Here is a 144179-nt window from a genome sequence, read left to right on the forward strand (position 1 = left end):
AGGCTGCGCCTTGACCTTCACCGCCTTTTATTAAAGGCAATGGAAATTTAATATGAGGAATTGTCACCATTAGTTTGTCACAATATGTTTGAATAGAAACAGGATCCCCTGCCCCCCATCCCTGCCATGGCAGGTGTGTATATATTTATTTACTTTGTCCAGGAATACAATTTAAAGGGTGTCCACAAAAAATATATAAAAAAATCTGATCCTGTGTGGTTGATTGTGTCCTGTATTTACCGAGCCAGGCACCGCACGCGTATAACGTTACTGCTGTAACGTATGTATGCATACATGCATGTTGAACGTCTTTCGCGCCGAACGTAGCCAAGCGTGCTAATCGGATGTGCGGTAATATTTAATTGGCTAAAACAGCTTCGGCTCGAGCAACTCAAGAGCCGCTGCAGCTCTGGTCGCGGCGCGCCCGGTTTGACAGCTGTGCAAACCGAAGTCATCGCCTGCCACCGTTGCCATTGCTAATGGAGCCATAGAAGCTTTGGAGCCACTCCTGACAAGAAAAAAAATCGCCGGGATGTCGCTCCTCCTGAGTGTGAACTCGCCATCAGCGCGGTGATCCTGCGGAAGAGCGCGTGACCGACTTTTAAAGTCTTTTGGCTCAGCCATCTCGGTTGAAAACTCATTTCTTTACAACTGCTTTTTTGTTTAGTTTGTATGTATGTATGTTGAACATATTTCGCATCGTACGTAGCCAAATGTGCTAATTGGAGGTATGGGGGAAGGACAACAAACACAAAAAGAAATTGGTTTTAAATCTAGATTGAAAAGTGCATAGATCCAGTGGCTTACTAATATCAGAAGAAAGAGCGTTCCAGGTGGCATCGGAAAGTGCGCGATGCAGTGACCGTCTTTGTTCGATGGCTAGCCAAAAGCTGCTGCTGCTGCAAGGATGACCCAGAGGTTCGTGTGATGGTTTATGTTCCTTGACGAGATCATAAAGGTATTGTGGTGTATTTGTGGACAGCAGTAGCTCCACGTAATTATTTCGCGGGCCAAAAATTCACGCACGCAGAGCTGTGTGTCCTCTTGTCGTCCCACGACTGGATGAGGGCCTCCCCTCCCTTCCCCACGCCAAGGTCATTTGGCCCTCACTTCGCCACGCTGATCGGTGCGGATTGGTGAAGGTGGGCAGCGTAGATGTGGGAGCGTAGAAGTGCAGCACAGCAACAAAAGGGTGCTCTCCATATTCTTGGGTCTTTCGGTAAAGTCACGTAGATAGGTTCAAAGAATATAACAAAATATTACAAAACTACAAAAACTACGACGTTTCTAACGCAACACAAACTTCTGCTCCCTTCCTGCTTTGTCTGTAACTGCTTGTGTTGCGATAAAAACGTCGTAGTTTTTTGTTTGTTATTTTCTTTGAACCTATCTACGTGACTTTACCGAAAGACCCAAGAATATGAATTCCTGCAGTCACGAAAGCTTGAAGTCAAGGTGCTCTACATGTTGCCTTGGCCATGATTCCAATTCGACTGCCCTCCTGCAACGCGTGTGTTATGTAGGTTTCATCTTATTGAGTAAATGTGTCATAGTTTATTTTTCACACAAGATCGTTCCCTTCCCCCCACCGCAGCCTCCTACCCAATATTTTCTCTTTGCACGGCAACGTCTTGAGCTGGGGTCAACTTGAGACACCCTGTGAATTGAAACATTTTCATCATGTCGTAAACACCTTGCGAACCAACAAGCTTCTGCTTCCTTCATGCTTTGTCTGTAACCCAAATGATCTCGAATGTGCCCTCGTCTCACGGGCAGTAGAGTGGGGCTTCGTAAATATTTGTATAAGTGACCACGAGGGCTTTCCAGGTGTTGTAGGTGTGTATGTATGTTGAACTTCTTTCGCACGATGCGTTGCCAACCGCGCGAATCGGAGGTGTGGCGGAAGGACAACAAACTTAACACGAAAATAAGTTCTAAAGAAATTCGTTTACAACCTAGAATTAAAAGTGCGTAACCTCCAGTGGCTTCCTAATATAGGAAGGAAGAGCATTCCAGACGGCCGCAGAAGCGCATCTGAAAGCGCGCAATGGCTAGTCAAAAGCTGCCGCTGTTTGCGTCACGGTTTTTATGAGATGAGGCCATGAGATAACAGTGCTGAGTGTTGCAGCCCCATAATCCCCAAATGCACGCTGGGTTGTCTCTGGTTTCTCCGCCCACAAAAATCCAAACTCTTGTTACTCATAGAATTGTCCCAACGTCCCAATGTAGGAGCCTCCTGGGATTTTTTTTTTGACACTCTTTGAGGCTATCCTGGGTAAATAATTGTCATTTTATTATTTTTAATGACACTACCATCAAACATCGCGTGTGAATTTTTGAACGACGAGCAGATGTGTTAGAGAACATAAACAGAGCTCATTCTGATCGTTAAGAGAAGTGAGTGGGCTAGGCCAGGATTGTTGACGGTGGAGGCTGCTAGAGGGGTGAGTACCATCACCTCGAGCAGCAAAGTCCACCGTCAACAGTATGAGTGTGTAAAGCGAGGTGCGATTATTACTTGACAGCCCTTTGATTGGTGGAAACCCACCACCGTCTCTTACATTAACATTAGCTGCCCCGCCCATGCTGCTGACACTTGGGCTACGCCCATTTCAAACCTTTATAAACAGTTTCCCTTTAGAGGCTAACACCCCTTTTCCTGATGACGACCGCTTGTGTTGCGATAGAAACGTCGTAGTTTTTTGTTATTTTCTTTGAACCTATCTACGTGACTTTACCGAAAGACCCAAAAAATATGAGGTGGATTTATTGCCTGATAACGATTACACTTTTTGCAATGCCCAAATAAAGGGTACATGTTAAAGCTTATTTATTCACTTCCATTTATGCAACTTTTAGCTCATTCACCAAGCGGCTCTCAACTTGAATTTAATAATTTTGCCGTTTGTTAGCGTTTAGTTCCATGAGTGATCACCAGGCCGAGCGTCTGCTGCCATGTCTACGACAGCGCTTTGAGATGCCTGATGAAAGACGCTCACAAACGGAGTTGTCAACGATTCCTGTGTCTGCTCCGTGAAATATAGAGCTACACTTCAAGGCAGTTGGATGTCGTAGCGCACGGCCTAAAAACCTTGGTTTTCCTGACAATGATGGCAACAATAACGATGATTGTGACGATAAGGATGATGGTGAAGATAACGATGATGACGATAACAATGATGACGATAATGATGATGATGATGACGGTTAATTAACTTTGCTCCCTTGCACTCCCCATTCCTTTGCTCCAACTCAGCGAAGCACCCGGAGATCAAGGAGCTCATGGGGCCCGACCCGCAGCTCAAGTGGGTGGTGTCCGTAATGGTGCTGGTGCAGGTCCTCATGCTCTACTTGGTGAGCGACCTCTCGTGGAAGTGGGTGATGTTCTGGGCATATGGCCTAGGCGGCTGCATCAACCACTCGCTCACGCTCGCCATCCATGACATCTCGCACAACGCCGCCTTCGGCAACAAGATGGCCCGCTGGAACCGCCTGTTCGGCATGTTCGCCAACCTGCCCATTGGCGTGCCGTACTCGGTGTCCTTCAAGAAGTACCACATCGACCACCACCGCTACCTGGGTGGTGACGGCCTCGACGTCGACATCCCCACGGACTTCGAGGGTTGGTTCTTCTGCACTCCGGCGCGCAAGCTTGTGTGGATCATCCTGCAGCCGCTGCTCTACGCGCTGCGGCCCCTCTACGTCAACCCCAAACCCATGACCCAGATGGAGATGGTGAACGCGCTGGTGCAGTTCGTCTTCGACCTCGTCGTCTACAGCCTGTGGGGCCTCAAGCCCGTGGTGTTCATGGTCGCCGGCACCATCCTCTGCATGGGTCTGCACCCCATCTCCGGCCACTTCATCGCCGAGCACTACATGTTCCTCAAGGGCCACGAGACCGTGTCCTACTATGGGCCGCTCAACTGGATCACCTTCAACGTGGGCTACCACATGGAGCATCACGACTTTCCCAGCATCCCCGGCAGCAAGCTGCCCCTCGTAAGTTGTGCGCGCCCCAGCTTGATCGCTTGATCGCTCGCTCGGCGGTGGCCAGTGCCGTAGCAAGGGTGAGGCTAGTGGGGTTGGTGGGGCTGGTGGGGCCAGTGGGGTGGCTGGTGACTCAAATTTTTGGCAGGGCAGTTGCGGAACACCATTCTGCCGGATGCCAGATATGTCAGAAATATCTGGCTTTAGCTCTGGTAGTGTCCCAAGTGGCTCAAGGAGGCCACGGGATTCGTGAAACAATTCTGGTGCATCTAAACATCAGCTCCAACTGACATGCATGTGAAAGATAAAAACATTAAAATAACTCAGAATAATTTTACTTGAAATGATTCGATTACTCTAATTATATAACACGATGAAAATATCGTTAAGCTATGTAGTTTGTCTGTCACGAAACGTTGGTGGGTGCGTGAGGCACCCAAAAGTCCATTCTGCTTAGGGCCCTGAGTGTTCTAGCACCGGTGCCAGCGTTAGTCTCCATTGTCTTTGGGAGTTCTTGGCTTAAATATTTATGATCATCAGTTGCACGATGTCCTCGATGGGTATTGTTAATAAGATCTACATTAACATTATAACCCCCATGGTCATATGCATGCAATGCTTCCAAGTATAGTTTTAAAATCTACCAACACCAAGCAGGAGAGCATTTGACATGTTTTCACCTACTTAGCGAACTTGCTAGCCAACTGGACTAAGAGCATTGCTTATAAGGGAGTATGTGGCATAAGGCTTGACTAAAATCCCCACGGATATTTTGTCGACCCCATTAAGAATCTGACACATTTAAATTTCGATTTGAAGCTTTCGCGACTGCAGGGATTCATCTTCTTGGTTCTTTCGGTAAAGTCACGTAGAAGGGAAATAATAAAATAATAAAAATAAAACATAATAACATAATTCTCACGACGTTTCGGCCACAACGCAAGCAGCCGCCCTCAGGTGAAGAACAGGTCTGTCGGAAAGACAGCGTCTGAATGAAATTCGTTTTTTAAACGCTCACTAAATAAACACTGGCGGCATCGGACCACGGAAATATTTTCTTGCTGCATGCATAGAATGCGCGTTGGGCTCGCGGCCATGGACTAACTACTCTGGCGATTGTCTCCCCCCCCGCCCCCCGCCCCCCACTGCCAGGTCAAGAAGATGGCCCCGGAATTCTACGATCACCTGCCGCAGCACACCTCCTGGGTCAAAGTGCTTTGGGACTTTGTGTTCGACGACAATTTCGGCCCATACTCGCGCGTCAAGCGCAACTGCAAGATGGTGAAAGGGGAATGAGTCCTTCCGGTCCAGGCCCCTGGGAACTCGTCTGGACTTTTTTTTATTTATCCATTCATCCCTTTAAAAACCCCAGGACCAGTAAAGCAACCACAATAAAAAAAAAACCTACGTAATAAGAAATGTAACGGACAACCGTCAACGAAACGAGGAGCTGCTGTCACGTTTCTTTTTAAAATGAAGATGTAAAAATAATAATTGCGCTGGATAACGCGGCGCTTGAAGTGCGTTGACCGGAAGACTCGTCCTAGTTGCGGCCCATGGTGCGATCAACACGTGGCGCCACGATCGTTCGCTCAGAGCAGCGCTGGTGGTGTTCGGTGCAAGCATTAGGACGTGCCGCTCACCCGTGGGTACGTGGCCATGCACCCGTGTGGGTACGTGGCCATGCACCCGTGTGGGTACGTGGGCATGCACCCGTGTGGGTACGTGGGCATGCACCCGTGTGGGTACGTGGGCATGCACCCGTGTGGGTACGTGGGCATGCACCTGTGTGGGTACATGGGCATGCACCTGTGTGGGTACATGGGCATGCACCCGTGTGTATGTGGGCATGCACCTGTAGCAACGTGCTGTTTTACCCGTGGGTACACGCCGTTCACCCCTGGGAACGTGTCTATGCACCCATGGGTACCTGCCGCTGCACAATAACATCGCCTCTCCCTCCTGCTTGGAATTGGGGAGTAGCACATCAGGTCTGGCCAGTACAGTACAATGGCAGACGTTGCACGCGCTGCGGTCAGGTGGTGCGGGCGACATTTTCTATTCTTTGCCTGCGGCAGCTCCCCCCCTCACCTCGGTTTGCACCACGCTCGCGCGCGATTAAGCTCGTTAACTGAGCGCCGCTGTTGTCCCATCGCACGTCAAGCGTGGGGAGAGGATGTCTCGACTCTGAGAGACGTAAATGGTTCTGCCTGACTTGGGTTATTCTTTTTGAATTTTACAATCGTAGCTTGCGCCAGTTGTGATCGTGTTGTGAGCGATTGCTGGATTTCTTTGGTTTAATTTTTACGTTCATATTTTTTTTATTTTATCCCCCGGCTGTGTGGAGCTAAGCGTGTGTTGGCAGGGTTTCCTGTCCATCCAGCCCATCGGTGTGTTGCCAGATTGTCCCGTGAATCACTGCCTTGGTTCGCAAGTGCCAGCCATTGCATAAGCGACGAATGACGGCATAAAGCACTGGGGCGTTGCAAGAATAACAGGTTTGTCAATCTCTCGTGGGTGTACGTTTACAGGAACGTGTTTGGCGAGATGAGGGTTCCTCCCCTGCGACGTTCAGTCCTGCACTTCAGGCGTGGTCTTGATTGGCCACGTAACGATTAATCGTAGTCATCAGCCGTGGTCAATCTACTGCTTGATGAAGGCGGCCTATTCAAGCCACCACCCGTCACAAACCCGCAACTTTAAATCAATTGTTTTGTCTATGATACGCGCAATTAATCATGCGCATGGGAATGTTTTTAAAAAATTATTTCTAAACATTACGTTATAATAATAATAACAGCGCAATGGTGATGTTTACAATCGGCCTAATGGAGCAAACAAGACTGTGCAGGTAAAAACGAAAAATGTTAGATTTTTTTCCCGTCTCGTAAACGTGAAACGAGAAATAAATAACCGTCGAATAGATTTCACCGCTCTGAACCTCGACAAATCACCGGGTGTCGAACCGCCATGACCGGCGGCGGATCGGATCGGACTGATACAAAATAGCGCAGGAAAAGCGAGAGGGTGGCACACAAAAGAGAGAAATCGTGTGAAGCGAGACAGCAAAATATACGAAACAAACCCATCGAGTCAGAAATTGCCACGACCACCAGTCGCGACAATTCGTCTAACCCTCACTGTGTACGCACCAAGAAAATCGCGTTCTAGTGTGTCGTTCGTGACGTCGGATTAAACACCTTGACGTGTATTCTTAGGTTTTTTTCGGTAAAGTCACGTAGGTTAAAAACTTAAAATTAATAAAAGTAAAATAAAAAATAAAATAAAAATCACGACGTTTCGGAGGCAACACAAGCTTCCGTCTTCAGGTGGAACCGTCACAGCACGATAGCTGTATCAAGTGAGAGAGATTCCAAGGAAACAACCTTGACGTGTGGCTGTGGCGTAACGGGGGTGCGGAGGGAGGGGGGGGTAGAGGTGCCCCTCTCGAGCTGGGTGGGCGTGCGAGGCGCTCACCGCGGAGCCGAGCGGGTCTTGCCATCGCGGAACGAGGCCCGCGCACCGTGCACTTTTGTGACCTGCGCGCCTGATGGCAGGAACGGCGCGCGACTTCTAACGACGGCGTCTTGCGTATTTTTCTCTTCCCCGCCCCGCGCAAAGGCAGTATTTTTTTGTTATTTTTAAATTGCGATACAGAGAAAGGTGGGCCTTCCTTTCGTCTTCACTTGTCGTCCTCCGGGCGGATTACCTTGATGCATTCATGCGGTGGAATTTGCTGCAAAAACTACAGTTCTAAAGATAAGCGAGACAATTAACCAACGCATTTTGTGGAGCTGTAGCTTTCACGCAGCCCGAGTTGCCACCACTTTGGCTGTTTAAATGTAAAAGGAATATAATTGTAAGCCATTCATGTAATTGATCAATATTTATAGGCTGATGATTTTCAGCTTGCATTATACTGAGCTTCCTCTGTAAATGAGTCTCCGTACAATTAATGAAATAACTTTTTGTAAAAACATTTCTTTGTAAAGAAGAATGAGATTTTTACACTTGATTGGGCAGATATTACATAAATGATTGCAACTCCTATTTATTTAGATTTTTTAAGCCAGATGTAATGTATTTCTGTATTTTGTTTGATAGCGTAAAGAACCTATTTTGTTTTAACATTTCCAAATTTCTGCTTTCCGTAAAAAAATGAGATGCCCTCTACGTTGAAATGATGGCCTCGGGCTCTGACTCAACCTTGCGCATAAACATTTCATCTTTTTTTTTACAATTCACGCGAATTGTTAATGACATTCAGAAGGAAAGCTGCGAAAATAAAACGGTCTTTATAGCACTGTTCTAATTAATTACTTCTGTCTCGTACGACCACAATCTTGGCCACTCACCATGAGATGCAGCTTTGTACCATATTTGTATTTCTTCATTTGATCGAAAATTGTTCGTGCATCCGATGCGCACTTGACACTCTTTTAAAGTGCAGCCCTTTTTAACAAGCAAATTAACCAGTTACAGAATTAGATAGGTAGCAAATTGACGTTTAATGTACAGGCAGCAACATCACAATAATCTTAACACCCAGAGCTTCTCAGACCTCCTTAAATCTTATTGCACACCGCAGGTTGTTGTGTTTAGCAATCATCAGGCGTGTACAAACGCATCACGACTTGACATGTATTAAAATCGCAAGATTGGTAAAAGTTGAATGGGGCAGGGTGCGGGGGACTAGAGTCTTGAGATACCCAAGTTTTATAGAGTAGTGAAAACGGCTTTGCTATAATGGTTAAGCTCTCAATCTAATTTCCGTTGGTTGGTAGGGAAGTCCCTTGGCTCAAACACTGAGCTTCACTGTTTGTCCCTTGGGCAGAACCGTCCTTAAGGTACACGGCGAATTGGGGCGACTGCCCCGGGCCCGCACTCTGGGGGGGGGGGGGGGCCGTGGTTCGATCTCACGGTGTTGTCAGACGTAATACTTCTGATTTAGTTTGAAGGCTTGGAGGGGGGCCTGCACGATGGGGTTTGCCCTGGGCCTCACACACCCCCCCCCCACACACCTATGGACGCCCCTGCCTTTGGGTGTACGGAATTTGGAGGCGTGACCATGAAGGTGCGACTGGCATAATTGTTTGAACGGCACGATAGGACCCTCTATCAAATGTGTCAAAAATGAATAAAGTTTGCGAAGCGTGTTGGAAACACCGAAAGTCTGAGAAAGCTTATAATGTATGCGTAATGGAAACGCGAAAGTGGTGAAGAGTTACTTTTTAAATATATATAATCTGAGAGAGCATTGGGGTGGGAGGTTATTCCCCACTTATTATTAAACGTGAGGGGCATACGATTCCATGAATTTTCATGATTCGGGGATTGCGATTTGATTTTCCTATTGTGTTGACATTGCCTGGAGAGTTTCGATTTAAAGCTTTCGTGACTGCAGGGATTCATCTTCTTGGTTCTTTCGGTAAAGTCACGTAGAAGGGAAATAATAAAATAATTAAAATAAAACAATAAAATAATTCTCACGATGTTTCGGCCACAACGCAAGCAGCCGTCCTCAGGTGAAGAACAGGACGGCTGCTTGCGTTGTGGCCGAAACGTCGTGAGAATTATTTTATAATGTTTTATTTTTATTGTTTTATTATTTCCCTTCTACGTGACTTACCGAAAGAACCAAGAAGATTGCCTGGAGAGGTTACGCGACCAAATTACCATCCAATATTCAACAAATGGCCCTGAAATGTCGATGGCGACACGGGCAATTTGATGCCCGAATCGTGAGCGTGAAAAAAGATTCCGATGCCAATCGATGAATCCACGCATTGTTACACCGCCTGTTAATACAGGGCGATCCATTTATAGACACCCTACTAAGTTCTAACGCTGCCTTACTAACTTCTCAACGGCCGTTTAAATGATGCACATGAAGCAGGGAGGATGTTAAAATATTCCATTGCGTCGTATTGCGATTTGTTGGGAGACGTGTTGGCACAACCACAGGCCAACATTGGGCCCAACTTTGCATGTTTACTGGGTAGAGGCTTTGAAATAAATAACGTGCTTTCTTCTGTAACCCCGCCCCCCCCCCCCCATTTTAGTGGAGTATCTATAGATGGATCACTGTGTGTAAGTAAGCACGTTGGATTTTAATCGGCGTGTGGGTTAGGGGGGGTCTCTTCAAGTCGTGATATTTTCGTGTGTTTGGAGTCGCACCCGAGTCTCCTATGGCACTGCGGCAGTCTCCCGCGAGTCCACAGATACTGTTGCTTAATTGACGTGTGCAAAGCACACAACAGTCGACGGACCACTTTTAACTTTAATAATAATTATAATGAAAAAAATAATAATGAAATAATAAAATGCAATTGTACATTTGACATCGCCGCATTAGAGCTGCTGCTGCTGCTGTTGTTTGACGATTATTACTATACACTTGGAAAAATATGAATGTGCACGATTCTAAATTTCAATAAAAGAAATGTGAGCTTGTATAACAAAAACACCGTAGTGCTTGCGGGTCTCATTTTAAGTGTGGGGGGGGGGGGGGGTGACACCCAATGTCCGAATTTAGTGCAAATGTTTTTCTTGTAAAAAAACCGGTTCTGTCTATTTGACATATATATTTATATATTTTGGCAAAACTGGCCTCAGTCCAGACCGGTTCACAAATCAGTCAAACACTTTTCATTGGTCAAGCAAGAAAGTGGCACCATCTGAAGTGACCAGTGAGGATACTGAAAATGAACTTTGAGGGTTTTTTTTAATCCTCTTTACAGAATCGGAAGTTTATTTCCCTGAGTGAAGCCCATTGAGCTAAGAAGCTGTTTTTTTTCAAAGGTGACTCGGTTGGCAGACAACGTTAATCTATTCCACAATTATAGATTAATGAAACTTAATAATAGTAATTTTATTTTACCAGGTAAGACCCACTGAGCTATGTATAGCTCTTTTTCAGAAGCAACCTGGCGACAAATGATTGCTCAACAAAGTGGCTTATCACGTGGGGATTTTATAGCCGCCAAATAATCTCAACAGGCGTTCATCCATCTGGTGGATGGGATTTGCTGAAATTATCTTTTGCGTTTTTGGTCATCTGAATTTTTTGTTTTAAGTTTCAGTTTCAGCAGGCCCCACGGTGTTGTTTAGTCTGCAATTATTATTATTATTACTATCCACTCTATCTCTCTGAGATATGAAGACGAGCCATTGCCCGTAACGTCACCACCGACTCTATACATATTTGAAGACTACAGTGGTTTTTGACGAATGTGCGGATTTTTAAAAAAAAGTACTTTTTGAGTTAATTGCGCAATTGCATTGCTCTATCCGATGACTCGGGGTTGACCTTGGCGTTCCCACAACCAGGTGCCTGCCTCATGGCGACCCGCCCGTCTGCAAGGTTGAGTCGTCGTCATCAAGCCAAAAGCGTTCTGTGGCCAATAGTCTCTACGCCCGTTCAGCGTGGTGCGTTCCTGGAAGTTCAAGAATGCGCACACAGTTGGTGTATACTTCAAGGTTGTAGCCATGGAGTCAACATTGGGGGGGGGGGGGGGGTAAATCTTCCAGGGGGTCTGGGGGTCCCCCCCCCCCAAGAAAAAAAAAAATCTAAATTTGAAAAGAATTTCCTGCCATTTCCTGCCTAAAATAAAAAAAAATGCACTAACACATGGGATGGACTTTTTCTTTATTTCTTACAATAATGTATAATAGAGTATTGTATTACATTGCTCTGTTTTTTCTTTCTTTACCTTTTCTTGTTTCATTGTATGTAATGGCAGAGATTAGGAATTAATAAAGTACAACCATAACCACAATCATATAGACAGAAATCTATTTTACAGCAATATATTGGGGGGGGGGATATTTTGAGCATATTTGAATCTTGGGGGGGGGGGGATGTGTTCCCCCCAATATATATTATGATTACGGCCTTGGTATAAGTTAATGTAGAAGCCCCTCCTCCCCCCCAACCTTGTCAATCCACTGCTGGATGAGGGCCTCCCCATCTCCCCTTCTCTTCCCTCCCATGCTGGTCCTGGGAATTATTTGAAACCTACTGCACCACGCGGGGTCAGTGCGGATTGGTCCAGTCGCGAATCGTGGATGTGGGAGCATAGACGTATGCACTTTAGAGGACAGCAATTGATGTTGCTGCACTGGGACTCCTGCTGCAAACAAAGCCGCTCCTCAGCAGCCTATAGCGTCGCGGTCGCCTGCTCAAGCGCGACACGGGCCCAACCCTCTTTTGCAGCATCCATGATCTGGCGAAATCAGCCGTGATCTGGCGAGATCAGCCGTGATCTTGCGAGATCAGCCGTGATCTGACGAGATCGGGCGCGTTTTGGGTCATTCGGTCACCGGCCTGCCGTGCAATCCCTACTTGAGGATGTTAAAATATATTTTTTATTGTTAAAACTTGCGGTGACCGTGCTTGTTTAAGTAGGGAGATGCTGAATTAAAATATATATTTTCATTAGAACTCAACGTGAGCCCGATATGAAGCGGGTGATCACCGAACAAAGGGTGGGGGGTAGAGTGGGTAGAGGGGGGAACAGAAATTCCGCGAACAGCAGCCCCCAAGTTCGACGCGACAGGTCCCTAATGAAGGGGGGGAGGGGGTGAAGCTGGGGGGGGGGATGCTTTACTTTTATAAACTAAAACCCGAATTATTCAGAAGCGCAATCTCCAGTGTTTTACTCTTCAGTCCAGTGTCACAAATGCTGTGCAGAGCAGTCACTTGGTGTCGGGGGGGTGCGGGGTTGGAGGAACCTCCCCCGCCCCGCCCCTCCCTTCTTGCTGGAGGCCCCCTTCTAAATTCCCCAAAGCATTGAAAGCGATGGGCGTTGCAAGCCATTCCTCGTGTGCACACAGAGGGGGCGAGGCAGCAGCAGAATGCACGCGAGACAAAAGGCAGATCGTTACCATTGCGCAGTGTTTAAAGCATTTGTTTAAAGGTTGCTCAACGCCGACTGTTGTAGTGCCCCCTCCCCCACTCCTCCCCCACTCCTCCCCACTCCCTTTAAACAAAGAAGGTCGTGATACAGGGCTGGTGCAATTTTGCATGTTTAGGCCATGGTCATTTTGCCCCCCCAACCTCAAAACTGCTCGTTAAACGAAAGGTGAGCCAGAGTGAGGGGCATTGCGGAACGATTTGGCATTCATCGTGGAGTCGCGAGTGACTCTTCTTGAAAAACAAATCCCATGCAGGAAGGGATAGATTGCTATAGGGTTGCCACCTGTCCGGGTTTTCCCAGGACGTATCATGTGGGGAGGTGGGGGGGCTGCAGGTGAAAAAATATCTCACAATACTGTCCTGCTGGAGGGGAGCACTATCTCCTACCGTGCGTGTGAATACAACCAGTGGTGCATCATTATGCAATAGGACAAAACCAGGACTTGTAATGTCCCTGGTTCTTGTCAATTGCATAACAAAAACAACAACAACAACAACAATAATACACCACTCAAGCTCATTCATTCACAGGTCGAGTACTCCCTGCTTCTGGTATTGTGATATCATTTACTTTATCTTCCCATGGTGTGTCCCGGGGTCGTTTTTATTTCCTTTTTATTTTTGAACCTCCGAGGTGGCAACCCTCTGAATGTTACCTCCAAAGTTTCCACGCGAGCCGTGGCTGAAAGAGACCTCGCCCCACCGGTTTGTCCGCCTCTCGTCGCCATCAGTCGAGGAGGAATGCCACTCAGCCGCTCCTCTCTGAGCTCTGCTTTCCCCCAAAGTCGGAGGATTGTTTTTCTTTTTTTTTACAAAATGTGGGTTTCCAGAGCAACCAAACCAGTCTGTATGAAAAGTGGCCTAAATTATGTGGCCGAAGTTTTGTGGCCGAAGTTCTTTGTGGTCTAATGTTTTTTGTGGCCTAATGTTTTTGTGGCCTAATTTTTTGATGTCCTCATTTTTTGATGGCCTAATGTTTTTTGTGGCCTAAGTTCTGTGGCTAAGTTATGTGGCCTAAGTTTTGGCTCAAAAACTTTAATAAGAAAACGTTGGGAAGTCCTTATTTAAACGACAAAAAAAACACAACTTATTCGCCTATAACATTGTGGCCTTAAACTGAGAAAATATATAACAGGCGACGTTTCGGGCGATGGCCCTTCTTTTTGTGCCATCAACCCTGGATTAAACCCAGTAATAAAAAATAAAGACAAACACAGGTGTAAAACACAAGTACAAAGGCAGTGCAAATAACAAAGGCAGTGCAAATCACAAAGGCAGTGCAAATCATATTCAGCTGTTTATCATTCCACTTTTTAATGAAGCCCTCCCCACGCCGTGTCGGTCATAGGAACTGCTTGACCATACGTGGCCTCGAAGTGCACCTAGTCTGGCACTAGCGTTGTGATAACTTTAACGTCACTTAGTGACGAATGGCGACCGTTGCTGTTGTTGTTTGACCATACTTCAGCTTGCTGCTCAACGAAAGTTGGTTGTAGGGTGTACGTATCTGTAGTGTCAGTGATCCGGAGACGAGGTTTGTAGGAGGAACCTTAGTTTTTTTTAGAATATTCACGGACTAGCCTGTAGACTCTCTACAGTCGCTTAGCCTCGCCTCTACACAACACGAGCCGTCTAACGCCGACAGCGCTGACTGAGACTGCCAACAACTATCTGGCAGCGCAATATCGAGCGAAGATGGCAGCCTCGAGCTCCCGTTATTGGCTCCTTTTATGCTCCCATAAAAGGAGCCTTCTCGAACCCACTAGCGGGTTCCAGGGGCTTCCAGACGGGGTCCTCCGTGAACCTTGCCCCAGTTCCACCGCCATGTGCTGTCTCTCCACCACAGTTGCCGCTGCTGTCCACAAGCCGGCGCTATTACACTACATATGTATGGAACATCTTCGCCTGTTAGAAACAGTTAGGCTGGCCTGCCTACGATCCATCCTGGATTTAACCAGACTGGATTGTGTGAGGAGCTCGCAAATCCTTGAAAGATCTGGACAAAGTCCCATCGGTGAGCTTCTTCCGCGGGCAAGGCTGCGTTGGCTGGGTCATGTAGCCCGCATGCCCAGCCACCGCATGCCTAAAGAGCTTTTGTTCGGCCGGATCGAGGGGGGGGAACGGGCGCGGCACGGGCGAGAGAAGAGATAGAGGAATGTGGTAAAGAGGATGTGGAGTTGAGTGGACTTGCCGTTGACTGGTACCAGCGGTGTCAAGATCGGCCTCTGTGGAGGAGACTCATGAAGGACGCTACTGGGCAGTTGGAGGCAGTCGCTCTCCAGCAACAACGAAGGGCAGAGGAGCGACGCTCACAACAACGAGCGGAGTGCCAGGTGGCTAAAGCACAGCAAGTTGGCACAGTAGGGGGCACAGGTGGTGCATCGGCCAGTCATCTCAGTCGGTCAACCCGTGGCACCTGTCCCGTGACCTCCTGCCAGCGGGCGTTCGACACTTCACGTGGTCTTAACATGCACCTGGCCTGGCACAGGCGCCGTGGTGACGTCACTGACATTTAGTGCCGAATGGCGGTTGTTGTATTATGTTGAACTTCTTTCACATCGTACATAGCCGACCGTGCTAATTGGAGGTGCTGGGGAAGGACAACAGGTTAAACGCAAACATCAGTTCTCGAAAAATGTGTTAAAAATCTAGACTTTAAAGTGCACAGCTCCAGTGGCTTACTAATATCGGAAGGAAGAGCGTTCCAGACGGCCACAGAAGCGCATCTGAAAGCGCGCGATGTGGTGCCCGTATTTATTCGACGGCCAGCAGCTACAAGCCACTGCTGTGAGGATGACCGGAGTTCGCGTGATGGTTTATTTTTCTTGACGAGATCAGCAAGGTATCGTGGTTCATTTGTGGCAAGCACTTTGTGTGTAATGAGTGCAACTTTAGAACCGGTTTCAGATATCACTTAAGTAGTGGGCAGGGAACTACGTCGCAGTGTGAACGGTGGCAAACGCAATAACCACGCAAATATGTAAAGTGCGGATTTACCAATAACAGCACTGTGTGTACACAGTGTGGCTCACGTGGATTAATACAGTAAGTAAATTTACACAATTTTGTTTTCCAAATCAGCGGCGAGCGTTCTCTGAACCGGTCCTGGGATCCTCCGGTTTCACCCAACACCAACCGCACACTGAACCGGAGTGGTGAATTATGTCGCAACGCTGGCTGTGTGCCAGCGTTACGACGTGACTCTTTACACAAAGGTGGAGCGGCGGTGACGTCGATAGATCACAGCTCATCTGCGGACGTGGTGGCTCGGACCATCACGTGGCCCACGGTCGTGATTCATCACCCGCCCTCTCTCCCTCCACTCCCTCACTCCCCTCCCCTCCCTCCCTCCCCTCCCTCCCTCGCTCGGTCGCTCGTTCGCTCCCCTCCCTCCCTTCCCTCCCTCCCTTCACTTCACTCCCTCACTCCCTCACTTCACTCCCTCCCTCACTCCCTCCCTCCCTCCCTCCCTTCACTCCCTCACTTCACTCCCTCACTCCACTTCCTCACTCCCTCCCTTCACTCCCTCACTCCACTCCCTCACTCCCTCCCTTCACTCCCTCACTCCCTCCCTTCACTCCCTCACTCCACTCCCTCACTCCCTCCATTCACTCCCTCACTCCCTCCCTTCACTCCCTCACTCCCTCCCTCCCTTCACTCCCTCACTCCCTCCCTTCACTCCCTCACTCCCTCCCTCCATTCACTCCCTCACTCCCTCCCTTCACTCCCTCACTCCCTCCCTCCCTTCACTCCCTCACTCCCTCCCTTCACTCCCTCCACTCCCTCTCTCCACTCCCTACCTCCACTCCCTCCCTCCCTTCACTCCCTCCCTCCACTCCCTCCCCTCCCTCCCTCCACTCCCTCCCCTCACTCCCCTCCCTCCCTTCACTCCCCTCCCTCCCTTCACTCCCCTCCCTCCCTTCACTCCCCTCCCTCCCTTCACTCCCCTCCCTCCCTTCCTCCCACCCCCCTCCCTCCCTCCCACCCCCCTCCCTCCCTTCCTCCCATCCCCCTCCCTCCCTTCCTCCCACCCCTTCCATCGATTATCCCCAGTCCGGTGGTGACCATTCCGTTCAATAATCGATGTTTATCCACTCGAGTTTTACCCTCTCGTTTGTATCGCTTCTCGTTGTTATTTTTGTCTCGTCTGGTAGAGCCGTGTTCGCCGCCATTCGTACAAAATGTCGTCATTTAGCGTACGGTTTGCATATGTTGTAAATTATCAATCTCACACGCTTCTCATTAACCCCCCAAATAGAGCATTAACGTGAGATTTTCGCAAGTTGCGAATGCTCAATTTATCAAATTCGCACGCACTGAGTCATGCGTGAGCAATGAAGTGATGCAAAAGAATGTTGATTATTATCATTCACAAATAAATCAATTCACGGCGTCTCACTGCACAAAGAGAATGCGGGGTGCTGCTTTTATTCATTAGCAGGTGTGGGTCAGTGGTGGAAATTCCACATTCCTTTGGAAGGGACTAGTGTATGTGAAGCTAGTTTGTAATTCCAATGATGGGTGGCTGAAACTCGTGTCCAAGTCTGGCATCTTAGCAAAGCCAGCTCAGTGCTTTGACACCGATGATGAAATCAAACCTAAACGAGATAAGGGCGACTCACTTTTTGGGGATCTAATCTCCATCTGATTTCTCCTACATTTTGAAACGTACCGCTCATCGGTTTGCTCCAATCTAAATCAATATTCTGATACGTACAACACAGACGAGTTATGGAATAATCTGTGGCCGATGGGGTTGTGGTAGAACACGCTTTTATTTGCTTGTTATGTGGAGGCATGGATATGAGAAGAAGGGACAGATATGGGAAGTGGGAACACGTTCCTTTGGAGTGAGCAGGTAGTAACTTGGTTGGACAGCGCATTCGTGCACGACAGACAAATATGCACGACAGACAGACAAATACTCCCTGGTGGGCAGTGTGGAACCTGTTGTTCCTATCTGTAATATTGCCTATTTATTCATATTGTGCGTCCACATGTAGACACGTCATAATTATTAATATGAAGTCACACGTGGTTTAAATAATCCGGTCGCCGGTAAATAATTCCGAAATACATTTATGACAACACATGCCATCTCCAGCCTTTAGTTTTCACTTAATAGCCTGCCACTTATAAGTGACCTGCGCCTCTTGCTTGCCATGCAGTTAGGAGGGTAATTGCTATGAAGATTAAGGTCACCAGCCCAAAACGTCAGCTAGTTTATAGAAATTTAGTTCTTTTTGATTTAAAGCTTTCGTGACTGCAGGGATTCATATTATTGGTTCTTTCTGTAAAGTCACGTAGAAGGGAAATAATAAAATAATACAATTATTAAACAATAAAAATTCTCACGACGTTTCGACTGCAACACAAGCAATCGCCATCAGGTGTGAAATCTCATCTCACTTTTTTCAAAATTTCTTGCTGTGGATTTCACACCTGATGATGATTGCTTGTATTGCAGTCGAAACGTCGTGAAAATTCGTATTGTTTTATATTAATATTATTTTATTATTTCCCTTTTACGTGACTTTACCGAAAGAACCAAGAATATAAATTGAGTTCTTGTTATTTGAGATTGTGCAACAGTTCGATCGCAGCATCACAAAAACGACACACTTTGTGTGTGTGCTGGATGCAGAGCCCGTCTCGTGCCCACAACTCAAGTTGAGAGAGAGAGAGCTGCTGTTGTGGTGGGGGGGGTCGCTATCCATGGTACACGCACACAGGCTTGGAATTTAAAACGTGTCAACAAATGCTCCATCGCCGTCGGTGCATTGCGCAGTGGTGATCGCACTGATCGAGCGGGCGGTGGGGAGGGTGATTAGCAGCTGTTTAGATCCGTAACGACGATTGCATCATTGATTATCGCGCTCATGGTCCCGGACTTTGAATGTAACATTAGCGTATAATGGACAGATCGTTTGGCTCAACTGTAAATAATTGATCCTTCGATGCACACACCGTGTGAGCGCTCAAGAGTTTCGATTGTAATCGATGGATCGACGCGTTGCCGCGATCGCCCGGCCGCAGCGGAGATTCCCGGTCAGAACTGGGACACCACCCCTACACCCCCCCCCCAAAGCCCCTCCCTCCTCCTACACCCCCCCCCCCTCCACACTTTTTTTTAAAAACACGCTTATGAAATGTACTAGTAATGGAAGAACTCCACGACCCCAGGAAGTGGCCCCGAAACTTGCCATAACTTAAGGGACCGTGGTCAATTACAGCCAACGTCAGTTTACCGTGGACAATTAGACCCAAGCCGAAACATAACATTTCAACAAGATTGTTAAAACATTTTTTTTTTATGATAGAATATAGCATTGTCATCAGTATGACAAAAGTATACAAAGTTTGCAGTCGATACCACATTGGGAAGTGGGTTAAAATTTAGTCACAAGATTTGAGGATACGACAACAGACAGTGAGTTAAATAAAAGCGTGTAAAATGTAAAAATATATATATTCAAATTGCAATGATAGAATATAGTCTTGTCATCAGTATGACATACCTATACCAAGTTTGCATTCGATAGCACATTGGGAAGTGGGTTAAAATTGAGTTACAAGATTTGAGGATACAATAACAACGAAAACAGAGTGAGTTAAATAAAAGCGTGTAAAATAAAAAAGTGAACATGCCCGGAGGTAGTCACGTGGTCTCGGAGTTCAAAAACAACGTGGGTCCGGTGCCGCTAATGTCCTGGATTCGTATCTCGGCGGGCGGTTCAGATGATATCGGGACATCGAGTGTAAGGGGGTCTGCGCCAGTCTCGACCTGATCACCGATGACTGCACATGCACCCACACACACACACAAAAAAAACCACCCCATCACGTTAAGTTTGTCTTTCCAGCTCTTTTGGATACATTCCAACTCTGACAATGTAACATTTTCAGTCGGACAGCCGTGATTGCCATGCGATGAATATTTCTCTGGAGCAGGACATCTGGCCGGAAAATGTGCCCTGAACTGAATATAAAAGGATCACTTGAAAATATGTAATTGTCATTGTGGCACCAGGGTGACAACCAGGGTTCGTGGTTGAAGCAGGCAGTCAAGTGTGGTTATTGGAGCGCTTTGTCTATTCAATTCCTACCCTTTATTGTTTTCCCACCACCACCCATGCCTGATGCCGATCGCCCCATTACCATTTCACCGTCACCATCATCAGCCATGGTCACTCCACTGCCTTATGAAAGCCTCCACTTCTTCCACCGCCTCTCACGGTCCTGCAAAGGATCCTGATCTCGTGCACTGCCACTCCGCTATTTACATTCGAATGATAGTTGTTAAATGTGACTTACACAGTGTAAAGGTAAATCAAAGTAAAAATAACTATTTTCATTTAAAACTTGATTTGAAGCTTTCGTAACTGCAGGAATTACTCTTTTGTTATTTCGGTAAAGTCACGTAGAAAGAAAATTAATTAAATAAAAACAAACTTACATCCTCCCCGTGAAGGTGGTTCAAACTTGATTTGAAGCTTTCGTGACTGCAGGAATTGCTCTTTGGTTATTTCGGTAAAGTCACGTAGAAAGGAAATACATTTAAAAATAATAATTTGGGCTCATATCCTGTACCATTACACACAGCGACACGGTGACTTTAGTGATCACATCGCCGAGATGATGTATCGTAGTGCTACAGCGGTGCATTTCAACCATTATAAAGCTGTCAATGCCACCTCAAAATCCAGTTGCTCGTTTCGTCGTCACGTGCCGTGGGGTGCAGCGTGGGTATTGCCACCTCTTCCCAGACGTTTGGCTAACATGGAAGAATAGGCCAAATACTACCCCTCAATAAGAGCTTATATAGATGTAATAGAGCACCTTAGTCCAATGCGCTTTACAATAATTATAAAATTGTACATGAAATGAAAGCGGTTGAAATAAAGAGTGGGGTTATAAAAGCGGCCGTGCAGTGGAAAGCCATTCGGGACAGCAATGGCGCGAGCGAGCACTTTCAGGGCTGCGCCTTGAACTACTAATGAACGACGCGGAGTGCGGGGGGGTGGGGCACGGGTTGGCGCTGGTTGCTGCGATGTCCAATGCAGGTGATGAGCGGCCGGGCCCCAGGCTCTTTCCTTTTGTGTCTTGCCTCGAAAGCTCCTGACAGTGGCATAGGAGGAGGAGGATGATGAGGAGGAGGAGGATGCTCCAATGCGCTTGCTTTGCGTCCCCTTGCGGGGTGCGACTCGGCAGGAAGGACCGCATTCCTGCACAGCGCAGACCCACGCGCCGCGCGAGACGGCGACGTCGGCTTCTGCGGCAGTGGCTCGCACACACACACAGAGAAACTCCCCGCGGTGTAAATGTACTACGCGGAACTTGTCGGGTTGAAACCCACCTCTCACTACCCGTGCAGCGTCTTCGCTGTCTCAAGTCAAAAAATCATCATCATCGTGACTGTGATGATTGATTTCGACTTTGTAACGCGACGGATTAGATTGTATGAGTTTATACTGGTAGGAACCTCCTGCTTACACCAGCCCACAAGGGATTATTGTGTCCGTCCGTCGTGCAGGGACGGGCTGGGTGGGGAGGGATGGGCTGGGTGGGCAGGGAAGGAGGGGCTGGGTGGGGAGGGGAGGGTGGGGAGGGGCTGGGTGGGGAGGGTGGGGAGGGACTGGGTGGGGAGGGGCTGGGTGGGGGGTGGGAGGGGTGGGGCTGGGTGGGGAGGGGCTGGTCACCCCGTGGTGCCCTTATAAAACTCAACGTTTAACCTACTCACGACGGCTTGTGTCTGCCCTCACAGTCGGGCATATTTGCGGAATACACCACGCCGCCGTTGACCCTGGCCATTGACCGAGCAACCAAACGTTCCTACCAGCTCCCTCCGCAGGAATGTGTTTCGGCCGCTTAAAACAACAACACAACATTATGACGGCATCCCAGAGTTATAAAGGACCCCCTTGGGTTATTGCACGACGCCCGTAAATAGCGAACGCCGCCCGCCACCATGGCCGAGTGTTCATTACGCATCGACGTCGAACGGGGCCGCGCGGTTAAACGCTGTCGCAAAGCAACGCGTTCTCCGTGTGTGCGCGCGTTGAATTTCTTTCGCACCGTACGCAGCCAACCATGCTAATGGGAGGTGCGAAGCAGTGACGTAACGAGCGTGGGGGCAGGGGGTGCCTTGCCGCCCCCCCCTTCCCCCGATGGCCAAAACTACGAGTTGGTGCCCCCTTGACAACCACCATGAGATGTGGCCAATATTGGGGCCCCATCTGACCGACTGCCGCACCCCCTGAGCTGATCCTTTCTACGCCACTGGTGTGAACGCAAGGTGGGTGCTCGGTGTCGATTTATGATGCATACATCATTGGGGGTGGGGGGAGGAGGGGGGGGATCGAGCAGTGTTCTTACAAACCCAATAAACCCGAGTTCGAGTCCCAGCTAAGGCTGACATCGGTGGCGAGTCGTAATGTGAACCAGTCCCCCCCAGCGCAACACCCCCCCCCTCTCCATCCGCAACCCGCAATGACCACATGCATGATTCCCCATGGGAGGGGGGGGGGGTATGGCGGGGGTGGCCCAGGGCGCAGAGGTCGCAACCGGGTACCCGATACCCGTACCCTACCCGATACCCGGCTACCCGTACCCGGTCGGGTACGGGTAGCCGTTTGCGACCCTGGTGCGGCCGGGTACGGGTAGGCCATGAGTCACTGGTGAGTCACCGTTTGTGACTCATTTCGGGTAGGATACGGGTACGGGTAGGGAACGGGTACCCCTACCCGGCCGGGTACGGGTACCTATTTGCGACCCTGGTGCGGTCGGGTACGGGTACGGGTAAGGAATAAAAACCCGTTTGCGACCTCTGCCAGGGCGGCACCACCCCCCTCCCCTCCAGGGTTTGTGCCACCCAGACGGTGTTGCGCGCAATCGCCCAAGCCTCCAACAATGCGCGACTTGTTCCAATTCAATATTTATTCGAGTTATTTATTTATCCAGGAGAGTCACACTGAGTCGTCACACAAAAGCCACGCCACATCGGTTGGATTCCCAGCCACGGCTCACATCAGGGATGGGGTGGTGTGTATGAACTGGTCCTTGGCTCCAATCCCGTTTCAGCAGCAAGCGCTGACCAGCAGAGGTGGGACAAAGTCATTGTTATGCAAGTCCAAGTCGAGTCGCAAGTCATCAAATTCATGACTCGAGTCTGACTCGAGTCCAAGTCACATGACTCGAGTCCACATCTCATAGGTGGGACAAAGTCATTGTTATGCAAGTCCAAGTCGAGTCGCAAGTCATCAAATTCATGACTCGAGTCTGACTCGAGTCCAAGTCACATGACTCGAGTCCACACCTCTGCTGACCAGCCTAGCGAAGTATGGCCAATCATCTTGGGGAAACCCTAATCCTGCAACGGTTTGCCAACAAAAAAAGGGCTGTAAATATGGTTGCCACCTGTCCAGGTTTGATCCGCACAGTCCGGTGAATTGTGTTCGGGATGCAGCAATTGTGTTCGAGAATCGGTGTCTGTATTGGAGTGGCAGGAGAAATGTGTGGAGATACGGCACCGGCGTTGTGTTTGATCTCCATCACAGTTCACTGCACAGTTTTTTTTTATAGAAGAAACCTCGTCGTGACGACTGTGAACCACGTCTGGGTTTAGTTCTGTGGATACGGTGACACAGCCCCGGCTGTAAAATGCCCACGTGCACCTTTCACAGTCAACGCCCTTGAAGACGAACGTGAACGAAGGTAACTTTCCCAAGCGTGCGGTTTACACACGTGAAGTCGCGCACGTGCGCGACCTCTTCAGGTGCGTGACTTCAGGTGCGTGACTTCAGGTGCGTGACCTCAGGTGCGTGACTGCGCGTGCGATCCTTTTGTCGGCCTGGGCAACCCGCGGGGCGATGCCCCCGCGAGTCAGGCGGGGGTGGGTGGGGGGTGACTCAAAAGTGAGACACGCGGCGCGGTGACGCTGCGGCAAGTCTCAGGGCAACCACATCGCGTGTTCCGACCCCCCTCCCGGCTATATTTAGAACGTGCGTAACCCTACTCAATCGCATGGTAATTATTTTTTTTTAAATTGCAATCGATCTACGATCTGGATATATGTGTGTTTATATTCAGATTTTTGGTGCACTGACTTCATGGCAGAGTCCTTGGCCAACATCTTCCCCACAATTCTCTGTTCTCTCCGCTTGGATTTCACAAACGTCAACTTCCTTCAGCTCCTCCAACATTGTTCGATTTAACAACATCCAACATCTCGAATCGTGGACTTCCTCTCGTTCTGTCCCCTTGCAGACTTCCCTCGACATGTTTATACGAGCGAATGCATCACGACACACCCGTACAATTATTTTATGCTTGTTTTCACTCCACCATATATATACTCCGATTGCGTCACTGGCATCACGCCACGAGATGAGTAATGAATCGGCAAATATCACGGATAAAGTGGCGCCCAGTGTGTTAGACAACTGTCGTCATAGATTTGACACGGGCTTTCTCCCGAGAAAATTCTTCCAGTGGCCAGTTGTATACCTTAGACAGTATGAGGCGCAACTTTTCCACACTCTGCTGTTAGTCAAACCGATATATTTATTTTTCAGAGCTGGAATGTTGTCAAATTAAGTGATAGAAGTGATCGTTTTTATTTTATTTCATTTCTACCTACGTGACTTTACCGAAAGAACCAAATAGTATGGATTCCTGCAGTCACGAAAGCTTCAAATCAAGATTAAGTGATAGAAAGGTAAGTTAATTCTATGCGTGTGCAGTCATTGGTGACCTGTCTGAGATCATTGGCTCAATCACTGCTGGCTGAAAGTCGAACTCGAACCCAGGATTCTCAGAAACGCCGGCGCGGTGCTCTGACCTCTGAGCCACCTTGACCGACGTGAAGTGAGATGATGTTTTAGAAGGGTGTGTAAAATGAAATCTCTCACAAAGCAGTGCACATTTTATCGACCTCCCAGGGGTGATAGGTGTTGTCCACCAACCATTCGCAACATTACTGTTGTGGGTCAGGCACAGCAAGTCGTGTTGCCACCTGTCCTGGGTTCCCCAGGATTGTCCCCTTGTTGATGGGGTAGCGGCTGTTCTGGAAAATCTGTAAGAATTCTGGGGACATTGAATTGACCGGGTTTTGTCAGTTGCTTAACAACACCAACAACACGCCACTAACGACAAAGCGTTTGCACGTATGTATGTTGAACTTCTTTCGCACCGTACGTAGCCAACCGTGCTAATCAGTGTTGTGAGACATTCTTCCTATTATCACGCTATAACCCGGGTATGTTTGTACCTCCGATGCGATAATCCTACGCACAAGCCCCAACAAACACTTACACGAGAGAGCGAGCGCATGCAAGAGTGTGTTTAAATAGTGGTTTTTTTTACGTAAACCGTAAATATATTTTGAAAGGCCAGCTCACAAAGTGAATCATTTACCGCGTGACTGCCCGCGGTGTTTAATGCTCGGCACGGGGCAGGTGAGCGAGGGAGCTCCCAACGACAAAGAACTCCTCTGTGGCTCTTGCTGCGTCGCTGCGTAATTTTGTAAAACATCCGGCCCCGGAGTTTATTCTGCAAAGTGGCCCTGGCGCTGTTCGCCGTTGGGGGGTGAGCGGGCAGACTAAGAGCAGTGGGGGGCACTTCTGTGTTTGCTTTCAATAACAACAACAACAACAACAAAAACACCTCCCGCGTGTGTTTTTAAGACGCGTTTTTATAAGCAAATAATGGAACGAAATCAACAAATGTGGATTAAAAATGGGACCTCCTTTGCCAGTATCAAAGTATGAAAGACAAGAATAGGTTTTACCCTTTCTGATAATAAAACAGGTGTTAAGATGTTCAAACGCAAACAGAAAACTTTAGCAAGGAATCAAGTTAGTATCAACCACACGTACTTGTTGTGAACATGCAAACACACATGCTCTGGTCTGACACTGGTGAGACTAGGCCCTAAAGAAGGCTGTCTCTGGTGTAGTCCAATCAGTTTAAAAAACAATCCATATATTATCAGAGCATGTGTGTTCGCATGTTCACGACAAAAGGTTTCTATTTGGTGTTTGAAGCTACACGCGCACGGAACGCCCCGTATTCTTACTCGGAAGAAAGGGTGAACGCTTGAGACATCACCCCACTTGGTATGTTTGTGTTGTGCAAAGTACTGCAGCAGTCCGTGGGCCAGAGTAAACATTTGGGACTCTCGAAGGGAGAGAGAGAGAACGACTCAGAGGCGCGAGGAGGTAACCACAGACATCCGGGAAGGACGGCAGCCAGACGGCGAACCGGTGAAAAATTCCCACAAAAGCTCTGCGGTCCTCCATATATGAAGATGTTATCGGCCAATTAACGAGTGCTTACATGTGGGAGGAAACCGGAGCATCCGGAAAAAACCCACACGTGCGAGGGGGAAACACTATATCCCATACAGAAGGGGCAGGTTGAATCCACATGTTTGCTGTACCGCCTCCTTGACGCCCACGTGAAGTGAGTTTCGCAACATTCGTGCGGTGAGCCACCCACCCTCACTGCCTCCACAGCGCTGGGTTACAGACCACGTGCGGTAGCCACCACCAACACCCGACGTCAGGTGGAAAAAGTGACCCTCGCTCGGTTGTTGAGTGATTTATCACCCCTAATCCTACAAGGTCTCTCTTCATGTCATGCCATGTGTAACCTGTGTCAAGGCCGTAGCCATGGAGTCAACATTGGGGGGGGGGGGGGGGCAAATCTTCCAGGGGGTCTGGGTGTCCTCCCCCAGAAAATACATAATAATCTAAATTTGAAAACGAATTTCCTGCCATTTTCTGTCTAAAATATAAACAAAAAATTCACTAACACATAGAATGGACTTTATATTTATTTTTTACAATAATGTCTAATAGTGTATTGTTATTACATTGCGTGTTTTTTTCTTTTTTACCTTTTCTTGTTTCATTGTATGTAGTGGCAGAGATTAGGGATTAATAAAGTACAACCATAACCACAATCATATAAACATAAATATATTTTATAGCAATATATCGGGGGGGACATTTTGAGCATATTTTAATATGGGGGGGGGGGGATGTGTCCCCTCCCCTCCAATATATATTATAATGACCGCCTTGATCTGTGTGGTTATGTACTGGTTAAATTGTGCGTATTTTCACGCTTCAGTATTATAGGGAGAACCTCTTTATTTTATTTTGAACATATATTTTTTTACAAAGTGCTGAAGTGATGACCACCGTGATGGAGGAGAACACGATCACTGATCAATTCGGTGTGATCGAGTTTGCCGTGATACGTCACCGATTTCAGAATCGGCTCGGCGTGGCGCAGGGATTTGATCAGTGAGGCGTGGGGCGTGAAGTTGACGGCGCATTTGGTCGTTTCAGATGGTCCCACATCCTCGTGCGCTGGAGAGGCCGATTCAATAAACCCACCGCGTGTGAATGCCTTGTGTCCAAGCGTGGAGAGCAATAAGATCACGTCTGAGAACTATCGTTTTTTTACAGGTAGGAACAACAGGTTCCACACTGCCCACCAGGGATTATTTGTCTGTCTGTCGTGCATATCCCATGCACCGCCCCACCGAACATCGAGCTACGCCGCAATTGGTTGACGATGTCGGGGAGGGTGGGGGGAAGTGTAAACACGCCCACTCATCCAACTGCCCCCCCACCCCCCTGAACGCCGCGCTGTCCAACCAAGTTCCTACCTGCCCACTCCGAAGGAACGTCTTATATTTTGTTCATGATTGTTGACCACCGACACTGTGCCCAAGAGGACGATCACGGCCAGGAGGAACCGAGGCACGCGTGCAAACCGGACACTCTCGAGTCACCATCCAGCCCCCTTACGGGGACTTCAGTGGCGTTCCCCACCGAGGTAGCGTCTGGTGAACTCGGCGAGAATGATCGGGGGTGGTCTCGGTTTGGCACGAGCTGGATCCGGAGATAACCCACACAAGCAGGCGGTTTGAATGTCATTCCTCAGACTGCCACTGCACTGAGAGCCTAACCCTGCTGCCTCGTCTCACAAGCATTTGTATTTTATTTTGATCAATGTTATAATCATCGTCATTACGTCTGATTACCCAGAAAAATCTCGCTGAGTCTCAAGACTCCTTTTCAAGAGGGTCACTTGCAAGTTTTTCGCAGTTGCGGGAGGGGGGGGGTAGAAACTGTTATTTGTAATTTAAAGTGAGGAATCCGCGGGCAAGTGACGTCGCTGTTTGCTGTGCGATGAGGGAGATTCGGGTTCTTGGAAAGAGGCCAACTTTGTGAGCGGGGTAAGGGGCCGTCCATAAATGACGTCACGCACCTAGGGGGGGGCAGACATTTGTGACGATTTGTGACGACGAGGGGGGGGGGTGAGAAATGTGACGTCACATCAAAATGCGCAACTTTAAATGAACATAGACAACACGTTCTATTTAATTAAATATACGTTTAAATAAATGTTTTCTCCTACAACATCAGAGTGCAGCGCCACATTAAATACGCACTACAATGACAATAGTTTAAAGCGATTTGAAACATGTTTTATTTTTTGGGGGGGAGGGGGCAGAGCTTTGTGACGTCATATTTGAGGGGGGGGTCTGACTTTTTGTGACGCCGTGTGACGATGGGGGGGAGAGGGGGGGTCAAAAATCGTCCAAAATCGCGTGACGTCATTTATGGACGGCCCCTAAGCGTAGCGTATTGTTTTTTTATGGGTCTTGGTGCAAGGAATTCAATGTATCCCCTCTGTCGCACAGGCTCTGGTCTATAGGTCTCTATGTACGTCTGTGTGTCTCCATGTAAGTCTATCGGAGTTTGTATGTATAGTATATGATAGGTATTGGTGAAAGTTGTACAGGTCTCTGTTGCAGTCCAGCGGTATGGTGCGGAGTGTGGTTGTAATGGGCTCTGGGGTAAAGAATGAAACGAGAGCCCCCACTATCCAGTTCCCCCCACCCTCCCCCACTTCAGAACCCAGCCCGCGGCTCCCACCATCGCCACGTGGTTTCCCGGTAGGGTGCAGTTGCACCGCCCTGCACACTCAGCACTTACGCCGCTGGGCGCTGTGGCTTGAGCGTAAGGTACACAGTTGAAAGGTCAGGAGTTCAAATCTCAGTCAAGGGTCGACTCAGCTATTTCTACCTCCAGGGTCAATAGAGCAGTGAAGTGCTCCAGGTCTCCTTTGCAGAAAAAAACTGTTTCTTTACTCTTTGGTTCTTTCGGTAAAGTCACGTAGGTAGAAACATTAAATAAAACATATATTTTATTTTTCTAACTACGTGACTTTACCGAAAGAACCAAAGAGTATGGATTGCTGCAGTCACGAAAGCTTCAAATCAAGATTAGACTGTTTCTTGGCAATGGGGGCCTCAATCCAATGTCATACTCTAAGCATACAGACTGCTGTGACTGAATTGTGGATGCAAATTATGATGATGTTCCAGAAGGGCTAGAGAGCTGAACTTTGGTACAAATAAAGTTTATTCTATGCTTAAAGCTAAAATAATTCGGCAATTGAATTTATAAGGAGCATTTAGTTTCACGCTAAATGTTAACACGTGAACGCCAGTTTTCCTGGGAAAAGATCACTGATGCTCACGACTATTTTCCAGAAGGGTCCTGCCAAGCTTTCGCAGTCAGGGGGGACGTTTCAGTGGACGGGCAGTCCCCGATTAACACGACAGATGCGTTCTTGAAAATCTGCGTGTAAGGTGAAAAATCGTGTTAATCGGGGGCTACCTGGATATTCCAATGGAGTGATTTTGCGTTGCAATTTTTTCGAATGTTGGTCAATTCGGACCATAACGCCGGCACACAATGGCCTACTCTTGCGCATCACGTCACGGGATCTTTAACGTCCACGAATCGGGGTGGCTGCTGGAATTCGAACCGCGAACCTCTGCAACAAGTGGTGAATGCGTTACCTCGGCGAGCCACTGGAGGCGCTACCATTCATCGTTGGCAGAGGTCGAAAACGGGTTTTGATTCCTTACCCGTACCCGTACCCGGCCGCACCAGGGTCGCAAACGGCTACCCGTACCCGGGTACGGGTAGCCGGGTATGTGATGCTCAAGTAAATAGATAACTTTCACACAAGAGTGCTCCTTTGTGGGAAGTCAACAGTGATTTCACTGTGAATATACAAGTCCTCGCCATAGGAATGTGGAACTTCCATATCTGGTGCAGGGCCACCAGCGGTAATGAGCAGCATCCAACGCCTTGTGTTTGAGAAAGGAGACACATTTTTGCTCGTCGCTTATTTGTATGAAAGAACGATACGCAAAGATAAAGATCCCCTGTGTAGCCCACACAGACTGCTCGAGCAAGTGCTGTTAGCGAGCACCTATGAAGGCCAGCACAATGCACCGCACGAGGTTGTGGAGTGGCCAGCACTACACCTGGCCGCCTTTGTCTCCCCTGTGCTGATGTTTGAAGAACGTAACTACGAGACATCAGCCACTCTGGATCACACCTCTATTTACCTGCAGGTCATTGATTAGACAAAGTCTCTTTAAAGAGGAATGTGACGCTCTAACATCACGCGAACCACTGCACTATTGTGCAGCTCGTTAAATAATAATTTTCCATTGCGGTAGACAACATTAAATGTCAACTGGTTATGGCGTCACTTTCGCAAAAAGCAAAACTTAACAAATGCACTTTACAAACAGAAGTCGGTAAATCACGTTTCTGGATTTCCATATCTCTTTGTTCCGAAGAAGGGCCATTGCCTGAAATGTCGTCCTCCGAAATAATTTTCCCTTATAATCAAGGCGGTGTTAACGACATGTGGTGAGTATTTTTGTAATTATTATTTTGTGTGCATACCACCGTTAACCCGAAACGTGATGTATTGATGGTCATATAAACTCCATAAACCAACATGGCGTGGGTAGGCCTTCATACAGCAGTGGACTGACAAATGACTGATTATATCGAAATGGGGATAAAGTTGTGAAAAAAATGCCAACGAATTTATTAAACATAAAGAATAAATGTTCAAGGATAGAACGCGGGATGACTGGAATAGTCGACAGTGTTTGCTAAAATAAAACCCAGCAGGTGCCATATACAAGCAACAGCTGTCTGCAATGATTACCTTTGCATGCCCGCCTGTACAAATGTCAATGTGGCCATATCAGCCCCCCTCCCTGTTTACTGCTCCTTTTCAGGCACGAACAATACTCATCGCGTTCTCTTTGGGTGTGTAAACTCTGGACATTTTGCAAGACAGCCTATAAATCATCTCAGGTGTAGGTCCTTTGAAACAGGTGAGAGGCCGGTTGTAATTTTGCTTTTTTTTAAATTTCAGGAACGCCTTGATGAGCCCCAAGGCAATTTTTCAGGTGAGGTCCAATTGTGAAATGCTTGGTCAATTCTCTGGAGTATCTTTAGTGTGTGCCAGTGTGCGGAGGGGTGGGGGACCCCGTCCCACACATGGGAGAGAACACTCAAATGCCACCCCTGAGAGTTTGAGATGCCCTTTCTGGGGGTGCGAGGCATGCCAGATGTTTTTAGAAGGTAAATAATCGAAAACACAAATCAAGTACAACTACAGTACTTTGTGTCATCAACCCTACGTATTTATTAATATTACAAAAATGTTACCAATTGAGAATTAGAGGGGTGCGCAGGCTGCAGTAGAGGTTAAGAATCACTGTTCTAGATCATCATCCAAAATCTCTCCACTGTTGCATGAGGGCCTTCCCAAGATGTCGCCATCTCTCACGATATTGCAATGAGACAATCCGTCTAACTGCTGCCGACGAGCTGATTTCATTGCTCCATCTCCACAGTGGCCATTGGCTCAGGCCTGTTTGCTCCTCTTGACTAGTAGGTTCTTAATCTCTACCTGAATGGAGTTAAAAATAACTCGCAAACAAACACCTTGTGAACGATCCAACGCAGAAGATCCCTGGGTTTAATCTTCCATGAATCTCGTGGTCCACTCTAAATCGCATCCGCACAAACCATGGCAAGTGCGAATACGTGATACACACATGGGAAATTAGAAACTCTCCAATGTGCGACTGTGGTCATCTAGAACAGACCATACAACGTATAACGACGCAATGCCGGATCCATAAATACAAAGGAGGCATCGCAGCGATACGCTCCGCTGCTCCTGACGTGGTTGTTTGGCTTGACCACTTGAATGTGAAATTGTACTCTTTGGTTTTTTCGGTAAAGTCACGTAGGTAAAAAATAAAGTAAATTAAAACAACTAAATTAAATCACGACGTTTCGGGCGCAACACAAGCCTCCTCCTGACGTCGTGATTTAATTTAGTTGTTTTCATTTATTTTATTTTTTACCTACGTGACTTTACCGACATAACCAAAGAGTATGAATCCTTGCAGTCACGAAAGCTTCAAATCTAGAATGTGAAATTGTAATTGATGCTCTGCATCCTCATCAGCAGCCTTACGGAAAACGAATTCTCAAACACGGCCATCATCCTTTCTAACGATGTGTCCTACCCCAAGCCCGCTGCATTGCCATACTCGTCAATATGACGTTTTAAGTTTGCGTGTGTCCACCTCTAACCCCCACGTCCCCCCCCCCCCCATCTCTGTCTCCGGTGCAACTCCAAGCGCGCACCTCTCCCAGCGTCTTTTGCGCACTCCGCGGAATTCGTTCCCAGTTCCTCCTTCGTCACTGGAAAGAAATGACCGCGGGGACAATTTGGCAAAACATGCCGTCGTGTCGTTCACCTGTTGCGCAACGACCCTCCCTCCCTGCCCCCCACCACCCTCCTGCCCCCCACCACGCCGGCTCGGCTCGCTCCCGAGTGCCTCTCGCTCCGCGATGGCTCGAGTCGTCGCCGGCGACCGGAATAAAAATAAAAAAAGCTTCCATGCTGCACGTGGCCGGTGGCACGAGAGGGGGTGGGACGGGACTGTGCATGCCCCCAATTAAAAAGACGGCAACAGTAAATCAATAAAACACAAAGGGAGCGGGGTTGAGTGACGAGACGCGCTCGACCAAAGGTTGCGACGGATATTGGCGTCCGCGGCTTAGTGTAGAACCGAAGCCTTTCCCCCGCTAATCCACCTAACTACGCGATCGTGGCCTTTGTTAGCCACGCTTACGATAGAAGCGGCAACGTCGGCGTTGGTAACGGTGTCTTAGTGGTGATGGTGATGATACTGGAGAGTTTCCAAAGTGTCCCAGCTCGAATGAGATATGGGGGATGAGGTTACCTTCTTTGGTAGCCCTGAAGGGACGGTGGAAAGCCTGATTAGTAGAGTAGAACCCCTCTTAACGATGGAAAATGGTTCCGTTCAGCTATTTGGTCGTTAAGCAAGTGTAGGTAATACACGTTAAAGGCTTAATTCGTTCCGATAGCCTCGAAAGTGACCCTTTTTCACCCCAAAAAACTAACTTTATAATATTTAAACAATGGACATTAATACATAAAAATACTAACAACATTATAAACACATACTATTAAAAGAAACATAGTTAATCAATGCATTCATTTATATTTACTATACCTACAACAGTCCGTCGTTAACAGGGAAATGGTCGGTAAGCGATCACGTTGGGCTCTATGGAGGCACTACACTACTATACACTACACTATACACTACACTATACACTACTATACACTACACTATGCACTACCATACACTACACTACTATACACTACACTATACACTACACTATACACTACACTACTATACACTACACTACACATTAGGCTCTATGGAGGCCCGTCGTTAAGCGATTAGTCGTTAACAGGGGTGGTCGTTAAGAGGGGTTCTACTATACACTACACTATACACTACGCTACTATACACTACACTACTATACACTACACTATACACTACGCTACTATACACTACACTACTATACACTACACTATACACTACACATTATGCTCTATGGAGGCACTACACTACTATACACTACACTATACACTACTATACACTACACTACTATACACTACACTATACACTACACATTAGGCTCTATGGAGGCCCGTCGTTAAGCGATTAGTCGTTTTACAGGGGTGGTCGTTAAGGGGGGTTCTACTATACTTGGAGGGGAGAATGCCATGGAGGTCCCAGTTGTTGTGTTGGCTGGGGCTGTGAGGTGGCCAGCGAGAAGGCGGTATAGCAATGGATTCTTGAATCTATCTGTGTGGAGCTTTGAGTGTAATCTACTCGTACGTGGGATCTCTAGTTTCCTTCCACAAGAATAATCCCAACTCCCAATCATGGAATAAAATAAATCTATAGTCGGCTTCTATGAGTCTTAAACATATATTTAACAAGTTGTCTTGAGGATAACTGGGACAATGTTCTTTATCCAGTATTTGTTGTTCCTGGAGAAAACCCACGAATACAGGGGGACACAACTAATCCATACAGATTGGTCAGCAACCTACTTGCTATTCTAGCTATTTCAACAGGGCCCCCTCTGGACTTTTCAGCAGTGCCATGGTCCAATCGTGCCTATGTTTTTGCCACATGGTTGTTTACAACGTCCTGTTGCGATGACACGGAACTGTCCGCCAGTTGTGATATGGCGTGCGATTATTAAACATGTATGTTGCGAACATAAAACCATTGTGCACGTGCTTTAGAAAGTGGCCTCGCATTACCTAAACTTCTGGAGGCCACTGCGAAATGACACCACGTTGCTATGTGGGAGTATGCGTGTGTGTGTGTCATTGTCTTTGGTGTGGTGTCGTAGTTATACAACTGCCTCCCTCCCTCCCAGCAACCTGGGTTCGACACCCAGTTACGCAAAACGTCAATGGCAAATGCTATCTGAATCTGATACTGGCTCTCACTTGGAAAGACTCATCCTTACATAAACATGGTGCAGTGTGTGCACATCAGCGCGGTGGATACAAAGGCAGCCGGGCGTGGTCCTTGCCACACCGCCCCCACGTGTGTTTTAATTGCTGTAATAGGCGCTTGCTAACACCTACAACAATTGCCCCAGCTGCCTATGAATGCTATTTTAGCTCGTACAATTAAACTTAAAACATAAGTCGAGGGACTGCACTGGCAGCGGTGCAGGCGCAACAATAGAACATTTAACCACATTCAACATTAACACTGCCTTGTTATTATTATTCTTCATTATGTCACACACGGCACTAGTGTGTCAAACCACCGTTGTATTAAGGGCCTCTCACATACCGTGTCGTTCGTAGGGTTTTTTTTTTCTGAACATACTTTACCATGCCACTCAGTGCGGATTGGGAAAACCCCTCTCCCCGTCCCCCCAGAGCATAGTCAGATATCACTCGCCGCGAACCCTCGTTAAATAATCGTCTTTATTATTATTATTACACGCTTTCTATTGACTCACTGTCTGTTGTTGTTGTCGTTGTATCCTCACATCTTGTAACTCAATTTTAACCCACTTCCCAATGTGGTATCGACTGTAAACTTGGTATACTTATGTCATACTGATGACAATACTATATTATATAATAATACATATTAAAACAAATATTTTTTATATGTTATGTTTTGGCTTGGGTCTAATTGTTCACGCTCAACTGACGTTATGGCAAGCTTCGGGGACACTTCCTTGAGTTGTGGAGTTCTTCCATTACTAGTAGGGTTCATTTCATTAAAACATGTTTTTAAAAAAGTTTTTTTTTATATTCTTACTTATTTTTTAGTAAGCTTCAAGTATAGCTTGACTAAGTTTCTTCCTTGCGTCACCTGGTAACCCAGAGGCGTCCATTGGACGGATCAAGCCATGCCGACGAGGCTCAGATAAACCTGGAACCGGGCATGGGATTTAACGTCCTTCAACGAAAGTCACTCGAGAAGATGTGTCAAGAATTGTCCATGGGCTGATCGATGCGACATTTTATTTTGTTTTGAAACAGTGATACGGGTATGGGGGGGGGAGCCTTCACCCGTTCACTATAATTACTTACGCATTCTTCACGGACTCCAAATAAAAGCAACAACGACGATTAGCTGGTAGGCTAAAAGAGGTGGAGGATGTGCACCGAAAAGTTGGACTGAAGACATCGTCATGGAGCAGGGGTGGGCAGCCAAAATAACAAGAAGAACCATACTCTTTGGTTCTTTCGGTAAAGTCACGTAGGTATAACATTAAATAAATCACGACGTTTCGATCGCCACGCAAGCGGTCGTCCTTAGGCGGAACAAATATAATCCGCTTGTGTTGCGATCGAAACTTCGTGATTTATTTTATTTTCTACCTACGTGACTTTACCGAAACAACCAAAGAGTATGGATTCCTGCAGTCACGAAAGCTTCAAATCAAGGAAGAAGCACCCATTTTTTCGAATTCGGTAAACAAACAAACAAACTTCAACAACAACAAAAACTCCACTATAGGAACCTCATTTGCCAGTAAAAATATGATAATTGGTTCTTTACCCTTCTATCTGGAAACAAAACTGACACCTTTTTACAAGGAGTCATGTTTGCATAGACCGCAATACCTGCAGTCATAATACAAACAAAAGAACATAACTCTGATAATGTGCACTGTCCTTGAAGTTGATTGGTCCACACCCGAGACAGCTTTCCTAGGCTCTAAGGAAAGCTGTCTCGGGTGTGGACCAATCAACTTCAAGGACAGTGCACATTATCAGAGTTATGTTCTTTTGTTTGTATTATGACTGCAGGTATTGCGGTCTATTCAAACATGACTCCTTGTAAAAAGGTGTCAGTTTTGTTTCCAGATAGAAGGGTAAAGAACCAATTAACAAAAACTCCCTTCAGTATTTCAAGAGCCGCAATGCACGCGGTGAATACGAGACGTCGCTCCTTGACGAATCGCGTCGCCAAGCGCAGTCCTTTAAGAGGACGCACGCGGTTCCGGAGCGGCAGTCAGCCGAGCCCTGTTCTGGGTGGGGGCGTTGTAAAGAAGGGGGGCCCTGCGAACACGGACATCGTAGCAGCCAGCCGCTCGTCCATCACATCAATAGATGGGTGGTGGGGTGCACTGCACTCCTGGACTCAGTAAGCCTTCGTTAAAAGCTCGAAAGGAGAGAAGGCGAAGAGAAGATATTTGCTCCGCATTGATCTGATGGCCATTTGCCTGCAAATATGCGTATGTGTGCGTGCGTGCGCGTGCGTGCGTGTGTGTGTTTTAAGGCAAACACTGCGCGGCCTGGTAGCGCTATCTGCGATCGGGGGTGGCCGTGTCAGGCTGCGGCGAACTTCGATCGGCTGCCTGAGCAAAGCACCCCCCCCCACTCGCCCCCCCCCCCACCCACTCGCCCCCCCCCACCCACTCGCCCCCCCCCGACTCGCCCCCTCCCACTCGTCCCCCCCCACTCGCCCCCCCCCCACTCGCCCCCTCCCACTCGTCCCCCCCACTCGCCCCCACCCACTCGCCCCCCCCTCCCCTCGCACGATGGCAATTCGTCGGATCGTCGGGGGAAGAATTTAATCGGTAGACTCCCAGCTCCTACCCTGCCAAAAATATAATGATGGACTTTTTGACTTGTGCACAAACTTGAGCTGAGTTATAGACTGAATAAGCACAGTTCCGTTTTAGTTAATCGAACCTATGTGGCTTCCCAGGCCAATAATATCCAGCAGCAGGCAATTGCTTCAGCCAGCAAACTCTGGAGCGGTTTTGACTTTCTGGGTCTCATCAGCAGCCAGAGTTTTTAGACAAATGCTGCTTGGACCAGATGTTATTGTGAAAGTGTTGCTTGTAATTGAATAAAAATATATTATTTTTTGTTTTATTTCTATACCTACGTGACTTTACCGAAATAACCAAAGAGTATAAAATAAACGCTGTTGAAATTATGTGGCTGATGGATTGTGTGAGAAATATTTTAATGTTTTTATGTGGAGACACGGGTTACATTTGAAGGAGACATTTCATATTTTGTTGTTTATCTATCCCGTAACGACGCGATTGGGTCGTATGAGTTATGTTATGTTACAGCGCCACGGCGTGGCCTAGAAGGGATTTGTAGGCGCGTTGTGTGTAGGCATGGAGGGAATTTATAACATCCGTTCAACTGGGTTTCCAAATACTGTATACATTTGCGTGAATCAGTTGCTTATATTTTTTTATATTGTTTTGAATATTGATACGACTGAATCCAAACGTGTACACCCTTCTACAAAATGTGTCTTATTCTCAAACAGTTAAAACACAATTATACTGTGCTGTCCTGTGTTTTATTGGATGATTGTATTTAAACGAAACAATTTTTTTTATTTTACCAGGTAGGGCCCATTGAGCTATATAGCTCTTTTTCAGAAGCGACCTGGTCGCAAATGATAGCTCAACGAAGTGGCTTATTACGTGGAAATGTATAGCAGCTAAATACTCTTAGTGAATAACAAACTAAACAATTTATTTGTATTTTACCAGGTAAGGCCTATTGAGTTATGCAGATCTTTTTCAGAAGCGACCTGGCCACAAATGATAGCTCAACGAAGTGGCTCATCATGTGGAAATGTATAGCAGCTAAATACTCTTAAGTGAATAACAAACTAAACAATTTATTTGTATTATACCAGGTAAGGCCTACTGAGCTATGCAGATCTTTTTCAGAAGCGACCTGGCCACAAATGATAGCTCAACGAAAGGGCTTATTACGTGGAAACGTATAGCAGCCAAATGCTTTAAGCCCTAATTACTCTAAATGTGGAGGGGAAAACCGGAGAAAAATCCACGCGACCACAAGAAGAAATGTGAACTCCAAATTTACAGGCGTCGGAGTCGAACCCACGACCTCCTGCATACCAGGCGAGGTAGTTGACATCTCGCCACCGCGGTGAGTTTGTAAATTAAAATGAGACACATCTGACATATTCTTAGGTTTTTTCGGTAAAGTCACGTAGGTAAAACATCAAAATTAATTAAAATAAAATAAAATAAAAAAATAAAAACAAAAACAAAAATCACGACGTTTCGGAGGCAACACAAGTCTCCGTCATCAGGTGGGCCCGTCACAGCCGAATTAGCTGCATCAAGTGAGGCAATGATTCAAGAAGTAATCCCTTATAAGCAAGTTGAAGGGGGGAGGAGAGGGGGGGGGGCTCATCAGAATGTGGTAGCCAATGAATGGAACGTATCGGGAGGGAGGGGGGCGGGGCTCAAAGACAGCACGGGGCGCCAAGCACAACGCATCGGGAGGGGGAGGGGCCAAAACAATGGACGACGGCTTGGACGCGGTTGCTGCTGCACACGCCAACACAATGGACAGAGAGGGGGGAGGGGAGGTCTGATACACATGATAGACAAAAGAACGAAAATGCCCATGCCTACACCAATGCCGGCTGAACAATGAAGAGAGCACTGCCAAAAAACAACTGGGGATGTTAACACTCGGTAAAGTAAAGTAAAATAATCTTAATTTAGGAGCTTTCGTGACTGCAGGAATTATTCTTTGTTTTTTTTTTCGGTTAAGTCACGTCTAAAAATAAAATAATAAATTAAAATAACATATTACGACGTTTCGATTGCAAAACAAGCAATCATCATCAGGTATAAAAGAAATAGCAACAAAATGTCTTTTATACCTGATGATGATTGCTTGTTTTGCAATCGAAACGTCGTAATATGTTATTTTAATTTATTATTTTATTTTTAGACGTGACTTAACCGAAAAAAATCCAAAGAATAATTCCTGCAGTCACGAACGCTCCTAAATTAAGATTGAACCACTTCTACGGGGAAGTTTTAAGCTTATCCTTTTTCTTTCTGACTATTTGTTCTCTCTGCCTGTGTCCTCTCTTTGGAATTTTCACACTTAAAATTCTAACTTAGCAAATTTTGAAACACGTAATCAACCAGGCTATGCGTTAATTGTGTGTTAACCGACTCTCTGTGTTGTATTACATCACATTTCGATATTTTGCTAGGTTATTTAATTTTCGTGTGCCTGTCTCCTAATTTTCAATTTTGCGTGCCCGTTTTCAATTTTGCGTGCCCGTTCCACATTGTCATCTTACTTGCAACAGCAGTACGTTGCCGTACACTCATTGATATGCTAATTCTCTCTGCCCCCTCCCTCTCTCCGTCCCCGCCCCCCCTCTCTATATTTAAGGGACCGTCACAGAAACGACCCCTCTCTTTGTGCCGATTTGTGTCCTCTCTCTGTGTGCCGTTGTGATGTCTGTCTGCTTGCATGTCTGTCTATAGTTTTCTAGTTAGATTTTTGTTGCTATTTCTTTTATACCTGATGATGATTGCTTGTTTTGCAATCGAAACGTCGTAATATGTTATTTTAATTTATTATTTTATTTTTAGACGTGACTTAACCGAAAAAAAACCAAAGAATAAAGTAAAATAGTGCCTGTCAGATAAGATGGTCCAAAAAAGTGTAATTAAGTCTTTTTTGCGTGGTTGATAACATCTTTCCAATGATTACTAAGTTTGTACCCATCATCACGGTTGAAATTATGTCTGTGTTTGTATATTTGTATGGCTTCGTGTACAAACCTTTGATGGTAGCCGGGAGGTTTGCAGAGAACCCTGACAGGTGCGCTACCATCCGACAGAGCCAATCAAATCAGCTTGTCACGTGGGCAAATATACTCATTGATTTGGTGTATCAGCAAAATTGTAGTAATATAAAAAAAAGCAATCGTTTGCGTTACGCCGACACGATCTGACTCAACCTAAATTAATTATCAAGCCATTGTATTGGTCGTGATGGCCTACATGCAACATTAGATGCAATCGCATAACAGTTCCAACCCGGATGCTGCTGTAATGACATAAATCACAGCACGTGGCGCCTGGCAGTGGCCGCTACCGGAAAAACACCAGCGCTTTGGATTCCAATCATGTACACACTTGAGTTGTATTGCCTAATTCGTAATTTAAATCCGGTGATTTTACGGGAATTTTAGTTTTGTACACAAATGATGATGAACTTTGAAAACAATGATGGCCTATCGTCCATTATCATCATCAACCATGATCGATCCACTGTTGGATAGAGGCCTTCCCAAGTTATCCCCATCCCTCACCATCCTGCAATGTAATAATATAATCCACACACAGTTCAAGCCCCATAAACACGAGCTGACGTTATCGCCCCAAAAGGCCGCCCCTTGGAGATTAATAGTCATGCGAGAATTGGGGCTGTTTTATTGCTTGAAATATAGAGCAGCCACCTTAGTTAGTTTCCTGGCCCAGGCTATCATCGCCAGAGAGTGATTATCTGAACCAGTCCTGCCCCCCCCCAACCCGCACTGACTAACGTGGTGAAGTATGGTCAAACAACCCCATGACCTTCACGGCGTGGAGATGATTTCACACAGCATTGGGTGGACAAAGGGTCAATGTCATAAAGAAGCAGATTAGGGGTCCTGGCAAGTGAAAAAGTTCGACGTGGAGTAACACTCCGGTTTAAGTCGCGACGGTAGCGAGATGTTAACTGCCTGGTCTGCAGGAGGTCGTGGGTTCGATCCCGACACTGACGCCTGTTTAGTTTGCTTGCTCTCTCCCTCTCTCACCATGGTCACGTGGATATTTATCCGGGACCTCCAGTTTCTCCCCCCACAGTATGTGTGGCTGCTATAAATCTCCACGTGACAAGCTACTCCGTGGTGCTATCATTTGTGGCCAGGTCACTTCTGAAAAAGAGCTATACTGTACATCTCAGTGGGCCTTACACCTAAAACAATAGTTTACCGTATATCATCATTAGACCTCCTTTGCCAGCACCAAATATAATAAGGGGTTTCCCCTTTTTTCTGGCAACAAAACTGAAACCTTTTTACAAGGATTCATGTCTGCATTAACCACAATACTTGCAGTCAAAATGCAAACAAAAAACACACTCTGATAATGTATGCATTGTTCTTGAAACGGATTGGTCCGCACCAGAGACAGTTTTCTTTTGGGCCTCGTCTCAATTGGTGGCGTCATCTGGTCGAGCACCAATTGAGACGAGGCTCAAAAGAAAGCTGTCTCTGGTGTGGATCAATCAGTTTCAAGGACAATGCATATATTATCATAGTGTGTTTTTTGTTTTCATTTTGACTGCAAGTATTGTGATTAATGCAGACATGAATCCTTGTAAAAAGGTTTCAGTTTTGTTTGCAGAAAAAAGGGGAAAACCCTATTATTATACGTTTACCGTATAGTTTAGTTTAGGATGCGTTCCTAAAATGTGTGATGAAAGCACATTTTCAAAGTTACAAAAATGCTGTACACAAACGAGTATATTGTATTCTTAGGTTTTTTCGGTAAAGTCATGTAGGTAAAAAACATTAATCAGATTCACCATGGAAGTGGAGAAAGACGGTAAACTACCATTCTTGGATATTCTGTTTGAGAGGAGGCCTGACGGATCCTTGGGACATTCTGTCTACAGGAAAGCCACCCACACAGATTCCTACTTGAAACCGGATTCCCACCACCACCCATCTCAAAAGAATTCTCTCATCAAAACGCTATACCACAGAGCCCATGGCATTTCTGACCAACACCACCTGGCCGGTGAATTAAGACATGTACATCGGGCCCTCAGGATGAACGGATACTCTGACCGCACTATCCGCCTAGCTGTTTCTCCCACCATACAGAAACAGCCACATGAAACTCCGACCAAAACTATCACGTTGCCATACATAGCAGGCGTGACCAAAAAGATCTCCAAAATTCTAAACAAACATAAGATCCAAGTCCGATTCAGTACAGTGCATAAGATCCGTGATTTGATTCCATCTGTGAAGGATGTCGTTCCTGACTTACAGTATCCTGGAGTCTACAAATTGAGTTGCATTCGTGGTGATTGCTACATTGGAGAAACGAAACGTCATGTTTCTGATCGTGTCCGCGAGCACAAGTCAGATCTGAAACACGGCAGAACTGATTCTTCGGCCGTTGCCGATCATTGCTACAACTGGATGGGCTCTCATGAAATTGTATTTTCCGAGACCAAGGTTCTCTGCAAACCTCCTGGCTACCATCAAAGGTTTGTACACGAAGCCATACAAATATACAAACACAGACATAATTTCAACCATTCTTTGGTTCTTTTCGGTTAAGTCACGTCTAAAAATAAAATAATAAATCAAAATAAAACAACACATTACGACGTTTCGATTGCAACACAAGCAATCATCATCAGGCATAAAGGAAATAGCAACAAAAATCTAACTAGAAAACTATAGACCGACATACAAGCAAACAGACATCACAACGGCACACATAGAGAGGAGTATACAGGCACACGAAAATTAAATAACCTAGTAAAATATTGAAATGTGATGTAATACAACACAGAGAGTCGGTTAACACACAATTAACGCATGGCCTGGTTAGGCCATGCGTTAACCAGGCCATGCGTTAATTGTGTGTTAACCGACTCTCTGTGTTGTATTACATCACATTTCAATATTTTACTAGGTTATTTAATTTTCGTGTGCCTGTATACTCCCCTCTATGTGTGCCGTTGTGATGTCTGTCTGCTTGTATGTCGGTCTATAGTTTTCTAGTTAGATTTTTGTTGCTATTTCCTTTATGCCTGATGATGATTGCTTGTGTTGCAATTGAAACGTCGTAATGTGTTGTTTTATTTTGATTTATTATTTTATTTTTAGACGTGACTTAACCGAAAAGAGCCAAAGAATAATTCCTGCAGTCACGAAAGCTCCCAAATTAAGATATAATTTCAACCGTGATGACGGTTACAAACTGAGTAATCATTGGAAAGATGTGATTAACCATGCAAAAAAGATTTAGCTACACTTATTTGCCAATCTTATTTGACAGACAACCATCACAGTTTTACCATGTCTAGTGGTGGTCTCCCTGTTACAGGTTGAGTCACAAACCGCACCTCTCCATAACAAATGCTCAGCCTTTGTTATGCAGTCTATTCTTAGTCTCAAGCCTCACCTTACCATATTAATAAAAGTATGCGGCCCTTGCTCCACCACCTCCTCCAACCATTATATAAACGGAGTGGTGGCTTCTGCAATCTCTCATTTACTTGATACAGCTGTCGTGGCTGTGACGGTACCACCTGAAGACGGAAGCTTGTGTTGCCTCCGAAACGTCGTGATTTTTATTTTATTTTACTTTTTAATGTTTTTTACCTACGTGACTTTACCGGAAAAAACCTAAGAATATGTATCATTGCAGTCACGAAAGCTTCAAATCTAGGAGTTTATTGTAGTCTACACTATACAATAAACATAAAGCATCTTTATGCGCGACACAAAGCGCAAAGTTGGTGGTCGAGGCGAAGGCTGAGGCGACGGATACGAGAACGGACGGGCCATGATGCTGTCAGCGACGTGAGTGTGGGGGTTGAGGCGACGCAAATCAGGTGGCGGTGTTAATAAAGTGACGACGTATTTGCGAAACGACGTAAAAGTGGGGGGAGGGGGGGGGGTGTGGAGACGTAAACCGGGGAAGTACTCACAGCGATTGTACAACACATCCGGTGATGGCCACGAGAGGGCAATGATGTACCTCCTGTAACGGAGCGGAACATTGCGCGCGATCGGTCTGTCTTGCGGAAATTACGGCACTCACTGAAAGTTAATTGCTGGCCATACTTCACCACCCTTGAGGTCAAGGTTGGTCGGACCGTTTCGGATAGAGACAGCGAGGCAGGCCCGAGAACGAATTCCAGAGTTTTTGCTGTTATCCTACCAATGCTGCTGAAATTATGCACTCCCAGAAGGCTAATGTGGCGAATGGGATGTGGAGAGAGATAGATATTGTCCGCTTATGTATTGAACGATAGGTTGGTTCGAAGTGGTGAACCGGCGCATGGATGAGTGCGGAAAGCACGTGGAAAATGGAAGGACACTTTTGGGGCGTCAGTGCTCCTAAGTGATTGAGCCATTCAATTGCGTTGTCTGAGAGTGTGTGAATGTGTTCACTACTCGCGCAGCAGTGAGTCATTATTTTCCACGTGTGCGTCGAAGGTATCCCGACCGCCTCTTCCGTCGTTTGTGCTGTGCCGCTTCAGCGCTGCCCCCATTGTGGTCCGTGGACAATGGAAGCCGGTCACCAGTGGTGGTGATGGGCTCGCTGATCAGCTGTGTGTTGTGGAAGCCGGGCACGAGTGTGGTGGTGATGGGCTCGCTGATCAGCTGTGTGTTGTGGAAGCCGGGCACGAGTGTGGTGGTGATGGGCTCGCTGATCAGCTGTGTGTTATGGAAGCCGGTCACCAGTGGTGGTGATGGACTCGCTGATCAGCTGTGTGTTATGGAAGCCGGGCACGAGTGTGGTGGTGATGGGCTTGCTGATCAGCTGTGTGTAGTGGAAGCCGGGCACGAGTGTGGTGGTGATGGGCTCGCTGATCAGCTGTGTGTTGTGGAAGCCGGGCACGAGTGTGGTGGTGATGGGCTCGCTAATCAGCTGTGTGTTATGGAAGCCGGTCACCAGTGGTGGTGATGGGCTCGCTGATCAGCTGTGTGTTGTGGAAGCCGGGCACGAGTGTGGTGGTGATGGGCTCGCTAATCAGCTGTGTGTTGTGGAAGCCGGGCACGAGTGTGGTGGTGATGGGCTCGCTAATCAGCTGTGTGTTGTGGAAGCCGGGCCACTAGTGTGGTGGTGACGATGGACTCGTCGATGAAATTCGCATCACTCTATAGAATACGGGGATGATGGCCCAGGACAGAAATGAATTCATAAGAGGACCAGGAAAGCAGAGCCCTCGTATGAATAGGATAAGTACCAGGAAGAACGGACAGATGCACAGTTTGAACAGACAGATGCATATAGATTAAATCATGCCTTCTAGTTACATTGCAAGTGTAACTGGCCCATTGTAATTGATCAAACACGTTTTCAACGACTTTACAAACCGCAGCCCGTATGCCATTTTGTTATTGAAGTAAAAAAAAGAAGTTTCTCTCTGCTTACCGCATGCCTTTGGGCTTTATCCTTTAAAAAAATCGATACAGATTACTTACCCAGTGACTCACTCATTCACAGTCACTATAACAGTACTGTACAGGGTGATCCATTGACAGATACCTCCAAGAAAAGGATGGGGCAAAAATATAAACGAAGCAAAATTGTGTTTACTACGGCATTTCAAAGCCTCTCCACGTCTTACACATCTCAATACACCTGTTGCATCCATCATTTTAACACCCTCATGTTAAGATGCAGGAGCCACCGCTGTTTTCATAATACTGTATTCAATGATGATTATGATGATTTCGTATGGCCAAAGAAACGAACGCAATTCAATCAGCTCTCGGTTGGAATGAGATCTGTAAAGAGCGTCATTACTTGGTGAGATAAAACATATTTTAGTGTTTTACTGGTAGGAACCTACTGGTTACACCAGCCCACAGGGGATTATTGTGTCCGTCCGTCCGTCGTGGAGGGAGGGGCTGGGTGGGGAGGGAGGGGCTGGGTGGGGTGGGGAGGGTGGGGAGGGGCTGGGTGGGGAGGGGCTGGGTGGGGACGGTGGGACTGGGTGGGGGGTGGGGTTGGGTGGGGAGGGGCTGGTCACCCCGTGGTGCCCTTATAAAACTCAACGTTTAACCTACTCACGCCGGCTTGTGCCCGCCCTCACAGTCGGGCATATTTGCGGAATACACCACGCCGCCGTTCACCCTGGCCATTGACCGATCAACCCAACGTTCCTCCCTCCGCAGGAATGTGTTTTGTATTTGTTGTTGTCACGTTCTGACCTGCCCCGACTTGACATCTGTGAAAAAGAGCTTTATAGCTCATCGGATTCCTCCAGTCTAAATAAATATTCTGATTCTGGATCAACCTCTACAAGGGGTGGAGGGGGGGGGGTGATTGAGTGAGGAGCGGGGAGTTTGTGCTCATGGGCGGAACGTTTCGGCCGATGGCCGTTCTTCAAGAGAGAGAGTGAATACGAGTTGAAGGACTGCACAATTGCACTATGGGGAATTACTACGATAATTAGCCAAGAATGTCTGTGTGTAACGCGCGTGACGTCACTCCACATGCCGCACCCCTCCCCCGTCATGAATATCCATGAGCGGGTGGATTTTTACACTCACGCTGAAGAAGGTCGAGCGGAAATATTTATTTTTCGCAAATTCGCTTTAAGTTCTACGCAACAACAAAGTGGATTTGGTGTTTTTATTTATTTCTTCAGCACTTGACACAAAAGGTAAGTCGAATTTATGCTTCTACATTATGGTAGAATTTACATTTCTCGATGATTGTCCAGATATTGTATCCAATTCCATTTCATTTCAACCCCAGCGACCGAAAACAGAAGATAATAAAGTACCAGAGCAGTGAATTTTAACAAATTGACGGTCAGTTATATACGGCGCTACAGTGAAATGCAGTGAAGTGTTTGATGACATACTTTCATGCAATATTCACTGCCATTAAATTTACACACGATACAATTATACTCTGCTATTTTTTTTCGTAAATATTACAGCTTCCATCCTAGGATGGGCAAACAAGCTAGTGTATAATAATTACAATTAAATGTTTCCTGATGACCCATTTTTACATTTCCATATGAATAGTTACCTATTTTAGCTATCAAGTAATAGACAACCCCCTCTAATAATTACCAACGTATTCGTGAATAAATTCATCTGCATGAAAAGTAAAATGATTAAACGTTTCTGGCACATGTATTGGGTATCGAACTCAATTCTAGATTTGAAGCTTTCGTGACTGCAAGGATTCATATTCTTAGGTGTTTTCGGTAAAGTCACGTAGGTAAAAAATTAAAATTAATAAAAGTAAAATAAAATATAAAGTAAAATAAAAATCACGACGTTTCGGAGGCAACACAAGCTTCCGTCTTCAGGTGGAACCGTCACAGCACGACTGCTGCATCAAGTAAATGAGCAAGCGTGCTGTGACGGTTCCACCTGAAGACGGAAGCTTGTGTTGCCTCCGAAACGTCGTGATTTTTATTTTATTTGTATTTTATTTTACTTTTATTAATTTTAATAAAAATGTTTTACCTACGTGACTTTACCTAAAAAACCTAAGAATATGTATCGAACTCAAGTTAGGGGCTCGGATGTGGAGGGGGTGGGGTTCAGATTGTACTGGGCGGAGCTTCGGCACTAATTGGGTGGGACTTTGATGGAGATGGGCGGAGGCTTCACTGCGAGAGGGCGGGGCAAGGGTCGAACATTGAGGGCGGGAGTGAGGGGATAGGGGGTGGGGGTTTGGGCGGAGGAAGCTGGGGTGTGGTTATAGGGGGCGGGGCTTTGGCGTAGTGGGCGGGGGGTTGAGCGTAGGGGGTGGGGGTTGGGGTGTAGGCGGCGGTGGTGGTGTTGGTATTGGGGGAGGGGTTTGGGCGTAAGGGGCGGGGGGTTCGGAATAGAGGGCGGGGGTGTGGTCTAGGGGGCGGGGGTTTAGGCGTAAGGGGTTTGGGTGTAGGGGACGGGGCTTGTGCATGGGGGGGGGGCTTGTGCATGGGGGGGGGGCTTGTGCATGGGGGGGGGGGCTTGTGCATGGGGGCTTGTGAATGGGGGGCGTGGCTTGTGAGGGGGGGGCTTGTGAATGGGGGGCGGGACTTGTGCGCACCCGTGCTCCTCTGCACCGGGGAGCGGGAAGGCCTCTCGCCGTTTCCGCCGAGGTTCCGCGGTGCCTCGGCTGCGCAGTCTCTCGGTCCCCGCTTCGGATCTTTTTGCTTGGCCCATCTCCCTCGCTCATTCGCCCTCACACGCGGCTGTACAATACAGAAGGAATAGGCGCGGGGTACCACCTTGAAGCAGTCTGACAGAGGTCGGGGTTTCTATTCAGAAGGCGGGATTTGCGGAGTGATTGGTTACCGGTCCCGCTGGTTCTGGTTGTTGGGACCGGTCCCATTACCACCACCCACCCCCCCCCCCCTGGGTAGAGAGACATCGTCCCGACAGCCGACAGCCCCGTCCCGCGCCCGTCTCCCCCTGCAGCTGCAGCCGGTGGCACCATGAGGTAAGCGGGCGGATGGACTTTGTGCTTCTTCTATTGTTGTTGATGATGGTTGGTGGTGGTGGTGGGTGGGGGGATGACGATGGCGCGGATGATGGTGGTGTCTGGGGTGATGGTGCTGTTTTGCGAACGATGGTGGTGGCGATGGGGACGGTTATGTTGGTGGTGTTCATGGTGTTGTGGTGCCCGTTTGTCTGATGGGTGATGCTTAGGTTGGTGGTCTTGTAAGTTATGATGATGGTGGTGATGCTAGAATTCTGGTGGTGCTCCTGCTGGTGGAGTTGGTGGTGATGGTGGTTGTGGTAGTGGTGGTTGTGGTGGTGATGGTAGAATTCTGGTGGTGCTCGTGGTGGTGCTACTGCTGGTGGAGGTGGGTGATGGTGGTGGTGATGGTGGTTGTGGTAGTGGTGGTTGTGGTGGTGATGGTGATGCTAGAATTCTGGTGGTGCTCGTGGTGGTGCTACTGCTGGTGGAGGTGGGTGATGGTGGTGGTGATGGTGGTTGTGGTAGTGGTGATGGTGGTTGTGGTGGTGGTGATGGTGATGCTAGAATTCTGGTGGTGCTACTGCTGGTGGAGGTGGTGATGGTGGTTGTGGTGATGGTGCATGTTAGTGGTGGGAGTGGTGATGTTGGTGGTCGTGATGGTTTGTAATTACGGGGGTGACGGTGGCAATGATGTGATGTTGGATGGCATTGGCTCGTAGTAATGACATTTGTGCCCATGGTGATTTTCGCGGTGATGAGTTTGACCGTGATCAGGGTTTCGAAAGCGATGGTGATGTTAAAGTGGTGCTGTTGATGGTGATGTTGACGGCTACCTCGTGTTGGTGGCACACACTGATGTGGGTGACTAATGATGCTGTAAGTGTTGCCACCGATAATGTTGTTGCGCATGTCCATGTAATTCATGTTGGTAATTGTTGTTGTGATGGTGGTAAAGGTGTTGGTGATGTTGGAAACGTTTTGTGGCAAAACAATGGTGCTGGATTCTGGTGATGTTGTGGAAAGTGTGGTGCAGTGGTCGACGAACTGTGGCTTCCCAACCCAGTGAGTGACCCAAGTTCGTATCCTGACCACAGCTAACATCGGTGCTGAGCCCCCCCCCCCCCCATCGATGTGGACTCCGTCTTAAATGTAGTAACATGGTGCAGTGTGTGAAGTCGGCACAGGGGTGACAAAGGCGGTGTCTGGCCGTGCCATACTATCCGTAATAGGTGCCCCCGATTATAACAGCACTTTCCTCAACAGTGTATACTGCGGGGATCTTTGTATGCGATGTCGGTTATTGGAATGTTGATCGTCGTGGTGAAGGTGCTGCTGTTTTTCTTGGTTACGCTCAGATTTGCTGTGGTCGTTGTGTCAATCTGGCTTCCGTGTGAACGGGAGGCTTTTATAACTACGTGTTAAATCCCAGGGTCTACAATTTTGGGGGATGGGTTCATTTTCAGGACCACAGTTTTCGAGTTTAACTCGTACGGTTACTATGGCGAAACGCAACTTTATTTGGCCTCCCGATTTAAGAACGAGATGAAGAATTGCGACACGCAAGAAAGGAAATCTGCCCTAATACATGAACCCCCGTGTGTACGTACTTGAGTTACGAGACATAGCCTCTCACCTGACTTTTGCAAAAGGACGAGGAAATTAATTGTTGTGGCCGGGCTTCCCTTTGTGCGTGTGTCGTGTGTTCTTTTTAAATCCTTTATATTAAGTTCACTTGCGCGCTTGCTTGCTTGCTTACGACCGTGCAAATCTTTCGGTCGTTTTTTAACCCACTTCCCGTGATCCGATCGAGCTGACATTTTCCACACAGACTCGTTGTGCGTGACAATTAATGTTCGTGAAAATTTTTTTCCACAATTTTACACTGTTTAGGACAAAAATATTATATCTAATTACCAATTGCTTAATTGTGCCATGCAATCATCTGACCCATAGGTGGCAGCCATCTCAAGCCAGAGGACGAGAGGACTCTAGCCGCCACGCATATAAAGGATTTCTAGTGAAAAACTTTGTTTTTACGGGTTATACTTGTTTCTTCCCACACGTCGCTGTACAGGTCTGGGAGCTGGTGGGGAGCAAAGTTGACTCACGGCTATCACACTGCACTGTGATCTCCACCCCCCTCCCTACCACTTGTTTGCCCGGAGTGACCTTCTGAGCTCCGTCACCGGGGAGCCTGCGATCTCAAAAAAATGTGTCATCCCTCCTCTGCAGTTTCTCAGCAAGCACACAGAAACAAACGGATACTGGATCACCTTACAAAGCGAAGTCGTTGTGTGTGTGAGGGGGGGGGAGAACGTACGTGTATCATTAATAAGTGAAAGCGTTTGTTGTGTCTTCTGCTAAGTGTGACACGTGTCTCACCTGAAGTGACGACGGTGATGATGATTATGGGGATAATGTCACAGCCAAACGCGTTACATCAGGTTGAACGTTATTAAGTCGAGAGAGAGCGAGAGAGCGAGAGGGCTTTTAGCCACTGATGTGTGCAGTGGCGTTGACCGTCAGCTGCCATCTCTTGCCTGAACGTGGCACAGTCCCGTGAACAAATTTGAAATTAATACTTCTGAGGTGTGAAGGCCCCGCTTTTTCTTTTGGGTTAATATTCTACCCCCCTCTCCCCGCCTATTTTGTCACTTTCCCACGCGTCCCCTCGTTATGAGTTGGCGTCGTTGGTGTCGTTGGCGCCCGTGTGCCTACCCGCGGTTTTTTTTTTACACTTCGGGTTAAAGTTTTACGAACGGTCGTGAGTTGCCGTGAGGGTGGTGGGGGGGAGATGTGAACGGTTCGCGAGCGAGGGCTGCGGACAACGCCCCGTTGCCAGAGTGGCCCTGGCCGCATTCTTTAGGGTGGAAGTAAATGCTCGGCGAAAAGGTGACCCAGAGGCGTTGCGAAAGTTCAGAAGGATGCGCTGTTCTCAAGAGTCGCGTGGCTCGTGAATGAGAGACCGATGCGATACTGGTGGTCGAGATTATGTGATCGGTGGTGGTGCTGGTGAGTTTCAAATTTATTTCGTTTAACCAGGTGAGATTTGACGAGACAAGAATGCCCCCGGTTACCAAAAAGACAACAGCAATGAAGTCAAATGAAGGACATTACAGCAATGAAGCGAATAGCAATCGTAACAAGAATAACGGTGTCGCATAAGGTTATTGAAAATATTGCACGAACATAACTCGGTGTTAAGTTATAAATTCCCTCAGACGCAAGCCGGCTTGGTTAGCTTATTTTTAGGCTGATCATAGTAAAATAACTTTTAAGTTAAAACTTCTACGTGAACGGACACGCATAAGTGTCTGATGCTGTAGAATTCTAACCACTGTGGAACAAGGGAAGAGTTTGCAGGGCAGATCTGCGCTGTTGAGGAGCAATTTAGTGGTGCCGTTACAAAGGGTTTAAAACCTGTGCTACAGATTCAATGTGGGAGAGATTGTCTGAGTTTATCCTCGGTGACCCCCCCCCCCATCAAACACAATCACCTCTCCTCTTCAACCTCCCCTGAGGCCAGGTGTGTTTGCTCATGATAATGGGTCTGTCCCACATGTTGTTTTGATTACCCCACCCTTTGGTAAATTGCCCGCAATTACATTTACTGCACAGATACTAGATTAACATTAACGTTGTTATTCTTCTCCACTGGACACGTGTGTGTAACATAAAGTCGAAATTATGTTTCTCTTCTTTGATATTGCCTCTTATCCTTCTCCAGGATTTGCGTGTCCTCTCAAGCGTAACACGCCTGCTGCATGGTAAATGTAACAGGCCAGGTCCTCCACTGTTGCCCCTGCCGGTAAATCATGTTAAATCTGTGGAGGTCAATTCACTTGTAAACCCGCATGTCATTCCATCGTAATGCCACTTGCGCCCCCACCCATCCTGGCTACAAAAAAGACCTCCCCCCCCCACCGCAGGTTAGTGTGGTTGAAATTCGTATTTCCATCTCTTCCACAGGGGTTTTTTTTCGAGGGTAAAACGGCATCCTCGACAACGATTAACGGTGCTTAATCTCACCACGTAGGGTTATCACGGTTGTACAGCGCATGCTCTCCCGACGTGTTGTCGGGGTTGTCACTGCGAGTTGCGTGCCCGCGATGTTGCACTTCCTCGAATCTGGGAACTTCTTCAAGAACTGAGTAAAAATTTGACGTCGTCCCTAAACGACGTGTGGCACAGCTGTAAAGCACATGGGGTGGTGCGTTACCGTTCGCGGCTCCACGCTAAAGCGCCGATGAAATACGCGGCGAGTGTCTCTCACCGTGCCCAAAGCAGGATGGGTTTTTTGCTGTGCATGTGGAGTGGAGCGCCTTACTGTATTTGGTCATCCTGCTGCCTTCCCGAAGGGTGCTTTAGCTTTCTCCGGCAAACACTTGAGGCTCTGTCCGTGCGTATCGAGCCCTTGGCGTTTGGCGAGCGCGGCGGCACCGATTGTGTGTTTGTAAGTTTCTTTATTTAATTATAAGTGCCTCCGTGTTCATTTTCACGCCGCTCGCTACAAAGCGTTGCCCGTCACGCCAGGTTTATCGTTGAACGTGGCCGAGTGAGTCGAGGACCTCCTGGGCGCCGACGGAGCGCTGTGGTCAGACACCAGTCAGAGGCAACAACGTCAGTGACGTTTGCGTGGGAGGACAGCTTGTAGGTGCACCTGAGGCCAGCACTTAATTCCTTTACTAAATTCGTTGTGTTGCTTCTTGAGCGGTGACTTGTCAGGTCCCGTCAGGCAGTGTCATCCTCAAAGTGGACTTGATCTGCGGGAATCCGTCTCGGATAACTCGATTGGTTCAGGTGGTGTGCCGACTGGTTGCTTTTTTATTTTTGGGTTTTGGTTTGACCCAACGACCAAACTGCCCCGAATGCATCCGATCCCATTGGGTCTTGGAAGGAAAAGCAGCGCCGAGACTTTGGGTTTGGGCTGGTCGAACTGCCACACGTAACAGGTATTATGGGTCTTCAGGGCTACGCTTTGGGCAGCAGAGGTCCGTCGAGGAAAATAATCCATTGTTTTACCGTACTTGTATGCTAACACATATGCTCTCCACTCGCACCAATCGGCACTGATCATTGTAGGTGAATTACGCTCAAATATCTCCCATTACCCACATGGAGGCTATTTGTGAATTGATAAAAGGATGTGCACATGTCGGTTGTGTTACAGAGTGCACGATGGTGGCACTTCTCAACAAGAGAATAGGAAAGGACTCGTGGTCTCATGGTCGTTCTACCAGTACGGTATATTTAATTTCCCCATAAACGGGCCTCTTTATCTTCGCGTGTGTGTAAGTAAATAAAGATAAATATGGGTGGAATAATAACAAAAATGACTGTTGAATAGGTTTATTCGGCTGGGACGGGGTCCTGGTGACGAGACAGGACCCTGTGTGTGTGTGTTTGGACGAGCGAGCCAGTGAAGAGTGGACAGCTGAGCGGGCACAGCTGTTGTTCCGCACAAATTACAGTCACGGTGCTGACTGAACGAAAAAGTGAACAGGCGCAGGAACATTTTGTTAGAAACTCCTCTCCGCCCCGCTCCCCCCTCTCCACCATCTCCATCTACACCCCGCCCCCCCCGCCGTATGCCGGACGGACTTCACGGCCGTGCGTGGAGACACTTGAAAAATGGGCACGGCGGTACGAATCGGCTTTATTCAACGCGCGTGTGCCGTAAGTGATGATGAGGCGAAGTGAAGGACCGGGCTTTTGTTTGGTGTAAGATATAAGGGCAGAGTGCGGTTGGCACCCAGTTGTTAGCAGGGCTGCGCTCACGAACCTGACGGCCCAAGTTCGATATTTGAACCGGTCCCCACCCCCACCTTCGCTGACCCGTACTGAACGGCGCGGTGAAGAATGGTCACACTAACCCCGTCGCCGCAAAGGCATGGGGGGAGGACTTTGTCCAGTAGTGAATTGACAAAGAGCTGTAAATTAAGCACTAAAGAAAAGTAACAAAAAATACATTTACAGTCTGCTGTCTCGCGCGGGCGGGCGGGATGGGATTGTGTCGTCTAAGTCCTACAGACACGGTAAAAAGCAAGGCGTTTGCTGCTTACAGCCATTTCCAGACACGTGGATTAGCAATCGGCGCAATGAAACTGCGCCCACATTGGCAGGACGGCTCCTGCTGAGCGCTGCCCCTTTAGAGCACTTTTGGGGAACTTCCGGTAGCCGGACTTTGAAGATCCGTCTTTGGTGATGTTTTGGGTCATTTAAAAATGGCTGCTGAAGAAATTCTCGGAACCATGTGCGTTTTATTTATTTATTTTGTACAAAGACCGCATTTTACATTACGCTAAAAAGGACGTGGATTTGTATATGAATGCACACACATGTACCTTGTGTTATGTATTGCCAGTAAGCTTTGACAAAATGCTTGATATGGTAGCACCATTTATCTACCATGCCATGTACTATTAATGCATAATTTACAGCCATTTGTCAAGCCACTGCTGGATGAAAGCTTCCCCACACCATTATGTAGGGGTTGTGTTGACCATACTTGACCACGCTGTTCAGGTGCTGGTTGTTGAAAGAGAGGTTGGAGGGGTACTCGCCACTGGTGTTGGCTCTGGCTGGGAATCAAATTCAGGTCGTCTGTCGGATTTCACAGAAGTGCGTTAATCACTGCGCCACCGTTCCCCGCAGTTTGCGTGAATTGAAGTTTAGGGGTTACCGTGATGAAAACGGGTGTAGAAGTCACGAGTCTACATACGCGCCAGAAATCTAATACGATATTATCACCTTAACCCTCCAGCGATGGTGGTTTCGGATTCCCATTGTTGGCGCTTCGATGCACACCACACTGCGCTCACGCCTGATGGCGCTGGCACGGAGAACCCTGGACTGATAGATGCTACTCGTACCAGAGGTCGCAACCGGGTACCCGATACCCGTACCCTGCCCGATACCCGGCTACCCGTACCCGGCCGGGTACCCGGCCGGGTACGGGTAGCCGTTTGCGACCCTGGTGCGGCCGGGTACGGGTAGGCCGTGAGTCACTGGTGAGTAACCGTTTGTCACTCATTTCGGGTAGGGTACGGGTAGGGAACGGGTACCCATTTGCGACCCTGGTGCGGCCGGGTACGGGTAAGGAATCAAACCCCGTTTGCGACCTCTGACTCGTACTCAGCTCGCACTGCCAGAGCGCCGTTAACTTTTTCCTGGGTTTGACGTGCCCGCCCTTGCCCCCCTCCCCCCCTCCATGCTTCTCATCGTGTCTGTAACGTTGGATAATTAGATCCTGGGTGACGATTTCGTGGGATTTCTTGAGTATCATATTTTGGATGTATCGAAACGGCCTTTGGTGATCAAACGCCGTTTGACTTGTGCTTGTTTGTGTGTTTATATGTTGATACGCCAACTGGCTCAAAACGTAAGAAGTGAGATGAAATATACATGAACTGTACAGTAGCCGATCGTTTGACTGCAGTTAGGCATCCTTTAGATTAACAGCTGCAGTGGGAGAGAGGAATGCCAGCTATATGGGTCTTATCTCGGGCAGACTTGCTGGTGTGTGCTGTCAGTCCTCGGCTCCACTCCATTGTCACTTGTGTGTTCTGTAAACTGAATACACATACACCTCTTTGCCTGGCAGACCCTTTTTAATACATCATCCTCACAGTCATCAACATGATCACCACCACCACCATGGTCATTGTCTTTGCACACGGTAGTATCATTTCTTGCTCATCTCCTGCCAGTATCTAGACCGGGCAGGTGGCGTGCAGAGTTGTTGTTTGTCTCGGGCACTTTGCCAAATTCATTTGTCATTCGCGTTGAGGTTGTATATCTGCGTGTTTCCTCCCCCTCCCCACCCCCTTCCCGCGCAATCATAGCTGCCACATGTATAAGCAGGGCGAGTACAGCACAACAGTCGCGACGCAGCTTTGCGTCCCGAGTAATTTTCCTTGCGAGAGTGTGAACCAAATAATGCTGCTGGCATTGACGAAATGACGCGACGCATTTGCCCTTGACGTGTGCTTCTGGCGCCTTGCAGTCGGCGGGCAATATTTTAGCTTTCACGAGTGGCCTTATTTCATGGACTCCGAAGCTGTTGGAGGAAGACTGAGATCACTTACGCAATTTTCTGTGTATAACGTGCCTTTGTTGCATGGGTCGCCTTCTCGGGAAATTCACAGAGGCTGGAGATTCAGCTCTCATGGTCACTTTGAGAGTTCTAAAATAACTCATGTAATTTTTTTTTACAATTAACATGTTCTCTATATTCTCCATAGGTCAGATGCCACTTAATGCTGGAGCATGATTTGGCTATGTGTATTTAATTTCCAGAATTTCAATCCACTGATGGATTAGGGCTTCGCCATGCGGTGATGCGATGGTCATGCGCGTTGCTTGAGTTGCTTCACCACACTGCCAAGCGCAGAGGTTGGTGAGGAGTAGGACAGATAACACTTACCATTGATGTTAAAGCCGTGACTGGGAATTTCTCATTGTACAGTACGCGAACCACTGCACTACCACTCCACCCCACGTATATAGGACGTTGCAAGCACGTCATCATCACCATCAACCATCATCAACCCACTGCTGGATGAAGGCCCCCTTTTAAGTCATAGCCATTCATCACGGTCACACAATGCAACACCCAGCACCTGCACATGAGCTGATATCATCGCTCCATCTCTACTTTTGATGTTCTCTTGGACACTTTCCCTCCTTTTGCTGCCGCAAAGCAGTTCTCATCCACCGGCCATTATCCCTTAAAGCCACTTAAAATACATACAGTGTCGGTAATCCCAAGCATATAGAGGCATGCATAAAGCCTTCTGTAATCTGTAAAAGTACAGAATTGTGCCACAAAGTGCCCAGGGCATATTGTGTTGGTCTATGTACCTGCCGCACAAAAGCTGGTCGTTAATGCCGCGCACAAAGCCAGGCAGGGGCCACAGACCCTTCCCTCTGTTGCTGTTTGAGTTGCACATGTAGCGACAGACAAAGGAGTCGAGCATTTTAAACGCGCTTGCCAAGAATTCACAATGCAACTCTCCCTTGAATTTTTTTTTTACGCTAAAGCATTCTTGTCGCTTGTTGTTATTGTTATTTTCACCCTTTGTGATGTGAACCTTGGCATTGGGAGCCCATTAGGTAGCAACGTGCAAGCCCGACCGTGCACGAGTGACCGTCATCCACAATTATTGATGGGGTGTATTTTTTAAAATGTCTTTAACAAGGACCACATGGGGATGTCAAGTCACGAATGATTGGGGAGTGGGGGGGCTGCTAGGTGTAGGGTACGAGGTGGAAGGGCACCTTCTGCCGGAAGCGCACGGCAAACATGAGGCAGAATTTCCAGGAACTTTTCCATACCCTCCGTGCGGTGCCTTAAAAAGGCAGACAAGTCCAGAGCCGGGAATTATAAAATGTTACACGATGTACTGCAAATGAAGGGCTATCAGTTGAGCATCAACTGTTTTTCATTTTTTCCTGCCCTGCCATGAATTCAATTCTATCAAATGTGCAGCCCACTCTCAGGAAATGCTGACTTGTTACCCAAAAGTAGATTCGTCGCAAGCGGGGGTAAGCCGTGGTCGTGGGTGCAAGTATAGGTTTCTCTTGGAGCCGCTTAATCAAATCAAATAAGTGGAGCAGTTAATTGAATTAAACAAAGGGGGGGGAGGGAGGGAAAGTTTGCTCTCATCCGTGGCCAGACGCTGCGCTGTGATAACATTGTGAACGAGGAATCCTCGCGGCGCGAAATGGAATTCGCCCTTTGCTGCAAACGCAGTCTCCAAAGCAGAGGTCGCAACCGGGTACCCGATACCCGTACCCTACCCGATACCCGGCTACCCGTACCCGGCCGGGTATGGGTACCCGTTTGCGACCCTGGTGCGGCCGGGTACGGGTAAGGAATCAAAACCCGTTTGCGACCTCTGCGCCAAAGCTTTCTACTACTGTAGTGGCGGGGGGGGGGCTGGTGTGGGACGGGGGGGGGGGCCCTTTGGCGCAGGGGGCCGACCTTAGCACATTTTGATGTTAGGAAGCAAAGAATATAAACGCTTCCCCGTCGCAAGGTGGCCTTCCGTTTTAAACTTCCACTTTATGAGTCGGCAAGGAGAAGTCTGCTCGCTTCACCGCCGCGGCGGAGTCACTGGGGGCGGTGGGGGGGTGGTTTATATTATTTATTTTTTTACGCCAAAGTGTTTTAGGGATTGTCTCGTCGCTTTTGCCTCGGCAAGGGAGAGCAACAACTTCCTAATTTGGGCAAAGCACGGGGCGCTCCGGGAGCTGCGTCTGTTCGGGTTTTACAAGTTTGGGCCCCACCTTGCTGCGTAATGCGGAATGAGGTTGCAGCTCTCGGAGTTGGCTCTGGCCAGGCTTTCTCTCCCCCCCCTGCATTTAAATGGTGTTGTTCGCGCTAAGGGGGGGGGTGGGATCTCTTTGAGTATTTCCACGTTGAAACTACCAAAGTGTGACCCCCCCCCCCCGCTGTTGAAGTTTCCGCGCAGTTGCGCAACTCTTGAGAAGGAATTGGGAACGAAGTCGGCGTTGTTGTGCTTGCTCGTTGCAAGTAGTTCTGATTTTCTTTTCAAAAGATGGATATTTTCTTATTTTGCAGAGGCTGCGCTCCTTTGGCACAGTTCGCCACACGTGACCTTTGTTAAACCGGGCCCCACCGGGCCGGCATCGCACGTACCATAAGGAGAGCATTCACTCGCTTACTTAACCCGCCTTTTATGAGTAGCAGAACACAGTTTAGTCGCTCAAACAAGCACGCACTGGCCGACAAAAGACAAAAAAACACATTCCTGCCCCACCCAGACAGGCACTTAATTATTTCATATCTTTCACCTACCGAGGTGCTGCAACTTGCTCGCCCCCCACCACGCGCTGCTGGCAGGCAGGACGTGCAGAATAGTTTGGCGTGTTTGAGGGCCCTCTGCTTATTGGTACCGAGGAGCGTGTGATGCCCTGCCTGCCTGCCGCATTTCTGTTCGGACATGGCGGGGCACGCGGTGGAACAGACGGGCACTCTGCCCGGGCTGCCGATCCTCTAAACTCCATTCTGCTCGGATCACTGGCAATGTTTGCCCGTCCGGCCGTGCGCAAACTTGCCCGCGATTATTCTGCCAGTTCGGACACGGACTTCCTCCTTGTTCTGCCCAGCAGCCGCAGCCTATGTAATAATACTCCACTCGCGCCGTGTTTATGTTGTGAGTGCGTGCTGTGTGCATTTCGTCTAGCGCGCATCCGGTGGGGGAGTTTATCAGCTCCGCCATTGACCGCTGTTGGGGTGGGTCCGCTTAAAAAAAATGAAAAAAAGGTTAAGACTTACCCCTCCTCCTGCTGCTGCTCAATGCTTAATTATTAATGTTTATTGTTGTATCCTCTCAAGCATTTGTCCTTGGCGTCGATTGTGTACAACAAAACTGTTATTGTGTATCCTTAAGTTAGTAGTCATGTTACTTTGTGTCTCTTTGGCCCGTTCAAGATGTACGCAACGGTTGGAACAGACTGCGAGCTCACAAAGTTTGCTTATTCTTGCTTACGCATGCATGTTAATTATACGTAAACACATTTTACCTCGCCGTTCTCCAACATTTCACTTCGTAAATACGCCACTGAATAAGGGCACTGGCCCAAAATACCCCTAAAAGTGTGACCCTAGGTGTATTTATTCTGCTTTAACCAACCGTTGACCCGCATGTCGTAAGTTCTTGTACACACACGACTGGCTATCAGCGCAGCCAAAGCTGTTGAATTCAGCCGTACCTAATTCCATACAGTAGTCTATAAATGCGCGCTTTTGAGAGCTAGTGAAAGGATCAATACACCAATGTCGATGCAGTTCAACAGGATAAGCTTCAAGTGGTGATACAGCATAGCGGCTGGGTTTACAGTAGGTGGACGTGTGCAGAGCGATTCGGGTGGCCCCTGTGGTGCGTCCGCTATATTACATCATTAATCAGCCTCGCAGCCTGGTAATCTGCACCTGCAACCCCTCCTCATTCGGGGCCAGATAAGCCTCTTCCAAGGTCCGCGGTGGCATTAGCGGCTGCTGTGCTTGCGTGTGCAGCGGGCCAGGTGTGTGGCCGAGGTGTCCTCCCGCTGCCTCCTCCGTGTGAAGCCCTCGTTCGCTCTCGATGGAAAGACGGACGTTTCGATTGCATTTTCAAGATCGGTATCGGTGTCAAAAGAGGTCACCAACACGGCGGTGGCTGTGCATGCCGTCACACCTCACCCGCTCGTCTTGCTTCCCTCCTGCTAGATCTATGAACTGTTGCACCGTCGGTATCCCACTTCCAAGTTTTACTCTTGCAGTGTCCCAACTTCTGGATGTAGTTCTTCCCCCTGGGCATGAGCACCGTGAGTGCCAACTCCACTGCTTGTCTCTTGGGTTGCCTGTAGCGTCCAGAAACCTGTAGGTTTCCTGTAGGTTTCTGGACGCTACAGGCAGGTTTCTGGACGCTTAAGGCGGAATGTCGTGTAGAGTCCTTACTCTACCACCCACATGCCCATTGTAGGGCCCTCATTTGAGTGAGGCCTGGGGGCTCAGTAACCTACATTCTCTGTAATCCAGTGCATGTGCCCCCAACTGCGCCAATGCCCGATCCACACATACGAAGGAGACGTCACAGCGATACACTCCGCGACTCGTGACGCGGTTATCTGACTTGACCACCTGAGTGTGAAATTGAAGGTGTTTGCTCTGCATCTACATCAGCAGCCGTCTCCTCTGCTGGCGGATTAATTTCTCGCGTTAGCCTGCGACTTGCAGCTCTCGCGGAAAGCACATTGGCTGCCTTTCTAACGCTGCTAATGCCTACGCTTCATCCATAAAGCCTTAAGCCATAGTTGCGGCTCTCTGCCCGTGGGTCAAAGGTGGGATTTGTTTATACATAAAATCTACGCGGGCCGCAATAAAAAAAAGGGTTGTAATCGCATTTCGGGGCGCTTTGGTTCGGCATGTCCGGGTCTCGAACACACTCGGTGCCTTGCACCCCGCCACGGCTCTCCTATTCACGCCCATCGATCTCCCCCTTTCAAATGCAAATGCTGTTGTAATAGAAATCACGCGATGTGATAATTGGCAAAAGTGTGGAAGCCTGCCACGTGGGGCAGGGCTTTTTCCCAGCGAGACCTTTTAGCAAGAGGCCAACCACTGCAACGACGTACAGCAGAGATCGCAACCGGGTACCCGATACCCTACCCGATACCCGTACCCGGGTACGGGTAGCCGTTTGCGACCCTGGTGCAGCCGGGTACGGGTAGGCTGTGAGTCACTGGTGAGTCACCGTTTGTCACTCATTTCCCAACGTCTTGTCTCTTCTCACAATTAAAGTTCCTAGAATCAACCCACCCGCGCCTGCAACATGGCTTCATCCCAGAGGTCGCAATCGGGTACCCGTACCCTACCCAATACCCGGCCAGGTACGGGTAGCCGGGTATCGGGTAGGGTACGGGTACCTGTTTGCGATCCCTGGTTCGGCCGGGTACGGGTAAGGGATCAAAACCCGTTTGCGACCTCTGATGTACAGTCACCGGGGCTTACAACGCAACGCTGGTGGTCAACTTTGGTCAGTGAACTTCGGAGTGGCGGAAAGGGGAGTGACACGTTTTGGCACGCGATCAAAAGTACATTGCCACAATGTAAACAATTCTACCTCGCTAATAAGCATTGCATTAGACACGTGATTAACATTTTTTTTTAAACCCATAAAAAGTTTTTAGAAAGTATTAATACAGCGTTTGCGATGTATATTCTTTAGGCGGCGGGGGGGGGGCAGTTTGGCAGGGTTCTCTTTTTAAAGCACCTATCACGTTGTGCTAGGCGCTGTGTGTGTGTCGCCATGCCAAGTTTAAGCAACAGCTGTAGTCGAGCACCCGTATTGTACTGTATAGATAAGATGTTATTCACGCTCGGGTTTAATCAGCGCTACCTGCTGCTGCTTCTTGCACGTGAGAGGTTTGACCGCGAAACTCTAGATTAGCAAAAATGCGGGCCGAGGTTTTTGGCTGGTCGTTATTTTTATTTCCCTCTTTGAAACACTACAACAGGTCTGGTGGTCCACGGAGAGCCGTGGTGTGCAAGCTCACGTGAGCTGTGTTCTTCTGAAATCTTCCGTCTTCCTTTGCATGCTCTAAAAAATTGGAAGCAAATGAATTAATTAATAAGCGTGTGTGTCTACATGTGCACACATTTAGAGTTCAATTCAGTAGCCGTGTGAATGATAAATTAGTAGAATTGTGCTGGTGAAACTGTTATTTATGCACTATATATGTAAATTGTATGTTAATTTGACATTTAGCCGAACGGTTTGAACAAAAAAACTGCAAATGAGACGGAAAACAACTAGAAACAGTACTAATGAGATGGTAAATGTGTTTTTTTTACTTGAATGTTTTCAAATTGAATGGCACTATCTCTTTACTGACAGCGATTGTTTTTGCCACTGGTGGAGATTCCACATTCCTATGTTGGGGGCCGGTATATCCATTGAAAAACCAGTGTTGGGTTTCTATAAATCTGTACTAAATGCATAGCAACCCAGAGGATTGAGGGCCCCAAATATAGCAAGCTGAGTCCAGTCGAGTATATGCCTGGTTCTTTTGCGTTCATGTTATCGGACTTTGTTGGGCACTGTTGTCTTCTCGGTGGGTGAAGGTGTCTACAATGCAGACTGCCGCTTAACATTTGTGGGTGTTTTTTCACGATTTCTCTTTTGTTAGTTTTGTAGCGTTCCTTAAGGACCCTGTCCGTACTTGTTCTCTGCGGCATCGCTGTTTTTGCCTCTCTCGTTCTCGTTGTTGTTGCTGCCGCCATGCTCACGCGGCACCACGGATCTCCCGTGTAAGGCAGCCGGGCAAAATAAACTCGGATGTCATACTTTGTATGGCCGATGTAGATTCAGAGCAACACTTACAAATTCACTTTCAGTTGGTCAAGCCAGATGACCATGTCAGGAGCAGTGGGAATGGTTCGCTGCGATGCCACCTTCGTATTTGTGGAAAGGGGCATTGCGGCATTATGACCGGTCTGTTCTGGATGTCCACAGTCGCACGCTCCTGTAGAGTTTTTAATTTTCCATTGCGACACTTGGGAAACGCTTTGCAAGAAACCAGAACCCAAAAACGAGTGATGCAGCCGACGACATCGGCGTGGTTGACGACGCATTGTCTCCAAAAAGACACCTTGTTTAGCGAATGACAAACTCGCTGTAATTATTTCTGTATACAAGGATCAGGTTTGTTGTAAATGTTTACGTGTTGCATCGATGCCGCTGACCCCTTCTCTTTTGACGGCCTTGCGTTTTTCTGATCGGCGTGAAGCGCCAAAACCTTTCGCCGACCGCGCCCCGTGGTGTTGTTGTGTTTGTGTGAAACGCCTTTCTCTGGATTCGCAGAGCAGCCCTCGGCGATTTGCTCAAAGTTCACCAAGGGAAAAGACAAAATTGGTTCTCATTGGAGCTCGTGGGCGTGCGTGGCGTGAGCCCAACTGTGAGGAATGTTTGCGCGGGGATTAAATTCCGATGACCTGGGTTCGATTCCCCCACCCATGGGTAACGTCAGTGGGGTCCGGTGCCTCAGACTGGGCTCGGTCGATACAGGTCGGTGAAGGTAACTTTTATCGATCCACTGCTGAATGAGGGCCTCGCCATGCATGCTTTGGCCTTCATGGGGATTGTTTGGCCATACTTCACCACTCTGATCAGTACGGGGTTGGTGACGGGACACAGCGCTACAGCAGAGCAACAGCTTTTGCTGCGCCACTAAACCCCGTAGGCAGCCTATAGCACCGGCTATGCATTGCGGCCGACTAACCAAGCGCTCTATCCATGCTCAACACTGCTTCGTCAGCTTCCGAAATCTGAAAAGAACGGGTGCATTCCGGGGCGTTTTTTTTTACGTCGGCCTGATTGAAGCCGTAATCGATGGATTAATAGATAATTTCAATCGCCAACAGTTGCAGCTGTGGACCACGCTAGTAAGCAGCGGTTTCTAGAGCCGGAGAGCCACAAGGGTGCGTGGGAATGGGGCATGCGGCGTCCCATACTTTTTGTTTCCCCTTCCTTGTTTCAGAGGATTGAACCCCCCTCCCTAACGTAATCTATATAGCACACACTGGGGCCGGTTGTGACTTGACATGCTCGCATACTTGAAATCTCCTTGGAACATACATCTGTTGATACTTGCAGAACATTCCGTGTGTGTGTCGTAATAACACCGTGGGTGTGTACATGTACACGGACGCGTGGTGAGCGGTAGTGCAGTGGTTGGCGTTGCTGCGCGCACGAACCCGCTGACCCAAGTTTGATTCCTGCTCATGGCCAACACCACTGACAATTATCTGACCCCCTCGTGTACTGTTCCGGCCTTGGGTAGGTGCTTGCTAACAGCACTTGCCCCTACAGTCTGTTAAGGCTATACGGGGAATCTTTGTTTTTTCCTTTGGAGCGGTAGTGTAGCGGTTAAACTCACTGCTATGAACCTGGCGGCCCGAGTTCAATTTCCGCTTACGGCCAACACCAGTGATGATTATTTGAACCGGTCCTGGGCCTCCCCTAGGTCGACCCGGCCTCAAATAAGTACCTCGTGTGGTGCTTAAACATCACCATGAGGGAGACAAAGACGGCCAGGCTTGATGCTGGCCACCCACTCCTCATATGCTATGCCGCCCTTCATAGGTGCTTGCTTACAGCACTTGCCCCAACAGTATGTTTTAGAACAGTTGACCTCTGTCTTTGTACACAGACATGTGTAGTGGTTGTGCAGTGGTTTGCACAATGTGCTTATTATACCCAGGGACCCAGGTTTGATTCCCGCTCGCGGTTTATGAACAGTGGAAAATGATAACCTGAACCGGTCCTGGACTTCCCCTTAGGTTGGCTGCGCATTAAGTGAGTACTTGGTGCGATGGGTTAAATCAACAGCACAGGAGAGACAAAGGTGGCCAGGAATGGTGCTAGTTACAACCATCACTTTGTGCCGTGCCGGCCTTCATAGGTGCTTGCTGATAGCACTTGTCCCGGCAGTCTGAAAACCGAGGATCTTTGTTCGATATACACCGACACCATGTGATTGTGCATGTATGTGCTCGCATGTGTCTCCATAGATAGAGGCACTCTTTTTTGATGGGCTTACGAAATATAAGAAATGTGTATATAACACGTAGGCTTTTGCGACCCAATATTATCCATAATAGAGGTATTTTTGGGTTAGATCACGTAAATATTTACCATACACGATCTAACCCAAAATAACCTCTATTACGAAATCTATATTTCTGCATTAATAATGTATGTATGTTGAACTTCTTTCGCCCCATACGTAGCCAACCGTGCTTATTGATGAAGGCCTCCGCACAATCGTGCTTGTCACAGGGATTGTTTGACCATACTTCACGCTGGTCAGTGTGGGTTGGTGAAGTAAGGACGCCCAGGAACAGATCAGATATCACTTGCAGCCTATGTTAGCCATGGCCGGGTATCAAAATCTGGTCACTAGGTGCGTGAAACGGTGTTTACCGTACATCGTTATTACTATACAGTGCTGTGTAATAGATGGAATTCAAGTGCCCCATGTTAAAATCCTACGAAAGAAAGCCACACAAGGCTGAGTCTTGTTGCCGGGGGAAATACAAGGAAGCCCGGTGTTTTGGCTCGCCGTCATCCTTCTCGCTCAAACACGAGACGTGTGTACCCCTGCTCATCAACTACCTGCGTTTCGGCTACAGCAGCAGTCGGGCTGCCGTCGTTGTACCACGTGTGCGTGAACTGCCGTGCGTTCCAGCGTTTCCAAGAGTTCCAGTGCTTGAACACTCCCTGTGGTCACACCACTTCCTACTCCTACCCGCTCCCTCCACCCCCCTCCCTCTCGCCACCAACCACCCTTCCCTCCCCCCCTGCATACCCCCCCACCACACCCTTAACAAACAAAAAGACGCACGCCTTCATCATGGCAGGAACATCCCGTTCGCTTCAATGTGCACTTTTTTTTAGTTTTGAACCAAAGTTGGAGACTTTTGAGGTTTATGTTAGACACCAGTGTGCGTGCGTGTGCCATGTTACACACAGCGTTGGCGATCAAATCCATTAGAATTATTTCCTACGCTCATTGTACAACCCATCGAGTCATATGCACGACAATTTATAATGCACATTGCATACGAATGATGTGACGATGTTACATTTAAGGTAACATCGGTAGACGGGCGCTTGTGTTGCGTCCAAAACGTCGTGATTTATTTTGTTTTATTTCTACCTACGTGACTTTACCGGAAGAACCAAAGAGTACCTTTAAGGGAGCGGAGCACACGAATCTGTACGAATTGGAAAAGATGAGAAACAATATAAATGAGATGGTGAGAAACTAGAGGAAAATTATTTATTCTGGCATCAAATTGTGACCCAGCTTTTTCATAATTCATTAAATTACTGTGGCGGGCGTGGGGAGGCTGTGGGCTTGGGGAGTCGAATCATTGAACACCAAGCTATAATTTTTACGAGTTTAATTTTTACGAGTAAAAATTAAGCAGATTTTACTGGAGGAGTCCATTTCTAAATGTGAGAATTTAGCCGTACCACATTGTGTTTTTCGAGCGAGCGATTTCATGGTGTATTTCACATCATCTTACAGCGTAACATCCCGCTTTGGTAATTTCCCATCGGAATGTGCTAATCATGTTCAAGGAAGGGAACCAGGGCTTCCATTCAGCTGGGTCTGTCTTAGTAAGCGATCCTGAACATATTTCTGTACTCGTCACCATATCTGTAAGTATGTATGTATGCAAGTTGAACTTCTTTCGCACCGTACGTAGCCAATCGTGCTCATTGGAGGTGCGGGGAAAGGACAACAAACTAAACACGAAAAGCATTTCTAAAAAAATGGTTTTCAATCTAAATTGAAAAGTGCATCGCTCCTGTGGCTTTTTAATATTGGAAGGGAGAGCGTTCCAGATGGCCACAGATGCGCATCTGAAAGCGCACGATGCAGTCTTCGTTCGATGGCCAGCTATAAGCCGCTGCTGCCGGGATGAAAGTCAATTTAGTGTCCCTCTTCCTTTGGCTGTGGCTACTAGTCACGTACCACCCACTCCAGTCTACAAAGTTACGTACAAAAAAAATGTCTGGACCCGGCACACGACATCCAGGTGTACCTCTTACTCGGGCTGTGGCTCCTCGTAACGTACCACCGACAGGCCACAAAGCGACACGTCCAATATATTTCTGTGCCCAGCACACCGCATCCGAGTATACCTCTCGGTGTGGCTGTGGGCTACATTAGCGACCCTGGAACAATTCAAGTGAGAAAAACGATAACCGTCCACATCCGCCGCAACAACAAAAAAGGGGCCCCGGTTCAGCTACACGCGAGCGGGGAAATGGGGGATTGCACCGTTCGCGTGTAGCGACGCGCTCATAACCAAAAGCGGCGAGGTCCTGGTGGCGATGAAACTTCGCCGAAACCGTCCCTGATTTATATTTACACTCGCACATGCGCGCAGCGTGGCACTCAGGACAAAAAAAATATCTGCACCGTTGACAGATTTTACGTCATGCAGGAAAGCATTTACGCGGCGCCTGGAATGCAACCGCTGCTGCCCCTGCTGCTGCTGCTGCTGCGACTTATGCACAGGAAGCGGGATTCGCCCACAGTCATCCCCTGGGACGCATCACTCCGAGCACTGTACACAGGCAGCCTAATTGTGCGGATAAGGGCTCCTTCCAGTTTGCGAGCAGAGTTTGATCGCTCATTAATAATTTCAAGGGACCATTTGGTCGCTGGTGTGCTCGCTCTCTCTGTCTCTCTAAAATTAATTATTACCGTGAATACTGAACTTCGTTTTTGATGTGTATATATATATTTTTTCACCGTGATAATGTAACCGCTCAGGAAAGCGTAACGTGTGCGGTTCTCCGTATGTCGCGAGGAAAGGAAAAACTCGCACGTGCTCATCTGCTCACCTGGATGTTAAATGAATGTGCTTTTTCCTGTGATTTGCCACGGCTCCTTGTCATTGTTTCAGACGATGCACTTGGTTTGCTGTGCCTGTTTTGCCTGGATGCACGTGTGTTTTGTTCGTGTGTGTCAGTGTATCCGTGTCTGCGTGTTTTTCACCGTGTGCCATAATTGTTAGGTGCATGTTTTGTCTGCGAGCATGTGTTTCAAATTTGCTCGGTTGCAATATGCTTCATCGCCCCCTACTGCGAACACTTGGCAGGACCCTCCTGATAAAGAGTTATGAGACTCAGTGAGGCTTTCCTGGGTTAACAAGCGTAATAGTGAAATGTGTTCCATGTGTCTGTGCGCGCGCGCGTGCATGTGTTTTGGTGTGTTCCCTGTGTGTGTCATTGTGCGTTGCGTGAATTTCACGCGTGTGTTTGTGTGTGCGTACTGTTGCACGTGGCCTCAAGGTGCACATAGCCTGGCACAAGCGTCGTGGTGACGTCACCGCCACTTAGTGGCGAATGGCGGTTGTTGTACTGTTGAACATGTTTCGTGAATGTCGGTTCTTCGTGTGTGCGTGCGTTTCACATGGTCCACGCGCACTTGTGTCTGTGTGACACCATGAGGGGAGTGGCCGTGTAGCGGTTAGCGCTACGCTGCGCTATGAACCTGGCGACCCGGGTTCAATACCGCTTACGGCCAACACCAGTGATGATTATTTGAACCGGACCTTGCCCTCCCCTAGGTAGACTCGGCCTCAAATGAGTACGTGGTGCGATGTGTAAAAGATTGCCACTCGGAAGACAAAGGCGGTCCGGCGTGGTGCAGGCCACCCACTCCCTCGTGTGCCGTGCCGGCCTTCATAGACAGCACTTGCCCCCAAAAGTCTGTTGATGCTACATGGTGGGATCCTTGTCTTTGTCCTTTTCTGTTGCACAGTGAGCAGAGCATCTGCCAGGCGCGGGCCCAGGTCATGGTGTACGATGACGCCAACAAGAAGTGGCTGCCGTCTGGAGGGCAGCAGGGCTTCAGCCGCGTGCACATCTACCACCACACGAGCCTCAACACCTTTCGCGTGGTCGGCCGGCGCATGCAGGACCAGCAGGTGACGTTGGCGGTGATTGGGCGGCAGCCGGCCGGGAGGCAGTGGGTGAAGTGCGCTTGTGCAGAGTTGCCGGCGTTCTCGGTACCTGGCGCGATGTGTAAACGTGCAACACTGGGGAGACAAAGGCGGCCAGGCGTTGTGCCCTCTACTCACTCCCTCGTGTGCTTGTGCTGGCCCTAATAGGTGCTCGCTAACAACACTTGCCCCAGGGGTCTGTTAAAGGCTATTTGAGAGATGTTTTTGTTTGTGTTTTACTGAATGGTTGTGTAGTGATGTGTGTGTGTGTGCTTTCTGATGAGTGGTGGAATAGCAGTATGCATGTTGGTATGTGTGTTTCTGCTGAATGCTGGTGTAGTGATATGTGTACCTGTTTGCATTCTGCCGGGTGGCGGGTGGCATAGCATTATGCATGTTGGTTGGTGTGTGTGTTCTGTTGAATGGTAGGGCAGTGATATGAGTGTGTGGGCATGTGTGTGTGTGGGGAGCTGCATTGCAGAGACAAAAGCGGTTGCCACAAAACGCCGCTGAGTGGGGTGCCAGCCTTAATGTGTTCAGTAACAGCATTTGTCTCTTGAGTCCATAAAGATAAATTATGGCTCTTTGTAGTCCTGATTCTGCATTTAATTTCCTTGTAATGCGCTATGCACTCCGCAAAGGCAAAACTGAATGAATGGTTATGAACGAGACACTTTAGTAATGAGCGAACACCTTTGAATGGTTTATTTTGAGTGAGGCTTGTCAGCCGATAAGGGACTGGTAACTTTCTTTTTTAAATTCGGTGAAAGAAAACGAATGAGCATTACTGACGCCGAGCCTTATCCAAGGCTGTGAAGGTTACCGCGTCTATATTTAGACGTGCTGCGATTGGCTCGTTTTTTATGACCTGGATGCTGAGCGTTTTCTTGTTGCACTTGGCTCAAGAATTTCTCCATTCTAGTCCCAAGGACACCCTCTCATATCTCGCTTAAAAGGGAATAGCACATGAATTAACATGCTTATCATCGTCATTATGCGTGTATGTTGAACTTCTTTCGCACCACACGTATCCAACTGTGCTAATCGGAGGTGCGGAAATCATCGTTGTACGCATACATTGATGCAGTTCAATGTTTTGTGTTGCCCACAATTTTCGACTGGGTGGCGCAGTGGCTCACAATGGAAAGGTCGCCGGTTCAATTCCCGGTTGGCCCTCAACTCACCCCATCATCATTCTGAGGTCAATAAAATGAGTACCGTTTTGCGGGTAGTCATCAGTGCTTGTGCTGTGGATGTACTCGCCCCCACCATAGTAATGTAGACTTTCCACAACTGGCTGTGTGTGGACAGGCAACCGAGATGAGCACCGCCCAATGCTCATTTGAGTGTGGGTACACTTTGGCTTAGACCCTGAACAAAAGCACTTTGAGAAACTTCCTTTGTCCATCTGTGAGTCATTCTGTCCATCTCTATGTCAGTTGGTCAGTCGCAGCACTTCCTCCAGTGATGTTTTCACCCAACAGAGCAAAGCAGCAGCTCATTATTCTCATTGCAAGGAACCAGTGACGTATGGCATTGGTGTATATGGTCGTTGAAACTTTTGCGACGGTTCGGCGGAGGGTTGAAGCCTCCCGAGGCTTCGCGTTGCTCGCGCAATGCAGTTTCATTTTAGAATTTGTCATTTAGAAACATCTTCACCCCGTCTGTAGGATGGACCGGGGGGGGGGGGGGGTGGTACCGGCTTGTAAGTGTGCGTGTCCATTATCATTATCAGCATCATCACGATCCATGGGCATATAGCCCGTAGGTGGCCGTTGCACGTGTCGCTGTTTGTTTCCACTTTCCTCTGCCTTGTGCCAATAAGCTCAAGTAGTGGCCACATCTTTCTGACACCACTCTCTTATGTCGTCGTCAAGCCGTTCTCTGTTAGGTCTTCCTCTCTTTCCTGTTCCTTCCATTCCCCCCCCCCCCCCAAACAACACCCTTTTAATGTAGCTGTTGTCGTTCATCTTAAATATGTGTCCAAATTGTGCCAGTTTCCTTCTCACCACTGCCCGCATCGTGTGCGCGTGCATGTATGTGTATACTTACATATGTGGGGAGCGGTCGCGCAGCGGTTAGCGGGCTGCGCTGCGAACCCGGCGACACGAGTTCGACTCCCGCTCATCGGTCCTGGGCCTCTCCTATGTCGACGCAGCCTCAAAATCAGAACCTAGTGCAGTGTATAAACTTCGCTGGGCGTGGTGTTTGCCACCCACCCCCTCGTGTGCCGTGCCGGCCTTTGTCGGTGCTAGCTAACAGCACTTACCCCAACAGTATGTTAAGGCTATATGGGGGATCTTTGTGTTTGGCTTTGTTTTATACATATGTAACACTGCTTGTACGTGCGCGCTTCAGGTGGTGATCAACTGCTCGCTCTCTAAGGGCCTCAAGTACAACCAGGCGACGCCCATGTTCCACCAGTGGAGGGACGCGAGGCAGGTGTACGGCCTCAATTTTGGCAGCAAGGAGGACGCCAACGTGTTCGCCAATGGCATCATGCACGCCCTGGATGCGCTCAGCGCCCAGGACACGAGTAAGCACACGTGCCGCCCTCGCGTCACAGGCCCGGCACGACCCGGTCGACCGTGCGACGTCGATGCCGGCGGCCGTGGGTCGTGCGTACGGAATGATCGTCACGCTGGCTCTCATAACTTAAGTGTGAGAAGGAAACAAAAAATACCATCTGCGTGCGACGCTCGTGGCCCGCGTACCTTCAGCCAGTTCGTGGACAGATGACCCAGGAGGCAGGATCCATCTTGTGGAGCGTACAGCTGCTCGGCTGATAGGGAGTGTGAGAAGGAAACAAAAAATACCATCTTCGTGCGACGCTCGTGGCCCGCGTACCTTCAGCCAGTTTGTGGACAGATGACCCAGGAGGCAGTGTCCATCTTGTGGAGCGTACAGCCGCTCGGCCGATAGGGGTTAACGACGCCGATGGCCTTATTCCACTTTGGGTGGTCGAGGTCGGGGTCATTGCTCGACCTTGGCATCATTAAAAACGACCTTGGCCAATGCCGCTCGGCTCTAATCACGTGCCCTTATCTCCACTTACGAATGCAGCGTTAGCGCTATAGGCAAGCGTGGATTGAACCCCATGGTCATTCGATGAATTATCACGGTTCATCTTCACAATGTATTCTTGTTTGGTTCGGTTTTAATCGATGCATAGGTCTCATTCCTAATTTACATACACCAGCTTTTATTTTCAATCCCAAAAAGCCTACCTGCTGAAATTAACAATGGAGCAATGCTCATTTCTGTTGGCGGCCTTGAGCTAATGGTGGGAATTCCATATTGCTATGGTGGAGGTTATTCTCTGCATTGAATAACTACAGTAGACTTGCATCAAAATCATACTTAATTTATCTGACCCAGAGGGTAGGGGGTCCCAGAGTTGATCACTGGCTGAATGTGAACTGTTAACTTGGAAGTTGGGAGTCGAGTGCTCTGACATCCAGCGGTGTTATTTACTCAAGCTTTAATACTAGGGCTATTACTTTGCAGATCGGCTTTTTCAAATACAAAATATTGCAAGTTGCGAGCTTATAATGTGATGAAGCTGCTTTTGGCCGCACTAAAATATTTCACGGCAAGCAGTCTTTGTTCTCATTTTTTTTTGTACCTGCTAAATACAGTAAAACCTTGGATTGCGAGCATAATTTGTTCCGGAAACGTGTTTGTAATCCAAAGCACTCGTATATCAAAGCACTTGTATATAAGTTGTGATCACGTGACGCTCGGCAGACAAAGCGTACACGTACTACTCGTATTGCAAGACCTCGCTCGTTTATAAAATAAAGTATTATTAATTTATTATTTCCATTCTACATGACTTTACGGAAAGAACCAAGAAGATGAATCCCTGCAGTCACGAAAGCTTTAAATCGAAATTTAAAATTAATATTTATTTAAAAATTTTGCTCGTCTTGCAAAACACTCGCAGACCAAGTTACTCGCAATCCAAGGTTTTACTGTATATGTTCAAAATGTCATTGGGGAAGTTACTGTACCTGCGAATTCGAGCATATATTTTTAATCGCTGTCACTTTGACAACCTCAAACACACCGACCACAGCCGCTACCCCTCTGCAAGTCTCTCTTCCGCGACGCCACTACCCTTTTCACGCCTTCCCGCCTCCTCCAGCGTCGCCAGTCTCTGTGAGATGCGCCGCATGCATTTCCCCACTCCGCATGCACACTGCAACCTTCAATCTGACGCAACTTCTCCTGCCCGTTCCTTTCGGGGCGCCATGGTGGTGAGATGTTTACTACATCACCTGGTATACAGGAGGTCGTGGGTTTGATCCCGATCCTGACGCATGTATATTTGGAGTGTGCGTGTCTCTCTCCCTGTGGTCGTGTCGGTTTTCCTCCGGGTCCTCCGGTTTTTCCCTCTACGTATAGAAACATGCGTTTGCAGTATTTGGTTGCTGTAAATTTTCGACATAAGCCACTTCTCATTGAGCTAACATTTGTGATAGCCAGGTCGCTTCTGAAAAAGAGCCGTATAACTCAGTGGGCCTTGCCTGGTAAAATGAAAAGTTAAATTTTAGTTTAACACAGGCTTTCGCAACCAATATTATCCATAAGAGGTTTTTTCGGGGTTTGATCGTGAATGTAAATGCGTCGTTAAACCTGTCACAATCCGACACAGCCAATTAGTAAGGTTTGTCATGTTAACAGAACGTGCCAATTCGTTACGAGTACAGCACACCGGTGTGTTTGAGAGTAAATCCACAACATTGACAATCTGAATATGACGTTTCACCAGTAATTACAACAGCATCATCAGGCATCAGCCAGACTTGTGGAGAAATCCTCCTGTTTCGTTCTTAGAGGGATGAATGTGATGTAACTTGTAAGCCCCTAAGGTGCGAAAGCCAGGGGGGAGGAGGGGGTGAATTAATGCATGTAAAAATCTAACAGTTGTGTGGAAACCCTCCCCGTAGAGGCAGTTCAATCTTGATTTGAAGTTTTTTCGGTAAAGTCACGTAGGTATAAAAATAAAATGAAATAAATCACGACGTTTCGGGTGCAAAACAAGCATCCGTCATCAGGTGGGAAAGCATGGCCTGCTGCTGATGCAGACTGTCCCAAACAGTATGGATTCCTGCAGTCACGAAAGCTTCAAATAAAGATTGATTTGAAGTCTTCGTGACTGCAGGAATCCATACTCTTTGGTTCTTTTGGTAAAGTCACGTAAGTAGAATTTTTTTTTACGACGTTTTGATTGCAACACAAGCAATCGTCATCAGGTAGAAAGATACAGCTGTAGAACTGCTGAACAAGAAACTTGCTTGTGTTGCGATGAAAACGTCGAAATTTATTATTTATTTGTTCTACCTACGTCACTTTACCGAAAGAACCAAAGAATATGGATTCCTGCAGTCACGAAAACTTCAAATCAAGATTAATGCATAGAAATTACAACACACCGGTGTGCTGTACTAGTGTAAAGATGACTTGAAACACTTTTCTTGAGATGGTTTCTTTATTGAAGATACGTTCACGGGGACAGGCGGAGACCCCACTGCAACATCCCCCAAGTCTCCCGTGCATCTCCCTTATATACGGACCGAGGCCACGCCCCCCTTCCCGAACCTTCTCAATGACTCTGGAAGCTCGCTCCACCAGCAGACTCCACCGTCCTCTTCCGTCACCTGACCGCGCTCCCTTCTCGATCATTCCCGTAGCCACCAGTTCCTTCGTACTCACAGCTGACTCCCCTGTCATTACCCCCCGTGGCCACTAGTCCATTCGGACTGCAGGCTGACTCTCCTGTCATTACCTCCGTGGCCACTAGTCCATTCGGACTGCAGGCTGACTCCCCTGTCATTACCTCCCGTGGCCACTAGTCCACTCACAACGCAGGTTGACTCTGCTCTCATTACACTCGTAACGAATTGGCATGTTTTATTTACGTGAAAAACCTTACTAATTGGCTGTGTCGGGTTGTGGCAGGTTTAGCGACACATTTCTATTTACGCGATCTAACCCTCTATTACAGAGTTTAGTTTTAGTTCTGCACCCCATCCTATGCTCTCCATAGCTCGCCTCACATGACGCCGAAGGTCATCGTCTCGGACAAAGTAACAAAACAGGCACACGCATGGAACCGTTTTGGCCGTTACCTTTTGTTAATTTACTTATTCATTTAAAAAACGCCCCGTTATACTTCCTTTCTCTGAAACAGGAGGTACGAGGTGGAAGACATTTCCAGAATTAACCAAGTGTAGTTCTCATTTATGATTCTTTTCAAAATTTAATGTGCGGTTACCCGTCACGTCCATACCGGCCCATGTTTTTGCGTTCTTCTTCACCCGCACGTGGTGGTTTAAGGCACGATAGTTCAGGCGCGTATTGTGTTGGACGCACATGTCAGCGAAAGTAGCCCCGCGCATTACAAAAAGCGGAAGTCGCACACATAATGGCCTGGCTGTTAATATTTGATAACCACGCTTGTGCTATACGTGCGTAGCTTTAGCTGATCTTTTAGTTTTCTGGTAAATGTTGTCACCCCATCGTTCGATGGGGCGGGTCGCGTCACGAGACGAAGCAACGATTCGGATATTTCGAAGGTAGCAGTGCAACCCTACTTACTAGAGAACGTACCGTGGAAGCGAGTATCATAGAGCTACCTCCGACATCCATTCGAGTCACCTCCGTTCCGTACGGCAGCGGGGCAGCACTCTCTCCTGCCACAGAGTAACGCTCATCGCATGACGGTCAAACCGATGTTTCTAATTCATAGAGCCGCAATGCTGGTTACCTGTTAAGAATGCTAAACCACCAAGGTTGAACTTATAAGGAATTGCGCGTGCATTCTGGTCACAGTAAATACCCTTGGCAATCGCCTTGAGAATTCACATACCAAGTACTGTGTCTATTGTCATCGGCCAGACGTTACGTCTAGCCGAGTCACATTTGGCATCGTTAACATTTCTGTGGTTAGACTCGGGAGGAACTCTAAACATGCGTTAATCTGAACCGTACTTATATTTAAGACCAAGCCTGCGTGGAACAATATATATTTTCTGCAGAACATCAACATCACTCATCTTTGTTGTGAATCTGAACAGTTGGCAAACAATTGTAACAGCTGGCAGACTGGTGATGTTGATGGGGTTTTTTTTCCCCCTGCCCCTTCAAATTGTAGCAATCGCTCTGTTCACTCAGGCACCAGGTAACCGCTGATGGGCTCACCTGCGCACGTCGGAAATCAATAATTCACGCGGGGTTTTTTTGTTGTTTGTTTTTTGTTTCTGAAGCGGGCCCCACCGAGGGATTCTTCGCTATCATCTGTGATGCCACCTGATGCCGAGCCGGCAAAAGGAACCCAACCCGCCCCCTGGTTTAGCCACTGCTAGCACATGCCGTGATGACGGCGGTCGCGGCGTGTCCTGTCCCCGGTGGAGGGGGGGGGTGGTTGCGTGTCGACGTGTCGCTGGGAAAAGTGTCATTGCCCCCCCCTCCGAACCCCATCGGATGCCACGTGCGACTTGGGGCGCCGCTGCGGTTATCTTGCGCGACGGCGTGTGCCTCGAGCACCACGTAGAGAAAAAGTTTTCATTTTTCATTTTCTCGGAGTGATCAGGATGGGTGGGGAAGGAGGTTCATTTTTCGTAATTCTTCAAGGGAGTTTGATGGTGCGCTGTTTAGCCACGTGTTCTACAAGCTGGCCGAGATGTAACGATGCTCGATATCACGGTGGGATGAAATGAAGCGAGCGCCGCTGCCAAGTTCACTCATCGTCGACGGACCGACCGCACGCCGTCTCTCACAGCGGACGGCCGACATCATTGCGGCAATGGTTTACATCTCCCGATCCACACAAAGTGAACGGATAGTTACGGCGTTCTATTTCTCGAGCTCGGGTAATTAAAACGGTAAACAACTCCTCACCTTTATAAAGCCTTGAACGTTTACTTGGCATGGCATGGTGCCGCGCGACGGATGACGACAGCGAGCTGCCGGAGGAGCGAAGAACGGCCGAGAAGCTGAAGGCGCCCCCTCCGACGTTGGGAGGGCACTGTTTCTGCCGCTGCCTGTGCGTCTGCTACTGGCCCTGCAGGATCCTCAGCCTGTGCAAGATGGCGTGTGGGTTCACGTTGCCCCGTTGCGCCAAGAGTTCAGCGGAGAGCGTGCTTCTGTGAATCGCCTCGCCGTTGAAACCAAAACTGGGATTGCCGCACGCAGTCCATTGTAATCCGCAGCCCGTTTCCTTTCGGCGGTGGCAAGTAGAATAGTCCGGTCTGGGTTTGTTGGATGTAACTCAATCGCCTTCATTCCATGCAAATTTAAAAAGATGTCCCGAGTTTTTCTTTCCGTTTTGAAAGTACGCCGCAACCTGCGTGGCTGAATTCCCGCGTCGCGTCTCCTAAACCCGGGTCCCCACCCAGCGTCGTTTCACTCTGCACCGGTCCATAGTTGGAGCTTTGTGCCGCAGCATTTTTTAGCGCTGTTTTCGCTTGGAAAAAATGATGGTGTGCAGGCGTTGCGGACGAGTCATCGCTTTGGTGTGCCAGCGGTGACGGGTTTTTTTCATTTGTTCTTTCTCCAACAAGGTCCCACACTGCAACGGCAGCCGTCGATCGTCAGCAGCCTGCAAAACGGGCCCTCTGCAGAGGAATTGGAGATGCGGAGGTGAGCTCTTGCATCGATACTGGTAACGCTGTTCGTGTTTAACGTGCGTAAAGCGAGCGAATCGTTTTCAGCCGTGACGTAGCACTGCTGTATCGCATTCCAATAGCGGTTGCCGTGTGGACGTATGATGTGGCAACTGTCACGGAGATCCTGCTTCTGAAGTAGACAAGTTGCGTTTAAATTAAGGGTTGGCCGATGAGAGTATTTGATGAGCGCATTATCAGGCATAACTCGTTTAGTGGCAATGTCCATGAATGTTAAGTGTGAAATACAAATAAGCTTATTTAAATGCATGTGAGCGACACGCCAAAAAGGGTGCCTGTTACAGTACAGGAAAACAAGACGAGGGCTGATGGTTTCAATACAAAGTTCTTATTTCAGTGTGACTCACTAGTTCACATGTTATGGTCGCGATAACATTACATGACGACACATGAAGGTGTGTCACCAGAATTGGCTGTAACATTAGTAGAAATAAAGACACGTTACGGTGTCGATATGCATCAGTTCCATCGATTGTAATTGATTCATACACTCACTGTACTTGTCATCGAATCACGTGTGCGAGACTCGGTGAATACAATTTTGTACAAATTCTACGTGGATGGTATGTTAATGGTCTATTTAGGCTGTGCGAACAATACTGAATTCATGGCTGAGAAAAACAAGGTCAATAATGTATGCACTTACGCTTAATTGTCACCTTAGCCGCGGCTCAGGGGTGCCATGGCGTCAAGATGTTAACTACCTCGCCTAGTACACAGGAGGTCGTGGGTTCAAACTCAACCCTGACACCTGTATATTTGCACGTGGATTTTTCTCTGAATCCATCCGGAGTTTCCCTCCGCATTTAGAAACGTGCGTTTAGACTATTTGGCTGCTATAAATTTCCGCACGATAAGCCACTTCGTTGGGCGATCATTTGTGGACAGGTCGCTTCTGAAAACGAGCTAAAATAGCTCAATGGGCCTCACCTTCAGTTTTTAGTTTGGTTTAGAACGCGGACGACGAGATGAAGCCAAGCGGTAAGCGGGTGTTTTGCCGCGTGTAATTTTCCCCGGAGCGAAAACGTTCAAGCCTTTTGCGAGTCTGCCAAGTAGCCGCTGTACCTCGCCATGGGCCCCCCCCGCGCATTATCCACGCCGGTCGTGTACGGCACGGCCTGCCGACACGTTGTACGAAAGGGCACCCTTCAGGCGACGCGTTGCTGTACACGCCGCATGGTGTAACGCAACGCACGCTGTACGTGTGACACGGTGTACGATAGGCATGGTGTACGTGACCGTTTGCAGTACGTGTTGCCTGCTGTATTTGCGGCATGCTGGACATGTCGTATTACTGCACACGCATGGCATTGAATTTTGTACACGCCGAGTGCCACGTGTAGATTGTTTCGTATTGATGTATATATGTAATTTAGCTTGCATAGCTTGGCTATTTGGGCACGTTACGATGCATGTATTTCAGTTCAGTGATTGCAATCTATTTTTGCACTCAAGAATGATGCGTGTGAGAATCAATATTACTTCTTTATATGAACTATTTTATATGAATGGCACCGAGATCAATTGTTTAAGATTGCCTTATACATCAAAATTATTGTTATTATAACATTTTAATTTAACACTGACATGTGGGAGCTGTGTTAACCATTGGGACAAAATAATTAAATGGCTCGTAGCTCTGAACGAGGAGTAAAACTTGGTGTTGGCCGGTGAGACTTGCTATAATAGCTTCAGGGATTTATCCCCACCTCGATGATTAGCCGGGTGGCTTTTTCGGCCGTATTAAGCGGCGCAACAAATCTTATTAAGCCCACGGGAAAGCTGCCTAGCACCGAAACGTCCCCCCTCGGACCTGCGTCGCTCTGCCTGCCGAAAACCGCGGCGAGACGATGCACGAGCCAGTGACGACGTTGCGCTCGGCCACGTAGAGGGTGAAGCGGGCTCAGCACACTCTCGCAGGAGCGGACGCCCGCGGATGCGTGGCATGGTGATGTCCGTGATTCCCGTCTGTCTCACGGCGAGCGTGGAGCCAATGCCACACAGGTGGGTCGGCGAGCGGGGTCGCGTCGGTGGTGGCCGGGGTGGGTGGGGGTGGGACGGCACGCGGTGTTGTTTAGCCGACGGCGGTTACCGCGTCTCGTTTGGCCGCGGTGCTCCTGTAACGTGCCGCTGCTCGTGCGATTTTGTTGCGTGTGGACGTTGTCGCGCCTCGCGGTGCGATTGTTGTTGTTGTGATCTCTGTTTGCAGGCAACAGGAGATGGAGAGGGAACAAATGGACCGCAGGAGCCTAGGTATGCATTTGCACCTCCAGCCTTCCTTTTTTTCCATCAACTACTTTTCGCAGCGTTCACTTTTTCGTCAGCATTACCTGCCTGCACCCCCCCCCAACCCCCCGACACGTAGCATTTGTGACACACTGCACTCCCTGCGAAGAACTGTAAAGGAGCTCGATTTCTGTGCATTCGTTATTCATGAAGGGCTTTTAGGTGGGATGCGGAGGTTGGGCTGCTGGTGGTGGTGGGTTTTCATGGTTGAGAGCCGCATGCCTTAATGGCATCCATCACCGTGCTCTCTTCCCGTCATAGACAACAACTCCCTGCCCTTATGGCTTTCATCAACAGTAACCTTCATATGCAAGCTGCTTAGACTGCCTCTCTAGTTCTGGCCTACCGCTCTGCCACTGCCCACACATGCACTTACCGTGTGGCAGTCCAGCAATAGAGGGGCTCGCTGGAAAGGTGCACCAGCACTCAGAGGGTGTGTGTGGCTCGGGAATTAGAATCGCACACACTCTTGTTCCCTGTGACCAAATCACTCAGAATGTATTGTATGTATGTTGAACTTCTTTCGTACCGTCGTCAACCGCGCTAATCGAAAGTTTGGGGCAGGACAACAAACTAAACACAAAAAGCAGTTCTAAAAAAATTAGTTTTCAATCGAGATGATTTAAAAGCGCAAAGCTCCAGTGGCCTCCTAATATTGGAAGGAAGAGCGTTCCAGACGGCTGTAGAGGCGCATCTGAAAGCACGCGATGCGGTGACCGTCTTTGTCCGATGGCTCGCCAAAAGCCACTGCTGCGATGATGATCGGAGTTCTCGCGATGGTTTATGCTCCTTAACGAGATCAGCAAGTTATTGTAGTTCATTTGTGGCAGGCACAATGGGCCTGATTTCATCAGATCTCGGAAGCTTAGCAGACATGAGCCTGGATAGTGCTGAGATAGCCATCCACCAGAGGGCAGTGCAACAATATCCATTGCTGTACTGTACTTCTATGCTCGCACATCTTTGCACCCCACCTTCACCAACTCACATGTACCGGCGTGGTTAATTTCGGTCAAATAACTCACCACGGTGTGGGGTGGCCCTCATCCAGAAGTGCAGTGCTGGACACATTTCCTGTTTGTCTTGGCTTGCCATCTTGAACCCGCTATCCCAATTGTACAAAACAAGTTGGTCCAACTGTTTTAAAAGAAGAAAAAAATCATTTTGTGATCCTGTCGAGGGCATTTCTACAAATGTGTTATGTACGCTGCGGAAAGCTTACAGTGAATTCGTTTAGTTTTGCGATAACGCTGTCGCGTAGTCCTCTCAATTCTCTCCCATATATTATCTCTGCATTGTTTGTGTGGCACCCTTTATTTATTTTTTTGCTCAAGGGTACCCTCCTCCCAACCCCCCTCCTCCCTTCACACCCCCCGTTTAGCTTTCAGAGCCCTAGGTGTTCCTTCCAGGTCAACGGCAGGTTGAGCGGAATGCCAGCTGAAATTGTTTGTGCAATACAAACGAGCGTGAATGTCTACCCGACTTTAACAGCGTTAAATGCGTCCCTATTGTGGTGCAATTAATAAATGAGTCATGCGCGCAGAGCAACAGCATGTGCCGCCGCTCCTTTGTTGTTCCCTTTATCTCTTTGTCGGAGTCTATTGTTGAGCCACCGTTAAAAAGGCCTCACTTGGGCCCGCGTTACAGTGTGCCAAGTGATCCCCTCCCAACGCACGTTACGCACCGTTTAAAAATGGATAAACATTTTCCACGTGCACCGACTGCACCGTGCGTGAGCGAGTGGATTCGGTACGCGTGTCTTGTCGGGGGATTTTGCGGTAGAGGTACGAGAGGCCCCCTTGCGAGTGAAACTTGCCCCCCTTTAGAGCAAATTATTTAGACAAATAAGCAAAGAAAAAACTCAACTCAACACGTTCATCAATAAAACACTGTGACCTTTAAAGGAAAAATATATGCGACAGGGTGGCGTGTCGGGCAATGGGCGTTCTTCACAGCGCTTAACTTTTACATAATTCTCGTATGTCCTATGAAGTAGAGCCATTGCCTGAAACATCGCCGATTATATATTCAACCTTTTAAGGCAGTCTGATTGATGAATGCGTTTTTTTGGCCTCTTTAGAGATGGCTTAAATGGAGCAATTCCCCCACACTCCTGTACAAATTACCCACGACAAGCAAAACAAGAGGCGGGGCCGAGAGAGACCCCAATGCTCAATTTGGTCGTTGTGAGCTGGCGCCACTGATGTCCCCGTACCTATGCTGAACTTAAATTTCGATTTAAAGCTTTCGTGACTGCAGGGATTCATCTTCTTGATTATTTCGGTAAAGTCACGTAGAATGGAAACAATAAAATAATCAAAATAAAATATAATAAAGTAATTCTCACGACGTTTCGGCCACAACGCAAGCAGCCGTCATCAGGTGGAGAGCAGGTCTGTCGAGTAGACTCTGTCGACTCTGTCTACTCGACAGACCTGCTCTCCACCTGAGGACGGCTTCTATGCTGAACTTCTTTCGCTGCCGTACACAGCCAACCGTGCGAATCGGGAGGGCAACCAAGTAAACACGAAAAGCATTTCTTAATAAATAATGGTGTGGGATCAATGACAAGGCTGGCACCTGGGATAAAATAAAAAAACATTGCGTTGATTGTGTGTAGCGCAGCCGTGCCTCGCTAACAGCCGACGCACAACCAAAGCACAGCATGGGAACAAAAAAATGGTTTTAGCTGCGCACTTGGATGCAGCCTAATCCAACTGTCAGTGTACAACAATAGGCGTTGGCGATGGGAAGAAATGCGCATTCATCAGCAGCACGTGCACTCGTCAGCTTCGGCGAGGGAGCGAAATAAATTAAGCCCATTGAATAATATATTGCAACGATGCCGAGTTCTTCTGCGTCTTTTGTCAGATTTTGACGGATGACTTCCTGGATGCCATTTTACCTTCTTAAAATAGACGGCGATGTAAACATTTTAACAGCGAATGCGAAGTAAAGCCACCAAATAACGATGAATTAAACTTGCTTGCCATGTTCGTGCATAAAAACAAGCTCATTATAAGGTCGTACCTCTTGGGACTTCTCTTCACTTGATACAGATATTTTGCTGTGACAGTTTCACCTGAAGACGGAAGCTTGTGTTGCCTCCGAAACGTCGTGATTTTATTGTTTTTATTTTTTATTAATTTTAATTTCATTTTTTACCTACGTGACTTTACCGAAAGAACTAAGAGTATGAATCCTTGCAGTCACGAAAGCTTCAAATCTAGAATTAAGCTCATTATACGCAATTGTGGAAGATTAAATGCACATTTCTCTTTTCCTTTGGTGTGTGTGTGAAGGAACTCCCATGCCTCAGATACCACAGGCCCCCCCTGCACCCCCAGCACCTCCTGCCGCCCCCCCGATTCCACCTGCACCCCCGGCTCCACCGCTCGCTGCTCCCGGAGGACCGGGTGCTCCCCCCGCGCCCCCTCCGCCGCCTGGGCCGCCTCCGCCACCCAGTGGGGGGGGGCCCCCTCCGCCCCCCGGTGGGGGCCCCCCCCCTCCTCCCCCTCTGCCGATCGGGGGTTTCGGGGGAGGAGGTGATCTTGGAGGAGGGGGACTGGCTGCTGCTCTGGCCAATGCTAAACTCAAGAAAGTCGCCAAGGTTTGTCGCACCACAAACACGTCCGATCAGGAGCCTTCATCTATACGGTGAATTTTCAATGATAAAAAATATTTTTAAACTAGCAGCTCGGCTGGCTGCAGTAAAACCACACCCTGCTTAAAGTTACAACCGACCCGGAGATCAGAGCGCTGAACTGCCACCGTTGAAATTCTGGGATTGTATCTCGGCAGCAGCCCGTGATTAATCCATTCTCGAGCGTAGTGAGTTTTGCTGGTGTCACAATGGTCAGCGATGACTGCGCAAAACAAATATTGGTTTGACTGTCAAGCGACCGATATCACTCTCAGTGGTATGTCTGGATGAGAGGTCACTTTAAGGCCGCTTCCACAGGCCATTCCCAATCACGAATGGTTTCTCTTCTCCGTGAGAGTCCTGAATGGATTCTTTGCCTGTCTGATATCATACTCTGATAGCTATTCGGGGAAACATAGCTACGTTTTTAAAGTTAAAAACAATTTGGAAGTAGTGGAGGAGGGAGCGCATTCAAATGACCTAAATTTAATTCGAGCCAAACATGCAAATGAAGACATTGCACAGTTGCTTAAATCACACTGCACGGACGGTGTGGTGCTCACGTTAGTCCTCGCCTCTCTCTCCGTGAATCCCACCGTTGCCATGCCCCCTGCCCTACCACCACACAGCAGCAGCAGCAGCAGGCGGAGGAGGGCTCCCCATTAGCCGGTGGTGGAGCCGCCAAACAGGACGCGAACCGCACCAGCGGCAGCGCAACCCTGCCGTCGGGAGGCGGAGGCGGAGGCCTCATGGAGGAGATGAGTGCCCTGCTGGCCAGGAGGTACTGCTGCTGCTGCTGCTGCGTGTGTTGCTCGTTAACTGGCAATGTCGCTCGTTAATCGAGCTTTGTTAACGCCTGTGCGCACAACCACTGGGGTAGAAGTGCCGCCTAAGTTTTTCACGGTTGTGTGTGTGTGGCATTCCGATGTGTTTTCGGTTTGTCCCGCCGTGCAGGACGTCTTGACGTTTCACTCCTTATGCCGCTGGGGGCTTCTTTAAGTATTCATTCGAGCTGGGGAGCCTCTTCAGGTGTTCAGGTCTTGGACAAAGCTCGCAGCACACCGTGGAGCGAAACATCGGGCATCATGCCTAGCAACAAGCGGCACAATCCATAAAAACACTTCGGAGAGCCACACTGCTGGGTCAAGTTACAGAACTGGGTTATTCTTAGGTTCATAACAATGTGTAGATTCGTAAGCGTTGATTGTTTGCTGATTATGCAGATCATATGCAAATCGAGTGGGCGGGACTGTCCAAAGGAAACGGAACGATAGTGAAAATGAGAAAAAAAGGTTAAATTAAATCGAGTCGTGACCCCAAACGGTGACAATGCTTTGAATTGATGGGGGGGTGGGTCCATCGATGCATTCCTAGGTATAATATCAGCATATTCTTGGACCTGCTTGAGTCTTTTATTTGAGGTTGTGGCTTCAAACCCAACTCTAACGCCTGTATATTTGTAGTTTGCACGTTCTTCCCGTCCTCCGGTTTTTCCCTCCACATTTAGAATCAACACGCGTTTAGAGAGTATTGGGCTACGATAAATTTCCACATGAGCCACTTCATTGGGCTTATAATTTGTGGCCAGGTCGCTTCTGAAAAAGAGCTACATAGCTCAGTGAGCCTTACCTGGTAAAAAAAAAAAAATTGTAGTTTTATAAAATCGTTGCTTTTCTTTCAGACGGAAAACCGTTGACAAGCCGGCAGCTCAGCAAAAAGTGGAGCCGAAAGAAGAGATCCCAGCAAATGTACGTGGCAGTATTTGACTCAACGTGTTATGCCTCATTTAATCGTCACCTTTAGACAATACATTTTGGCACTTTACTTTTCATGAGATGTTTTCGGCAAAACATGGCAATTTTGCAACACTAGTGATAACCCTTAATTTTCCAATCACTGCATCAATGACTAATAACATTATACACTCGTTGGTGTGTTGACGAGAACCTGTTGTGGTATACATATGTTCGACTCTAATCTCTCGAATCATTGCTTTATGCCTTGGATTTTTTTTTCAGGACGATTTTGAAGGCAAAAGAGGGAGCGGTGAGTGGGCGACAAAATGGGGCGATTCATTAAATAATTTCCTCCACCTTTTACCGGAGGCCTCGCAAGTAGACGTACATGAATCGCGTAATTTAGAAGCGCAGCCGTGAGCGCTCCCGAGAACAATTTCCGTTCTTCATTCATCCCCCAATCGTTGCTCTCATCTCAGCCTCATCCCAGCCTCATCCTTTATCTTACGAACACGAGTAGCGTCGACCCAGCCGTGCATAACCAAAGACAACACGGGGACAATTTCCGCTGCATGTGCCTGAAACGCACCTTGTCCTGCCGCAACCGTGCATCCGGCGCTAGCCTTGTGTGTCTGGAGTGTTGTTTCCTGGTGTCACGGAGAGGTCATCCGCTTAACGTGATCAAGGAGCCGGTATTGTGCGACACGTTTTTTCGATGTGACATCGGAGCTGACTGAGCGGATTACTTTTTTCCATTCCATTTCGGACGCAATGTTTTGTTACTAATTCCGTTTGGCACCCCCGTGATTCCTTAATAAGGTGAAAGTCACGGCACCAACTTGCTGTGCTGCAAGAAAAGAAAATGGCTTTGTAGTATGACCTTCAGCCCAGTCACAGATTTGTAATTTTACATTAATTGCAAGTTATTGCCTTCTGAGTAATGCGTTGAGCTTAAGGTTTCTGCTTGAAAGTATTAAATCGGGATGTAACATGCTGTACTTGTGTTTCATGTACTGCTTATAAATATTCGGGTGCGCTAAGTGCTGCATTGTGAACGCGTTGACATGGCTTCCTGGTCTTCGCTAAATCCGGTGCCAAGCAATTTATGAGCCAGTCTGGTGCCCTCCCTTCACAAATCGCCTACACTGATCGGCGTGATTAGATTGAAAGCCCCCATTACCTACACGGCATGGGGGAGGCCTTCATCCAGCGGTAGATTGGAAAAAGGCAGGAAGTTAATTTGATTTAGGCATGGGCTGCATGAGAGTCAAAAGGGACCGCTAAATTAGAATTAATTTGCAGGTTTGCGGAAGCGTTTGCGACTCGGGGTCATATTTGGGTCCTGCTGCGTGGGCTGGTAAATCGTGTAACGCTGCTAATTGCTGGGTGGGGATTATCATGTAAACATCCACTTAATTGCTGTGCGTGGAATCACATCACACCGCTGCTGCTATTAAATACATAAAAAAATCCCTCTCTTGCAATAATAATAAATGTTGGCAACATAATTAGTGGGCATTACTGGCAATTTGGAACTGTACTTTTGTTTATTGTAAGTATTATTATTTTTTACTAGGAAGGGGAAAATTTGAGAGAAAAAAAACATTTCCCCCCTGCAAGCGTTTTTTCCTTTTGTGCACAATGTTTAGAGTAATCGGGCCAGTAACGGGAGTGAATAGTGGAACGTTTAACCAAGACGTCCAAAAAGCTTGTAAGCTTTAACCTATAACCTACACAGCGTGACATTTGAATTTGGTCTGAAGTGGGCTGCCTGCGCTGACCTCACCAAATGTCACGCCAATCTTGTAGTTTATTTTCCATCCGCAAATATTTTTTTGGTGCCTTTTGTGATTCGCTTTTAAACTTTGCCACCACGGTTGAAGACGTTTATAGATGAACTCTGTTCGTCTGTCTGTTTGTAATGGAGTGAGGGAGCGGGGTGAATAGAACCCTCCTAAACATGATCTAACATGAACCGAGCATTAGTACGACACTCCATTTATAATTAGCTGTAAAGAAAATTTACAACATTAATCAAAGAGTTGATCAAAACTTTGATACACAATCCAGATATATATTTTTACAACTTGCACACATACAGATGTTTTGTGCTCTGACAGCTACCTGTCTGCTTCCATAGTGCTCATTAAATACTAGCAAAGACAAAACTCATGTTGTAAATCTTTACGTGACCCATGCATACGCGTAATTTCTCCTCACGGGTTTCTTGTTAGTTCGCCGAGCACACTAAGCCGTTGAGGTGGGGGGGGGGGGTAGCGTTTTTCCCCACATCGAATACGAGCGAGAGATGCGTGCGATGTGTCTGTGTTGGGCCTGTGCAGTGGCGGAGGCTGGAAAGAAGGCCTGGGCTGACGGTGGTGCCAACAGATCACCTTCCATTTCAAGGCGAGTGCCCAGGGCCTACTAACGGCCTTTTGCAGTGCACACTGTTAGGTTTTTTCGGTAAAGTCACGTAGGTAAAAAATAAAATAAAAATTGAAATAATAATAGAAATAAAATTATAAATCAGGTAAAAAATTTATAATAAACATAATAGAAATAATAATAGAAATAAAATTATAAATCACTCAAATCTAGAATTTTGCAGTGCACACTCTTAGGTTTTTTTCGGTAAAGTCACGTAGGTAAAAAAATAAATAATGGAAATAATAATAGAAATGAAATTATAAATCAGGTAAAAAAATAAAAATAATAGAAATAATAATAGAAATAAAATTATAAATCACTCAAATCTAGAATTTTGCAGTGCACACTGTCAGGGACAGCCAGGCGATTATTTTTACATTATTCTAGGTCTGATGGCTGTACACATTTGGAAATATTGCATTACATTTCACCTCAAATACAGATCGGTTTGGAGGAGATGACGCTATTAAGTTTGACGAGTCTCTAATTTTTTTCCTTCACACTATACCGCGGAGACTGAGGGGCGAAGTATTCTTTACACGAGAAAAAAAAAACACCCAAAGCAAATTGTGCGACTCGTGCTGCATGCTGTGAAGATTGAAATTCATTGATCTATTAAAACTATTCTTACGCTCACAATAAAGTGCATATACCCATGCGTGTAACAACCCCATTACATTAAATCCATACACGTTTATAATTGTTTACCACTGCATCACTTTGGCCACGAAAGGACCGATTGCTGAATCTTTACTGTGAATCCAAATCTCGACAATTTATCGATTCGGGCAGTGTGCAAATATTTACAAATTCCGAGTGGCGAGTGAGCAGTTGGCCGCCCCCGGTTGATGGTTCTTGACGGTCGTCGCAACAGGTCCAAACCGGCACTGGCATCAGCTGCTGCTTCATCGTCGTCATCGGTAACAGGGAGTCCAAGCAGCAATGGTGTCTCGTCTGCAGAGGGCTCGGATTACGACAGGCTCAAGCAGGTACTGTGAGCCAGCGTTTCCCTCGCAAATGCCGAGCCACGTTACCCCCCCCCCCCCTCCGGCTTGTAGAGTCAGCTGACTGCGTGTGTTGGTGCTTTGAGATGTACAGCATGGGAGGCGGAGGATAACGAAATAAAATGATGATGACATTTGGAATGACTGCTGATTTATAACGACTGTGCTTGTGGGATTTCCAGGATATCCTGGACGAGGTGAGGAAAGAGCTGCACAAAGTAAAAGATGAAATCATCGAAGGTGAGATCTATTCAACTTTAAAAAATGTGTTTTTATTATATTTCAGTAGGAGCCCGGTACAGAGCACAAACCATGACATAGGAGGGGGGTACAGAAACTCCGGAAATATCTATTAGACTCGTAACGTGTGAACGCTCTAATGTGGTGTTTGCTGCAATAATTGACGACAATTTTTTATGACAACTGCATAGAAGATCGAAATACCATGTAAAATGTCTTGATGCATAATCTTTTTTATTACGTTTGCTTATTAAATTATGAAATTAAGTTTGTTGTAATGGGGTGCATTTGTGTGTCTGCATTTGCACGTACGTACGTATGTGTGCGCTCGTCGCCCGTGTGGGCATGCATGTGTGCACGCATCTCTGTACGTGTGCATGTCTGCGCGTGTCCGTACCGCGATTTTTTGTTTTGTTTGAGCAGCGATTCGGGAAGAGCTCAGCCGGATCAGCACGACATAGCTGCCTTGGCGGTGGCAGCCAGCGGCAAGTGTCTTTATGGAGCTGCGCCGTCTGTGTGTGGGGGCCAGCAACGGCCACACTCATGAACTCGTGGGCTAAGGAGCAAGGATGAGCCGTCGTCCTTCGGCAATTCTGCGGCGTTGCGTTTTCACGGAGCTGCTGGCAGGCCTAACGATTGCTTTGCGGAACGTGTGAACTCTGTACGTCGCCCAGAGCCTTACCAAGGTGGATTATTTGCAGCCACCTGTTGCAAAAATGTTAAAGACCAGTGGGTTATTTCTGAGCTACGGCTGTATGGAAACAAATATTTTTCTTTTGTTTTATAGCATTTCTCCGACTTGAAATAATTTCCGTTAAACAAGTGTTTCTTACCGTCAGCTGCTTCGTGTTGTTGGTGCTTGCAGCCTGCTTTAGTATCGACTATTTGGTTGCCCCCCCCCCCACCCTGCACAACAACCCCCCTCCACCACCTCCACCCTCCTCCCCTTGTAAAACTTAAAACTCATTGAATTGGTGTTGTCTTAATTATGTTATTGGAATATTTTATAAGGTTGTCTGCACAATGTAGTGGAGATGAAATTGCTGAAAGGATATACATGTCCTTTTCCGAGGACCACGCAGACCAGTAAGACCACATGAGCATTTTATAATAGCGGTGAGCTGTAATGTCTTAAATTGTTTATTTTTTTTTTATTTTTTTAAATGTTTAAATTGACAAAGCTTTATTATTATTATGCAGGATTTTAATGCAATGGTACTTGGTCACCAATCACTGTAAGTCAGCTGATGAACACGTGCAAAAGAATAATGGATTATTTCCTTTTAAGTCATTATGAAAATAACATTTGTAGGCATTTGAATGAAATATAGTTTCTTACGGTGATGGGTATAGGGTAAAGTTTGGGGTAACTGAAAAGTTGTATTGGAACTTTCAGAGTTTTCCCGAACTGAAGAATGTGTCTGAATTTATATTACGGTAATTCTCTCTGCTCGGAGAGAAAGTTTGTGAGTGTAACGTTGACATGTAGAGAGGGGCCTTCGACACGCTACTGACTTGAGAAAGAGCCGGGTGAATAGAACGCAAATCTAATTTTACTTTTTCTCTATTTGATAATTAATCATGGACTGTATTTTCTATTCATCAAGCTTTAAGAACCCTTGTTTACTTACATGTATCTAGCCAGACTTATTTCTGTTATAAATGCACCTCATTTTATGCTTACCTTGGGATAAACCATTTCAAATAAAGGATTGATTTCGGGGGTTATCACTTGTTGTGTACTGCTTCTAAAAGTAAGTCTGCTTGGAATCGCTTGCATTGTATCATTAGGGGCATTCCATTGAAACATGTCACGTGAAAAATGTTTTTGTTACGAGAACGGTATGTCTATCGTCAGCCGAAACGTTTTTCCCCGCGTAAGCAAGCACGATACGGGATGATTGTTCTGCTGAAAGATATACAAGTGTAACATTTGAGCGAGCCTTCGCCACTTGTTACCTTCATGCTTTGCAGTTTGCAATTAAAAAAGGACAGCCTATAGATAATCCAAGGTCAGGGCCACGTGAGCAAAAAAAAACACGTTTTGTCGAGTTAGCCAAACTAGGTTTTTCAAGAGAGTTATTGAGATTATATTCTTGGATATTTCGGTAAAGTCACGTAGAAGGGAAATAATAAAATCATAAAAAATAAAACAAAATTATTACGACGTTTCGGCCACAACACAAGCAGCCGTCCTCAGGTGAAGAACAGAGTTGTCGGAAAGACAGCGTCCTAATGAACACTGCTAAGCTTGGCAGCGTATTTTAAGTTGGGTGGGAGGAGAAGAGCGCCTTGACAAAGGAGTTTACATTATTGAGATTACTCTCTGGTCTATTCAGAATGTACATGTTCAGGTCTTCGTCAATCCACTGCTGGATGAGGGCAATCCATCGCCGTGCGGGTTAGGACCTTCCGCTCGTCAGTGTGGGCGAAAAGTGGTGAATGTAGAACGTGGGAGCGGAGAGTATAACACGTTTGTTCTGCACTGCCCTTGGCTGCCGATCACAGCCCAGTGTTCTTCATTGCAAGGCCCGTGTCCCACTGGCGGCCCCTGGTGGACTTGTGTTGCCCCTGACAATACACAAATGTGACCCCCCCCCCCCATATCTTCCTCGTGCTGCTGTCAAACCCCCAATGGTTTCAAATGTGTGGCGGCCCTCGCACACTGACGTCTTATCGGTGAAGGTGGCCCTCCTCTGGAAATTAGTGAAGATCACTGACGTCATAGCCTCAGTCTACAAGAACACCAACACCAGCCTGTTGTACAGAATACAACTGGTGATATTGTGAGCCTGAGCCACAAGATCATGATCCTGAATTGGGATATTTGGCTAATTAATTTTTAATATTGCAATTCTCATTACAAGAAAAGCTTTGCCTGAGTCTCGAGACTCATTTTCAGGCTCATCCCACGTGTGAGATGTTTGGGAATGTTATTAAGGAGTGCACTTACTGCCAAAAAGTCACTGCTCTAACGTCATTGTATGTAGATTAACAGGATTTGTTTTGTTCAAGCCACTGCTGGATGAAGGACGACCCAAGCCGTCCGGGTCGTGTGGATTATTTCACCATACTTCACGCTGGTCAATGCGGGTTTCAAGCCGGGCAACATATACAGGGACTCCTCTACTTACGAACATTCGACCTACGCACTTTCAGAGATACGAACGAACCTGTCCGTTTGTCCAGTTGCCTGTTCGGACCGAGAGTCGTAAGTTCAACCGCCGCGCAATAGATGGCGGTGGTGGCATCTACATCTGCAGAACGTGAAGAACCAGTGGCATCTACAGAACGTGAAGAACCAGTGGCATCTACATCTGCAGAACGTGAAGAACCAGTGGCATCTACATCTACAGAACGTGAAGAACCAGTGGCATCTACATCTGCAGAACGTGAAGAACCAGTGGCATCTACATCTGCAGAACGTGAAGAACCAGTGGCATCTACATCTGCAGAACGTGAAGAACCAGTGGCATCTACATTTGCAGAACGTGAATAACCAGTGACATCTACAACTGCAGAACGTGAAGAACCAGTGGCATCTACAACTGCAGAACGTGAAGAACCAGTGGCATCTACAACTGCAGGAGATTATACAACTTTTAAAGCCATTCCCCGTGTTTTGTATGTGTATGCCGTACAACATGTTTGGAATTGACAGGAGAAAAGTTGGACTTACGAACACATCTACTTCATACCCTGTCAACCCACACGGTTTACCCGTATTCCTGTACAGGGAAATTGAGTTTACAGGTCCATATGGCGTACATCCGTTTCAATACGGGCACAAGAATATATATTTGTGTTTCTCCCTTGTGATGGAACTTTGTAGGATGAACGTTGATATTTGTAAGGGCGCGGGGTGACCAATAAGGTCTGAATTGGTCTGTAATAAGGTAGCCACGGATCGGGGGTTGACAGGTATTTGTTTTAAAGTGCAAAATAACGTAAATCCGAGTCCCAAAGATTATAACGTCGTGACGTCACCACGCAAATATAACATTGTGACGTCACCACGCGAATAAACGTCACGTCACCCCCGAAGGTATAGCGTCGTGACGTCACCGCGCCCGGGTGCCTAGACACCGGCGTGACGTCACCGCGATAATAAACACAAAACACCGACAACTGTCGAAGTGACGTCAAAACCGCGAGCCAACCGCGTCAGGCTCCGTGATCGTGACGTCACGATCATCAAAAGGTGGCCGAACACGAGGCCGCGTCTGTCCGTCCGTCTCTTCCCTTCGCACTCGATGGCACCCGAGCGGCAGTGGACGTCCGAGCAGCTGGCTGGCGACGGCGTGAGCAAGAAGGACGTGATCGTGTTCCTGCAGGAGCACGCCTCCGAGGCGGTGGGTGAAGGACCGATCACGACGGAGGCGGCGGCGGGGGGGTGGATGGTGGATGTTCGGTGAATCGCGCGCGGTTCGATCGCCACTCACGGTCAAATGACCCAGTGACGATTTATCTTGAACCGGGGTGGGGGTGACCTGTGGCCCCTTCTCTCGAGGTCGACTTGGCCTCGGATGAGTCACCTGGCGCGGTGTGTTAAGCGTCGCGACTCGGGGGAGACGAAGGCGGTCGTGAAAGGGAAGGGGCATGATGCGGCACAGCAGGATGCGGAGCTGATTGGACTCCTAGCGGCGTTTAGGGATCGGCCTCTGTGGTTGGAGGCTCGTGAAGGACGCTGCTGCTGGGCGGTTGGGAGGCGGGAGGGAGCGACGCTCACAACAACGAGCGGAGCGCCGGGTGGATAAAACGCAGCGAGTTGGTACAAGGACACGTGTGGTGCCTCTGCCGGTCATCTCAGCCAATTGTAACCCACGTGGCACCTGGGTCATTCCATGATCTGCCAGTAGCGAGTCTTAAGACACGACGAAGCCTCAAGGTGCACCTAGCCTGGTATCTTAAGTGCCGTGGTGACGTCACTGCCACTCAGTGGCGATCGGCGGCCGTTGTTGAGAGGAGATTGAGCAATGGCCAGCCAGCGTGGGGTTGGTGGTCGTGGTATCACCAGTAACGCGAAATGTTACTGGTAGGAACCTCCTGGTTATACCAGCCCACAGGGGATTATTGTGTCCGTCCGTCGTGCAGGGAGGTGCTGGGTGGGGAGGGAGGGGCTGGGTGGGTGGGGGTGGGAGGGGCTGGGTGGGTGGGGCTGGGTGGGTGGGGCTGGGTGGGAGGGGCTGGGTAGGGAGGGGCTGGTCACCCGTGGTGCCCTTATAAAACTCAACGTTTAACCTACTCACGCCGGCTTGTGCCCGCCCTCACAGTCGGGCATATTTGCGGAATACACCACGCCGCCGTTGACCCTGGCCATTGACCGAGCAACCCAACGTTCCTACCAGCTCCCTCCGCAGGAATGTGTTAACTACCTCGCCTGGTATACAGGAGGGTCGTGGGTTCGATGTGGAGTAAAAAAAAACGGGAGGACCCGGAGAAAAATCCACGCGACCACGGGGAGAACGTGCAAACTCCAAATAAACAGCGGCAGGTGTCAGGGGGGGTTAACATCTTGCCACTGTGTCATGGTGGGCCATGACATCAAGGGTGAATTGGTGGTCATAAGATGAGGCCCAGACTTGGCGAATCCAACCTTCTGGTGGCCCAATCCCACTCTTAAAATACACGTTTATGCACAGACGAATGATTTCGACGTTACGCATGCCCGGTAGATTTTTTTTTGGAGATTGATGTTTGCCCCCATTATTCGATTGAGGTTTAGAATGCTATTGTGTCAACACCGGCCCATTAGCTAAATGTCTGACACTGAGTTAGTGGTGCCATGGCCATTGGCGGAGCCAGCATTTTCAGGTAGGGGGCGGGCGACCCCTCCAGCAATGAAAAATGATAGAGTAGTTAGTGAGTAAGGAGTTCTAGATTTGAAGCTTTCGTGACTGCAAGGATTCATATTCTTAGGGTTTTTTATACAGCTATCGTGCTGTGACGGTTCCGCCTGAAGACGGAAGCTTGTGTTGCCTCCGAAACGTCGTGATTTTTATTTTATTTTACTTTTATTAATTTTAATTAAAAAAAATACCTACGTGACTTTACCGAAAAAACCTTAATAATATGAGTAAGGAGTTAGTGAGTAAGAAGTTGTTAATGAGTAAGGAGTTGTTAGTAAGTAAGGAGTTGTTAGTAAGTAAGGACTTGTGCCTTGCTTTTTATTCGACGCGTGTGCGGCGATGGCCCAGCCATCGATCGAGGGTCGAATTCGAACCACGTGGTGTGATCAGTGGCGTACTGTATACGCGACTGTGCACAACTCTGAGTCACTTATAGCTGCTTTGCCGTTACTTATTGCCAATTATGGACTCAGGGGCCGTCCATAAATGACGTCACGCTAGGTGCGGGACGTCAGACATTTGTGACGATGTGTGACGAGGGCGGGGGGGGGTTTGAGAAATGTGACGTCACATCAAAATGTGCAACTTTAAATAAATATAGACAACACGTTCTACTTAATTAAATAGACGTTTTAATAAATGTTTTCTCCTACAACATCAGAGTGCAGCGCCACATTAAATACGCATGACAATGACAATAGTTTAAAGCGATTTGAAGCATGTTTTTTTTTTGGGGGGGGGCAGAGCTTTGTGACGTAATATTTGGGGGGTGGGGGGGTCTGACTTTTTGTGACGCCGTGTGACGAAGGGGGGGGGGGCGGGGGAGTCAAAAATCGTCCAAAATCGAGTGACGTCATTTATGGACGGCCCCGCAGACTATTGTCCATCATCTCATAGATTCCCTGGCACATAAATATTATGCTGCACAGTGGCAGTGGGGGTCGAAAAATGCCGATTTATTACTCATAAACCCCAATGATCCGATCGAAATGAGGGATTTCGATCGGATCATTTGGGGGGGGGGCACGTGCCACCCCACCCCACTGGCTCCACCAGTGGCCATGACCAGGTCTGCCCCTCTGCGTTTGTGTATTTCCTTTAGGACAGCCTGAGTCTTGAGTATAAATTTTCAGATGGGGGGATCCGGCTTAACTGACATTTTACGTTTTTGTTTATGTCAGAGGTAAGTGACGCACCCAGAGAAACCCCACACAAACGAGAGAGATGGCTAAATATTCTTAGGTTTTTTCGGTTAAGTCACGTAGGTAAAAAATTAAAATGAATAAAAGTAAAATAAAAAAGTAAAATACAAATAAAATAAAAATCACGACGTTTCGGAGGCAACACAAGCCTCTGTCTTCAGGTGGAACCGTCACAGCACGATAGCTGTATCAAGTAAGAGAAATTCCAAGAAAAGAGTCCTTGTATATATACTGGTTGAGGGTGGGAGGAGCCAAGGTAGGCCCTGGAGCCTTTGAGATGGCACACAGGGACCTGCACAGAAAGCTTCTCGAACCCACTCACAGGACTGTCGCCACCTGCCCACCTCACAGGGTTTTGGGGGGGGGTTGTTTGCAAACCTGCGTGAACCACCAACCCTTGCCTCCAGACATCTGGGTTACAGGCCTACACCACCACAGCTTATTTTGGACTTTGGTGTTTGCTGCAATAATTGACAACTATGGTTTTTTTTGGCTACTATTTCAACAACAAGACATTTGGTATATGAATTGCATCACACCACAAATTTCGACCGTGCCACTTGGAGCATAGGGGGCATTGTGGCTTCTACACTGTCTATACACTCATGTTGACTCGTGCTGTAAGCAGACACGACCAAAAAAAAATTTACTTTATAGCCTGTAACAGACTATTGGGGCAAGTGCTGTTAGCGAGCATCTATGAAGGCCGGCACAGCACACAAGGGGGTGGGTGGCCAACACCACGCCCGGCCGCCTTTGTCTCCCTAGCGGCGATGTTTACACCTAGGGGAGGCCCAGTACCGGTTCAGATTGTTGGCCGTGAGTGGGAATCGATATGGGATCGCCTGGTTCGCAGTGCAGCGTAGCGCTAACATCTACGCCGCCGCTGTCAGCAGAGGGCAGTGCAGCACAGCACATATTGGCATCGTTGCTGTGTTTCATCTCAATCAAGCCGCACTCTGACCACCGTGGTGAAGTATAGACTAATTTATACCCGGCGATCCAGCAGGGTGTGGGGAGGATTGCCAAACCAGTGGATTGCTAAACCAGCCGTACGTGTTGGTTGACTGCAGTACACTGTTTAGTTTCTGGTGCTTACCCCCCCCTCCCGCATCTACGATTTGCACGGTTGGCTACGTACGGTGCGAAAGAAGTTCAACATACATACACTGCCACTTGGGGGGAGCGCTGCTTTGATCCCGGCCGCCGGGCTTGAGAGTTTAATTCCCAGTCACGGCTCTTCACAAGCTCACACCGGACAGTGCGGTGAGGCATGGTCACACAATGTCCCGTGATCGATATGGCGTAGAGGAGGCTTTCAACGGGCAGTGCATTAATTCTAGATTTGAAGCTTTCGTGACTGCAAGGATTCATATTCTTAGCTTTATTATACTGCGTGGCTTTATTATACCTACGGCGGCTTTACCGAAAGAACCAAAGAGTATGGATCCCTGCAGTCACGAAAACTTAAAATCTAGATTGGCTTTATTCTAATTTTAGGCAAAATATTGTGATGTAAACTGTTGTCGTGAATGGCAAATGATTTAACTTGTGCTGCGGCGCCCCCTGGTGGAAAAGTGTAGCACGCCTCTGCAGAAATTGCACTCGAGGTTTATGCGGAGTGACCACCACGACGGTAATAATTACAGCTGATATAGCAGCGCCTTTCATAAAATACCACAGCGCTTTGCATCAATGACAATGGTGGCGAGGTTGATAGTGATAAGTGGGGCAGGGTAGCGGTTAGCGCACTGCGCTACGAACCCGGCGACCTGAGTTCGATTCCCGTTCATGGCCAACACCGGTGACAATTATCTGAACCGATCTGGGGCCTCCCCTAGGTTGACTCGGCCTCAAATGGGTGCCTGGTGCGGTGTGTAAACATTACCACCGGGGAGACAAAGGCGGCCGGGCGCGGTGTTGGCCACCCACCCCCTCGTGTGCCGTGCCGGCCTTCAAAGGTGCTCGCGAACGGCACTTGCCCCAACAGTCTGTTCAGGCTATATGGGGGATCATTGTCTTTTGATAAGTGCAATACAAAAAAATACAATGACATGGCATTGATATCAATGACATCACGCCATTAGAACTTAATTAAAATATTGGATGTAGATCAATTTGAATAGGAATACAAAAATAAAATGTAACCCTATGCCTGTCCACTGAGGGTCTCCTTGCCCCGTGGCCGGTCATGGGGTTTGTTTGACCATATTTCACCATGCTGGTCTGATACAAGTGTAATAAACGACTGGACCACGATGTCTGGCTCAGTGTCCTTTATTATTCGGTTCGTGCTGTACACCCACACGGCTGTCTTTACTCTGTAGCTTCTCCACGGTGCTGACTCCAATGTCGGCCCGATCCCCAACAGCAGCTCCGCTGCTGTTCCTCTCACACAGCCCCCCTTGGCTGTACTCTCTGCTGCTCTTCTCCCTCCGCAGCTCTCACAGCTTCTTGCTCTCTCTCTCTCCCTCCGCAGCTCCTCCTGGCAGCCACACCGCTGCCTCTATCAAGCAGCCCCCTCTCTCTCTCTCTCCGCAGCTCCTCCTGGCAGCCACACCGCTGCCTCCAACTCGCAGCCCTCCTGGCTGTCTCCTCCCCAGCTGCACACCACTCCGCAGCTTGCTCTTATCTTCGGGGTTGGCTCCCGATCGCCGTCGGCGCCCCCCCTTCTCCACACTTGCCCGCGTGGCCTCACTCTTTTCCGCTCACACCCCGACTGCCTTCCCCTTCCGGTTTACCCGCTTAAAGCCCCGAACCTTACCCCCACGTCACATGACTCCACCCCCCGTGACGTCACCTCCGGAAGGTCGCTTACGCCCGCATTACACAAGCAACACATTTGTGCATTACGCTGGTGGGGATGTAGGCGAAGGCCAGCTTCATGTACAAGTACACGACTTTGGACACAAGCACAGCTGGCCTTGTTCCAAAGTCGGTGTGCTTACGCCCAGTGTACATCGTCTCGGCGACCAACCACTGCTGTGAGACTCCACCGTTTTGGGCCATCTGTGGGGAATTTCCCTGCATTATAAACGCTTTCAGTCCTGTGTAAATCAATCGTTTTAGCCGTGGCCCTCTTTGCCCAGTCCCGTGGGTTTTGCACGAGGAATCTGCTGCGTTTTTGTTACAATTCCCAACTCTCGCTTTGGGCTCTTTGGCTTGCCTGTCCATCCGCACGCCTGCCTCGTTAGAGTCCCACTGCCCGAGCGTTGTCCCATCATCATGTCTTGGTGAATGCTCTGCTTCGCAATGCTTGCTTTACGAACAAGCGTAGGAACGCATAGCTTTGCTGGCCATGAGAATGTGAAATGATTGTAAAGCTCCTAAACGTCCTTTTCCAGTTTTTTTGAGGACCGTTGCTGTAAAACATCTCATTTGTGAATCATTAAATGTAATACATGCGATTTAGACAGTTCAGTTTCAGTTAGTTTTTATTACGCTGTGAGCCAAGTAGCTCTTAAATCGGGTTTCATCAACAAAAAAGACCACAGACATACGCAACAAGTCACAGTAAAAGGATAACAGGAAGTTCCAGAGTGCTTTGCATTCCTGCATATATTCTGTACAATGTCAGTGAGGCCCAGTGGCTGAAAAGAGTTGAAATTGTGTCCTTTTTTATTTTAGGCAGCTGTCCAAAAATTATGAAACCGAATTGCAAAATAACTGCCGCTTGTTTTGTGCGTAGTTTGACTGAGAGTGTTGCGGTTGTGCGTTCTGACTGTTGATGCGCAATCTCTGCAGTTCCTTGCAGAGCAGAAGTTGCTGGGGAACCTGAAGAATGTGGCCAAAACGGCAAAGAAAGAGCACTTGGCCCAGGCTTATGCCCTACTGTTTGACACAAAGGTACGCATACACAAAAACTTGGCACACATGTGAGGAGCGCTGGTACGGTGGTTAGCACACTTCGCTATGAACCTGGCTCCTCCGAGTTCAGTTGCTGCACGCAGCTAACATTCACGATGAATATTTTACTCGGTTCTAGGGTCTCCCGTAGGTTGATTCAGCCTCGATGTTGAGTATTTGGTGCAGCTTGTAGACTTCAGCACGGGGTGGACAAAGGCGGATGGCTAGCCGTGGTGGAGGCCACATCACCCCCTTGTATGCCATGCCAGACTTGCTAACAGCGCTCGCCTTGACAGTCGGAGGGCGCCACGGTCGCGAGATGTTAACTACCTCGTCTGGTTTACAGGCGGTCGTGGGTTCGATCCCGACCCTGATGCCTGCTGTATATTTTGAGTTTGCATGTTCTCCCCGTGGTCGCGTGGATTTTTCTCCCGGTCTTCCGTTTTTTCCCTCCACATTTAGAATCAACATGCCTTTTGAGTATTTGGTTTGCTATACATTTCTAGATTAGCCACTTCGTTGGGGTATCATTTGTGGACAGGTCGCTTCTGAAAAATAGCTATATAGCACAGTGGGCCTTACTTGGTAAAATAAACATAGTCGTAGTGTATACAGGGGCCATTGTTTGTCTCCATGCTGCACGCACATGGTTTACGGATTTGCAAACAAAAGAGAGTTTTCAAGTTTGTGTTTTTCTCGCATCGCCAGAACTCGCCACACACCACGAGGCAGCCATCGATGTTCGGCAAAGTGCCAAACTAACGTCGCCGAAATTTGTCGAGCACAGCACAGGTAGCGCCTGCAATGGGGAGCTTTCTATTTGTAATCGCGGCATGGCCATATGTTAGTGCGGTTGGTAGCAGCGCTAGGGCAGCTTGCGCAGCGGTGAACAGCAGGTTTCGCAGTTTTTTGGAATTAGCAGCGGCATCGTCACCTGCGACCTGCCGTGAAAAAAATGCTGCATTTGCCCGAGAGGACGTAAGACCACGGAGATGGAGCGATGAAATAAAACCATGCGCAGGATCTAGACAGATCGTTACATCGCGAGAACACGAGCGACGACTTGAGGAGGGGTCTTCATCCAGCAGCGGGTTGATCATTGCTGACCCACGACGGTGATACTAACGATGACGGTAAATATCTGCCGTGCCTGCCGTGGTGGTCAGCGTGGCTGTTGAGATTTTGCGTCCGCTTCGCTCGCCCTCACACCAATGCCCGTGCCCCCCCCCCCCCACCGCTACCTCCCCCCACACCCAACACCCTCCCACACCCCCCACAGAGTTTCCGAGGGGAGGTTGCGGCGAAGGAGGCGTCCGGCCAGGCCAAGGACGTGAAGGACGCCGGCGCGGCGGAGGAGGTGGTGACGGCGGTGGCGGCGGCAGAGGCACCGGTGGAAGAGGTAGCACTTGTACCCACACACTGCCAACGTCGTCAGTCACAGCAGAGGGCGACACTCATAAATTAAACGTGCGTTGCAGGCGACGACGGAGTTAGTGTTTCTCATGATGGCCTCTGCACATGCACGATAAGGGCTGGTTATATATATGGGGTATAGGGATGGGTGGGTTGGCAAATGGATTTGTGGGGGAGAGGATGAGTGGGTAGGTGAATGCATGAATGGGTGGGTTATTGAATAGGTAGGTGGGTTTGCGGATGGATGGGTGATTTGATATATGGGTTGGTGGGTGTGTTAGTGGATCGGAGGGTTTGTAGATGGGTGATTTGTGTGATTGGATGGGAGAACGCAATAGGTGGATGTATAGTCAAGTGGATAAATTGGTGGATTGTGGGTGAATGGATTCATTTTTTTTATACTGATACATAGCAGAGAAAGGACTTGTTTAACCAGGCGGAACTTATGAGTCTCATTTGCTGGAATGACCCGGGGTGTGTGATCCCAATAGAGTCATTCAAGGGTAATTCTTTTCAACATGGACCCAATCGCCCGGCACACAATGAATGGCCTTCTCTCGTGAATGACAGAGAGGAATCTTTAACGTCTGCTGTGAGTGAAGCGGACGGCGCGTAGCAGTATTGTTATGATTGATACTCGCCACGGCAGCCTTCGTTATGGCCTTGTCCCACCAGCGTTAGACCAGAGTGTGCCAAAAGGATAACAGTACAGGCTATAAAGAAAGCTGTCTTTGGTGTAGGCCAGTCAATTTCAAAGACAATGCCTTTGTTATTTATCAGAGCATGTTTGTTTGCATGTTTTGCCACAAGTACGTGTAGTTAATGCACACTTGATGCCTTGCAAAAGGTATCAGTTTAATGTTTGAACCTCTTAATCGTTTTGATACTGCCAAAAAGGTCCAATAGAAATAACCAGGGCGGCCGCTGGGTTCAAACCGTGAACTTGTGCGACAAGTGCGGGGGCGAACGGGCTGCCCCGTGTCACCGCCCCGATGAGGGAAAGGCGAGTGTCCGTGTGGATCAATAGCATGGGCAGTGCACACTGAGCAATGTTGATTTGCTCTCTCGCACAGTTTAACAGTTTTTTAACCTACCCCCCCGCCCCCCCCCCCCGATTAACTTGCAAACTCTGTCAATATTTTGTTGCAGAGAACTCGCAGGAATCATCGTGATGTGGCAGGATATGTGTTTTTTTCCCTTTGTGTGCGCTTGAACGATAAAGCGGCGATGTCCCCAGCATCCAACGCTGTCTGAGTTTTGTGCCAGTACTCAAATACAGCTGACACGCTCCGGCTTTTTGTTGAAATGACCTGGGCAAAATAAAGATTGTACATTAAGCGGAAAAATAGAAAAAGCCTCGTAAGTAGAGGTGCGGCGGTTAGTTTAGCCCAGCGACTTGATGAATTGTCGCGCTTCGTGGTCAAGAATCGATTCAGGAATCGGTTATTATCTCATCGTGTGGTGAATGTAGCTGCCAATAGGGGCTGTGGGGTTAGGTGAAGCCGTACTGGATCAATTGTCATTGATTCTCACACGCGCGATTCAATGCATGTATTGTGAGTCTTAAGAATCGACTACTCAAGGTTTGCGGAGTAAATAAAGGACTGCTATTTTTCGTGTTGAAAATATTGGCGGTGACCTGGCGTAGCGGTATCGTTTCCGCTGCTTGCTACAGAGGTTCGAGGGTTTGGATCCGGGGGCAGCCCTGATTAATACCACGCTGTCTAATAGCCGTAACGATACCACGCGCCGTCCACTTTCCAGTGGATGTTAAAGATCCCGTGACGTCATACGCAGGAGGAGGCCATTCTGTGCCGGTGTCTCGAGTCCAAATATGGCAGATTCGAAAATCGCTCCACAAATGACTCGATTTGGATGATACATAGCAATCATCGCCCGCTACAGGCGGACTAACACCTCAGGTTCGCTCTTGCAAATGAGACTATCCTGGTCTCATGAGTTCTCACATGGTTAATCAAAATAAACATGATAATTATTCACGACGAGATTAAGAACACATTTTAGCAATCTATTCAATCGTTTCTTTATGATGATGCAACAATTGATGCATCAATACACCATTGCTTTATACGACAAAATGTTTATTCGACCTGGCTTTGCCTTCGACGATACATCATCGCGTCGACCAATACCTCGCCATACTAACGGTAATAACAAGGAATCACGGTAAATGTTTTGGGAAAACTGGATGATGTAAGCGTGCACGTAATTTACGCTTACACTTTATTTCTTCGAAAAAAAGAAACATCGCAGGATAGGCTTTGAGAGGTAACCTCGTGGCTCTGTTGCTCGATACGTCGCATGTGCCGATAAAGTTCGAGTGCCTCTCGAGTCATCGCGTGAAGTTGTCGAGCGGCTTCCCGTGCGGCTGTCAAGTAACGGGCATCCTCGTGGTGGGAGCACGAGAGCCAGGTGTTCCACTCGAAGCGTTCCGCAGAGGTCAACACAAAATTTGGTCGTGGGCCTAAACTAGAGGGAGTTCTCTTTAGAGTTTTTGAGCAACTCTTCCACCCCTACTCTTAGGTTTTTTCGGTAAAGTCACGTCGGTAAAAAATGAATAATAAAAGTAATAGAAATTATAATAGAAATAAAATTATAAATCACGACGTTTCGGAGGCAAACACAAGTCTCCGTCGGCCATTGTGAGACATTTCTATCACTTGATACGGCAAATCTAGCTGTGACGATCCCACCTGATGACGGAGACTTGTGTTGCCTCTGAAACGTCGTGATTTATAATTTTATTTCTATTATTTTTTACTTTTATTTTTTATTTCTACCTACGTGACTTTACCGAAAAAACCTAAGAGTATGATTCCTTGCAGTCACGAAAGCTTCAAATCTTCCACCCCTGATCAGGAGTCTTGGAAGAGGTTAGTGCTGCCCACACTTTACCTCACCCCAAGCGAAACCTGCCCATCGGCTGGCGGTACCCATTTATTTTTCTGTTGGGTGAAGAGGCAAGAGGGTAGGATGTAAGACACTTTTGCACCACTCTTCAGCTGTCAAAGCGGGAGATGGGATCAGGCTGGCGACCCCTGGATTGCAGATCCCCAGTGCGTTAACCATTGACACCGCTGTGGAAATTCCCTTTGTTGCTCGCCCATTGTGAGATATTTCTATGTGTGTGTGGCAAACTGGTAACCGGATTTTACCAGTTCATTTTTTTTTTCAGAAATGGCAAAAAATTATGTTTACAACCCGAGTACATTCACAGTGCCCTATCGTTGAGCTTTTGTTTACTTGTCCCGATTTCTTCTGATAGTCTCTAAGCCAGGATTTGTATTTTTTTCCAGCATTTTCTCTTGTTTTCAATAAATGTATAAATAGTTTTTTTTATCTGTGTGTGTGTGCATGTACTTTTTTACGATACTGTTCTGCTCTTTCAACAGTTTCTTTTGTTTACCGTTTACCAATAGTTCATATCCGTTCATTACCTCTCCGCATTGCCACCGTTTGACTTTTTTGTCGCTCATCCTCGGTGCAGACTCGGAGCGAGCGTGGATACAATTATCTGGCGACTTCAAGGAAAGCGCGACGCCCAATCGAGGCCGATCGATTCGTTAAACGTTCTGTCGGTAGACTGGCACGGGGGAAATAATTATCTTCCCTCCGTCATGAGTGAGGCCTCGAGGTTCGGGCAAAGATTTTGTTCCGCCGACAAGTTTTGCCCTTGAGCCAACTCGCGTCGTCCGTTGTGTCTCGCCAGGGCCCACCCAAGTACACAAAGTCGGTGCTGAAGCGCGGCGACAAGGTGACCGTGCCGCGTAAAGGGGACACGGTTTCCTGCTGGTACACTGGCACGCTGGTGGACGGTACCGTGTTCGACACCAACATCACGACCAGTACGTCGCCGCTACGCCCTCGTCACGTAGGCGTGTGCATGCGCGCGCGGCTGGCGGAGGGTACCGCTGATATTCGACTCGTGTTCCCGAACGTTTTGACGTCGGCCACCTTTCACGACGGCAGAAACTGTTGTGTTGTCGGTGTGTAACGATAAAGCAATTCTTCGATGAAGATCACTTTTCTCAAGATGGACGTTCGAGACGACGCGTGCAGTGAGTCGCGTTTGGAAGAATCGATGCTGGGAGGCTGTCACATGCGCCATTGTTAAAAACAATAAGATTCTTGATAACAATTTTGACCCCGAGGCCTGATAATTCATTGAATAGAATGATGGATGACCTTCATTTCTAAGCAGGAAACAAGCCCATCGTGGTGCGCGGTGCCACAGTCGTCAGCGCACTGCTGTGTGAACCCCGGCAACACGAGTTCAATTCCCAGCCACGGCTAAGATCAGCGGTGTGCGACACCTGAACTGGTCCCGTGCGCCATGTTCACCAACCCGCGCTGAGCAGCGCCGTGAAGTATGGTCTCACAACACCCACGACCAACGCGGTGTGGGGAGACCTCCATCCCAGAGTGGATTGACAAAGGGCTATGATTTACTATTTTTATTAAGCGAGCCCACTGACAAGAAGCAGCTGACGAGCATTGTGATCGTGTGCGACTCGTTGGTTGCATATGCGTGACTGTTAAGGTGACGGGGTGAAGCAATTCCCTTGACTATTTTGACGGTGCGTGAATTTCTTGCAGGTGCCAAAAAGAAAAAAGCCACCAAGCCGCTGTCGTTTAAAGTTGGGTTGGGCAGAGTCATCCGCGGGGTAAGTTCACCGGTTGCCCAGGGTCACTGCGCAGCTTCTTACGTCACGAAGTTAGTTTCCACATTGCCGTTGAAACCTAACAAAATGAGTCCCGTTTTGATTTTTTTATTTTCTTGCTGTGGATTTCACAGCTCATGATGATTGCTTGTGTAGCAGTCGAAACGTCGTGAGAATTTGTATTGTTTAATATTTTTATTATTGTGTTATTTCCCTTCTACGTGACTTTACCGAAAGAACCAAGAATATAAAAATGAGTCCCATACATATGTATGTTGAAATTCTTTTGCACCCTGCTAATCGGGGTCATGTGTTCCCCCTCGCCTTCTGCCCCCCCCCCCGTCACCATTGTCCCTGTGTTTCCACCTCAGTGGGACGAGGCGTTGTTGACCATGAGCAAGGGTGAGAAGGTGCGCTTGGAGATCGAGCCTGAGTGGGCTTATGGCAGGAAGGGCATGCCAGATGCCAAGTATCCTTTTTGGTTCTTGTTTGCGTACGGGAGTGTGTGTGTGTTTGTGGGCGTGCACGCGTACGGGGAGCGGTAGTGTAGTGGTTAGCGCGCTGCGCTCCGAACCCAGAGAGCCGAGTTCGATTCACAATCGTGGCCACGACCACCAACATCAGTGATGATTATCTGAACCGGTCCTGGACTTTCCGGAGGTCGACTCAGCCTCAAATGAGTACCTGGTACAATGTGTAAACATTGCCGTTCTGAAGACAAAGGCAGCCGGGTGTGGTGCTTGTCACCCACCCCCTCATGTGCCGTGCTGGCCTTCATAGGTGCTCGCTTAACAGCACTTGCCTCAACAGACCTGTTAAGGCTATACGGGGGATCTTTGTCTTTGCGCTTGTGTGTACTGCAGTGTATGCTGTTGTTTGTGTTTGACGGCATGCGATGTTGCATCTCCGTGAAAAGATTCAACAGCGAAGCCAGCGATGATTAATGTTAGGACACTGCTTCAATTGCATCACGGTGCAAACGTGTAATAAGTGTGGAACGATGCGTGAATTCATCATAATTACCACCATTTTTAAGCTCACGATAGATGCATTGAATTTAAGGTGTAAGAACTGATCTTTCTCAGTTCCTTTTGTTTACGTAATGGGTTCACGTCACCGCGACAGCCAATAAAGGTGCTACCATTCACCAGTGAATTGTGATGATCCGTCAAATCAAGAAGACGAAGAGGTCCACCCTTGCGTATCGGTCATGTACTGTATGTACGTTGAACTTCTTTCGCACCGTACGTAGCTGACCGTGCTAATCGGAGGTGCTGGTTCAATGTAGGTTGAACCGGGGGTAGAAAGACGCAAATAAGTAATAGCACGCCTTTCATCGGACGTATAACTGCATCGTTCTGGATGAGCGGAACGGTGTCAATCGCAGACGATGCGAGTGCACGCGGCCCCGACGTTGACCTGCGCGGTGACACACGTATAACCCTTCGATGTTCCTACTTCCTTAACTCCCTTCGCAGGATTCCGCCAAATGCAAAGTTGATTTTTGAAGTGGAGCTGGTGGACGTTCAGTGAAAGCCAGAAGAGAGAGCCCACCCCACTGTTTCACGGAAGAAAAAAAACACAAACACACTATCTCCGAATCACACTTTTTACAAATGAACAAGCTTTTACAGGCTGGTCAAATTCTCTCTCACCTGAGCAGTGAATTAAGCTGCATCTTTCACCGTGACTGGGGGTTCAACCCTAGCGGCTGATCCTTTGACTTGGCTTGTTGCTGGACTTCAGTATGAGGATGCCTTGGACTCTGAAGATCCGTAAGCTTTTGAATGCATACAGAGATATCGCAGCAAGCGCGCGTGGTGTGTGTGTGTTTTGGTCGTCCACAAGTAAAACCGCCGTACTTCAGTCTTGGTGGTCTGCATGTTTGGCGAGTTTATGTTGACTCCGTGGTTTAGTATAAATGGCGCGGCAAACCTCGCCAAGCCGCCCGACGTTGGGGCTTGTGGGAGTTGTTTCACGCGGAGGTTGAATAATAAATTGCCCATGAAACACACCGCGTTAACGCGTGTTCGTCGGTACAATTTTTTTTCCGTCGTTTGGTGACCCTTCACTCGACACTTTTGGGGATCGTCGAATGCCACATTGGGCTTAACGCGATACATTAGAAGTTGAAAACTTGAGAGATGTGGATGATTCTCGTTCGTAAGAGTAACCTATGTCTCATTTGCAAGAGTCGGCTGGGTCTCATTTGCAAGAGTGATCTGGGCCTCATTTGCAAGATTCACTTGGGTCTCATTTGCAAGAGTGACCTGGGTCTCATTCGCAACAGTGACCTGTTAGTGCGATGTCTGTTGCACTGGGACCACACCCTGCATCGAGTCTTTGCTCTACCCAGTGACTTGTGTGAGAACCCTCGAGTGAACGTGCAGTCTAAAGCTTTGTGTCTAAAAGCTTTGTGCAGGTAAATGTGCCGGTTTCAACAGCTGCAGTGTTTTGGCAATGTTTTTCATGCACTGTGCAGGTGGATTGCGGATAAATTAATAAGGCAATGGTCTGTTTCGCAATGTAAAAATAGCCTTGCGGTCAAATTTTGATTTGAAGCTTTCGTGACTGCAGGGATTCATATTCTTGGTTCTTTCGAAAGAACCGAGAATATATAGCCTTGTGGTCCCATCACCTAATGGGTATTCTGGACCAATATTTGGCCGTGTGTGCCAGCTATTATCAGCTTAGTACATTAGCCTATGGCTCTCGGCTGAAGTTACGCTTGCGTAGCGAATCGGATACTTGTCCGTCTGTACTATTGTGCAGTCGAGCAGTATTTGGACAAATTTATATCCTTAGTCATCGTTACGGTGCAATGTTTCGCTGGAGCCGAGGGCAAGGGCCGCTATTGATTCAGAGAGGGGTCCACGGCGGTCGGTTGTGGGCGTTGCGGGAACGCAAGTAAACTAACAACTTTGTTTTTATTTTTTACCAGGTAAGGCCCACTGAGCTGTATACCTCTTTTTGTTTAAGAAGCGACCTGGCCACAAATGATAGCTCAACGAAGTGGCTCATCATCATGTGGACATTTATAGCGGCCAAATACTCATAACGCATGTTGATTCCAATCGTGGAGGGGGGAACCGGAGGACCCAAGAGAACAATCCACACGACCACGGGGAGAGACAGACGCACACTCAAAATATACAATCGGAATCGAACTCACGACCTCCTGTATACCAGGCGAGGTAGTTTACATCTAGCCACCGTGATAATGATGATGAGAGAGAGACACGCAAACTCCAAATATACAGCAGCAGGCGTCAGGGTCGGAATCGAAGCCACGACCTGTATATCTCCGAGCCACCGCGGCCGCATGCCACAAGGAAGCGCCGTTGGCGTCACTGTGGGCTGATGAAATTCGACCAACACGTTGGCTCATGTGCAGAGCGCTGTTACGCCTTTCTCCCTGCGTGTGTCCCTCGGTTTCTCAGCCGACGCACGCTTTGCGAGAGCGTTCTCTCTCGCGCCGTCGTTTGCATTGCACGCGAGACTTGCAATGTCATCCTGTTGCGTAGAACAACTAAACACGAACCCGCTCCACTTATCATCAGCCGCCGTCTATCCACTGCTCGATGAAGGGCCCCCGCAGTTTCGTTACCGCCGCCTTCAATGTGACTGCTGCCACGATGCGGCGATTGGTATCGGTTTGGGACGCGCGTAGACCCGAGGGCCTGCACCGGATAGGGGCCGTCCAATACCCCCGATGTGTTTTCCGCTCGTTCGGAACGATGTCCGACGTTTCGCTCCCACGTGCCGGGAGCATTACAAAAAAAAACCCGATCGGATGCGTTCAGAAATCGATTCGGTCCTTTCGAAAGACGCTTCCGACGCGACGCAAAGCAGGCGGCAAACGCGGGGACCCAGAGAATCCCTTCTTGAATCGCATCGCGTCAAACAATGAGCCTCGGCAATTTTTCTCATCGCCGTGGGCTGCGTTGCCGCTCACCGTCAAAGTTAACCGTGAAACTCACGACGCTCAAACCGCGCGCTCGCCGTGGCTGCTGTCGAGCCAAGATGCCACATTGACGTGCAGGCACCGCGCGCGCCCGTTCACGTCATCGGCTACAGGCAGACACCTGTGGGGGCAGACACACACCTGTTCTAGATTTGAAGCTTTCGTGACTGCAAGGATTCATATTCTTAGGTTTTTTCGGTAAAGTCACGTATGTAAAACATTAAAATTAATAAAAGTAAAATAAAATAAAAATCACGACGTTTCGGAGGCAACACAAGCTTCCGTCTTCAGGTGGAACCGTCACAGCCACGACAGCTGTATCAAGTAAATTACTTGCCTCCGAAACGTCGTGATTTTTTATTTTATTTTACTTTTATTAATTTTAATGTTTTATCTACGTGACTTTACCGAAAAAACCTAAGAATACACACACCTGTGTTTGTGGGGGGAGGGGGCGGGGTGGGAGGAGGGTGGGGGGGTTCCACGTCGCCACGTGCCCCGATGGCAACAGCACCGCCTTTAAGGAACATTTTAAATTAAACACTTTAACCCGTCGGCTTTCGCGACCAATATTATCCATAACAGAGACTTGTTTTGTTTTGTGTGAGGTCGCGTAAATACAAATGTGTAGTTAAACCCGCCGCCACCCGATAGCCTGGCTATCGCTCGGTGAAGCTAGTTGTAATTACCAGCGAAACGTCGTACTCGAATTGTGCATGTCGTGGGTTTACTCTCCAATACACAACCAGTGTGCTCAATTATTAACTCACTGGCTTGTTTTGTTCACGCGACAAACCTTACGAATCGGGTGGTGGCGGGTTTAACGACACATTTATATTTACCCGATTTACCCCCCCCCCGTCCCCTCTATTATGAATATATTCACCAGGCTTGCCATGCCCAGCCATTGTAACCACCAAATACACATCCTCACTCGAGCAACGCCCGAGGGTTATAAGACCTGGGGAGTGGCGCCTGGTAAAGCAGAGGAGGAGGAGAGAGACTTGAGAGAGCGAGGGGGGGTGGGTAGGAGGAGTGAGTGCCAATGTGCGTCACTCTGGCCGAGTGTCGCGTTCTCGTTCAACTCATTTTGTGCCACATGCCTACGAGGGGCGGCACCTGGCTCCCGTCTCCCATTGGTGTGACGCCACGCCGGGTAAACACGGAGTCGCCAAATAAAGCTGTGACACGCTCACACACACGGGCACACGTGCGGCGCGAGGTTGCTGGCGGTCGCGTCTTGCTTGCGGTGCGGTGATGTCACGCTCGACTTGACGAGAGCTCAGCAAACGTGTAGCGGTGGTGTTTTTCGGGAAGCGAAATCTCTGCGTGGTAGAATACAGCAAAGGCCGGGCAGGGGGGATTGGCCGACATGAACTGACTTGTTGTGAGCGAGTACGACCGGACGAAGAGCGGCAACGTCTTAGACGCTAACCCATCCGCGGCAGCTAGCCCAGCCATTCATCCGACCCCATCACTCATTCACACACATGCGCACGCGCGCGCCACATTCGGCCACGTACGCCCGCGTCCCATTCACGCAGCTAACCCCTTCGTCAATAGGCCCACGACGCACTCATTCGTAGATTCATTCACGAATCCATCCACTCGCCCTCGCGCAATAAACTCACGCGACCGGCCATCCATTCGCACTTGGAATCGCTCAGCCATTCATCCAATCACCTGTCCACCGTTCTCATCCATTCATCGGTTAGTATATTAATCCACGAACTCATCTCGACCCGTTCACTCATCCACCCCACTCGCCCATCCGACCGTCTAACCTCGCACATACCCATCCATCCATTCACCAACGCACCCCATCCATCCACTCACCCGGGACACTCTTCATTCACCGCCGACATGGTGGACAGCGTGTACCGCACACGCTCGCTGGGGGTGCCGGCCGAGGGGCTCCCGGATCAGTATGCGGACGGGCGCGCCGCCCGCGTGTGGCAGCTGTACATCGGGGACACGCAGAGCCGCACCGACGAGTACCGTGCGTGGCTCACCAAGCTGCTGAGCGACCACGGCTGCAAGAGGATTCTGGACGTCGCTTGCGGCACTGGGTAATGAATTACTGCACCCATCTATACCGACCTACTCACCCACTTACCGACCTACTTACCCAGCTACCACCGCCATGGCCCATCGTGAACGCGTTTGTCGCTCTTTTTGCAGAGTTTTTTTTATCCTTCTCACTTTTACCACCGGTTCGAATCGAGCGGCCGCCCCGATAAATACTGCGGGTTGTTTTCGCCGTATATATGTGAAAAAAATTCGCGTCGTCTAATTTAAAGATCCCGTCACGTCGTTAACAAGAGTGGGCCATTGCGGGTCGCCGTCGCCGCCCACATTTGGTTACGATTACCCTCAAATTACTAAATTTGATTATAGATTCAGTAGCCCATCACCGCCGCCCCCCAGACTCCGAAACCCGAACCAGACCTGCCAAAGAATCATGAGGCTCGGCAAATCTTTCCGAGAGGCAAACAAGCAAAATAAGTATGAATAATCTGCCAGTGGTGTCACTAGCAGGTGGGTAGGGGGTGCAACTGCGGAGTAGGAGAGAGAAAATTGGATAGGAGGGTGGAGGGGAGGATATTTTATTCAGAATCAGAATATTTATATTGGTGGACTCCGATGATCTATGAAGCTCTTTTTCAAATATGTCCAGTAGCGGCGGGTAAGAACGTTACAACAACAAACATCACAAAAACACGACAGGAGTGTGATGTACAACAACGCAAGCAGCCGTCCTCAGGTGAAACCAGGTCTGTCGAGGCGACAGCGTTTATTATTATCCGTGAGTCTCGCGTTTTCCGTCCACACGGCCGCGCAATTGATTCTCACGTTGCTGTTGTTGTTGTAAACAACACACTCAGAGGCCTGTCGTAAGCAACTCACCCGGCTCTCTTTATTGCAGTGGCTGCATCCACAACTGCTGCCCCACGGTCCCGGGTCTCGTTACGTAAGGGGGTCAAGCTCCACTTGTTTGTCTCTGTATTACGCAGCCTTAGAGCGGACACACGAATAACAACAACAATCCAAGGTTATATTTAATCATCGTTCCGTTCACCAAGTGGTAGGTACATCAGCCTATTGATTGCTGCTCCGCTCGCTCGTTCAGTAACCAACAACCCACCCCCTCCACCTGACCACCGTCTCCTGTGAAAGTGGACTCGCCCGTGCCTGCGGCGTGACAATTCAACGTCTCCGCTGGGCAATTATAGAGGTCGGTGGGACCCACGCCTGCCGTTCTTCTCGGTGTTTACCGCAGTGTGGGGGGGGGGGCGCCTCCGCCCCCCACTCGGTTCGAGACTGCATCATGGCATCATCCGCACTGGCGGAACGATGTGGACGGGATAGTGGGGGTGATGCCATCTGGCTGGCAGTGGGGCCCCGCACTACGAGCCAATTGATTAGGTTCGCATTTGAATATGTACACATTGTAGAGTTACATTTAGTAATTAAACAACAAATAGTGGGTTGCGTGCATTTTGTGTGTGTTTAATTTTTTGTCCTTCGCCGCACCTCCGATTCGCACGGTTGGCCACGTACGGTGCGAAAGAAGTTCAACTTACATAACGTACACGCGACTCCACGCCAAGCTGTGTGAGGTCCTGTCGTCTGAGCGTGAGCCTGGTTCGTATTTGCACGGGCGACTGCCTGAGAAGCCCTCTGGGTTCGTTTGTCGGATGTTGTCCGCAAGACGGCCAGGAGATGGCAGTGGGGCCAACCGATGATTGAATCTGTCCGTGCGGCGCTCTCCCCGCGTTATCCTGCCTGCAACCCTTTGCCAATTACATCTACTGGTTGAGCTTGTGCAGTCATGTTGTAATCGTGAGCAGCACGCTCTGAGGTTAACCGCAGGAATACGCCTCGCGCCAGTCTCAAGAAACGCCGGCTCCTCCCCCTTAAAACAAATGGAAGAGGGTTCCTGGCACCGGGACGTTTGGTCAATTCTTTTCGTCCACGCGACACGATCACGTCGTCACCGTATGGGACACACACAGCCATCGTCACGCGCGGACCTCATGCCAACCGTGGAGCTTGCCGGCAGAGGGGGCTGGCTGACTGCTCGGATTTGTTTTTTTTAATGTTTTGTGTCACCACCGCGTGTTCGCTTCCACCTGCAGGCGCGTGGAGCGAACACGCCGGACGTCAAGCCGAACAACTCGTGGCAGAGCCCGAAACCACATGGGGAGACGTTTAACTCCATTGTTTGCTGCCGCGCGGTTGAGTGGCTGGATGGGTGAGTGGATGTCTGGGTGATTGGATAGATGAGTGGATGGATAGGTGAGTGGATGGGTGGGTGACTGGGTGAGTGGATAGGTGAGTGGATGGATAGGTGAGTGGATGGGTGGGTGACTGGGTGACTGGATAGATGAGTGGATGGATAGGTGAGTGGATGGGTGGGTGACTGGGTGAGTGGATAGGTGAGTGGATGGGTGGGTCAGTGGCTAAGTGGGTGGACGGGTGGGTGATTGGTTGAGTGGATGGGTGAGTTTATAAGTGAGTGGATGGGTGGGTGATTGGCTGCAAGGCGACGTTGTGGATATCAGAGAGGGCAGTGCATTGAATAAATCCTGTGCTCTAGAGTACTTACACGCATTGAGGAGCACGTGCTAAAAGTGTGGTCCACTAGCTCCTCTTCCCTTTCCCCCACGACCCAGACGTGGCATGGTGAGGCCCTCGCCCAGCAGCAGATTGACGAAAGGGCTGCGACACGTACAGGGACCTCTGTGCGATGTTTGTCTGTGCTTGTGGATGCGGAGGGTGCGAATGTCCAAGGCTAACGGCAAGGGGCGAGAGGACAGGGGAGCAGGTGACCTGTGCTGGTAGCAACGCGTGTTTGCTATGATGCTGCTGCTGCTTTGGCAGGAGTGCGTAGACCACAAACAACAGCAACAACAACAACAACACTCAACAACGGTCCTCGTCAATAATAGCAACACAGTGGCCCTGAAACAAAACAAAAAGTAAAATAGGCGGCGTATTCATATTGGGTCGTTTCCTAAAAGCGTCGCTTATGATATATATTCTCTTCCTGTTCAGGGAGTATTTTTTTGCCAAATGTTAAGTTTTGTCTGCGGTTATCAAGAGTTCCAATGAGCTGAGTGGACACGTGGTGGACCTTGGTCTGTGTCAGGATTGTGGGTTGTGACGTCATCTCTGCCACCACCAGGGTGTGTGTGTGTGTGTGCTTGGTTGTGTTGTCGCAGGAGTTGTAAACTACACCGTTTTGTTTTCATACGAATTATTTATCTTCCGTTGAGCGGTGGCACAGCGGTTAGGCTACTGCGCGATGAAAAAACTGGCGCCCTGAGTTCGATTCTCGGCCACGGTTAATATCAGTAATATCTTAACCGCTCCTGGATGCCGCTCCCTTGCGTGGATAATACAAATTTTAGTTTTTTATATAGAGCAGCTATATGAAAGAAACGATCGAAACGTCGTGAGATTTTTGCTTTTAATTTATATATTTTTCTATCTACGTGACTTTACCGAAAGAACTAAGAATAAGAAAATTATTAGTCTATATGCTCATTACCCGTGCCTTCTATTTGTTCGTGCGGATAGCAATGCGTTCAGGAGCTAAATGTCAAGCAATGTCAAGGTCTGCTGGTCACGACGAGAGAGTGCTCCAGGAGTAAAGAGTTCGTGTGGTTTCGCCGTTCATCCGTCTCCTCCGTTGAAGGAGCGCAGGCCACAGTGGGTTTACTGTGCGGTCCGTAGTTTGGGTTGCATGGCCCACAATTGCATTCCTGTGGCTCGTGTCTTTAATGTTATCTCTATGTATCTCCATAAGTATCTGCGGGCCTCTGTGACCCTATGGATCTCTATGGATCTCTGTGTATATTTTGCTATATGGGTCTCTGTGGGTTTACGATACGGTCCATAGTTTGGGCTGCATGGCCACAATCACACTGCAGTGGCTCGTGTCTTGACATTTCTATTCATGGAGGAGGTGTGCGCAGTAGCCTGGCGATGTTCTGATGGTTCCCCCAGTGTCTACGAGGGGGCACGTGAAAGGCTGAAGGTCTGCGACATTTGGGTCTCTAATGAGGAGGTGTTCATTCTGGACGTCCGCGTCCGTATATACGGTCCCACACGCTCACGTTTCGGGGTGTCCATCGCGGCGTCGTGCGTCACAGGGTGGACTCCATCATGCTGCTGGAGGAGGGGTTCCAGATGACCAGCGTGGACGCCAGTGACAAGATGCTCAAGTACGCGCTCAAGGAGCGCTGGCGTCGGCGCAAGGAGCCGGCGTTTGACAACTGGGGTAACACCATACACCACGCTCCGTACACCACGCTCCGTACACCACGCTCCGTACACCACGCTCCGTACACCACGCTCCGTACACCACGCTCCGTACACCATGCTCCATACGCCACGCTCCCGTACACCATGCACCCGCACGTCGAACAGTAGTGGCTATGCACGTGGCCTGTAATCCATTCTCACCTATTTACCCATCCATTCACCTACCGACCTAACCATTCACCTACCTACATGCTCATTACCTACCCACCTACTCACGTACCTATCCAGCCTCCCACTTACGTCCCCTCCTACTCAGCTATCCGCTTATCCATCCACTCACCTACCTACCGACTCACCTATCCACATGTCCACCCACCTACCAACGCCCCCCCCCACCCGTGTACCTACCCATTCACCCAACTACCTACCCACCCGTGTACCCATCCATCCACCCACCTACACACCTACCTACTCACCTATCCCCATCTCCACCCACCCACCCGTGTACCTACCCATTCACCCACCTACCCACCCACCTACCCACCCGTGTACCCATCCATCCACCCACCTACGCACCTACCGACTCACCTATCCCCATCCCCACCCACCCACCTACCCATACCCACTCGCCAAGCTGCAGGGTAGCGACTTAACGCGCCCGCCCGGTGTGCAGTGATCGAAGAGGCCAACTGGCTGACGCTGCAGCAGGACGTGCAGAAGCCCGGGGACGGCTTCGACGCCGCCATCTGCCTGGGGAACTCCTTCGCGCATCTGCCCGACTTGAAAGGTGCGGCGACTCGGGGAGAATCAATGCAGAGAGAATCGAAATGCGGGGCGCCCGGTGTTTAGCCGGGCGGTGGTGTTGGCTAAGCACGTGGTGCCGTAATCCAGCACTGTGGGAGGCAGCAGCGAGGGTTGGCGGGCCACCGCGCACTATTGAAGGGGCAGCGGTTTACTCTGTGGTCAACAACGCATGTCTTGGGCAAATGTGAAAAAGAGCTTCATAGCTCATCGGATTCCTCCAGTATGAACAAATATTGATTTATAAATATGTATTTAAATACTTATTTATAAATAAATATTTATACTGGAGGAATCCGATGACTCTGATCGGATTCTGATGTATGAATGTTGAACTTCTTGAGCATCGTACGTAGCCCACCGCGTTAAACGGAGATGATGATAATAACGACGACGATGACGATGACAATGACGACGAGAACGATGGGAACCCTCCAGGCGACCAAAGCGAGCACAAGCTGGCGCTGCAGAACATCGCCAGCATGGTGCGGCCTGGCGGCATCTTCATCATCGACCACCGCAACTACGACTACATCCTGGACACGGGCAAGGCCCCCCCGGGCAAGAACATCTACTACAAGGTGAGCGCCAGCGCCCGCTTGGCTGTTCGGTCGCGCGAAGCAGCGTGTGGCCGCAGCCGGCACCCCGTGGGCCCAGGGGCGGCGCGGTTCGCCGCAAGTCGCGGACAGTTTGCGGTTTGGCTCTCAACGGCAGGCCCTGGTTATTACTGGGGTGGGAGTGTTGACCGTGGCAATCGACTAAGACTGGAAACTATTTTTTTAATTTGACCAGGTAAGGGCCTACTGAGCTATTATAGCTCAATTTATGAAGCGTCTTGGCCACAAATGATAGCTCAACGGAAGTGGCTTATCATCATGTGGAAGTTTATAGCAGCCAAATGCTGTAAACGCGTGTTGATTCTTAATGTGGAGGGAAAAATCGGAGGACCTGGAGAAAAATCCATATGACCACGGCAAGAGAGACACCACAAACTTCAAATATACAGGCGTCAGTGTCGGGATCGAACCCATGACCTCCTGCATACCAGGCGAGATAGTTATACAAATGCAAGTATGTGTGGTCTGCTTCGCCCCAGTGGACGTTAAATAACCGTCGGTATCTTTTGTAAGAGTGGGCCATCGTGCACTGGCGTCAGGGTCCACATTTTTCAGATTAAAAAGTTACACCGCAAAAACTGCTCAATTCTCGCCTCTTACCAGCAGACTAATTCCCAAGGTCATTCGAGATCGGTATTGCAAATGAGACTCCTATCCTGGTCTCTCCAGTTCTCAACCAGGACTTAACGAAATCAACTTGAAATTATCATCAAAAACTCCGACGAGCGTTCGGAAGAGGAATGGAACACGTCCGAGGGCGCGTCAACAGAGGAAGGAGCAGCGATTAACATTGTCCAGATGTACAGGTGCTAGGGGGATTGTTACACATCAGGATTGTGGGAGATGGTGGTGGCTTGTGGAGGTGTTCACGCCATGGTGGATTATCCATGGCCGATGATCATTAAGATGATGATGACGAATGTTGACGACTGCGTAACTGAGAGCGGGTTGGTCATGGGGGCGGTTCGTTTTTGTGGAATTCAGAGCGATCTCACCAAGGACATCAGCACGTCGGTGCTGTGGGTGAACAGCAAGCCGCACATGGTAACGCTGGACTACACGATCATGCAGCCGGAGCCCGAGAGCGAGAACGGCGAGATCGGGTACAGGTGAGTCACTCTGCTATCCCTCCCTCCCCCGGGGCCCCACACTCGGCCGTCCTAGAGCGAGAATGTTGAGATCGGGTGCAGGTGAGTCGCTGCGTTTATCTCAGAGATGGAATCTGCTGTATTGAGCGAAGATTAAACCCCCCCACAATTTATATAAATATATTGGTGACTGGACAGAAACAATCAACTGGTTTAATCGTGGGTGACCGTACCCTGGATTCGAAACCCAGCTTCTCAGCTGCGATGGCTTATTTCTCCAACATGGTAGAACCCCACCCCCCCCCGCGTCTCGAGAACCCGTGACCACCGTGTGAGATTCCTGTCGCCATCTCTCTCTCTCTCCGCGCGCAGCAAGTTCCGGCTGTCCTACTACCCGCACCGGCTGGAGGGCTTCACGGAGCTCCTGCGCGGGGCGTTCGCCGGGCGCTGCGAGCTGGGCGTGTACGGCGACTTCCGGCCGTACCGCCGCGGCCAGCCCGAGGTGCCCTGCTACTACATCCACGTGGCCAAGAAGCGCTGACGTGGCGGGGATTGCGGTGCGGCTGGTTGGGAAGGGGGCGGGAGGCGTTGGTGGCGGGGTGGGGGGGATGACGCCGGCGACCTGCGGCGAGGTCCTGAACGCCGGCTGCGATGGAGTCGCGACGCGTCCGGCCGCTTCGTTGGCATGCGACGCGCGCGGCGTGCCGCTTGCATTGCGCCGTCGCGTCACAGCGCGCCGCTCCTTCCTCGGCGGGGCTGCGGGGTCCCACTGCGCGGGGCAGTGGGCGCCGATTGCGTTCCACCACCCCACGTGTCCAGCGAGGGCGCGCGCTCTCGACCGCCCTAAGCCGAATGTGACGCGCCCCGCTATCGCGCGATCGTTCGCCCGCGACCGCTGTGTCCGGCTGAAGGGGGGTTGCCGCTTGCAACGAGGAGACGCAAGCGTCCTGACAAGCGCTTGGAAAATTGTCGTGCCGTGAAATTAGAACGCCCGTCCCCCCTCTCCCTCCCCCAGCCGTCTGCGCTCTCAGCCTCCCGCCCCTGGATCAGGCGCTTCCTCTTCTTCTTTGCCTGTTGTTGTGTCTTAACATTTTATACGCGCCTTTTGTCCGTCCAAGGACGGGTGTATTTCATTAAATCTGAAACTTGCAAGCGAAAAGCAGACCGCGACGTGATATTCACTGCATTAATGAGTGTGCAATTTGTAAGAGCGCGGTGACACAGACCAATTTCATTTAATGTTAATAATCCCTTGTTCGTCATGACGTCCTTTTTACTTTGATGTCTCAACAGCGTCACGGAGATCACGTGACGTGAGGGTTCTGCCTTTGTAGTGAGGATTGTAAGTTGAAGCCGAGGAGGGGGAGGAGGCGCCTCGCCCCACGTGGAGTGACGTCACCCGCTAATTCACATTAATGGTGGGGGGGGGGTATCCATTTGAAGACGTCACCTCTTCATGATTTATTAATGTGGAGGAATGTTCGATGTGGAGTGACGTCACTCATGATTATTAATGAGGGGGGAGGTGCTACATGTGGAGTGACGTCACCTGTTCATAAGTATTAATGAGGGGGGGGGTGCTACATGTGGAGTGACGTCACCTGTTCATAAGTATTAACGAGGGGGGTTGGCCGACGTGCAGTGACGTCACGCGCGGGACACACAGACATTCTTGGCTCATCGTGTGGGATAAATACATTATAGTGTAAGTATAAATGACACGTGCTTGCTTGTTTCCGCGTGATAGAGGCGTCTCACCGTTTTGTACAGAATCTTGAGACGTAGCGCTGCATGTCGACGTTGCTCTGCGATCTGCGCCGTGAATGTTGCCGGCGGTTTTGTTGTCGAGTTCGGCGCCCGCTGTGTTGACGTTCGTACGAACGGCGCGCAGGTTGCGGCTAAAAGGAAATGGAGGAGGCGAGCGTGCGTGTCTCGTCTCTAAGCGCCGGCCCGGCGATTCGGGGGTCAGTGATTTACGTGTCGGAAAGGCAGAATAAAGTTGGTTGTAATTATTATAATTAACATTCCTGTCTCTTTGTCAATTATTGTCAAACTGATCACGGCGCAGCCGCTCGCTTGTCGTACCTCCCTTGATCGGCACGGCTGGCTACGTGCGGTGCGAAAGAAGTTCACCGTACATACGACGGAGGTTGCCTCTGGTCGTGGATGCCTTTTTTGTAGTGACCGAGACACCTGCGAGAATGAGCGCTTTGTGCAGTTAACGCGCGTCCCACACCGACCCCAACAGTCTGATGAGGCTACACGGGGTACCTTTGTCTTTGTGTGCGTGGAGCGGTGGTGTAGCGGTTAGCGCGCTGTGCAACGGATCCGGCGACCCGGGTTCGATTCCCGCTCACGGTTAGCACCAGTGACGATTACCTGAACCGGTCCTGGTCCTCCCCTAGGTCGACTCAGTCTCAAATGAGTAGCTAGTGCAGTGTGCCGGCCTTCATAGGTGCTCGCTAACAGCACTTGCCTCAACAGTCTGTTAGGCTATACGGGGGATCGTTGTCTTTGTGTTGTGTGTGTGCGGTTGTGCTGGCTCCACGTCCTCAGGCTTGGACACGGTCGGCTCATAGGAACGTTGTGCCCACGTGGTGAAGCCCCCGGTTTGTTGTCCACCACCGATGTTGATTAAAAAAAACAGCTTTTTGCACCAAGGACCCCGTTTGTGATTTTCTTTTTTTCATCCATGTTTTGTTGACAAAGAGTACAAATAGCTTCTTCTTGGTTCTTTCGGTAAAGTCACGTAGAAGGGAAATAATAAAATAATAAAAATAAAACAATAAAATAATTCTCACGACGTTTCGGCCACAACGCAAGCAGCCGTCCTCAGGTGAAGAACAGGTCTGTCGACAGACCTGTTCTTCACCTGTCGACAGACCTGTTCTTCACCTGAGGACGGCTGCTTGCCGTGTGGCCGAAACGTCGTGAGAATTATTTGATTATGTTTTATTTTTATTATTTTATTATTTCCCTTCTACGTGACTTTACCGAAAGAACCAAGAAGATGAATTCCTGCAGTCACGAAAGCTTTCAATCGAAATTTAGTACAAGTAGCGGTCACTCATAGCGGCCACGCTCTTGCGCTGCGGTCGGTGAGAATGACCGTGGTGGATGGTGGTTCGGATATGGCACGAACTGACTGCCGGTAGGTAAGCCGACGTTGGTCTAACGTTGTCATGTAGTTGTTGAGGCTGCTGCCCCCCGATTCCTCTCCCCCTTCCTCCTCTTCCTCACTCCTCGCTGCTGCTGTCGCTTCCCCTCTGTGAGACGTAACTCTGGGCTGTCCTAGTCTAATATGGTGTTCGACCAGATGACGCCAAAAGTGCGCCTTTTGGCGTCATCTGGTCGAACACCATATGAGACTAGGCTCCAAAGAAAGCTGTCTCTGGTGTGGACCGATCAGTTTCAAAGACAATGCATAAATTATCAGAGTATTGTTTTTTTTTGCATTTGACTGCAAGCATTGTGGTTAATGTAAGCATGATTCCTTGCAAAAGGTGTCAGTTTTTGTTGCCAGAAAAAAAGGGGCAAAAATCCTATTAGTTTACGTAATATTGTTTTATTTGCCGTCGCAGCCGTTCGGAATCAATTAATTAGTCGGCGCTTTTCGCTGGCAGGACTTTAAACCGTTGCGTGGTTACTGATGACCTCACCGCTGCGGCTCGGAACTCATTAGTCAAGCTGCGGTTGCGGAACTCACGCTCACCGCTACGTGCGCGGTGTGTGCCGTTAACGCTGCGGTCGGCTGAGTGGCCCCGCCGTGACCATGTAATTTCAAGTCGATTCACGGCGCCGCGGTGCAATTTATCCTGGGGGAAGCCTCGAACAATTCCCTGGCCTCAGGAAAAAAACGTGGAGAATGTCCCCCCACGCGGAGGGCTCCTGGGTGAAAACCTGTGGGCCAGGCGACTTCCCCGCGAGGTTCTATGTGGAGGTGGGGGGGGGGGTGTTCATGTGGTGGTAGGTGAGGGAAGAGCAGCGTCGGCCAGGCCGCTCCGTGGTGTGGGCATCGCGGGTGCGGCGTCGGCAGAGCGGCATCACGTAGTTGTAACCATTGAACGAACGTTGACGCAGCGTTACACGTTTGCTGGGGACACGTCACAAAACACCGGTTAACTTTTGACGAACTTTAGTTGGGTGTTTGGGCACAATATAATACGAAAAAGATACAACTAAGAAATTCCTCTGATTAATCTCATTCACGTAGTGGCATTATCTTTAAAAAAAAAAATGTCACTCCTGTGATTGGCGCGGTTGGCTACGCACGGTGCGAAAGAAGTTCAACGTACGGTACATGCACATAGCGCAGTGCGCTCACCTCCGTGCCACCGAATATTAAGAATTAATACTTTTTGTTTTTTTCCGTAAAGTCACGTAGGTAAAAATAAATAAAATGAAAACAACTAAATTAAATCACGACGTTTCGGGCGCAACACAAGCGTCCGTCATCAGGTGGGGACAACCACAGCGAGAGGACTTTTACCCACGTGACTTTACCGAAAAAAACAAAGAGTATGAATCCTTGCAGTCACGAAAACTTCAAATCTAGAATTAAGAATTTAGTTTCGTACAACGTTATGAGTTTCAAATTCAGCGACACGGCTGTATCCGACAATCTTTGTCCTGTTTTTCTCTGCAACGTGCTTACCACCGCATTCTAATTATGCCATGTTAATAAATACATTAAACGTACGTGTGTGTGTGTATTATGGTGTAATTGGATGTCTTTCATATACGATATGAACCGTGCACTTTCACATGATAAATTGATATGCTAATAAAAAAATAAAACGTTGGCACTCGAAAGTCTAGCAGATATGTGTTCCGTCCTCTGACGGAGCTGCATTGTTTACACAGTGCCGTTAATAAATGAGCCCTCTCTATGCTGATGCGGTATTTTAGCAACATCAATGCCAAATATATTTAAAGTGCACGGCCAATTTGAAAGTATAAGAGAGATATGTAACAAAATTGATTGATTACCACATCAAAACATGACGCTCAATTGACTTTCAAATACCCGTTAATTATCCCATGCTCAAAGACTATTTTAATGCTTTATTTAGGGATTAATGTATCCCCCCCCCTCCGCCTCCATGAAAATCCATCTCACTTTAACGCTCTTGCAGCCAATGCTGTGCGGCGGAGCTCTACGGGAATGACACCACGAGCGGTCGTGACGATCCCATTCGGGCTTCACGTCGTCCGGGCCTGCTAACAACCATCGTCCACCAACGCAACCACGAAGCCCGAGTCAGACCAAGGAACCTTCTGGCAATCGAGCGGTGGAATTGACGGCAACGCGAGACCCTTAAGTGCCATCGGCGGGGGAGGTAGCGCGTCCTCCCGCGGGTGTCGACCCCTGAAATGCCACGCAAGAGCGCAAAGTGCCCTCTCGCGAGGACGCGAGCGAGAGAGCGACTCGCAAAAACCCAGGAGAACTCTCGGCTCGGAGAAAGAGGACGTTGCCGCCGACTGACGAGGCTGCTCCGCTGTCGATGCACGGGCGAAGACGACCCCGTCGACGAGGCGTCGCCACCATCGCCACCGAGTGTCCCTGCCAGCGCAAAAGCTCGCGTGGCCGACGCCGAGGGAGGTTTGACCGGCGGCGCCGCGGCGGCGGACGAGGCGGATGGAACCGTTCGGCGGCGCGCCGAGAAGCGCGCCGCGGGAACGACCACCGCTTCGGGAGGCGCCGACGCCGATGAAGACCGCGAGGGCGACCGGCGGGTTCCGACGCAGCCGGAATCCGTCGGCGGAGGCGGCGCGCGCGCCGAGTGGCGCAAGAGGGCGGCCAGTTTCTCCGGCAGCCTGACGCTGTCTCCGCAGCCCGGCAGGCACGGCGGCCTCGGAAGGAGGAAGAAGAAGCTCGCGGCTTTGGCCTCGCTGCCCAACGTGGAGACGCGTCGGATGGAGGCGAGCGTGAGCAGCGAGGAGGAGATGGCCGAAATTGAGAACTTTGCGTGTGGCGCCGGCCGCGATGACGGCGATGGCGAGACTGTGGCAGGAGCTGGCGGCGGCCTCTCCATGCCGACGATAAACTTCATCCCTGCCAGCCCGTCGGACGTGCTGGAAGACGACCAGTTCTTTGAGATCAACTCGGAGGAGGAGGAGCGGGCCACGAGCCCTCCGCCGTCGTCGGACAGCGACTGCGTGGACAGCTCGGGGAGCCACGCCACGGTGGAGCGAGAGAACGCGACGGGGAACGTCGGCGACGCGGAGACCTCGGAGGCGTCGCTCGCCCTGCCCGCGACGGACACGGCGGAGAAATTGCCGCTGGCCGTGGCGCGAGACGGCGCGGAGGAGACGGCGGAGGAGGCCGAGGTGCCGGGCGGCGACCGGCACGGGCGAGTCGGCGCCGTTGAGGATGACACCGCTGCCACCAACGCTGCCACCACCGCGGCCACCACCGCCACCACCAAGAAGAAGAAAAGCTTCCGGCTGAATTCGGAGATCGCCAACGCGCAACTGAACGCGTTCCCGCAAACTCACCCAAGAAAAGGTACGGACGAGGGAGCGCACGGTCGTAAACAATTGTTGCTGTTGTTGTTGTCCTTCCCCCGCTTCTCCGATGAGCACGGTTGGCGACGTACGGCGTGAAAGAAGTTCAACACGCATGTACGCAATGGCAGTGGCATTTTGACATTTTGACATCGGCAATAATCACGACGATCATTTGAGAACGACCTGGGTGGCGCTGGAGTTGGCATCGCTTTGAAGTCTAGGTCCGAATCCAATGCAGCCATCTGTGAATATGAACTGGGCTTCTAGAGTGCAGCAGCGAGTTTAAGGTCTCAGCCCGGTCATCATTTGAATGCACAAAAAACGCAAAACTCTCAGCCACATTAAATTTGGTTATTTGCTTGATTTGGCGAAATTCCAGCTCTAAAAATTAAAAAGATTGGTTTGATATAAAATCGACAAACATTTCTCTCTATGTCAGAGAATAGGAAAGTACTACGTATACCAGAGGTCACTTGAAGGTTTTTCAACGGTGGTAGCTGTGTGATGTCTCTCTCTCCGTGGGCCAATCTGTCCCACCGCTCTGTGGCAGTGGGTTTATGGTGTGACAGCGATAGCATCATCGGGATACATTTTCTGTGGAGAGGTGAAAAAAAAAAATTACGGTTAACAGCATTATATTTATATATTTACGAAACCATCTCAATACAAGTGCGTACAAATATATCTTACAAGGCAACGTTATCAACATGAACGAAACAAAGACAAAGATCCCCCGTATAGCTTTAACAGACTGTTGGGGAAAGTGCGTTTAGCGGGCACCTATGAAGGCCGGCACGTTACACGAGGGGGTGGGTGGCCAGCACCACGCCCGACCGCTTTTGTTTCCCCATTGGCGATGTTTTTACACAGCACCAGGTACTCATTTGAGGCTGAGTCGACCTAGGGGAGGCCCATGACCGGTTCAGATAATCGCCACTGGTGTTGGCCGTGAGCGGGAATCAAACCCGGGTCGCTGGGTTCGTAGTGCAGCACGCTAACCGCTACACTACCGCTCCCCCACCTGTTCAGCAACATGAGCAGCACACACACACACACAAATTCACACATTAAGATATTAACACCATAAAAAAACGAATTAGAAAATGTGAATTGGGTCGATTGCGTCATAGGCACGCCAATGTTGTGCTGATCTACGTTGTGTGTTTAGTGTTGCAGTCAAATTGTAAACTGTGTATGCGTGCGGCACGGATACTGGATTGCTGGACACATCTCTGTTTGTTTGTTGTTGTTGTTGCGTTTTCATTTCACGCAGGAAGTTTTAACGAAGGCATAAACCTACTGCAGTTCACGGAACAGAATCTCGGTACGTTTGGATTTTTTCTGGCCTTTCATTCGTTGCTTGCGGTTGAACACGCAGGCTTTCGCGAACGATGCCACGATTCATAATCGATTATTTATTTGCGGCTGTCAGGTATGCAGCACATATTTTTGCTTCTGCGATCTGACCCAAACAAAATCGATTGAATGTTTTGTAGTTTTTAAAAAATATTCTTTATTAATGACCCTACATATTTTCAACGTTTATATATTTTTTATTTATTTTTCTAGATGAATTGAATACAAAAGAGTGTGACATGAGAGACCGGTTGGTTCAAGAGATGCAAAAGCTGCACCTGCAATCGGACTCTCTGAACAAGGTAACTTCATCATCACGCGTTCCACAAAAAACTGCATCATTGAAATACAGATAAACAATGTTTCTGCTCAGGGGTCCAGACAAATACAAAAGGTCCCCCGGATAGCCTCGTTTTGTATTCGTATGCTGTGTCACCACAACGTTTGCTCTGATGTTTCCCACGTGCCTGCAACATTTCTCCTGCACGGTATCCATGCTGCAGCCTGCGCAAGCCTACGGGGTTGAGAATCGCTGGCGTAGCGCCTTTGGCGTGTAAAATGCCCTGTATTGCACGTACGCATTATTTGGTGATGCTGCGTTGGCAGCACGAATACTAAGAACAACCCAATGGCCTTGAAAGACACACATATAGAATGGGGCAGCATGCAATAACACGTACGGTAAGTGCTTGCTTAGCGCGTGGTGTTCACATTATAACGCGGTTCCTCTATAACGCGGTTCTTCCATGAGCGAACACCTTCGCAAAACGAGGAACGCGCGCAACATTGTGATGCGGAACGTGCACCGCTACAACGTGGACATTGTTATAATGCGGAAACGCGCACTGTTGTAACGCGCACCACTATAACGCGGAATGCGCACATTGTTATAATGCCGAAACGCGCACCGCTATAACGAGGAACGTGTGCACCACTATAACGCGGCTTCTGAGCGGTCGACGCCGAACTACTTTCTTGAGCTGCGAATCTGAGCGGTCCAATGATACAGGACGCGGAATAATGCCATTGCGTTTTTTTCGTTCAACGTGACATTTTCCAGGAACGCGTTCTACCGCTGTGTTAAACGAGGTCTGAGCATGGGCGCCGTAAACTTTCACACTGACGCCGGTACAGCCTTGTGACGCCGTCACCTCCACTAACCGCCGGCAACACAATCTTGTAACGGCCGTCACGAGAAGAAGTCACAGTTGGAATATAAATAACCAAATAAATACGAGGAATGCATACCTGTCCACCCCTTATCAGTGCCCTACCTTATTGCAGACCAATTTAGACCTCATTGGTCACCCACCCCGTGCCCTTATACATCTCAATGTTCATCCTACAAAGTGCCATCACAAGGGAGAAACACAAAATAATTTTCTTTTTGCCCGCATTGAAACGGCTGTACGCCGTATGGACCTGAAAACTCAATTTGCCTGTACAAGCATACGGGCAAAACCGTATGGGTTGACGGCAGCTTTGGGAATGTCTCCCATTAGCCGCATCATGTCAGAAGCATTGATTCGAGACACAAGCAACAACCCTGGACCGCTTTCGACACTCGGCGCGTCTTTTCAGCGGAGTTGAGGCTTGCTTTTAAAAGCAATGCTGGAGAGAAATGGCGACATTTCGATTTAAAGCTTTCGTGACTGCGGGGATTCATCTTCTTGGTTCTTTCGGTAAAGTCACGTGACTTTACCGAAAGAACCAAGAAGAAGAATTGTCGACCTTGGCAAGGGGAACCCTCATCCTTACCTGGAAGCTCGCTTTGTCCTCAATCAATGCTGGTGGAAAAGTCCGCGGATCCTAGAAGGAAGAAAGGGGCCGTGTTGGCTGGGGGGAGGGGGGGGGGGTTACGCGCGAGAACGCGGGTGGTGGAGAGACGGAACAGGATTCGCACGGCGCGAAGGGAACGCGCGAGTCGAGCGTTCTTGCCGGATGCTTTTCGCTAGCGGGAGACGCGGACGAGGATCAGGGCGGGTGCGGCGCTACGGCGGCCGCACGCGGAGTCGGGAGCCGTCACCGCGGCCCTCTCCGTGTCCCCCGATGACGGCTCAGCCCGGCTGCTGCCCCCTCCTCACGCTGGGTGAGGAGGGGGCAGCAGTGACGGCATTGTCGGCTCAGCGGGCGGGGTGGGGTGGATGCAGCAATCATTCAAGGAGGGCCCAGATTATCCCAGGAGCACAAGTAGCTACGTATGCTACGGGCCCCGAAATTTCAAGGGCCCCGCGCTAAATGCTTTCAAGCTATCAATTCCGGTTCAGTGATTCTGCACTTGCTCTATTACTATAGTACTATACCGCCTTAAACTTTTATGAACGACTCGGTGTTTAAGGTTAGCGATTTGTCGCATTATCTGACTGTATAGCTAATGGGAAAATACAATTACCTTACTTTGCAAGTAAAACATTAAAATCAATTTCAAGGACAGTGCATACATTATCAGAGTTGTGTGTTTTTTGTTTGCATTCCGACCGCAGGTATTGTGATCAATGCAAACATGACTCCTTGTAAAAAAAAGGTGTCAGTTTTGTTGCCAAATAAAAGGGTAAAAAAACAATTATCATATTTTGCTACTGGCAAAGGAGGTTCCAATGGTGTTGTTGTTGTTGTTGAAAACATCTCACGGTGGTTGGCAAGGGCCCTCAACCCCCCCGCCCCCAACTCGTAGCTTTGGCCACCAAGGCCCCCCCCCCGCCCCCTTCCACGCTCGTTACTCGACTGGTGAGTGAGGGGCACCCCCCCCACTCCCCCCCCACTCCCCCCACCCTCCTCGATCGTCACGAGGGGTGGGGGTGGCGGGAGGAAGCTTTGTGGCGGGGGAGGGGGGGGTCAGTGACGTCAGCACTCGTGATCCCGACTCGCTTATCCGGCCGCCCGCCCGCCAGCCAGCCAGCCAGCAAAACTTCAAAACGAAATCTACTGTAGTCTGATACTTGGTTGTGAAAAAACAATAATTCGCAATTGGCACGGTGCTAAACGCTTGTTTGTACACGTGACAGGTTAACGGGTTAATTTGTTTGGCTCTGTAGGTTTGGGGGGGACGTTTTTAACAAAACGAATGTTCTGTTCAATCTTGATTTGAAGCTTTCGTGACTGCAGGAATCCATACTGTTTGGTTCTTTCGGTAAAGTCACGTAGGTAGAAAAATAAAATGAAACAAAAAATAATATATCACGACGTTTCGAGCACAACACAAGCGGTCGTCCTCAGGCAGAAACAATAATGCAGCAGTGGAACTGCCGATTCAGTTTCGATCGTGAATGAGTCTATGGGTCTCTCTACGTGAGTCTATGGGTCTCTGTGAGTGAGTCTATGGGTCTCTGTGAGTGAGTCTATGGGTCTCTGTGAGTGAGTCTATGGGTCTCTGTAAGTGAGTCTATGGGTCTCTGTGAGTGAGTCTATGGGTTTCTCTATGTGAGTCTATGGGTCCCTGTGAGTGAGTCTATGGGTCTCTGTGTGTGAGTCTATGGGTCTCTGTGTGTGAGTCTATGGGTCTCTGTGAGTGAGTCTATGGGTCTCTATGAGTGAGTCTATGGGTCTCTGTGTGTGAGTCTATGGGTCTCTGTGTGTGAGTCTATGGGTCTCTGTGAGTGAGTCTATGGGTCTCTATGAGTGAGTCTATGGGTCTCTATGAGTGAGCCTATGGGTCTCTGTGAGTGAGTATATGGGTGTCTCTATGAGTGAGTCTATGGATTTCTCTATGTGAGTCTATGGGTCTCTGTAAGTGAGTCTATGGGTCTCTGTGAGTGAGTCTATGGGTCTCTTTGAGTGAGTCTATGGGTCTCTATGAGTGAGTCTATGGGTCTCTATGTGAGTCTATGGGTCTCTGTGAGTGAGTCTATGGGTCTCTATGAGTGAGTCTATGGGTCTCTATGAGTGAGTCTATGGGTCTCTGTGTGTGAGTCTATGGGTCTCTGTGTGTGAGTCTATGGGTCTCTGTGAGTGAGTCTATGGGTCTCTATGAGTGAGTCTATGGGTCACTGTGAGTGAGTCTATGGGTCTCTGTGAGTGAGTCTATGGGTCTCTGTGAGTGAGTCTATGGGTCTCTGTGAGTGAGTCTATGGGTCTCTGTGAGTGAGTCTATGGGTCTCTGTGAGTGAGTCTATGGGTCTCTGTGAGTGAGTCTATGGGTCACTGTGAGTGAGTCTATGGGTCTCTGTGAGTGAGTATATGGGTCTCTGTGAGTGAGTCTATGGGTCTCTGTGAGTGAGTCTATGGGTCTCTGTGAGTGAGTATATGGGTCTCTGTGAGTAAGTCTATGGGTCTCTATGAGTGAGTCTATGGGTCACTGTGAGTGAGTCTATGGGTCTCTGTGAGTGAGTCTATGGGTCTCTGTGAGTGAGTCTATGGGTCTCTGTGAGTGAGTCTATGGGTCTCTGTGAGTGAGTCTATGGGTCTCTGTGAGTGAGTCTATGGGTCTCTGTGAGTGAGTCTATGGGTCTCTGTGAGTGAGTCTATGGGTCTCTGTGAGTGAGTCTATGGGTCTCTGTGTGTGAGTCTATGGGTCTCTGTGAGTGAGTATATGGGTCTCTGTGAGTGAGTCTATGGGTCTCTGTGTGTGAGTCTATGGGTCTCTGTGAGTGAGTCTATGGGTCTCTGTGAGTGAGTCTATGGGTCTCTGTGAGTGAGTCTATGGGTCTCTGTGAGTGAGTATATGGGTCTCTGTGAGTGAGTCTATGGGTCTCTGTGAGTGAGTCTATGGGTCTCTGTGAGTGAGCCTATGGGTCTCTGTGAGTGAGTATATGGGTCTCTATGAGTGAGTCTATGGGTCTCTATGAGTGAGTCTATGGGTCTCTGTGAGTGAGTCTATGGGTCTCTGTGAGTGAGTCTATGGGTCTCTGTGAGTGAGTCTATGGGTCTCTATGAGGGAGTCTATGGATTTCTCTATGTGAGTCTATGGGTCTCTGTGAGTGAGTCTATGGGTCTCTATGAGTGAGTCTATGGGTCTCTATGAGTGAGTCTATGGGTCTCTGTGAGTGGGTCTATGGGTTTCTATGAGTGAGTCTATGTGTCTCTGTGAGTGAGTCTATGGGTTTCTGTGAGTGAGTCTATGGGTTTGTCTATGGGTGTCTGTGAGTGAGTCTATGGGTCTCTGTGAGTGAGTCTATGGGTCTCTGTGAGTGAGTCTATAGGTCTCTTTGAGTGAGTCTATGGGTCTCTATGAGCGAGTCTATGGGTCTCTATGTGAGTCTATGGGTCTCTGTGAGTGAGTCTACGGGTCTCTGTGAGTGAGTCTATGGGTCTCTGTGATGGTACCGGGTGCGTTTCATCAGCGCTGCGTGTTCTCACTCATAAGCGCTTTCTAGATTTTTTTCAATGTTTTAAGTAATCCTGTTCTCCAGGACAACATTGATATGAAGAAGGGCTATCGTCCGAAACTTCGTCAATTTTACATATATGTCATGACAAATATTGAAAAAAATTTTTAAGGCAGTTTTGTTGAACATGAGTGTGTTTTTTTTTGCTTGACTTGATGGATGGCTTTTAAATCGTTTATATGAATCGTGATATTAGCCTCGAAACCCCGACGTGTTAAGAGTTAACATGTCACACCCTCGGTGGCGTTATGAACAAAGCCTGGACGTTGATCAAAACTGACGGGATCTATCTCTCTGGCAGAGATTGTTGCTCAAGATAGAGTCATTTACCGTCAGTCTGGGGAAGCTGCCCGAATCTTGACGCGAATCCAACGTTCTGTTAAGGCGACGAGGAGGGTTTTTGATGTTTTGTTTTGCGATGTTTTGTTGTTGTTCAACAGTTCAACAGTTAAAGGGTCAAAAGTTTGAAATGAACCCGGACCACTAGCTTTCGTCCCCCCCACCCCCCAGTTTCTGTCACGATCGATTCTATTCATGACTTATGCACGTGCTTGGGAACTCATGAAAATACAATGGTAAATAAATTATCTTCTTGGTTCTTTCGGTACGTGACTTTACCGAAAGAACCAAGAAGATGAATCCCTGCAGTCACGAAAGCTTTAAATCGTAAATAAATTAGTTGAAATATTTGGCAGTCTAATTCTTAAACGTTCTATTTGTGAGTGCGATGTGTTACACACCTCTAGCGTAGTGCGTTGGCGTTAATGCCGCGCGCTATGAATCCTTTGGCCCAAAGTTAATTTCCCCCCGGTCACGGCTACCATCAGTGGCGAACAATATCCGAACCCAGTCCCTGGGGGCTCCCCTTCATCAACATCTGCACCGACCAGCAGGGTGAAGTATGGCTCAGAAACGTCCGTGACAGCAGTGGAGACATAGTGTGGCTCATAACGATGACGTTTCATTATTGGCACCAGACTTTTTGGAGCAATCCCAGGTCTACCTTTGCTCAAGTGACTTGCCAACTCAGAGTTAAACAATTCATTCGGTGCTGCTACTGCTGATGCTGCTGCTGCTGCTGTTTTGGCAATGGTGCACAAGCACTGTTTAAAAACTGACAAAACCATCAACACTCGTCAACAACAATGTATCCTGTCGAGAATGTACATGCATATCTATAATATGCACGTATATTTCATAAGCACACAAACAGAGGACATTCACCCGCTTTAAATAAAGTCAACTGCAGAAGCTACATCAACATCAGTACTTATAAACTCAACTCATTTCTTTAGCACCGCCTTTTTGTGCGGCGTGCTGTCCCTCCCCCGCACCTCCGATCAGCACCGTTGGCTACGTACGGCGCGAAAGAAGTTCTACACACGGCGCGTAGATAATAGATGTATCCGTCTCCTCTTGACGGAGATCGTCTAGGACTGCAAAACTCGACGCTCCAGGATCTTCGTGCGGTGTGTGTGTGTATAAGCATCGGCACTGAGTGAGATAAAGACGGCCGGGATCGCGGTGTCACGCCGCCCTGCCCCTCCACCCCATCTCCCCCCCCCCCCACGTAGCGTCGTACGTACCGGGTTCGTCTCCCCCGCTGAGCGATGGGAAGACCCCCGGCGCTTTGTGTTCGAGTCGAGACTCATCTTGTCCAGTAAGTTCCTTGCATCGAGGCCGCGGGTTCCTTAACAGCGGCAGCAGCAGCAACAACAACAACAACCACCGACATTCACCACTCAGTGGCTGCTTGCGCCAATCCAAGTGCGCATGAGTTCACGCGTGTGCGCGCGCAGAGACAAAAAGGTTCAAGCCGTGTAGCCCATCAACCGGCGCGCTGTCGGGGGCAAAGTGCTGTGAACGAGATCTGACACATCGGGGGGTGGGGGGGGGTGATAGTTATGTGGCTAGTACTATCACCACGCGCGGCTGTCTTTGTCTCACCCAGTGCGGATGCTTCTACACACACAAGCACTAGTTTGGGTTAAACCTGGAGAGGCTCTTCAAAGCCGGTTCAGACGCATTGCTCACCACTGGTGTTAGCCAAAGCCAGGGACCAAACGCGTATCGCCGGGTTTTTTCGCGTATGTATGTACTGCATGTTGAACTTCTTTCGCGCCGTATGTAGCCAGCCGTTCTAATCGGAGGTGCGGGGGAAGGACAACAAACTAAAGCTGCAATGTCACCACTCCCCGCTCAAAGACACGATACAGTGGAGAATTTAACAGGCGGTTGGGGCAAGTGCTGCTTTGAAAGTGTGCCGAAACGGCACGCGAGCGAGTGGGGTGGCCAGCACTACTCACGGCCACCTTCGGCTCCCAAGCGCTGATGTGTACACACACTGCACCAGGTACTCATTTGAGGCTGAGCTGATCTAGAGGGAGGCTCAGGACCGGTTCAGATAATCGTCACTGGTGTTGGCCTCGAGCGGGAGTCGAACTCGGGTGGCTGGGTTCGTAGCGCAGCATGCTAACTGCTGCGCCACCACTCCCCGCAAACATATACGCGCAGACACACAAACATATGCACAGACCCGATGCATCAACAAATTTTCTTTTATTTGATTGAATAAACATATCACCCTCCATTCTCCTAGTCCCATAATAAATATCACTTTTAGTCAGCGTGTTGGCCTTTTACCAGCAGAATTTGCTCAAAGAAATAAACTCCGGACCGGTTTCGCCCTTCTGGGTCTCATCAGCAGTGTCCTGCTTGCTAATCGAATGCTGCTCGTTTGCCAGATGCGATCTGCGTTGCACTGGCAGCAGCAATGTGATCTGAGTCTACTGGCAGCGGCTTTGCGATGTGAGTCTACTCGCAGCAGACATGTAATTTGGGTGTACTGGCAGAAGGTGTAGAAATCGAGGCTTACTGGCAGCTGGTGTAAGCCATGGTGTCTTCACAATGCAACGACAGTTGAATGCTATCGGGCTCTCTCCGACACACAGTGTACATCTGTGAATGCGAAAGGAAATCGCTTACATCTGCGAGTCGGGTACAAACCTATCCATTCTGCCCATTTTTTTTTCTCCCCCACATCCTCCCGAGGACAATGTAATTTGTTCCAATCGCCCTTAGAATAAATTACATTTTCAAACGACTCAAACAGGGCCGGGTCATCGTCGTTATTATCATCATCATCATCCAGAAACAGAGTCACGGCCCTAATAGACTCCGTGTTTATTGCCACAAAGACAGCAGAGGACGGCGGAATGGAGGGGAGCAGCAGCAGCAGGAGGAGGAAGGCGCTGGAGGACATGGAGAGCGATGACGCCTGTGCGTGGCTTCAGGCGATGGGCATGGAGAGGCTGGGAATCGTCGTTAGAGGTAATTTGCCAGAAAACGTCTCTGCCTGTCATCACATTCATGCGCCGTCTTCTCGGAGGGCTGGCGGTCGATTTAAACAATTTACGTGAGATGCCAAGTCACATAGGCCAGCCTCCCCTCCCTCCCTCTCCGCCCGGCCTCCAAACGATGACTTCACTCCGCTTTAAAGTTAAACTGCAGAGCCGCTTCGTTGCGCATTACAATGAGCGCGGAAAATACGTTTTAAATATTTGGGCTTGGTACTGGGTTGACTTTTTTCTGTTCAAAGTTTGTAATTTGTTATACAATAAACAAGCCAAAGAAGACAAGAGCCAGAAGAATTACGAGCCATCGAGACGGTTTGGCGCATTTGAAAAATAAATGTTCGCATTATCTCATTTTTCGCGGGGGGGGGGGGGGCATTTGATGTGTTGCGGTTGCACAGTGACAAGATCTGTAAGTAAAATGTTCGACCTCACGCCGGGCTAAAGGAGACTCAATGCGCAAAGCAAGTGAACGGGATACGAATTCGAATGGATTTAACATAAACACAACAGGGATGACCCTGGTGACCTGAGTTCGATACGCTTGCCGCAGCCAACGTTGCGTCGCGAGTGACAGCTCAAACTGGTCCTTGGGCAGGCTGTGGCCCATCCACAAACCCGCGCTGAACTGGCAGTTCGGTCAAACAAATCCCCGCGACGGCGCACTGACAGAGTCCTCGTTTTTTCTTCTTCTTGGTTCTTTCGGTAAAGTCACGTAGAATGGAAATAATAAAATAATAAAAATAAAACATAATAAAATAATTCTCACGACGTTTCGGCCACAACGCAAGCAGCCGTCCTCAGGTGAAGAACAGGTCTGTCGAGAAGACAGAGTCTGAATGACACACCCCAGGCTTGGAGCGTCTATTTAAGCTGGGTTGGAGGGGGTGAGAGCGCCTTGACAAAAAAATTTGCATATCAAGAGGAATTTAGCATATTTATGGGAAATGCAGATATGCGATTAGTACTACTTGTGAAATGCGTAAGAGGTGGGCGGGGGGTTTAAAGTCATATTATGCCCGTGCATTATGCAGGATTAGCAGCATCAAAGGGAGGGGATAGAGTCCTCGTTACTGGAGAACCATCAGCCTCAAGCCACCAGCTGGGACAGTCCCTGCTCGAGTCTCGGCAGCTTCAGCCTACACCGGCACTGGAACGTTGCGGCTCTGAGACATCGGGCAGGCGTCGAGACGCGGAGGCCGTCCTTCTGAGGTTGCCAACAGAAAGGCGCTGACAGAGAGCTGTAAATTATTATCATCGTTACGAGTTACGTAATGTAATACAGAGAGACCATATTTCTGTGTGGTGGTCATTATTATGTTGGAGAGAAAACGGGACTAAATTCAATTAATCTTGATTAAATTATGAAGTCATCACGCAAAGCGACGACATGCTGGCCACCGATGGTTCATGTGAGATTTCTGCTGCAAATTCTCATTTCAAACGATGCTCGGCCAGAATTTGCAACTTGCAAAAATGGCCAAACAAAACACCGTCGCTCGGCGAATTTATTCAGTTGAGAGTCAAATGGAACAGTTGGTATTTTTTCCCAAGCCCTGTATGTATGTGTAGTGGTGATACGCGCTGGGTGTATATGTCGTGTGCCAGCGCGTATGTACGGGTGTGTGTGTGGTGACGCGCGCTGACGGGGAGGAGCAGGCGTCAGTGCGCGAGTGGGGGTAGTGCTGCTGATTGGCTGTGTGCCGGTGACGCGCCCAGAGGGAGTGATCGGGTAGCAGCGCGGTGTGATTGGTCGGAGAGTGGAAACACGCGCTGAGCGGAACCGGATCGTGGGGATAGCGCGTGGGGATTGGGTAACGGAGGAGCGGTGCCGACGTTGAGGTCCGCACCCGCTCCGTCTCCCGGGAAGAAGGGGTATATAAGGTGATGCACAGAGGAGCAAGGGGCAGAAGTGGAACCATCTAAGAATGAAGAGGAAGGTGCAGAGATAGAGCCCGGAGAGGAGAGTAATGGAGAGTAGAAGCTGAGTGATGTATAGTGTGTAGCCAGCGAGATAGAACGGTCTACACGAGCTGAGTAATGTATAGTGTGTAGCCAGCGAGATAGAACGGTCTACACGAGCTGAGTGATGTATAGTGTGTAGCCAGCGAGATAGAACGGTCTACACGAGCTGAGTAATGTATAGTGTGTAGCCAGCGAGATAGAACGGTCTACACGAGCTGAGTAATGTATAGTGTGTAGCCAGCGAGATAGAACGGTCTGCACGAGCCGAGTATGCATACGGTGTAGCCAGCGAGAGAGAACGGTCTGCACGAGCCGAGTATGCATACGGTGTAGCCAGCGAGAGAGAACGGTCTGCACGAGCCGAGTATGCATACGGTGTAGCCAGCGAGAGAGGAAGGTCTGCACGAGCCGAGTATGCATACGGTGTAGCCAGCGAGAGAGGTGCGAGGTCTACACGAGGCGAGTGGAGAGTGTAGCAGAGGCGCAGAGTCTACACGAGGCGAGAGAGGAGTGTAGCCGAGGCGCGGAGTCTACACGAGGCACAGAGAGCCGGCAGCACAGAATCCAGAGTCAAGAGAAGTGCGGTGTGGAGAAGAGAGGCCACGCGTTGTATTGTTACAAGTCAAGATTTAATAAAAGAAGTGTGTTCCCGTCAAGGAGTTTCCTGCCGTCATTTTCCAATACTTCATCTGGCGTCAGAAGTGAAACGGGCTTCCAAGTATGGAGACGAGGAAGACCCGTAGGACCCACGGGATTGACCGCGAGGAAGACCTGGACGACTCGGAGCCGCTGGTGGCGGGGGGTGAGGAAGAGGACTTGCCCACGCTGCAGGGTCCGTCGACGGCGCCGGCCGAGCGACCGGGGACAGACGCCGGGCTTCGTGAGGCGCACTCCCGACTGGCGGAGCTGCTGCTCGCCGCCGCGTCCATCTTGGCGGAGATCAGCTCGTCGGGAGGAGCGGGGACGGTGGGGGACATTTTACAAGGTCGCCCCGCAGATTCCCGCCAAAACGAATGGGGGATTCCCGCCATTGCGCCTGGGCCTACTTTTGGCGGGAACGGCGAGCGCCACGTGGTGGTGGGTTCCCAAGCGCGCGCATCGACTTCATCAGCGCGCGAGGGGGTCCGCCATCTTACGTCTGCTGCTGGAGCCGCCATCTTAGACACCGACGGACAGGCGGAGAGGAACCACGAGGCGGATGACTTCATTTTTCAGCAGCGCCTGCCCACGTTGTCAGCCTTCAAGGCGAAAGGCGGAGACTGGGGCCAATTTCAGCGAAGGTTTTTGGCGCATCAAGAGATGTCAGCGTGGTCCGATGCTACGGCGCTGCGGGCATTGCCCGCCATGCTGGACGACGATGCGCTCGCGGCCTTCAGGGCTGCACGGAAGTCGGACCGCTCCACGCTGAAGGATGCGCTGGGTTTGTTGGCCAGGGTCTACGGGCCTCCCTCTACATGCCGCCATCAGTTCTACGCAAGACGGAAAGCGGCCACGGAGACCGCGCTGGCCTATCGCACGGCGTTGCTGGCTCTTGCTGATGCTGCGTTCCCTCGGATGGACGAGGAGGGCCAAGACGCGATGGTTTTGGAGCAGCTGCTCAAGTTGGCGCAGGACCTGGGGGTCCCTATCAACACAGCTGACGACATTGATATTTCTTCTTTGAGAGTCGCCACGAGTATTCAAGCGCACGAGGCCCTACAACGGAAGCAAGGCGTTGGTTGCAACGCTGCTGTCGTCGCAGCCCCAGGGTTGGTGGTCGCTGAACCCCAAGTCGTCAGCCCACGAGAGGAGGCGTTCGCCACGGGACGACCAGGGGACTGGAGGCCGGGGGCCCGGTCGCCTCTGCGATCGGCCCGAAAGTCGGAGCAACCAAGATCTACTCCGACCCTCGTCACGTGCTATAACTGCGGCCTCCGGGGCCACGTGGCGTCCGGGTGCCGCGCTCCGCGGCAGCGCGCCATGGGAGCTCGGCTGGACGACGACCGAGAGCCCAAGTCATCTCTACAATCCCCGGCAAGTCGCGGCACCTCACACGCTCGGCCTGTTTATTCGGCACACATGGGACGCCGCGTTGCGGCGGAGGAGGGCCGGTTAAGGTTCGGGGATTCGGTTCGGCGAGGGGGGTTCGGCCGGGACCAGGGAGACATTGAATGGGCGGAATTGGGGCATAGAATTGTGGCTGCTTCGGCGGGTTCGTCCGTTGTTACGGGATCTATTGATGGGGTTGAGATTAGGGTGTTAGTGGACACGGGGGCATCGGCAACTATTATATCGGACCTCATTTATAATATTCTTCCAGTCCAATGTCGTCCGCTGCTTCCAGTGGATGTGCCATTTTACGCCGCTAATGGGGGATCGTTGGGCATTATCGGTCAGGTTAGGGCGTCCATTTGCATTGGAGATATCAAGTTGTCGGGGCCCGTTTTCGTTTCGTCTTCTTTGGCAGTTCCGTGTCTTTTGGGCACTGACTTTTTGGCTAAAATGCCCATTAAAATTCTTATCGATCAACGATGCATTGAACTGCCATCGGGTCGCCGGATTTCATTTTTGACGGGCCCTACTGACATTCGGACGGCGTGCGCTACGATACAAGCGGTGGCGACGCAGACAGTGCAAGTGCCCCCGGGTTCACAGATGTTGATTCCCCTCCGGTTGCGAAAACCATGGGTGAGGGAGGCTTCGGGACAGAGTATGCTTTTGGGTCCTTCTAACAAGGCTGTTGGGGGTCTTGATTTATCGGTGGCTCACACTTTGGTGCGGGCTGACAGGGATCCGTTTGTGATGGTTTTGAACGCGGGGTCGCGACCAGCTGTCATCCCGCAGGGCACCGTGCTGGCTCACGCGGCGCAGGTTCCTGGGGATGATGGGTTGGTTGCGCAGGTGGGCTCGAGCCCCGCGCGGAACGTTGAGCCAAGGGAAGACCTTGAGTGGGTCCATTCGTTATGTGCCGCCTCGGACGATTTGTCGGCGGCGCAGTTGGGTGCGCTGCGCGAGTTGCTCATTGAATTCTCTGATGTATTCAGTAAACATAAGTATGACATTGGGTGCACGGATTTGTTGCACCATCACATTGAAACGGGCGATGCGGCGCCGGTCAGGCTAAATCCCTTCCGACTGAGTCCCGTGGAGAAGGAACATGTTCAGTCGGCTGTTAACGATATGCTAGAAGCCGATATTATTTCACCCTCCTCTAGCCCGTGGGGAGCGCCTATTGTGCTGGTTAAGAAGCAGGACGGGTCCCTGCGATTCTGCGTTGATTTCCGTCGCCTGAATAAGATCTCTGTGGCTGACGCGTATCCGCTCCCCAGGATGGATGAGTCCCTCGATGCATTGTCTGGTGCGCGATATTTTTCGACTCTTGATTTGTTATCGGGGTTTTGGCAGTTGCCGCTCGACGAAGAGTCGAAACCTAAGACAGCATTTCGGACTCCAGGGGGGCTGTTCCAGTTTAACCGGTTACCCATGGGACTTCACTCCTCTCCAGCGACGTTTCAGCGACTTATGGAGCTGGTTTTGTCGGGCTTGCAGTGGGATACATGCTTGATTTATATGGACGATGTCATTGTTTTCAGTAAAACGTTTGAGGAACACCTCCGGCGATTGAGAGGGGTGTTCTTGCGAATGCGATCGGCTAAGTTGAAATTTAAACCGGCCAAATGTCACCTCCTTCGTAGGTCCGTTAGATACTTGGGTCACATTGTCGATTCTTCGGGGATCTCCACCGATCCCGCGAAGACGGATTGTGTCGGTTCGTGGCCGACACCTACGTCCGTTTCCGACGTGCGTAGTTTCATCGGGTTTGCTTCTTATTATCGGCGGTTCGTTGAGCACTTCGCCACTATTGCAAAACCCTTGCACGCTCTAACGGCGAAGGGAGTGAAGTTCAAATGGGGACCGGAGGAGGAGGCCGCGTTTCGCTCCCTCCGGGACGCCTTGGTGGGTGCCCCACCCTTGTGTTATCCCGATTTTGCCAGTCCCTTTTTGCTGGACACGGATGCTAGCAACACGGGCATTGGGGGGGTGCTATCCCAAGTCGTTGGGGGTGTCGAAAGAGTTGTCGCCTACGGTAGTAGGGTGTTGTCTCCGGCGGAGCAGCGCTACTGTGTCACCCGTCGCGAGCTGCTTGCCATTGTTTTTTTTGTGCAGCAGTTTAGGCCATATCTGTATGGTCGTCACTTTACAGTCCGAACGGACCACGCGGCGCTACAGTATTCATTGAGGGTCGCCCAGCCCTCGGGCCAGTTGTCGCGTTGGTTGGAAGTCCTCCAGGACTATCAGTTTACGACTACGTACCGTAAGGGGTTGCGACACACGAATGCCGATTGCTTGTCGCGGTTGTTGCCTTGTGATGAATGCGCGTGTTTGTCGGGATCGGCGCGCTGTAAACCGACGCTTGCGGGGGAGATGGGGGCACTGGCTGCGACAGCGGGCGCACCGAGTGGGGATGATTCCACTGCCTCTCAGGGTCGGGACTCGCTGCTCTCGCTGTCGCTCAGCGAATGGGGCCGCCTCCAGATGGCGGACAGCTCGCTGCTAGCATTGCGCCGCAAGGTTGGGGGTCCCGAGGGGGACCAGGAGCGTACCGGCTCCTATGTACTTGAGCGGGGCGTGTTATTGAAATGGGACAGTTTGTCCCGGCAGAACGCACTCGTGGTGCCTTCCGCTGTGAGGGGGAGGGTTGTCTTGGCGGCACACGAACGCCTCTTGCACTTGGGAGTTAACAAGACGCTTGCCCTGCTTCAGCGTGACTATTACTGGCCGGGAATGGGAAGTGATGTGGTGCATATTCTGAAGGGGTGCGTTGAGTGCGCCAGGCGTAAACCACCGGCCGTGGCAGCTAATCCACCGCTGCAATCTATTCAGGTCTCGCGTACCAACGAGCTCGTTGCACTCGATATTTTGGGGCCCTTCCCAGTCACGCCGAGAGGGAATAAATATTTGTTAGTGGGGGTCGAATACTTTACCCGATGGCCTATGGCGTGGCCTCTCGCTAACCAGTCGGCAGCGGCTGTGACGGATGCCTTCGTCCAGGGCTATGTCCTGGACAAGGGGGCTCCCGAACGCCTGCTGACCGACCAAGGTAAAAATTTTTCGAGTAAATTGTTGCAAGAGGTGTGCGATCTGTTGGGTACCAAGAAGGTGCGTACCTCCCCGTACCACCCGCAGACTGACGGGATGGTGGAGAGACTCCACAAAACCTTGACTTCCATGCTGTGCCAGCAGGTGTGCGAGGCACATGTAGATTGGGACCTGCAGGTCCCGGGAGTCCTTGCCGCGTATAGAATGGCCCCCCATGCAGCTACGGGGTTTTCCCCATTCTATTTGATGTACGGTCGGGAAGCTGACCCGCCAATAGAAACGCAACTTGGCCTGTCCGCTCCACGAACTAATTCTAATTTGGCAGAACATATTAAGTTTAATATTCATAAGCTGACAGAGGCGAGGGAGGCCGCACGGCTTAATTCGCGGGCTCGCCAAATTGCTAATGAACGGTTGCGGGCACGGAAGGTGTCCATGCACGAATGGAAACCAGGTGACAGGGCCTGGCTGCATTGCCCTCAGGCACCCTTGGCTACGTCGCCTAAATTGTTGAGACCGTGGAGGGGACCCGTGGAGGTTGTGCGCGTTGCACGGCCCCAGTGCGTTCAGATAAAGTGGGGAAAGCGCCGGTGGTACGTTCACCCCTCCCGACTGAAACCGTTCTCGCCTCCATATGGCCTCCCCTTGTGTCGTGATGGCCGGGCGTGTGACGTGACCGGCGACCCAGAGGGGGAAATGTCTCTGCCTGATCCACACGTATTGTCGCCTGATCTGCTCCCAGGTGTCTCGGAACTGACAGCTGCCGATCACCGGCGGCCGGATCTCCGCGGCGGGGCCGGCCCTTTCAGGCCCGTTCCGCGCCGTCTGGAGCGGCCGGAACCGCCGGACGGTCGTCAGTGTCCCGCCCCATACGATGGACCAGCCAGACGGACTCGCGCCAGGTCGTGCTACTTTGCATGACCTGCCTCGTGAGGAGTCGGGGCAGTTGGAGCGCCTCGTCACTGCGTGTAGTCGCAGGGACGTGGGGCGCGTTCGTTTCGAATTTGCTCGTATCGTGTTATTGTTGACTTTTCGCGTTCATTGTCAATCTGTACATAGTTATTCTTGTTGTTGTTGTTGTTGTGTTATGTTACGGGGCACACTCGG

The 144179-nt window shown here is 49.1% G+C and overlaps 4 protein-coding genes and 1 long non-coding RNA gene across 7 annotated transcripts in view; 4 read left to right on the forward strand and 1 right to left on the reverse strand.

Moving 5' to 3' along the window:
* The window catches only part of DEGS2 (delta 4-desaturase, sphingolipid 2), a 12900-nt gene extending 7532 nt beyond the window's left edge, over positions 1-5368 (forward strand). Inside the window, exons 2-3 of the mRNA XM_078870678.1 lie at positions 3257-3999; positions 5140-5368. Of these exons, the coding sequence (XP_078726804.1) occupies positions 3257-3999; positions 5140-5283 (887 nt within the window). The 3' untranslated portion in view covers positions 5284-5368. The remainder of the gene's footprint in view (positions 1-3256; positions 4000-5139) is intronic.
* Positions 5369-48303: 42935 nt separating this feature from the next.
* On the forward strand, positions 48304-91481 carry EVL (Enah/Vasp-like). 2 transcript variants are annotated; one of them, XM_078870413.1, is made up of 13 exons: positions 48304-48711; positions 69547-69712; positions 72086-72263; positions 78295-78373; positions 80627-80670; positions 84006-84313; positions 84976-85127; positions 86028-86094; positions 86365-86392; positions 88425-88488; positions 89384-89498; positions 89696-89753; positions 90177-91481. In XM_078870413.1, the coding sequence occupies exons 1-13, from the start codon at positions 48707-48709 to the stop codon at positions 90212-90214; spliced, it is 1302 nt and encodes a 433-aa protein (XP_078726539.1). In that variant the 5' UTR covers positions 48304-48706; the 3' UTR covers positions 90215-91481. The 2 variants fall into 2 exon arrangements, with proteins under 2 accessions (XP_078726539.1, XP_078726541.1); XM_078870415.1 differs by having other exon boundaries at positions 84979-85127.
* A 2441-nt stretch (positions 91482-93922) lies between these two features.
* On the forward strand, positions 93923-108759 carry FKBP3 (FKBP prolyl isomerase 3). Of its 2 annotated transcripts, XM_078870416.1 has the most exons (7): positions 93923-94105; positions 100549-100650; positions 101930-102049; positions 105794-105929; positions 106681-106748; positions 107117-107214; positions 108224-108759. In XM_078870416.1, the coding sequence occupies exons 1-7, from the start codon at positions 94007-94009 to the stop codon at positions 108276-108278; spliced, it is 678 nt and encodes a 225-aa protein (XP_078726542.1). In that variant the 5' UTR covers positions 93923-94006; the 3' UTR covers positions 108279-108759. The 2 variants fall into 2 exon arrangements, with proteins under 2 accessions (XP_078726542.1, XP_078726543.1); XM_078870417.1 differs by lacking the exon at positions 100549-100650.
* Positions 108760-111759: 3000 nt separating this feature from the next.
* GNMT (glycine N-methyltransferase) lies at positions 111760-121503 on the forward strand. The gene is made up of 6 exons (XM_078870679.1): positions 111760-112778; positions 116868-116995; positions 117653-117766; positions 118219-118361; positions 119382-119506; positions 119858-121503. The coding sequence occupies exons 1-6, from the start codon at positions 112573-112575 to the stop codon at positions 120024-120026; spliced, it is 885 nt and encodes a 294-aa protein (XP_078726805.1). The 5' UTR covers positions 111760-112572; the 3' UTR covers positions 120027-121503.
* A 2881-nt stretch (positions 121504-124384) lies between these two features.
* LOC144943309 (uncharacterized) lies at positions 124385-129385 on the reverse strand. The gene is made up of 3 exons (XR_013639484.1): positions 129110-129385; positions 126459-126589; positions 124385-124705 (listed from the first exon to the last, which is right to left on the reverse strand). It is a non-coding gene; the product is annotated as an uncharacterized LOC144943309 (long non-coding RNA).
* Between the last annotated feature and the right edge of the window lie 14794 nt (positions 129386-144179).

The sequence above is a fragment of the Lampetra fluviatilis genome, chromosome 30 (genome assembly GCF_964198595.1).
Source record: "Lampetra fluviatilis chromosome 30, kcLamFluv1.1, whole genome shotgun sequence".
NCBI classification, from domain to species: domain Eukaryota; kingdom Metazoa; phylum Chordata; class Hyperoartia; order Petromyzontiformes; family Petromyzontidae; genus Lampetra; species Lampetra fluviatilis.

Excerpts from the sequence above, each read along its gene's own strand:
- EVL (XM_078870413.1), top strand. Across the intron at positions 78,374-80,626 it reads GAGGAATTGGAGATGCGGAG|GCAACAGGAGATGGAGAGGG; the intron begins GTGAGCTCTTGC and ends CTCTGTTTGCAG. Across the intron at positions 89,754-90,176 it reads AAAAGATGAAATCATCGAAG|CGATTCGGGAAGAGCTCAGC; the intron begins GTGAGATCTATT and ends TTGTTTGAGCAG.
- FKBP3 (XM_078870416.1), top strand. The coding sequence starts at position 94,007 with ATGGCACCCGAGCGGCAGTGGACGTCCGAGCAGCTGGCTGGCGACGGC. Across the intron at positions 94,106-100,548 it reads AGGAGCACGCCTCCGAGGCG|TTCCTTGCAGAGCAGAAGTT; the intron begins GTGGGTGAAGGA and ends CAATCTCTGCAG. Across the intron at positions 102,050-105,793 it reads CAGAGGCACCGGTGGAAGAG|GGCCCACCCAAGTACACAAA; the intron begins GTAGCACTTGTA and ends GTGTCTCGCCAG.
- GNMT (XM_078870679.1), top strand. The coding sequence starts at position 112,573 with ATGGTGGACAGCGTGTACCGCACACGCTCGCTGGGGGTGCCGGCCGAG. Across the intron at positions 117,767-118,218 it reads GCATCTGCCCGACTTGAAAG|GCGACCAAAGCGAGCACAAG; the intron begins GTGCGGCGACTC and ends GGAACCCTCCAG. Across the intron at positions 118,362-119,381 it reads GCAAGAACATCTACTACAAG|AGCGATCTCACCAAGGACAT; the intron begins GTGAGCGCCAGC and ends TGTGGAATTCAG.